The sequence below is a fragment of the Schistocerca nitens genome, chromosome 5 (assembly GCF_023898315.1).
Source record: "Schistocerca nitens isolate TAMUIC-IGC-003100 chromosome 5, iqSchNite1.1, whole genome shotgun sequence".
Taxonomy (NCBI): domain Eukaryota; kingdom Metazoa; phylum Arthropoda; class Insecta; order Orthoptera; family Acrididae; genus Schistocerca; species Schistocerca nitens.
In genome coordinates, this window is record NC_064618.1 from 614,661,751 (window position 1) to 614,805,929 (window position 144,179).

Consider the following 144,179-nt stretch of genomic DNA (forward strand, 5'->3'; position numbering starts at 1 on the left):
CCCGGCGGGAACGTACGTAGCGCCAGCGTGGAGCAGGCACTGCCCCCCGCGTTGACATTTAATCACGCTCCTCTCCACCAAGGCTGTATCGGCATCGCCTCCTGCGTTGTCTCACCAAACCGCTCGTAACGTCAAGGGGTGACCATGAAACAAGTTCGATTATGCAGGATTATTTGTTTAACACACAGATAGGAATTCGCTATGGGACAAAATGCACACATTATTAGTCACTGCTATTTTTGAGGTCAGGGCCAGCTCTGGGACTGTTTATTACCCTCATGTGCATAATTCCAGTAATTGCATAGTCCAGCAAACATGGCTGCTTTTTTCACTTTATGATATTCTTAATGTTTTGCGCTACATAAGCGTCCTAAAGTCGTCACACGCTCTACCAAGACCACCTACAATACATCAGACCACAACACAGAAACCAATATGGCGGCAGTCTTAGGCCAAGTATTACAGTGGTACCCTAATACTAATTATTTACAAACTTCGAAGATGGAAAGTAGATTCTAAATTGCGTAAGTAATGTCATATTGTTATGTATTTTTCTATATTCAAACTTAAAAGTTGTCACTAAAGGCACAAATTATGTAGTAAGTACTATGACGAAGTAAAATTTGGAGAGTCAACTCAAAATCAAATCCAAACAACTACTACACAACACATGTAAATGTCATATTTGGACACTAATAATAATTTGCAAAACAGAAGCTACAAAGCAATAATAAGTGAAGCATGTAACTAAAGCTCAAAATTGTATTAAACAATATGCAGTTAATTGTAGTCACTGTCATTATGTAATATGCTAGAAGTGGTTTGATTTTGAGTACCTGTTGGATTTATTTGCTGCTTAGCTTGGCCACTTTGTGTTTTGTTATTTTTGTTGCAATGTCTTCATGACTTCCTCTTTTTTGTTTGACTATTGTTTGAGCAATTTCCTTTGAAACACACTTTTCATTAAACAGTTTTGTGTAATTATCACTAAAAATATTTGAAAGCACTTTAATACTTTTCTTGATTATTGTCTTTAAAGGAATGCCACATTTGCACACATCACTGAGGTTACTAATGGCATTTTTACACAATTCAATTCCTAAGACAAGTACTGCATCTCTTTGATTTTCAAGTTTGAGAAATTCTGGTTCATATGTGCTGCTAATTAGAACTTGAAAAAGTTTTTATATATTACAACACAAGTAAATCATTATAGAAGAAAGACACTTCAATCCCCCACGAATAAGTTGGTTGAAATAGGAAAGGAGTTCTTTGGTTTCACACTGCAACAAAATTTCATCCTCTGTCTGTAACATTTCTTCACAGCCTGAACATTTTCCACCTTTTCTCAGCTTTTCAAGCACTGTTTTGCTGATATAGCTAGCAATACAAACCAAGACTTTCAAATCTTCATCCATCATGGGAATGTTTGCTAGTTCCTCTAGAGCAGGTTCTAATTTATCTAAATTTTCATATGTTTGATGTTTTATGCTGTAATTTACTTTTGCTGCAGAATCATTTGATGTAAATTCACCATGTTTAGTAGATCTGACCCTTAGTAGACTTATTACTTTGAGTTTCCTCTCAGATTCAAAGATTTACTCGACTGAAACATTATATGTGCAGCCACTTAGCCTTCTATAAGCTCCAAATCTTGCTTCTAAAGCATCAGCGTGTAATTTTGCTATAAGAATGTAGGACCAGTTGTAAGTGTTAAAAATGTGTCTGCATAACTGAACTGTTGTTGCAAGTGTGTGAGAAAAAGCAGTATATGTTTCATTGGTTAATTTTCCATGAGTAGGCAATGTATGCCAGATATCAAGGCATGTTTTCAAATTTTCAAGAAACAGAAGTTGGGAGTCAGTAGGTCCAGTGATTGGGCTAGAATTATCATCTGATGTGTATTTGCCTTTCATGGGATGCTGTACATTAGAATCTGTACCATTTAATGATTACTTTTAAAAACTGAATAGTGCCATCAGAAATCTCAATCCCCTGAGTTTTCAACATTTCTAGTGCTATCACATTTTTAGAATCAAAAACACTGAGAGAAAGGCTAACATTCTGTCTCTCAATAGAAGTTGGATATACTGCCTTTCACACTAACTTTGGGGCAAGTTGAAACAGTTTATTTTTCTCAAAATGAAACAGGTTCCTCAAATCTGAAAACTTTGCTTCACTGACAGGATATTCACATGCAGCATTCCCTTCATCATTGTGTAGAAAGGTATTGATGAAAGCAAATATATCCTCAATATTTGGTATTATGAAGGATTCATTTTTCCCTTCAACCAGTTATTTCTGATACACTTAAGCAAGTGCACACTGTCAAACAGAAGAAAGACATTTGGATGGAGCGACTGGATTTGTAATACATGGCTGTAAAGTGCCACCACACAAGCTGATACATTTTCCTATTAGTGCTATGGTTATCTGTTACCAGGCACATAACATCAAATCCAAGCTCATGCATTAACTTTAATACATCAATTGTCATTTTCAGCAGTTTATCAGAATTAACATTTTTTTTACAGAAAAGAGAGCTATTACTTCTTTATAATCAGAATGTAAATATGATGCCATGAAAACCTGCATTGTACCTGCTGATGTTGTACCTGAAGTATTCTCAGCAACACTAAGTATCTTTCCTGCCTTATACGAGAATTTTGAGTTAACATAAGCTTCATCTAGCATCACTGAAATTACTTTGTCACTTCCCTGAAGAAATTTATTTTTTCCCCTCAAAAAAGCTACCTGTGATGGACCAATACAAGGTTTATTTGGACCCATTTTGCATAGAAAATGCCTTAAATAGACAGGATGAGGTAATATTAACACATTTGTTTTTCTCAAGTGATGGTAGCCACCAGGAAATGAAAAGCAAATGGTTGCTGCCCATATCAAAAGCTCAGGAGAATATCTACTTTGCTCCAAAAGAAATTATATTTTAGGTGCTATTTCAGCGTCAGTGCTTTCAGCGCTTGTTTGAGAACACTGACTACAATTATAATCTTGTCAATGGTACCAATAGAGTTATCTGTGAAACCATTCAGGTGACTCACCAGATTGTCAGATATTGTCCACTTGTCACATTTCAAGTTCTCTTCCTCCCCAGACTGTAATATCCATTTCAAGGTTTCTGTAGGCAAACACACATTCTTGTGAAACACTTTTACTTCCAAGGAACTTGATATCTTGAAGCACACAAACTAATGGCACATCACTGACTGAATCATCCTTTAATTTAATGAAAAATACGTAGTCATCCTTTACTAAAAGTGTATACGGATAAACATTCCTTTTCTGCACTTCGCTTTTGAAGTGCTGAAAGTCGGGTATATTGTCATTTTCGCACCACTTACTGAAACTACACTCATCACATTCCAGTAGCTGTTGAACACGATCTTCAGGATTCTTCCTTTCCTTAGGAACTAGTACTGTGTGATAAGAAGGTTGATTAGGAAAGATAGTCGGAATTGCATCTTTTGTTAATTTCGGTATTTTTCGTGGCACATGTTTTGGTTCACTATTTTCCACAGGAAAAATGTATTCCCTAACCACCAACTTACAGTCAAAATACTTAATGCATACCACAGATTTATCGTTCACTTCAAAATTATCTCTATGAATTAGTTTAATCCATTTGTTCCTCAATACTGTTTCTTTGGGAAACTTAAAAGTTGAGGTATCGTATGTTTTGCCGTAATTGGATTTACATCCAGGTACACAACAGCTACATCCCATTGCAAGAACAGTTTACACTTTAAATTATGCCGAACTTCCTACAGAATCTAGAAAATAAATACTAGATAGCACTTGTGACGAGATTCACAGTATATAGCATAAATAAAAATGGTTCAAATGGCTCTGAGCACTATGCGACTTAACTGCTGAGGTCATCAGTCGCCTAGAACTTAGAACTAATTAAACCTAACTAACCTAAGGACATCACACACATCCATGTCCGAGGCAGGATTCGAACCTGCGACCGTAGCGGTCACGCGGTTCCAAACTGAAGCACCTAGAACCGCACGGCCACACCGGTCAGCGTAGCATAAATAACAGCTAGTAATAAATGCTTTCGCTTCTCTTGAACGTCACATACACACTTTATGGAAAAACAAGCACGCTGGTTTGTTTCCCCCATGATTGCCGCCATATTGTCAACTATCGACATTTGCCTTAAGGTCTGATTTATTGTGGGTGGTCTTGGCTCTACACTTCACCGTGTGTTAGAAACGATGGCTATTCACTGTTTATAACCTGTTCTAAAAACATCACTCCAAGCGCGGCATGTCACTCGCCGACCAAGTGTCCGTTTCGCTTTGGAATGTTGATCGTTGTCGCGCTTGAAACGCTGTCTATTCCAAATACATCGTTCGCACGAGATGAAATTACAGTTTTTTCATACTCATCACACTGTGTGCACGTAATAACATTTTTTCTTTAAGGACGTCCGGCAAAGTCTGTACAAAGTACGGCGATCGTTCACTTAACACTTTCACATACTACAGATTGCGTCTTAGTTTCATGTAGTTCAAGTTACGGTTTTTATCGTCTCTGTGACTACACTAATTTTCTCCACAGAACAACTTAATCACAGATAATGTCACATTATCTGTCCTTTCGTTTTGAGGCTGTTATTACAATTTGTGAATTACACAATTCATTCCTTATATTCCTGCACCCCATGTCACGTTTGTCTGACCAATAGGTCATCAAGACTTGTACTCGGACTCTGGCCTGACTTTACAATAATAATGGCTTTACCATATATACTCAACAAAATGGTTATATTTTTATATTTCCTCAGGACTGCCGTCTATGTTTCTGTGTTACACGGTGTCTACTAAGCGTTTCTCAAGCCGCATCTAAGTTTAGCTATAGATCCAGAAATCTAGCGAAGTCATGCAGTAAAATTGCATGACATTCTTGCTCGATTGATTCTAAAATTGTTTCTTCGAAAACTGCTTTGCTGATGACCTATGGCGTTTCCCTTTAACATGGGTTTTACTCATGGGCATTTTTCTTCTTACTCTAGTAGTTTAAATGTTACCAAATAAATGGGTATTATATATTTAAGAAAATTAAACTTACATCACTACTAAGTCTTTCACAAGCTGAATCTTCCCATGAAATGATACTCCTACCTTTACATTACAGTATGGGATTACATCAAATGTTCTTATTAAAAACATATCACTTTATATCCACTACTCTACTTCAATTTCACAAACTTGTGTTCCTTCATTACACTGTTCTGTAACTTTTTGAAAAGCAGGTAATATTGTTCTTTTGTCAAGTACACTGACATGGATGACACTTTGTATATCCTAAATACAGAAAAATATAGTATGGAAAACATTTCTATACTACTATACACACGAAAAATACATCAAAAACCTAAAGAAATTCTTGTATCTACATTGTCATTATGAATCATTTTATATACAGTTTGATGATCTGTTGTGACAGAAGGTTTCATGGGGCAACACTGTTGTATTTGTAACCCTTTATTACTCCAGGTTTCTCCGAAAAAACGTTTAAATGATTTGACAGCAAACAAGTGAGCTTATGTTGCTGGCTACTGTTCAAACAGCCCGATTCCGTAACCTTGTTGTAAACCATTTCCTGTGTTTCTGTAGTGTTCTCTATTCCCTGTTCAGGATAATGGTATTCCTTCCCTTTTAAATCACACATAACTTCTACAATCTTTAAACTGCAGCATGTGATTTGAAAACTCTGGCAATATTTGCCATGTACTTACTTCTTTCTGACCATATCCAGTACAATTCTCCTCCCACCACACAGTAAGCTAATTTCCCCGGTGGAAAGATCAATGTTTACCTTTCTGCTCCTCAGGAACTCACAACCCAGGATACAGGCTCTGACAAAACTTTCACTACTAGGAAAGTGCATTTGATAGCTCCTTCCCTAAATTTCAGGTCAACCTGTACATGGAATTTAACTATTTGTGCCTGTGCACCAGTAGCTTCAGACACCTGACAGTTTTGTACTGGATAAGTCGGTATTTTATTTGTCTTACAAAGTGCATTATACAGTTCCAAACTCAGAGCGCTACTAGTCGCGCCAGTATCAATGTACGCGTCGACTGGAATGTCTATCTGCCTTTTAATCACAGCTTGTATCTGTTCTAGATTGTTACTTTTGCACTTACTAGGTTCATTTAATGATTCATCCTGCATTGCGATATCGTCATTATACCGCAGCAGGTCAACGTTTGCTCGGGTCTGTTTTGGTGTGCCCCAAGGTGGTGTGCCCCACTTCGCCCGTCGACCAACGATGGGGAGCTTATTGCGGTCGGAACTAATTTGCTGTCTCTGAGAGGTCTGGATGGTTGCCGTCTGACACCGCCACCATCCTATTGGCTTGCTGTGCTGCCCAATGTTGTTGATTTACGTTTCCTCCGCGAATTTCATTTCTTTGTTGACTGTTCGGTCCTGGTGGGGGGACCTGTGTTTTGATTCCACTGTGACGGGAAATTACTCTACCACTGATGTTGGTTGTGACTGTTGCTATTTCGGCACTTCGAATTGCTTCGGTATCCAGTGGTGGGTATGTTTTCCCACTTCCTTTTTCTATTCAGTTGCGGATAATCTTCGCCATTCGCTTGCCTTCCATTACTGGTTGGCTGATCATACCCTTTACCATTGTTATTATGTGGTCTTGTTTGTTTCTTCTATTGTCATTTTTCTGAGAAGGCGAATGATTTGTATGACTTTTTCTGCCTTCATCTCCTCTAATGCCAAATCATTCTTGTCTAATATTGATAGGTATTTGTCTAAATCTTCCTCATCAATATTAATTAACTTCTCTTTGATATGTCTGGGCAGCCATAACTTAAGCAGCCACACCACATCTTTACTAGCCATTGGCTCATCCTAGTACCTGGTCTTATTAATGTATTTCTCAAAATATTTCCATAGACTACCGTGTCTGCGATTGTACATTTCTGGGCAGTAGACTTCATTTCTTAATCTCTTCTGAATACTCGGTGACCAGTACTTGCCTAAGAAAGCTTTTTCAAATTGCTCAGTATTGTGACACCTATCCATTGTCTGATTTGCCCAAAGTCCAGTGTATGAGAGATAATAAACTGAACTTTTTGCTTTTCTGTCCATATACTGGGCAAGATATTCCTAAAATTTTTAATGAAAATGATTGGGTGAACCGATTTCTTTTCATTATAAAAAGTTTGAAATTGCTTAAGTTGGCTGTCCTCTACCATCAGGTTCGGTGCCAGTACCGCCGCCCCGAAATGTAGCAATGTCTGTACACAATTAGGACTGTGGCTGTTCCGGCCATTATCATATGGCTCATCATAATTAGTAACCATACTCGGTGCATTAGCATACACTTTACGAGTAGGCGTAATACTTTCTCCAATGTTTTGACAGCCAAACGCCTCGCGCTCTCGTTAGCAATACGATCTCACTTCGCGCTGCCAACGTGGCAGGTCTGCGTGTAACCTATCAATCAGCTGTGCGACTTCTGTTTGCAGCGTTTCCGTTACTCTTGTTAGCAAGGTCAACGCACCCAGTCACACGCTGTATCGTACTGTTTACGTTTTCGCCTACCTGTTGTACTATTGTTTGTTCTTTCGGTTCCACCCATTCCTGGAATTCTTTCTGGATTTTGTCAGCCTGATCGGCTATATTATTGTCAATCAGTGTGCGATTTGTGCTTTTACCAGTGGGGGGGATGTCTTAGAGGGTTAGTATAACTATATATGTTACTAGCTTGGACCGTGGCGTTACTCATGGTTAAACAGTTATTTATAAATAGATGTTAATGCCGAAACTCACTATTCACGCGTATGCACTATCAGAAAAGCCATCCCTGGTTATATCTTTAAAAGTACATTATAGGTAAAGCTTATTTACAAAATCATCTACATTCAGGTATACGAGGGGAATTCAAAAAGTAAAGACACATTTGTGAAAAGCTGTACTTATTCTGATGATAGAAAACTGATACATGCGTTATTTTTCTACGTAACCTCCCTGGACTTCAATGCAGTTTTCCCGACGTTTTACGAGTTTGTTTATTTCATCAGAAAATACGTTTATCGGATGCATCTATAACCAATTTTGCACCGCAGCAATAACGTATTCATCACTTTCAAATCTTCTTCCCTGTAGTGATTCTGTTAAGGGTCCAAACTCGTGAAAATCGCTTGGAGCCAGGTCTGGACTGTATGGTGGATGTTCCAGCACATCGAATCTCAACTCCTTTATTGCGTCGGCTGTCCGTTTGGCAGAATGTGGGCGAGCGTTATCTTGCTGCAGGATGACACTTCTTCACAGTTTTCCACGACGTTTGGATCTGATTGCAGGTTTTAGTTTCGTACGCAACACATCACATCCACATACAATACAAACCTGGCTCTAAAGCCTCGTTTACGCTGGGGCGACGTCTTGCAACATTGTGGCATGCTACGGAAATGTAGCGTGCGTCGTCTTGTCGTTTATTTGTCTAAATGTTTTGAAATGCTTACCTACTACATAACAGTTTTTCAAAATTAATAAGCAAACATTAATAGTAAGACTGTATTAAAACTTTCAGTGTTTATTTATTTATTTACATGTCAAGTTCCGTAGGAGCAAATCTCCAAGGTCATGGAACGTGTCAGTACATGAACTTACAACATAAAAGTAATAACAGATAAAAATAAATGTTCATGAACCTGAAAGAAAATCAGTCCATAAGTTTACGCAAACGCTATCAGCAATACAATGAGAATCAGCTTAATTTTTCAAGGAACTCCTCGACAGAATAGGAGTGACCCATGAGGAAACCCTTGAGTTTCGATTTGAAAGCGCGTGGATTACTGCTAAGATTTTTGAATTCGAGTGGCAGCTTATTGAAAATGGACGCAGCAGTATACTGCGCACCTTTTTGCACAAGAGTTAAGGAAGTCCGATCCAAATGGAGGTTTGATTTCTGCCGAGTATTAACCGAGTGAAAGCTGCTTATTGTTGGAAATAAACTAATATTGGTAACAAGAAACGACAATAAGGAATACACATATTGGGAGGCCAATGTCAAAATACCCAGACTCGCGAACAGAGGTCGACAAGAGGTTCGTGAACTCACACCACTTATTGCCCGAACCGCCCGTTTCTGAGCCAAAAATATCCTTCTAGAATGGGAAGGGTTACCCCCAAAACATAATACCATACGACATAAGTGAATGAAAATAAGTGCATTGGAAATAAACATCCCAGTTTGGGATGCATAAACTAAAACCAGTGGAGGGGATGGTCTGATGCAGAGGGGGGAAATCCCCCCCATCCCCCCTGCAAATCGCACACTGTTGTCAATACACTCTCGCTGTGAAACCTTTAGTTGCTCCATGCGAGTGGTGACTGAAACTACCTCCTCTAACTCCAAAGCTAAGTTGCTGACTAAATCAGGCAGCCCCTGATGGGAATTCTTGAATTCATTTACCTCCGAGGAAATTTTCTCAAGGTTATCTGATACAACGTTTTCATTAGTCTGTTCTCGCTCAGCTGTCCGCAGCTCGTGGTCTTGCGGTAGCATTCTCGCTTCCCGCGCACGGGATTCCGGGTTCAATTCCCGGCGAGGTCAGGGATATTTCCTGCCTCGAGATGACGGTGTTGCGTCGTCTGCATCATCATCTTTCATCCCCATTACGGTCGGGGGAAGGCAATGGCACACCACCTCCACTAGGACTTCGCCTAGTACGGAGGTGCCGGTCTCCCGCATCGTCCCCTACACTCCTCGGAGTATGAGACCTCGTCATCTCGCTCAGGTAACTGTGATAACAGTTGCCTATCCCTCTCACTTTTACTCGATCACGTTTGAATTTTCGTTCTAACTTCTCATCTCTTTCCAACAATCTCTCTCCGCTTGTAACCAATCCTATTCCTTATCACGTTCTTCCAATTTGCGTAGTGAAGCAGCAAATGGATGGGGCAGTGGAGAGCACACAGGTGACATAGAAATTCTCTCCACTAACCTGTTCTGTGTCAAAACATTTTCTGTTAAAGTTCTGACATCCGCTACATCCAACATATCTGTTGGTGTCAGGTGTTCCACCTGACTACTGCCAGCTGCCCCCAGCGTATCACCTACTTGAGGCAGTGGCTGTATTATCATCTACAAATCTACTCATGCCCAGCACGTTATCATGCTGAACAAAATTTTAGTTTGATTTTGCAACTGTAACACGTCTGCACACACTTAGACACAGTACATAAAAATATACACTTACTATCACTCAAGTTAAAAGCAAGTACTATCATAAATGCACAATGTTAACCTTCGTTGTTGTGGCAAAGTGAAAGTTAAACTCTATAGTATTACACGGTCTTTATATCAGTAATTGTTCTAAAGTTGTAACTTGAAATGAATTTTTGCCTTGCCATGAGTCATCAGTTTAACAGTGCGTGTTAAACTTCAGCACAACAACAGGATAGTATTTATGATAGTCCTTACCTTTATTACTGTATTTGGTATTGGTTTATTTGGCTTCTCTCTCTCTCTCTCTCTCTCTCTCTCTCTCTCTCTCTCTCTCTGTCTGTCTCTCTCTCATACACCTAAGGATCTGTTTTCTTCACCTTCATAAAACATTCCTTAGATGCTCATAATTTTCACGTGAAAGAAGTATGGGCTCTGGTTAGTATACAAATTATGTACACAAATATACACATAAAATCCAAAAAATACAAATATTACTAAGAAATTGTATTTGCAATTATGTCTATTTTGTATTATTCTGGCCCAAAATTACTTAGACGAATCCATGCTCAAAAACAGTTAATCATTATTAGCTATATACACATACAAAAAGTATTTCATCATTTTCTATACGTAAGGACCTACATGTGATTTAATTACATCTTAGTGCAGGCTAAATCTGTATCCTGTTGCACATAACATAAATCGTCTGAATTATTCGATAAGTACTTTGAAAATCTCAATTTCCTATATATCATGAATGAAATAAATAAAATCGCCGATCTCCAGCGTCGCCTGTGGAAAGAACTGGCTAATAATTACGATAATTTGAAATTGCCGCTTAATGGCGGTCAATTGTCGCAGTCCAGCGATGTTCAGCTTGCTGCCGGCGCAGCGTCCGAAATTCTTTTAAAAATGATGGTACAAGCAAACAGGATATGTGGTGAAGGCTACAGTTAAAATTCACAACAGATATTTTATATGTATATTGGAGCTCACCGCTCAAATAAAACATTTACACACCTTATTAAGCTTGCGCACAATGGCGTCCTAGACGAACAAGAACAAGGAAGAGTGAGTGGCGTTTTTTGTTTCACGCCGGTACCAATAAGAACAAAGATAATAATAATACTTGTATTGCAGATAGTTTTTCTTTGCAATAGCATTATTCCTTGGCTTTCAGTATAGTTTCTTTTGCATATGACAAATGTAATTGCTTAATATCGTGAAAAGTAAAGGATTTATAGTTTGCCTAACGTCATACTCTGCGTATGTGTGAATATAGCAGCTGGGACGCCCCAGACATCTGTCTGCTTGCTGCTACTGCCCACAATTAAAGCTGTCAGATGCGGGAGAAAGCGCTGCTCATGCACGACTTAAGCTCTGCATATGCATGTGTGCCTGCTGACAAATGCTCAAACGAATCCCATGAGATATTTCAGAGGGAGGAGTCATTGAAGTACCGAAAGAACTATTGTCGGTAACTACAAGTAGTCTGTCCTATTTATTAACATCGAAGCTCCAACTGTGCAAACTCGTGATACAGTAAGATAAATTGTAATGCAGCTATTTTCTGCTAAACATGTTCGGCATAAGAACGTGATTGAAAGTATGGTAGCTTCTCCGATATCAACTGAAGTAATGGTGTTATAGTGCGTTTAAAATTAGTTGCCACTTTTGACGGTTCAGTATGGAGTGAGTGGAAGGAAGCGTAGTTGCCAGTGCGTGCTGAGCGCGTCAGCAGGAGATAGCCTGTCAGGTGGGCCTGGTACTATCTTGACTGTGTAATGCAAGTTGCGCAAGCTGGCCTATCTGCAATCATTCTCAAACGATTTTAAAGAAATTACTAATAAACAGTGATTCTTGCAATTATTATAGCTTAATTCATTAGCTTACTGATGAACTGCCCATCATTTCGTTAACGGTCATAGTTATTGTGATACTTCGGTATTCGGTAAACTACTGCAATATATTCTTAAAGTTTGCAGTGAAAAAGAGGAGTCGCTATGAACAACGTTTGGTGCATGTTAGGTCATATGTTGCTGTGTATAAAATGTACGCAACATATTAAATGACTAAATTGGAACGATATCGCTGTCTCACTTCAGAAAGTATGTAAACCGTTCCACCACAAACTGATGCGCCAGCGAAAAAAGCCAGAATGAAATATTCACAAATCCCTCATATCTCACAAATGGTTTGAGATATTTAAACAGAATTTTGCCAAATGATAGCACACAAAGGGAAGCTGTTTTGCCATATGATTAATAAGCGAAACTTCCATATCTACTGCAATAGTCAGGCAACTAAATATTTTTTCAGTGAAATAATGCAATTTTCAAGGACCATCGTTAGCTGGTGAAACGATAATTGCTGTGGGTTTTGCAACAACATAACCGAAGTTGTATGTTTACTTTTATTCTGAGAATGGTCTGTTTCATGAACTGTTGAACTTTTTGGCCTCAGTTGCTAATACATTAGGTCTACAACTTTGCTTCCGCCGTTTTGCAACAGACGGCAGTAGTGGAAAGCAGTGAGGCAAGTCGTTCGCCGTGTCATAAAGTAAGCTTAGGCATTTGAGAACATAACGCCATCAAAATTTCAGTCGATTTTTGATTGCATCATAAAGTAATTCTCGACTGAATACGTCAACTTATGAGCCCAATTCTTTTCATCTGCGGGAGGTTTTAATTTTCTGCTTTGATATGAAGAAATCTGCGGTTGAGGCTCATAAAAAGCTGGGTAAGACCTATGGTGAGGCGCCTGTTAGTGACAGAAATTCACAGAAAATGGTTTCCATGCTTCAAGAATGGTGATTTTGACGTTGAAGTCTGGTATGGTTGTGAAAGAGAGAAAGCTTTCGATGATACTGCAACAGACGGGAACAATCACAGGAGATCGTTATCGAAAGCAATTGATGTGTGTGAGCCGAGCACTGAAAGATAAACGGCCACACTACAGCGATAGAGGTAAAAAAAATGATTTTGCAGCATGACCGTGTACGACCCCATGTCGAAAATCCCGTCAAAACATACTTGGAAACGTTGAAATGGGAATTTCTTCCGCACCCGCTGTGTTCTCCAGATATTCCTCCCTCTGACAACCATTTTTCTCGATCTGTGACACACGATGTGCTGACTAGCGCTTGCGGTTATAAGAACAAGGGCAAAATTGGACCGATTCATGGCTCTCCTCAAAAGATGCCCAGTTTATACACTGCGGCATTCGTATGCTGTCCTAAAGCTAGGAGAAAGCAGTGGCTAACGATGGCCAATACTTTGAATCTTAAATTTTTTGCAAGTTTTTCACAATAAAGTCTCGAACTTCGAGGAAAAACAGCGGAAGCACCGTTGTCGACCTAGTAATACTATACTGCATTTGAATATTAGTGAGATGATTGTAAAATATGCTGTATTTTGGAGAAAGAAACAACCTTTAACATACCTACAAGAGAAGTTACATATTACTCAAAACTCGCCACAGTCCTTGAATCCACGTCTCTTCAACTACCTTCTCGGTATGGTTGACATCTCGAGACCTGCCTTATGGTGTAACACGTGCAAATTTTGTATTGTCAGCATTTCAACCTCACTGAGCGAAAACTACTACTTGTTTTTGCCACATTACTTTTCACGTAGGCCCCTTATATTTCAGTCGGATTTAAATGAGTGTGGTATGGAGGAATCCTGATTTAAAATTATGCTCTTTAGCGTCAGACAGTTTGTCGACCTCTTAGCTTGGAGTTTTTGGGTTGTAGAGCACTACAAGTTCGATTAACATCGTTATATTAGGTTGAACATTATTCAGTGGAACATCTCGTTGCAGCCATAAAAAAAAATCGAATCTCGTGTTCAGACGTGCTGCACTGTTGTTATTAATGCAGCGCCAACACTAAATATTTGTTCACAATACCTGATAACAGCAACTTACCTCAACGCCAGAAAATACTATTTTACAACGAGAGCTGAAAGTCGACGCATCTGTTGGGTGACACCACGTTGTACTGTTTATCCACGAAGTGGCAATAGTAGCGCTTTACCAACCGAACAGCTAGCGGCGTAGTAGGAAAAGCCGGTTCGCCATTGGTGTTACCTCGGCAACGGCGTCGCTCTCCGCCGGTGAACCAAACGTCTGCTGTAGCATCTAATTTTAAATGCACTATAGTAGCTTTATTCATCTGAACATCATTTTTGCATGGATGCTGTGCATGTCTAGGTATTACAATTTAATAACAAAATAATGTAATTCATACATACAGGCATTTTCATACTTTATGTCAAGGATGGGACAACATCCGCCATTTTATCAAGTCTGCCGTCAATCAAAACTTCTCTAAAAAGTGTCTGATATACTGTATGCTGGACAAATGTGTCAAACAAAGCCGCACACGTTCAAATATTTGACAAAATTATTCGTTTACTAGGGGTTGGGGGAGGCTGCTTTACGATGTTTCATACTTCGGTATCGATAAATGAAACATCGATATTTAGATTCCCAACATCGATATTTGGTAAATCATCGAACATCCAAAGTGCGGATTTTGGATTGGCGGGTTGTGACAGGAATCATTAGGAATGATACATATAGTTCAGTGGGACGCAGTTGTCTGTATAGTGTGTTTCGTTGTATGTCAAAGCGCGCAACAGGATTATAGAAATAGTATACGAAATCTCTCGTGTATGGAGAGCAACATCACTTGAAAACAGTAAGTGGATAGGGGTACAGTGTTGTAAATTATTACGGTACAACATTCGAATATTTTTGTGATGATGGCGTTAGGGTTGAAAGTCTGGAGTTGTTTGCCAAAAGGGGGAGGTGTCTGTTTTACCCAGACGTTGCATTCGTGTGCTGGCACGGGTGTCTTTAAAGACATATTATCTGTTGTTAGTCGTGAACTTTAAACTCCCTTTCAGCTGTCTATAAAACTTGTCATATTTTGCTGTAATTATCAATTTCATGATGACGTTAGTTGTAAAATGAACTGACTTTATTTGTTAGGCGAATCCGTATTTGACATAGTCGTCGAATCTAAGCTGTCGGTTTAGTAAGGTTGCGAATTGGCCTCAGTAACGGAGAAATGATTTCGCCACCGCTGTCTGCTTCTAATATACTTAATTAGTGTGACTGTTCTAAGACCACCCGTCGCTACATTTACGTGGATTCTAAAATCCTGCGAAATTAGTTTTCATTGGTCTAATGTCTGGATGGCCCGTGTATCTGCGTGGTTCCTATGTAAACAGTTCTCTAAAAGATCCACTTAGTATTTGTTACCGTAGGCCCTTGCTAGTGAGTACGTCCGATATATGCTAATTGTACCTAAAACATTTGAGTGGACTGTGCCCAAGCCAATATTCACCATTCGAGTGTATTGCTGTCACCAATAGGTCTCTGATTGGACTGACTAATAAGAGTTTTTCGGCTAAGCTTCTTTTCATGACGTAACGCTTGTAATAGGCTGTTCGTTGTAAGAATTTGAAAGATTCAGAAATATGTGATTCATAGTGTAAAGTGCTTATGAGCACGAGACACGGATAAACTCTATGATAAAATTTTATTGAGACTCCTAATAATTTTGTACTCTACAAAACTTTGATAAAAAAAAAAGCTTACAGTAAGTCACTCCCCAGTGACACTCTTCACTAAGCACCAAAGTAAGTTATTCAAATAGTAAGATACCTACTTTTGATACCACATTCCCCTCTTGATATCACATTCAAAGATAAAATCTCGCACAGTAACATAAATGCTAGTGAATAAAGGAAATGATAACTTGTAGAATTTTATAATTGATCCTTTTCAGTGAACGTTGGGGTGATCAATGATTTGTTGCAATGAAATAAGATTTTTCTGTTTACACTGAATAATGTACTGGAGTTCTTATATGGTAGGGCACATTATGTGGAATGCCGGTTATTAAATTGGCAAAGTTTCCAGTTAGTTGTGAATGGGTGTGAGTAAAATAAATAAATAGTTAAATAACACTTGGTAGCACATTACATGCAGAGGAGACTGGTGTCTGTGTTACCTCCTTCAAGGTGTCTTTGTATTCAACCCTGCAGGAAGTTATCCAGATGGCATCGAACCTATTTTGACAGATTGCACAACAATCTCAAACTGGTTCCCCAGATGTAGAGGGATTGCATCCTTCAGAATGTACGTGCGAACTAAATTTTGGTTTACCAGTCTTGATGGAAAGCTAGCTACTGTCCTTGTGAATGATGGTTAACCAAGTTACATTGTAGGAGCGATGAAAGATCCTGTCATAGATAATGTGTTAGTTCACAAAACAGTTTTCAAATAGTTGAATGTTATGTTAAATACGAAAGTACTTGGGATTTAGTGCAGACATCATGCATGACTCCTGGAGAAGCAGTTTCCAGATTTTTGTTTCTGTAATTTGGTGTTTCGTTCGATTTCTTCACACCTTTGAGAGTAAATATGTAGATAAAGTTAAAGCATTAGTTTAAAATGTTTAGCTCAACAGATTTCAGTACGCCATAAAGTGTGGCTGACATTTTGTGTAAAAGTTTCTTGAATAAAAGGTTGTAATATAAAATATGTAAGAGGATAAACAAATAAGAATTAAGGATACATAAGACATAACAAAATGGTTGTACCAGCGAACTGTTCTAAGTGGACTGATAATGAGTTCAGTCTTGCTGGGGGAAGCATATCATTGGCAGACTATATGGCATGGTACTAGATTATCTGCCTGTCAGAGTTCTTGTTGTCTGTAAAGGTTGTTTGTCTAGAGAGTTACCACCCACAACAGCATGAGGGATGCCTACAAGGAACGTTCCTTACAAAACTGCATTAACACCTGCATCACTAATATTTATCTATGTATGACAGTTTCTAGGTAAATTAGAAATGCGAGTGATTAAAGATAGAAAGTTCAGTGAAGAGTTGTGAAAGTTATTGTGTGTAATGTAGAAACATGTTTCCCATTGCTAATATTATAAAAGATTCTTTCTGAACTTTTCCTTTTTTGTTTTCAGGTGAAAGGAAATTCTTAATTTAGAGAAAAATGGCATGGCCTGTTGATTCAGGTGCAGAAAATGACTCACCAGAATCCATAGAAGGAAATGTGACTAGCAGCACAGGTCACTTAAATTATGCACGAGGCACTGTAGGCTTTGTGCCCTCAAATGAAAGAAGACTAAGCCAGCTTGATATGGGGGACCTAAGGATTTCAAATCCATATATCAACAGGATAAGGAATGGTCGTAGGCATTCAATAAGTGACTGTAATCCAAGTAACGCTCAACAATCATCTGCAAGTAACAATAACAACATTGCTCAAAGGCATTCTGTGCCATGCTGTCACATTAATCCTAATGTGAGGCATAGTTGTTGCTTCCATCTTAATAGACGCCTTTCGCTGCAGAATTTGAATATAAACAGAAGAAATTCGTTTCCTCAGAACTATATTCGTGACTATCATAACCCAGAGAGCAGCACATTTGGTTACACCAATGCTCGTCCAAGCTCCTTAAGTGTTAGCCATTTGTTTCTGTTTTGGAATGAAAATTTCCAGGCAGATCGGTACTTCCAACAAGCTGTGTCTGCTGCGGGACCTGAATTTTTCATGAGATTTTTGGCATCTGAGATGGATCGCCAAGGCCTGCAATTTCCTAATGACATGTAAGTTGCTCATTTGATATTAAGAGACAGTTGATTTTTGATAACTGGAAAGCTGAGTACTATTTGTGCATGAAACTTAATGCATACTGCACTACCTAACAAATATGAAACCTTTTATTTCTGTGAAATGTCCAAAATGTTTTATGGCACCTAACTTAAGTATTTTTATATTTGTGGAGGACATACTGAAATGTCAGATATTGGTAACATAGGCTGTAGAAAGTACTTTTCATCTTTTTCTTGAATAGGCAGAAAAATTATTTATTGACTTTCTGAAAAACCAGACTTCCTGCTAATGTTGTGAACCTGTGGTGCAATTGTCTCTTGACTGCAGTCTCCGGATTGCAATATAGAAGTCTAAATGTGTGACAGAGAGGTGGCGCAGTGGTTAGTACACTAGACTCTCATCCGGGAGGACGATGGTTCAAACCCATGTCTGGCCATCCTGATTTAGATTTTCCATGATTTCCCTAAATCGCTCCAGGCAAATGCCGGGATGGTTCCTTTGAAAGGGTGCGGTCGATTTCCTTCCCTGTCCTTCCCTAATCCGATGAGACTGATGACCTCTGTCTGGTCTCCTCCACCAAACAACCCAATCTAAATGTGCGATCCATTTAAAATGTAACATTTTTGGAAAGACGTGATCCTATTACCACATTCTGTGAACAAGGATGAAATCACTCGTCCCATACTAATGTACACCTATTGGATATCTATGTTGTCTTACTAGTCCATATAGTTATCAGTAAATGTTATGCCGTTAAGCACAGTCAAAAATTTGTGATTTGAATCTGTGTAATTTTCAGCATGAAGACTAATTTTGTGCAGCTCTGACACACTGTCTTGTACAAACCTCTTCAGCTATCATTCACTATGCACCACAGTGAATCCTATAATGCCCCATTTACAGAGTGGGACTTCCTCAGTGCCCTAGCACGTTGCCCCGACACAGCTCCTGGGCCAGATCAGATCCACGATCAGATGATTAAACACCTCTCATCTGACTAAAAGCATCATCTCCTCGCCATCTTCAACTGGATCTGGTGCGATGGCATCTTTCCATCGTAATGGCGGGAGGGCTCCATCATTCCAGTGCTCAAACTCTGTCACAACCCGCTTGATGTGGACAGCTACTGGCCCATCAGCTGCTGGAACATAGCGTGTCTGCGATTGGGTTGGGTTCTGGAATGATATGGCCCATTGGTTCCAAGTCAATGTGGCTTCCGCCATGGTTGCTCTACCACTGATAATCTTATGTCCATTGAGTCTGCCATCCAAACAGCAAATTCCAGATGCCAACATCTGGTTGCCGTTTTCTTTGATTCACTAAAAGCGTATGACAAGACCTGGTGACATCATATCCTTGCCACATTATACGAGTGGGGTCTCAGAGGCCCACTCCAGATTTTTGTCCAACATTTCTTGTTGCTTCGTACTTCCCATGTCCAAGTTGGTATCTCTGTTCCCCCCCCCCCCCCCCCCCCCCCACCCCATATCCAGGAGAATGCGGTCCTGTAGTGCTCTGTATTGAGTGTCTCTCTATTTTTAGTGGCTGTTAATGGTCTTCTAGCAGCAGCTTTAGGGCCGTCCGTCTCACCTTCTCTGTATGGCAGACAACTTCTGCATTTTTACTCCTTCAGCAGTACTGGTGTTGCTGAGACTCATACAGGGAGCCATCCACAAGGTGCAGTTGTGGGCTCTAGCCCTCAGTTTCCAGTTTTCGGCTGCAAAGTCGTGTGTTACGCGCTTCTGTCGGCATCGTACCGTTCATCCAGAACCAGAACTTTACCTTAATGACGATCCACTCACTGTTGTGGAGACATACTGATTCTTAGGACTGGTTTTTGACACCCAATTGACATGGATTCCACACCTTTGTCAGCTTAAGCGGAAGTGCTGGCAGCACCTCAGTGCCCTCTGTTGCCTGATCTACACCAACTGGGGTGCAGATCACTCTGAGCTGCTGCAGCTCTAGAGCCCTTGTTCAATCCCGCCTTGAATATGGGAGTCTGGTTTATGGTTTGGCAGTACCCTCAGTGTTGCATTTACTCGATCCAGTGCACCACTGTGGCATTCGCCATGCGACAGAAGCTTTCAGTAAGAGTCTGGTGACCAGTGTGCTTGTGGAGGCCGGAGTCCCTCCATTGCAGGTTAGGCATGCACAACTGCTGGCCAGTTACATTGCACACGTTCGTGGTGCTCCTGTGCATCCAAATTAGTCTCCTTTCCCACCCTTGGCTGTTCATCTCCCACATCGGCGACCCACGTCAGGGCTTCCAATTGCAGTTTGTGTCCGATTCCTTCTTTCTGAACTGGAGTCCTTGCCTTTACCACCTATACTTGGTGTCCATTCATGTACACCTCCATGGTGTACACCGAGGCCGCGGCTTTGCCTGGACCTTTCACATGGCCCTAAGGACCCGGTTAACCCTGCAGCTCTCCACTGCCACTTCCTCTAGATTCTTCAGTGTACCAAGGCCATGAGATGGTTTACACTGATGGCTGATGATCACCTCGGATTAGTGTATGTCCATGTAGGACATATTGAACAGCATTCTTTACCCGATGGCTGCAGTGTTTTCACTGCTGAGCTGGTGGCTAAATCCCGTGCTCTTGGGCACATCTGTTCATGCACTGGGGAGTCATTTCTTCTGTGGACGGACTCCTTGAGTAGCCTGCAGACTATTGACCAGTGCTAATCTCGTCATCCTTTAGTAGCGACCATCCAGGAGTCCATCTATGCCCTAGAACAGTCCAGTTGTTGAGTGGTGTTTGTGAGACCCAGGTCATGTTGGTATCCCAGGAAATGAACTTGCCAACAGGCTACACGGAAACTGCTGATGGAGATTGGCTTCTCTGCAACTGACCTGTGTTCAGTACTAAACTGCAAGGTTTTGTGGTTTTGGGAGACGAAATGTCATAATCTCGGTACACACAACAAACTGCATGCCATTAAGGAGACAATGAATGTATGGAAGACCTCCATGCAGGCCTCCTGCCAGGAATCTGTGGGTTCTGTGTCTGCTTCGCATTGGCCATGTTTGGGTGACACAGAGCTACCTCCTGTGCTCGGATGACTCGCCTCAGTGTTGGTGCGGCGCCCGGCTGACAGTGGCTTGTATCTTGATCTGTCCTTCTTTGGCTGTCCAGGGATTTACTTTTGTTACTGGACTTGTTGCCATTTATTTCAGCTGACAACGCCTCATCGGCTAATTTAGTTTTATGTTTTGTACTTGAGAGTGGGTTTTATCATTCTATATCAGTTTTAGCGCATGTCCTTTGTCCCTTTGTCTCCTCCATTCTTAATGCTTTTAGGGTGGATGTTTTAATGTGTCGCTGGGTGGCTGGCTTTTCCTTTTATTCTTGTGGTCAGCCAGCCGTGGTCATCTGCTCTTTTGTTTTTATCCCTTCTACCTGTTTCTTGCTTCTCCCTGTGGTTCTCTTTTCCTGTTTTGTCTACAGTAGTGTTGGTTGCCCTTCTGTCATTCCTCTGGTTCTTCCTTTCCCCTGTTATTGTGCTGTATATGTCCTTTCTTTCCTTCTTTCTCTTGTGGAATTTTACTGGGAACAAGGGACCGATGACCTCGCGTCCCCCCCCCCCCCCCTCCCTCCACACACACACACACACACACACACACACACACACACACACACACACACACACACACACTCACACACTCACACTAGCTCTTTTAAACCAACAAACAAACCTCTTCAGCTATGCATTACTGTTAGCAGAGTACATCCAATTGAATCTGCTTCCAATAGTCAGAACTTGAACCGTCACTACACATTTTACCTCTCGGGCTTCCCTTCATTTCCAAAGTGACAGTTCCTTGATGCATCAGGTTGTGTTGTATCAACTTCTTTGGCCAAGCTTTCCATTTCTCATTTATTCATGCCTACTTTACTGTTTAGCACTTTGTCATAGCTTCTTGAGTGGCTTAATTTAGGAATGAACATAACATATCACTGAGCCTCTAACCTCCAGCCTCAAACATTCTATAGTACTTTTGTTTCGCAATTTTTCCTGATTAGTGCCTTCCTGAAGTTTTTCCTGTACCCTTCAGGTGCATTTCATTAATCAAAGTAGCATCTGTACTCCAAAACAGTAGCTACCAGTCATTTGTTATCCAGGTAAAGAATACTGTAGACTACTGTTGGCTGTTGTAAAATGTTTAGTGACTGGAAGTGTAACAAGCCAGCTGTACACATTGTCACAGTTTCATGCAAGTCTTGTATTGGATAAGGAAATCTCTACATGTGTTGACCAAAGGTAACAGGCCCTGCATGATGTCTGTTCATTATAGATGTTGTTGTAGACAGGTGCATATTATACCAGTTTCACAAATGTTAATAAAGTGTGCTCCTATGTCTTCATTTATTTAAGAAAAAAAGGTATTTGAGGTAGGAAAATTGCATATGAAAGAAAATTAAAATTTTTTGTAAAGAACGCATTCCATAAAATAAATGCTAACTGAAAAATTGATACATTGAATATTATGAACTTTATTGGCAACATTGTACTATGTGAGCCATTCTGTGAGAAGTTTTTTTTTTTGAAGCAGGTGATAAATAAAAAATACACAATGCACATATATTAGTGTGAATTTCAGAATACAATAAATTCAGCTCTGCCTCCTTCCTCCTTTTCACTTCATACAAATTCCCACCTACCATGATCAGTTAACATAGCAATTACACAGAATATATGCATTAATGATCCATTTTTATACTTCACAGGTACAGGGACATAGACCAAAGTGGTGACATGCCGCCATCACTCGCATACTTAATTGAAAGGTTTTCATCATCGCTGGAACGAGACATGATTTCGTATCTAGTGCTGAGGGTTCAGTTTCCTCTTGATTGGAGGTCATTTTTCACAATTGTTGATGGGATGAATAAAGTAAGTTTCAGAACTTTAATTATAGTAAAAAGCTATAGTCGCCAAAATCGGGTTACAAACGTTAGTAATGTGTGTCTCACATTGGTATTGAACTGTAGCCTTCATCAGAGCAGCAGTTAGAGGGCAGCATTTTGTGATCTTTGTATGCTAGTCTAGATTCATAACTTTTATTTCATATTGTGTCCATTATGTCTATATTTGATTTTCTATGAAAATTCTTCATAATTGTAAGTTCTAGTGACTAAATAGAAAGATTACCTTTTAACAAATTAGATAACAGGACATCTGGAACACAATTCAAGTGAACTGCACAGTTTTCAATGGAAAACACATTGTATTTTTAGCTTTTCTAGCTTGCATTATACTTTAGTGATACCAACAAAATATGGTACAAAATCATGTGATTCAAATTAGAATGAGAGATAAAGGCAAGAGGCAGAACAAAGAGAAAACATAAAAAAGATAAAAGGTGAAGGAAGTAAAATGCAGACAGATGTAAGGAACCTCTGTTTAGTCAAAAATAAAGGGAGAAGAAATTAGACATCCAGATTGCCAGTAAGAAAGAAATAGACTTGATCAACAGACTATTCTAATTGGTTTCTTATTTTCAGAGACATAATGTGTGGATAGTACGTATCTTCAGGAGGTAAAATTCCAATACTGTCGTGTGCATTTAAAATCCAGATAAGTGGAAGTAGGAGCTGCACAACAAAGGTCTCATGCTCACTTCATTCAGCATAGTCTGTATAACTTTGGGCAGGGGGGTTACCTTCATCGTATTAGATGTTATTGAATTTAGCATATGTTAAAATCCAGGAGTAAGGAAGAGACATCTATTATTATTATTATTATTTTTTTCTCCAAAAAAATTCGTGCCTCGAGATAAAGGCCTCCAAACATGACACTGCGAACACCATTTTGAAGATGGGAATTAAAAAAAGTTTTTTAAAATGCTGTATTTCTGTAAAAGTTGTAGATATTTTGCTAGTTTTGTGATTTGAAAGATAATTGCTTTATGATTAGAATGGTATTCTCTGTTTGGACATGTCACTTCTTTTACTGCTGCCTTGTAAATTTCTTATAATTTACTGAAATTTTTTTTTCAAAGATGCCAATCCAGAAACGTTAAGACTTTTTATCTGTTGATTAGTACCATGTAGTACTATATCCTCTGTTAAGGAGAGCTTCCACTTTGAAGTTGGACAAGTTTTATTTTAAATTATTTTTTAACTTTCAGGGGTAATGTATGTCTTAAATGAAGTTGTTTCTTTCTAATTCCTTTGTTACAATGTTTATTTCTATTCTCTTTGTTGCAGTTTTCTTTTCACTTTCATTATTGCAGATATTTTATAGACTTTGTTGTAGTTTCTTGTCAGTTTCTTTGTTGTGGTTGTTCATTGCAGGTTTCTGTATTGTAGTTGTTCAGTGCTAATTCGTTTACTGAAGAGACTTCTATGAAATCTGAGACCTTACAGTGAGTTCTGTGTTCTTGTGAGGAATTTGCTAGTTGACACAGTTGCAGTGTGTTTTGTGAAAAGGACTGTTTGTAATGTCTTCTGACTGGGGCCAAAGGAGTGTGAAGTGGCTGACTATTTGCATATCCATAACAGTGATATATAAGACAAACAAAAGACTTGTTCAGTTGGGAATAAGTGATCTCATTTGAAGACTGTTTCAAAGTTAAGATGTTTCCAGTGATGACTTTTTGTGTTCTAAATGTTTTGACAGAATAACAACAGATAGTATCTGGACAAGGTGAAGCCTTCCATAGTGCAGATTTTGCATCGATAGAGGAATTCAATACACTGACTCAGTCACCTACAGAGGTAGGTGTTAGTTCTGTTAAGAAACTGTGGTCAGTGAAGTAGAGTTATAAGCTCTATGCATCAGGAAATTGCAGAGAAATTACTAAAGCTATGGATAAATAAACTACAGCAAAACTGACCACACTCTTGAACGTAGAAATTCCACCTTCAGAAGAAAATGAACTAAAGCACTCCTGCACCTCTTGACAGAAATTTATCACAAATATCAATTCAGTTGTTGAATATTGTGCATCCTACAGTGAAAAGGTGCAAGTTTTAACTATTATTCCAGAGAAATTTTCAAAGAAAACAATTCTGAACCACGTTCACTCAGTATCGAAGTACATGGTAGACAAATCAAGAAATGTGAGATCTGTAAATGGAGTCTTTGGTAGACCAGAGCCCTGTTATGGTCATCCTGTAGAAGCAGCTAAAGTTCAAATAGAGCAGTCATTTTATCTGGAAGATAAGTGGGACTGTTGCCACCAGAGTGCCAACAAAAAATACACTATAACTGTAACAATTGAAGGTCAAAAAGTTGTGAAAGTGAAGAGGCACATAGCTCGCAGTATTAAAGAAACTGTTGCAATAATAAGAGCAACTATACAACTTTAAATATTGGAAGCTCAAAGTTTTATGCACTATGAGCTAAGTGGGTAGTTCCACACCCACCTAGAGATGTCTGTGTGTACTGTGCGAATTTTGAACTTTGTATGGTAACTTTGAAGAACTTACTGGAGCATGTGACACATGGCACCTTTGTTGGGTGTGTGTGAAGTCATTAGTAGTCTGTTATGTAAAGTGAGACTTGTTTGTTTTAAGAATGTGGTGACTGCCCTGGAAAGGGAGGACTGTCTTTACTGTCTTGGCCTGGAAGATGTAGCAGATAACTGCAGAAATTACATATGCGACAAGGGAGGAAAATAAACTGATTAAGAAAACTGTTGCCTTTGACAGTTTCATTGATGGACTTCGGAAGTGGCCAGTGAAAGCAGTAACACACCAGCATCTGAAGAAATTGCAACACCGCCACATTGCAGAAGTGAAAGGGTGTGTACAGGCTGAAGAACTATTTAGGGCTGCACTGTGATTTTATTGAGAACTGGTCTGTAATTCTCCCACAAGAAATACAAGGTTATTATTGGAGTAATGACCAGGTTTGTTTTTACAGGAGTGACATATTTTCAAAATAAGACCACAAGTGTTGCAGTTATAAATGATGACACAGGACATGACTCAGCACATGATTTGCTAACAATGCGCAAAATTCAACTGCAAACAGGGACAGAATAGATCATTATTTCAGATGGTGCTCCTAATCATTTTAAAAATCATTAGCAGCTGTTTGAATTAAGTTGCTTGCACCAATTGACTGGATGTACAGTGCTACTGGTCACGGGAAGGGACTTTGTGATGGTGTAAGAGGCCTGCTGAAGAGACACCAGTTAAGAGTTAAACAAAATTCTAGTGAACTTTATGCTACTACATGGAGCAGCTGCTGGATATAGGTTTCCAGCTGAAGGACAAAAACAATGCCATCAGTACTCACTTCCTGATCATAATGTTCTGAAGATTGTAAGTGCTCCAGTGCGTATTGGTTCAACACGAAGGCATCAATCTGTCAAAGGAAGAAACTGAAGCAATGTAACACCTTCTTAGTTCATTGACTGGCTAATTGCAGTAAAAAACAGTGCACAGAAGTTGTATAAATTGAAACCTTAGTCTTTGGACCTTTCACATTCATTTTGTAACCATTTAAAATACTTTAAAAACGTGTCTCTTGTCTTTCAAAACATAAAATTATGTTAAATAGGGCTAGGGTTTGATTTTTTATGAGCCTGTTATGTGATAATGTGGTAATAAAACAGGTTTTATGTATGCAAAAATGTCAATTGTTTATAAAACTTGTTCAACGTAAAAGTGGAAGCTCTAGTTTTCAGGGAATGTAGACCTATAGGGTACTAATCAATAGTAAAAATCAAAGTTCAGAACACTATAGTAAAAGAACTTTGACAGATAAATCCAAATGGAGGATGTCTTTGTAATCATAAAACAATTATCTTGCAAATAAAAAAAATCCCAACAAAATATCTAACACTGTTCCAGAGATACAGCATTTTACAATTTTTTCCAAAATTTGCATCTTCAAAATGGTATGCACAGTGTCATCTTTGGAGAGCTGTATCTTGGAGCACAATTTTTTTAAAATAAGTGTTCCTTACAAGGGAACCGCCCCATCGCACTCCCCTCAGATTTAGTTATAAGTTGGCACAGTGGTTAGGCCTTGAAAAACTGAACACAGATCAATCGAGAAAACAGGAAGAAGTTGTGTGGAACTATGAAAAAAATAAGCAAAATATACAAACTGAGTAGTCCATGTGCAAGATAGGCAACATAAAGGATAGTGTGACCTCACGAGCGCCGTGGTCCCATGGTTAGCTTGAGCAGCTGCGGAACGAGAGGTCCTTGTTTAAAGTCTTCCCTAGAGTGAAAAGTTTAATTTTTTATTTTCAGACAATTATTATCCGTCCGTCCGTCCGATGCGAGGTAACTACGCCGTAGTATGGGGACGCTACACCTAAACAAACATCGAAACAAAACATATGTTTTGACAGAGCACAGGGAAAACTGTGCGACTGTGAAACTGTTGCATTCATATGTTGCAGTTTATGTGACAAACTCTTATGTTTTCATTACTTTTTTGCGAGTGATTATCACATCCACAACAAAACCTAAATCGGACAAGGTAGAAGAGTCTTTTTACCCATTCGCCAAGTGTAAAGGTTAGGTGGGTCGACAACATATTCCTTTCATGTGACGCACATGCCGTCACCAGTGTCGTATAGACGTGTTTTCCTGTGGAGAAATCGATTGACCTATGACATTGCGATCAAATGTTTTCGGTTCCTATTGGAGAGTCTCATCCTTTCGTCTACTAATTGCACTGTTTTGCGGTGCGGTCGCAAAACACACTAAACTTATTACAGTGAACAGAGACATCAATGAACGAACGGACAGATCATAACTTTGCGAAAATAAAGAAATTAAAATTTTCACGCGAGGGAAGACTTGAACCAAGGACCTCTCGTTCCGCAGCTGCTCACGGTGACCACGGGACCACGGCGCTCCTAAGCTCACATGATCCTTGATGTTACGTATCTTGGGCTTGGACTACTCAGTTTGTATGTTTTGCTTATTTTTTTCATAGTTCCACACAACTTCTTCCTGTTTTCTCGATTGATCTGTGTTCAGTTTTTCAAGGCCTATCCACTGTGCCAACTTATAACTAAATCTGAGGGGGGGGTGCGATGGGGAGGTTCCCTTGTTAGTCCTTCGTTTCAACATATGCTACATTCGGTAACATACGAGACTATGAAGGTAAGGTTTTCTCTTAACCTGCCTGAATTGATATGGACTTCACCATTCATATTATTAACTTATAGTGTGCTGCAGGTGGAAAAATGTCTGCAACTTACCTTATAATTGAAATACATGGCTGTAGCTCTATCATAAGTTGCACTGAAAAGTGCACTTTTTTAATTTCTGATGGCCACTACTGTTGGATGTGTGTGTTCATTTTCAAACCATCTGTATTGTACATGTGATAATAGGAGACAGCCGATGTACAAAAACTGCCCCTGCAGTAATGATCAAAGTGGCACTATGGGATAGTTTTTGATTGTAGACTGTCACCTGTATTTATTACACTTACGATATGGATGGTTTAAAAATACACACAGGTTTCCGAAACTAGGCACCACTGTGAAAAAAAGGATTCTTTTCAGTGGAACTTAAGACGGGGCTACAACATTTATTTCAAATTTGTGTGTATAGATAGTTCATCCATTCTGGGAATCGAGAATCTTTATGGTTTTTGCCTTTCCCCGAAATTGGTATGGGAAACACATACAGATGGACAACAAAATGACCCTATAAGTGTTCAGTTTTTACTGAGAGAGATATTAAACCCTAAAAATAAAGAAGAAATCTTATTTTCTTCCTCAGGGAGGAAAGAAGGGTCAGTTGGGAAGGTCAGAAAGGAGGGTCAGGTTATTCAGACTCCAGGATGTGTGGAACCAACTTACTTTAAGGGTGAGGGGAAACTTTCCAACTCCTAAATGTGTGTGTGTATGAACATTACTTGGCACATCATCTGCTATAAGCAAGTACATGTCAACCGCATTGCGTCTTCGTAATTTTAGTTTTCTCAAGGGAATAAACATTTCGATACAATCCCTAATTATTGTCTGTAAATTTAAGGGCCTCTGTTTTCCAGTTTGATGATGGTGGTGGTAGTGGTGGTGGTGGTGGTGATTCATGGGTAAATTAAGTAGATTCCTTCCCTTTTTAAATTATTGTGCATTAACGTAAAATGCTAGGTTTGTTAATGAAATGTAAAATATTGACTTCATAGGAGGTTGTTGTTGTTGTTGTTGTTGTTTTTTTTAATTTTTATTAGCCAATAGGTAAACCTTGACTGAAAATGTGGCAGTGGGTGCCAGCTGCTGCAGTAGCTTCTCTCCGTCCCCAAAAATTCTCCTGCTATGCAATCCCAAGTTCTTGGAACCCATAACATACATTGCATTTCTTGCTCCCCAAGAACTAGAGCAACATTCACAGTGCCACCTCAAAAAGCTCTTTACCCTGTTCACTTCCTACTCTCACCTTGAAGTACCACTGTCCACCTCCTTAAACAACCACCATGTCCCCACGTAGCTGACAAACCCTGTCTCTCAGATCTACTACATTTACCCAACCCACCAAAACTTTCTCCCACCACCACCACCACCACCACCACCACCACCACCACCCAGAATCCAGAACCTAAACAAACCCGATACAGTCATGTACCTTTCTTCCAGTAGCCTTAGCCCCACAGAAATATAGGTCTTTCTCAAAGACCTCACCTTCTACCCCACTCCCAAATTCAATCATGCAGGACTTTGTTAGAAACCTTCTATCCTCCTCCCAGTCCCTACAATGGACAATTTTTTTCACCACCAGTCCTACCAGTCAGATTCAACCAAAGACCAATGTTGAACCATGTCTAACTCAATTCACTCCTCCATCCAACCGTGATCCACCCCCACTGCCCACGAATCACCCCATTAACTTCCCAGAATTTCTTAGCCTCAAACCTTGTGTCACCATCATTCTCCAAATCCTACAACATGCAAACTAACCTTCCATCCAGAGAAATAAATGCAGTCCACCATTTAAAAACTGATCCCAACCTTGTAATCCTACCTGCAGACAAAGGCTCCACCACTGTTCTTTTGAACCACAAGGATTACCTGGTAGGACGACTCCACCAGCTGTCAAACATCCACCTACAAACCCTTGGCACAGTGACCCCATTCCAGAAATCCAGCAGGATCTCCACTCACTCTCAAATCCTCGCCTCTCCCCAGAGTCAGTCTCTGCTCACCCCTACCACTTCCCGCACTTCTACCTTCTACATGTTTCCTAAGTTCCATAAACCCAACCACGCAAGATACCCCATTGTGGCATTACTGTGCCCCCACTGAGAAAATCTCTGCATTCTTAGACAAACAGCTTCAAGCTACTACCCAGATCCTACCCTCCTATATAAAGGGCAACAACCATTTCCTCCACTGACTTCCCACAGTTCCTGTCCCTTTACCGCACAGTGCCTTGCTTGTTGCTGTTGATGCCATCTCCCTTTACACTAATGTCGTTAATGCCCATGGCATTGCTGCTATTGAACACTAGCCTTCCTAATGCCCAACGGATTCCAAACCAACCACCTCCTTCTTAGTCGCTATGACCAACTATATCTTCACCCACAATTACTTCAGGGTGTATACGCCTGGGAAATCTGGGAAAAACCTGAGTTTTTTAAATTCCGATAATTTTTCATTGTTTTAGTTTTTCATATAAATTTTTGTAATTTTGACTGGTAAGAACTGATACTGCAAGAAAGAATATAACTGTATCCTGCTACTGCAGAATGATACTGCAGCAGTAAAACAAGAGAAAAAAACTTAAATTGCAAAGGAAATGTGCCATTTACAACAACAAAACACAGTGCACACACAAACGTCTGCCAACAGAAAATATGTCAAAGGCTTTAGGACAAAGACAATGCAATACTTCATAACAACCAGCTATTAGCGATGAGTGTGATGTCACAACTTCACACTAGCATTTGCCAGTGGGCTCATGCAAGCCAGATGATACTCAGGAAAATTTTTCCTGGCATGCTCTGGCTATCATATTCACGCTTGGGCAGAGCCATCGGTGTTGTAGTGGGGAGGGGAAGGGAGGGGGGTAGTCTCCATGTGATCCATGTTTGTGATTTTGCTGCCCTCTTTGTTTACAGCTCTAACATCAAATGAAAAAAAAAAAAAAAACAGATTTCTAAGGCCGGGAACTATCACGTGAATTAAAATATTCACATAATTAGGGAAGGCTAAAATATGTTAATCAGTTTTCTGATTTTGTTATTGCAATGTTTTTGGCAGTCGAGCATGAATTGCCTTGCAGAACATGGAAGTTACTTTGTTGGTTTGCTAAAGAAAATTGGCTTTTACTAATCTCTTTTGTTGAGGCAGTCAAATTTGAAAAAGTGTTTAATTGCACAGTATTGGCTAGTTTCAACTGTTTGCTGAATTTCAATTACACATTTTGATATTCTGGCATGTATGGCATTATGCCAAGATAAAGAACCAAACATGAGCTAATACAGTACAGGACTCCAAGAAAATGTAAGTCCCGAAAACCACACTGAAAAGCTTATCATGTTGGGTCCTACTTGCTTGTGAATCTGAACATATGAATGTACACTTTAAGCTGAATTATGCATTTAAGTATGCTTCACAAAATTGCGATGCTCCTGCAGTATCCTCTGATGTCCTGTTTTTTTTATGGCATAGTGTACAATTTTAATGCTTTATATATTCAAACATAAGTGTTTCCTATGTTATTGTAGCTGTGCACGCGCAGTGACGCTCGTTTTCTGGCGTGCACTGGCAATGGTTGAAACAAATTTATTTCTGACATGTTGCAGGAAAATTTTGTGAATGGTGGTTTGAAAAGCATTACTTTAAACGTAAACTTCCTTTCATGCAAGATGAATAAAGTTGTGTGAGCATGAGCGATGAATTTCTTAAATCGCAGAGCATTTGATTTTCATTTACAATTTAGTACTTACAGAACCAGCCACTTACAAGAATTTTGAGCCCAGAAGACCATACATTTATGTCAGTACTTAAATTTTACTGCCACTTTTGTGTGATCTATCTTTAAGTGTAACAGATGCAAAAAAAATGTGAAAGAATAACTTCGCTTGTAGCTACACTATGTTTATTAATTTAAATCATTAACTTTTCCTATTTGTGCATTAAACTACTAAACAGTGGTGTTGCTGCTGGCTGACTACGTCCTGTGTTGTATGCTCTGAATATCTGCTGTCATCGCCTGGCGAGATGGCATGACATCAGCTGTGGTGGACTTACAAAAGCACATCGCAATCTTTGTTTCAATGCTTCGGAAACTAACATGCTGTTTTTGGTGGAATTGAGTTTATATGTTCATAATACGAAAATATGCAGGGTACATGTTGCTGCACATAAACATCTTTCAAACTTTATTTTTTTTTTTGCCATTTTTCATTTTCTAAAGTGTTAATAAGAGTTTTACATTGCTGTATAAAACTTTGACCATTCAAAGGATTGATAAGTTTCCCAGTCCCAAGGGAAAGTATACAGTCACTTACCACCGAAAAAATGTATTTTCACTTGGGAAATCAGAATTTTTTTTTTTCCTTGTACGTGTACACACTGCGTACTTCTCCTTCGAAGACATTACCCACAAACAAATCCGAGGTATAGCTGTCGGCACTTGCATGGCACCATCCTATGCCAACCTATTCATGGGCCATCTTAGAGGCCTTCTTATACACCCAAAATGCTAAACCCCTCACCTGGTTCAGATTCACTGATGACTTAGTCACAATGTGGATCTGTGGATCAATAGTGAGGATACCGTATCCACATCCCTCCATAACCTCAACTACTTCTCCCCCCATTTGCTTGACCTGGTCCTATTCAGCCCAACGAGCCGCCATTCTATATGTTGACCTCCACCTCAAAGATGGCTACACCACCACCTCTGTCCATATCAAACATACAGTAACCACCAGCAATACCTCCACTGTGACAGCTGCCACCCATTCCATACCAAGAAGTTCCTTCTGTACAGCCTATCCACCTGTGGTTGTCACATCTGCAGTGATGAGTGGTCCTCCTTGAAATATACCGAGGATCTCATGGAAGCCTTCAGACGGTAATTATCCTCCTGACCTTGTACAAAAACAAATCTCTAGTGCCTTACCTTCAGAGTCATCAACCAACCCCAAAAGTACCACCGTCCAGCCACAGAGCAGCATTCCCCTCGTAACTCAGCATGACACATCCACTGAACCTACACAATATACTCGTCCATCTCGACACAACCCTGCTCCCAACCCCTTACCTCATGGCTCATATCCCTGTAATAGACGTAGATGGAAGACATGTCACATATATCCTACCAGCAACACCTACTCCAGTCCGGTCACGAACATCACCTATGCCATGAAAGTCGCCCCATCCTCATAGACAACGAGGACTACTACTGACCTGATGATATGACCACCTCTTGGCTGCTTCATGTCCATCCTGGACTCTCATCACACGATAATCCAGTGGAATTGCAGTGGAAATACAACTTGTTTTCTCTTGTTCTGCATTTTGACTTTCTCATCAAGAAATTCACTTCTGTGATAACCACTCCCTAATGTTTCGTGGTTATTGGGTGTTTGTCAGAACTGTGCCCGCCCAGAGATACCATCTGGAGGGGTCTGCGCTTTGATTCGCACTGACGCCATGACAGGATCCCTCTTCATACCAACCAGTAAGCAACAGTAGTAAGAGTGTGAACGACCCCAGCCATCACCATTTGCTATGTCTATCTCCATCCAGGAAGGCCACATCCTTACTTTGAACTGTGTTGTTGTTGTTGTTGTTGTTGTTGTTGTTGTTGTCTTCATTCCTGAGACTGGTTTGATGCAGCTCTCCGTGCTACTCTATCCTGTGCAAGCTTCATCATCTCCCAGTACCTACTGCAGCCTACATCCTTCTGAATCTGCTTAGTGTATTCATCTCTTGGTCTCCCTCTACGATTTTTACCCTCCACGCTGCCCTCCAATACTAAATTGGTGATCCCTCGATGTCTCGGAACATGTCCTACCAACCAATTCCTTCTCCTAGTCAAGTTGTGCCACACGCTCCTCTTCTCCCCAATTCTATTAAATACCTCCTCATTAGTTATGTGATCTACCCATCTAATCTTCAGCATTCTTCTGTAGCACCACATTTCAAAAGCTTCTATTCTCTTTTTGTCTAAACTATTTATCGTCCACATTTCACTTCCATACGTGGCTACACTCCATACAAATACTTTCAGAAATGACTTCCTGACACTTAAATCTATACTCGATATTAACAAATTTCTCTTCTTCCAAAACGCTTTCCTTGCCATTGTCAGTCTTCATTTTATATCCTCTCTACTTCGACCATCATTAGTTATTTTGCTCCCCAAATAGCAAAACTCCTTTACTGCTTTAAGTGTCTCATTTCCTAATCTAATTCCCTCAGCATCACCCAACTTAATTCGACTACATTCCATTATCCTCTTTTTGCTTTTGTTGATGTTCATCTTATACAGAACTGCCAACCTAAAATGGAAACTCTTGCCCTGTACCTTCCCTTTGGGGACTGCAATGCACACCACCCTCTGTTGGTGAGGGGAGTGCCACTTAGACAGGTAGGGGGGCTTCCAACTTACTACAGATGTTTTTTGTCCGTTCAATGACGGTTCTCCTACACACTTCAATGCCGCTCATGGCACATTCTCTGCCATCAATCTCATGATCTTCTCCCCTGCTCTCATGAATCCACTACACTGGTCACGCCATGATGATCTTTGACAGTGACCACTTTCCGGTGATTGTATAATTTGCCTGCCACCGCCAGGCAGACAGGCTCTCGCATTGGGTATTCTGCAGAACCAGTTGGCTATTATATAGGTCTGCTGTGTACCTCAACATCTCTCTTGGATTGCATTGATGTGGTCTTGTGAGATGTCACACTATTCTTAATGCTGCTGGCACTGCTATGCTCCTATTCACAGGTCCCCCTCACCATTGACTGGTGCTGTGATGGACCAAGGACATAGCAGTTGCTATCCAGGACCACTGATGAGTGCTGCAACAATGTAAAAGACAGCCTTCACGGACTAACCTTACCGCTTGTCTCCATGCTAAGGGTTGCAACCTTTCTAAGCAGAGTAAAAATGAATGCTGGGGCACTATGTTTACTCCCTGGGGATGTATGCTATCTCATTGCAGGTTTTGTCAAAGCTCTGTAGCCTTCTGGGCCACCAGCAACAATCAACTGTTCAGGATATTAGCCTACAGGGTGCTCTGCGTACTAATCCATTGGTCTTTGCAACAAAGCCTTGCAACATGCCTTGCGACAGTTGGTGTCCTCTTCCTGTCCTACATCATTTCTCTGGCAGAAACAAGGAGTTGCCCCCCTGCGGGTCTGGAGTTAGAATAGGCCCGAGGTATTCCTGTCTGTAATAAGAGGCAACTAAAAGGAGTTACACACGTTTCGGCCTTTGTGATGGTCCCGTGTTGGGTTTGACCTCAATCTTTCTAAATTTTCGCAGAGAGAGCCAATTGGGTAAGGGTGCCTTACATGGTGCATCGTGTCCATTGTGCATTGAGATCTGTAGTCCACTTTCTCATCGTTGCATTGCAGTCCTGCTAATTCTCCATCTGTTGGGTGAGGACATCTTCCTGGGTGTGTTTGCCACCATGCACTATCACTTTCTGCACCAATGATGACAATGGGGTTCTTAGCACCTTATACCCAACACGGTAGCCAGTCCGTTGTGGTGGTGCCACCATGTACCCTGTTGCTTGTAGCCCCCTGACAACACAGGGATCACTCTGCTGATGTCACCACTGTTAACTCCCCATATATGCCATGGAGTAGATGTCCATCGCCCTGGGCAATGGCCATCCTGCCAGGTGGCCCTTGCTGAGGCTGGGTGGTGTCCATGGGAAGGGCTCCTGGTCGTAGTGGGTGGCATCAGGGTGGATGACAGACCACGAAGCGAGCACGGGACCCCGAGCTAATGTGGCCCTCCTTCCTTTGTGGGCTGCATACCTTCCTTTTCCGCATCCTTCCCTATCCCCCATCCTTCCCTATCCCCCATCTTCGCCCCCCCCTCCCCTCACCTCTGGCTCTTTCCTTCCCTTTCTCCCCTTCTGGGAGTATGGTTTGTGCCTACGTCCGGAGACGGACACTCGTAAATGTAACGCATTCTTCGCGTTCTCTGCTTGTATGTCTTCATCCTTCCTTTGTCCTTCTCTTTTCCTTACCTCTTCTCTTTACCGTTTTCTCCGCTGCGGCGTTTGAGACCTCTCTTCTTTCCTTTCCCTTTCTTTGTTTTTCCCTTTCTCTTTCTTCCTCCCTGTGCGTGTCTGAAGGCCGACCCACGCATTTTCGTGCGTAGCCGGTGACGGGGTAACGCGTAATTCCCCGTCCCGGGTAGACAGGTGGGACACGTACGTACCCCCTGGTAACGGCCAGGCCCAGGGAGGGGTGATTACCCGAGCTGATACCTTCCGATAGTGCCGATTGGTCCCTCCGTCCGTTTGTCGGGAGGTGTGACCTGAGGTGTGAACAATCACCTAAGGCGGGAGTGCCCTCAGAGAGGGCCCCCACAAGGGAGGAGCGCGCCATCGGAGACGCCGGTAATCGTGGGTGATTCTTCCGCAATGGTTTCCTCATCTTCCACTATGTCTGCTCACAAGCGTAAGTTCACAGAGTCTCAGCCACAGACAGTTCTTCCATCGTTGCCACAGTTCCTTGTTTCTCGGTCTGACGAAGGTCACGACTTCTCCACGGTCAACCCTTTCATTATTCAGAAAGGTGTCGACGCAATTGCAGGTCCTGTAAAGTCTTGTTCCCGATTATGGAATGGCACTTTGTTGTTAGAAACAGTCAGTGCCCTCCAGCCACAAAAATTGCTGCGTACTTCACTGCTCCACACCTTCCATGTCCGGGTTGAAGCACACCGCACTATAAATTCCTCACGTGGAGTCGTTTATACACACTCCCTTGTCTGACGAAGAAATTCAGCACTACCTGTCTGACCAGGGTGTAACGGCTGTTCATAGAGTTATGAAAAGGGTTGACATGAACATCATTCCAACCTGCACTGTCTTCTTGACATTCGACAAAGTTAAACTCCCATTGAAAATCAAAGCAGGCTATGAGATAATTTCCGTTCGCTCTTACGTCCCAAACCCTACGCGTTGCTATCGGAGTCAGTGGTTCAATCACACCAGCCAGTCCTGTTCCAATCCGGCCAAATGTGTTACGTGTGGCAAGGATGCCCATGAGGGTGCTTGTCCACCTCCATCCCCTCTTTGCATCAACTGTATTGGGTGACCACGCTGCTTCCTCTCGAGATTGCCCTATTTTTAAAGACTAAAAGCTCATTCAGGAAATCAGAGTGAAGGAAAAGGTGTCGACCTTTGCTGCTCGAAAATTATTCGCCAGTCGACAGCCCACCGTGCCTCAGACAGGAAAATACAGCACTGTCCTTGCTTCTCCTTGGCCAACAAAGGAGGTGGCCATGCAGACTTGTGACCTCACCTTTAGTGCCACGGTAGTCAGATCGGCCAGCGCAAAGATCGCCCGTTCAACCTCACCACTTTCGCCTGCCCACTCTATGGCTCACCCTTCATCGGGTTCTGCTAAATCTCGAGCCCAAAAGTCGGACACCAAGACTTCGGAAAAAGAGCATACTCGTGAAGTTTTTTTACATACCCCAACTTCACAACCATCGGTTCCTCCTTCATCTAAACATCATATTTCCAAGAAGGCTAATAAGAAACCCAGTTCATCTCCTTCTCCGCCAAGGCGTGTCTCATCTACAGAACCATCTGGCAGAAATCACCCTCGGCCGTCTTCTGTGTCGCCGAGGCGCACTGCTGACGGCCGATCAACCGGCCGATCGCTGGTGGCAGGAGCTGCTCCTGAACAGCCTATGGATCAGGATCTTCTGCCTTCGGCTGAATGCCATTCCATGCGGTCGGTCGCAAGCTCTGAGCAGTCGTTGAGTTGACGGCAACCTTGGTCACATTCCTCCATTTTCTGTTCACCCTATGTTCATTATCCATTGGAATATCCGCGGCATTAGAGCCAATCGGGATGAATTGTCGATCCTCTTAAGATACTACTCGCCGGTCATCTTCTGTCTTCAGGAAACAAAGCTGCGTCCCCATGACCGCTTTGTTCTCCCCCATTTTCAGTCCGTCCGATTTGATCTCCCCACTGTTGAAGGCACTGCAGCCCGTGGAGGACTCGTGATTCTTCTCCATGATACTCTCCATTATCACCCAATCCCCTTACACACTTCCTTCCAAGCTGTCGCTGTCCGTCTTTCCCTTTCTGGATATACCTTTTCTCTTTGTACTGTATACATTCCATCGTCCACACCAATGGCAGGAGCTGATCTCCTTCATCTTCTTGGTCAGCTTCCACTCCCCTATTTGCTGGTTGGGGACTTAAATGCCCACCACCCGCTTTGGGGATCTCCACATCCTTGTCCACGTGGCTCACTATTGCTAGATGTCTTCCACCAAGCGGATCTAGTTTGCCTCAACACTGGGGTCCCTACATTTGTCTGCCTCCATGACAAATTTCTCTCATTTGGACCTTTTGGTCTGTACTGTTCCGCTAGCTCGACACTTTGAATGGTTTGCCCTTGATGATACACACTCGAGTGACCACTTTCCATGTGTCCTTAGACTGCAGCCTCAACTGCCATATATGCGCCCGCAACGCTGGAAGTTTGCCCAAGCCGATTGGACACTTTTTTCGTCTCTAGCGACATTCGATGACAGTCACTTTCCTAGCGTCGACGATGAGGTCACACATATTACAGACGTTATTCTTACAGTTGCAGAACGTTCAATACCACGCACCTCCGAATTGCCCTGGCGCCCCCCAGTTCCTTGGTGGAACGAGGCATGCCGTGACGCAATACGTGAGCGGCGACGTGCTCTTCACGTTTTCCGCCACCATCCTACTTTGGCCAACTGTATCCGCTATAAGCAGTTCTGTGCACGATGCCGTCGCGTCATCCGCGATAGCAAGAAGGCAAGCTGGAAATTCTTTATTAGCTCATTTAACACCTTCACACCCTCCTCGGAAGTTTGGAGTCGGATTAGACGGTTATCAGGCGTGCCTAGTTTCTCCCCGGTCTCTGGGCTCACTGTCGTGCGTGATACATTAGTGTACCCGGTCGCAATTTCTAACTCATTGGGTCGACACTTTGCTGGGATTTCGAGCTCTTCAAATTACCCGCCAGCGTTTCTCCCGAAGAAACGTACAGCGGAAGTGCAACCTCTTGCTTTCTCCTCTCAAAATCGCGAAAGCTATAATACAGTTATCTCCATGCGGGAACTCCAACATGCACTCTCTTCTTCTTGCTACCCATAGTCTGCGGTACCTCCTTCGCCTTTATAATCTAATGTGGACCGACAGTACTTCTCCCAGATGATGGCGGGAAGCTATCGTCGTTCCTGTTCCAAAACCTGGAAAGGACAAACATCTCCCCTCTAGCTATTTCCCCATTTCTCTCACGAGTAGTGTATGTAAGGTTTTGGAGCGTATGGTGAATTGCCGTTCAGCTTGGTGGCTGGAGTCCCGCAGTCTTCTAGCACCTGCCCAATGCGGTTTCCGAAAGCATCGTTCTGCAGTTGACCATCTTGTTGCTCTCTCTCCACTTATATCGTGAACAATTTTCTCCGGAAACGCCAAACAGTAGCAATATTTTTTGATCTGGAGAGAGCATATGATACCTGTTGGAGGATAGGCATCCTCCGCACACTGTTCTCTTGGGGCTTTGGAGGTCGGCTGCCCCTTTTTCTTCGCAAATTTATGGCAGAGCGCACATTTAGAGTGCGGGTGAACACTACTCTCTTCCGTACTTTATCCCAAGAAAACGGGGTACCCCAGGGCTCCGTGCTGTGTTGTACTGTTCGCCATTGCCATAAATCCAATTATGGATTGTCTCCTTCCTGATGTCTCGGGCTCCCTCTTTGTGGACGATTTTGCGATCTACTACAGCTCTCAACGGACCAGCCTTCTTGAACGACGTCTTCAAGGATGTCTCGATCGCCTCCACTCTTGGAGCATCGAAACCCGCTTCCGTTTTTCTCCCAGTAAGACCGTTTGTGTTAATTTTTGGCGACGTAATGAGTTTCTTCCACCCTCCTTACATCTAGGACCTGTCAACCTTCCGTTTTCGGACGTCGCTAAATTCTTGGGTCTTATGTTTGACAGAAAACTGTGCTGGTCCTCCCAGATTTCCTATCTTTCGGTTCGCTGTCTGCGATCCCTCAACACCCTCCGTGTCCTGAATGGTACCTCCTGGGGAGCGGACCGAGTGGTCCTTCTCCGCCTCTATCGCGCCTTAGTGCACTCGAAATTGGACTATGGAAGCATAGTCTACTCCTGCTCGGCCGTATATTCTTCGGCGTCTCAACTCTATTCACCACCGTGGATTACGTTTAGTGTCTGGAGCTTTTTACACCAGCCCTGTGGAAAGCCTTTATGCTGAGACTGCTGAACCTCTGCTGTCCAATCGGCGAGCAGTCCTTCTGAGTCATTATGCTAGCCACCTGTCTTCCATGCCTGCTAATCCAGCCCATGACATTTTTTTCGACGCCTCCTTGGATGTAGGGTATGCAGGCCGCCCTTCCTCCCCACTACCACCGGGAGTCCGCTTCCGTCACCTGCTCCATTCTCTTTCCTTCAGCTTTCCTAAAACCTTCTTGACAACTTGGGGTACAGCACCGCCTTGGCTTTGGCCTTCCTTCCTTTCCGGGCTGCATACCTTCCCTTTCCGCATCCTTCCCCATCCCCCATCTTCGCCCCCCCCCCCCCCCCTCACCTCTGGCTCTTTCCTTCCTTTTCTCCCCCTCTGGGGGAATGGTTTGTGCCTACGTCCGGAGACGGACGCTTGTAAATGTACCACATTCTTCGCCTTCCTTACTTGTAAGTCTTCGTTCTTCCTTTGTCCTTCTCTTTTCCTTACCTCTTCTCTCTACCCTTTTCTCCGCTGCGGCGTTTGAGACCTCTTTTTTCCTTTCCCTTTCCCTTTCTCTTTCTTCCTCCCTGTGCGTGTCTGAAGGCCGACCCACGCACTTCCATGCGTAGCCGGTGACGGGGTAACGCGTAATTCCCCGCCCCGGGTAGACAGGTAGGACACGTACGTACCCCCTGGTAACGGCCAGGCCCAGGGAGGGGTGATTACCCGAGCTGATACCTTCCGAAAGTGCCGATTGGTCCCTCCGTCCGTTTGTCGGGAGGTGTGACCTGAGGTGTGAACAATCACCTAAGGCGGGAGTGCCCTCAGAGAGGGCCCCCACAAGGGAGGAGCGCGCCATCGGAGACGCCGGTAATCATGGGGGATTCTTCCGCAATGGTTTCCTCACCTTCCACTATGTCTGCTCACAAACGTAAGTTCACTGAGTCTCAACCACAGTCAGTTCTTCCATCGTTGCCACAGTTCCTTGTTGTTTCTCGGTCTGACGAAGGTCACGACTTCTCCACAGTCAACCCTTTCATTATTCAGAAAGGTGTCGACGCAATTGCTGGTCCTGTAAAGTCTTGTTCCAGATTACGGAATGGCACCCTGTTGTTAGAAACACACAGTGCCCTCCAGGCACAAAAATTGCTGCGTACCTCACTACTACACACTTTCCCTGTCCGGGTGGAACCGCACCGTACCTTAAATTCCTCGCGTGGAGTAGTTTATACACGCTCCCTCGATGGACTGTCTGACGAAGAAATTCAGCACTACCTGTCAGACCAGGGCGTAACGGCTGTTCATAGGGTTATGAAAAGGGTTGACACGAAGATCATTCCAACCCGCACTGTCTTTTTGACATTTGACAAAGTGCAACTCCCATCGAAAATCAAAGCAGGCTATGAGATAATTTCCGTTCGTCCTTACGTCCCAAACCCTACGCGTTGCTATCGGTGCCAGCGATTCAATCACACCAGCCAGTCCTGTTCTAATCCGGCCAAATGTGTTACGTGTGGCAGGGATGCCCATGAGGGTGCTTGTCCACCTCCATCCCCTCGCTGCATCAACTGTATGGGTGACCACGCTGCTTCCTCTAGAGATTGCCCAGTTTTTAAGGACGAAAAGCTCATCCAGGAAATAAGAGTAAAGGAAAAGGTGTCGACCTTTGCTGCTCGGAAATTATTCGCCAGTCGACAGCCCACCGTGCCTCAGACAGGCAAATACAGCACTGTCCTTGCTTCTCCTCGGCCAACAAAGGAGGCGGCCACGCAGACTTGCGACCTCACCTTTAGTGCCACGGTCGTCCGATCGGCCAGCGCAAAGATCGCCCGTTCAACTTCACCACTTTCGCCTGCCCACGCTTTGGCTCACCCTTCGTCGGGTTCTGCTAAATCTCGAGCCCAAAAGTCAGACACCAAGTCTTCGAAGAAAGAGCATACTCGTGAAGAGTTTTTACGTACGGCAACTTCACCACCATCGGTTCCTCCTTCCTCTAAACCTCATACTTCCAAGAAGGCTACAAAGAAACCCAGTTCCTCTCCTTCTCCGCCAAGGTGTGTCCCATCCACAGCGCCACCTGGCGGAAATCGCCCGCGGCCGTCTTCTGTGTCGCCGAGGCGCACTGCTGGTGGCCGGTCAACCGGCCGATCGCTGGTGGCAGGAGCTGCTCCTGACCAACCTATGGATCAGGATCTTCTGCCTTCGGCTGAATGCCATTCCATGCTGTCGGTCGCAAGCTCTGAGCAGTCGTTGAGTTGACAGCACCCTTGGTCACATTCTTCCATTTTCTGTTCACCCTATGTCCATTATCCACTGGAATATCCGCGGCATTCGAGCCAATCGGGATGAATTGTCGATCCTCTTACGATCCTACTCGCCGGTCATCTTCTGTCTTCAGGAAACAAAGCTACGTCCTAATGACCGCTTTGTTCTCCCTCATTTTCAGTCCGTCCGATATGACCTCCCCTCTGTGGAAGGCACTCCAGCCCATGGAGGACTCATGATTCTTCTCCATGATACTCTCCATTATCATCCAATCCTCTTAGACAGTTCCTTCCAAGCTGTCGCCGTCCGTCTTTCCCTTTCTGGATACACGTTCTCTCTTTGTACTGTATACATTCCATCATCCACACCGATGGCACGAGCTGATCTCCTTCATCTTCTTGGTCAGCTTCCACCCCCCTATTTGCTGGTTGGGGACTTCAATGCCCACCACCCGCTTTGGGGATCTCCACATCCTTGTCCACGTGGCTCCCTATTGCTAGACGTCTTCCACCAAGCGGATCTAGTTTGCCTCAACACTGGGGTCCCCACGTTTTTGTCTGCCTCCACGACAAATTTATCTCATTTGGACCTTGCGATCGGTACTGTTCCGCTTGCTCGGTGCTTCGAATGGTTCGCCCTTGATGATACACACTCGAGTGACCACTTTCCATGTGTCCTTAGGCTGCAGCCTCAACTGCCATATATGCGCCCGCGACGCTGGAAGTTTGCCCGAGCCGATTGGACACTTTTTTCGTCTCTAGCGACATTCGATGACCGTCGCTTTCCCAGCGTCGACGATGAGGTCACACATTTTACCGACGTTATTCTTACAGCTGCGGAACGTTCAATACCACGCACCTCTGAATTGCCCCGGCGCCCCCCAGTTCCTTGGTGGACTGAGGCATGCCGTGACGCAATCTGTGAGCGGCGACGTGCTCTTCGCATTTTCCGTCACCATCCTACTTTGGCAAACTGTGTCCGCTATAAGCAACTCCGTGCGCGATGCCGTCGCGTCATCCGCGATAGCAAGAAGGCAAGCTGGCAATTCTTTATTAGCTCCTTTAACACCTTCACTCCCTCCTCGGAAGTTTGGAGTCGGCTTCGACGGTTCTCAGGCGCGCCTAGTTTCTCCCCGGTCTCTGGGCTCACTGTCGCGCATGATACCTTAGTGGACCCCGTCGCAATTTCTAACTCATTGGGTCAGCACTTTGCTGAGATTTCGAGCTCTTCACATTACCCGCCAGCGTTTCTCCCGAAGAAACGTGCAGCGGAAGTGCGACCTCTTGCTTTCTCCTCTCAAAATCACGAAAGCTACAATACTGTTTTCTCCATGCGGGAACTCCAACATGCCCTCTCTTCTTCTCGCTCCTCCGCCCCTGGATCGGATGGTATCCATGTCCAAATGTTGCTGCATTTTATCAACCCATAGTCTGCGTTATCTCCTTCGCCTTTATAATCGAATTTGGACCGACAGTACCTTTCCCAGACGATGGCGGGAAGCTATCGTCGTTCCCATTCCGAAACCTGGAAAGGACAAACATCTCCCCTCTAGCTATCGCCCCATTTCTCTCACGAGTAGTGTCTGTAAGATTTTGGAGCGTATGGTGAATTACCGTTTAGCTTGGTGGCTGGAATCACGCAGTCTTTTAACACCTGCCCAATGCGGATTCCGAAAACATCGCTCTGCAGTTGACCATCTTGTTGCTCTCTCCACTTATATCATGAACAATTTTCTCCGGAAACGCCAAACAGTAGCAATATTTTTTGATCTGGAGAGAGCATACGATACCTGTTGGAGGACAGGCATCCTCCGCACACTGTTCTCTTGGGGCTTTCGAGGCCGGCTGCCCCTTTTTCTTCGCGAATTTATGGCAGAGCGAACATTTAGGGTGCGGGTGAACACTACTCTCTCCCGTACTTTCTCTCAAGAAAACGGGGTACCCCAGGGCTCCGTGCTGAGTGTTGTACTGTTTGCCATCGCTATAAATCCAATTATGGATTGTCTCCTTCCTGACGTCTCGGGCTCCCTCTTTGTGGACGATTTTGCGATCTACTACAGCTCTCAACGGACCAGCCTTCTTGAACGCCGTCTTCAAGGATGTCTCGATCGCCTCCACTCTTGGAGCCTCGAAACCGGCTTCCGTTTTTCTCCCAGTAAGACCGTTTGTATTAATTTTTGGCGATGTAAGGAGTTTCTTCCGCCCTCCTTACATCTAGGTCCTGTCAACCTTCCGTTTTCAGACGTCACTAAATTCTTGGGTCTTATGTTTGACAGAAAACTGTGCTGGTCCTCCCACGTTTCCTATCTTTCGGCTCGCTGTCTGCGAACGCTCAACACCCTCCGTGTCCTGAATGGTACCTCCTGGGGAGCTGACCGAGTGGTCCTTCTCCGCCTCTATCGCGCCTTAGTGCGCTCGAAATTGGACTATGGAAGCATAGTCTACTCCTCTGCTCGGCCGTCTATTCTTCGGCGTCTCGACTCTATCCACCACCGTGGATTACGTTTAGTGTCTGGAGCTTTTTACACTAGCCCTGTGGAAAGCCTTTATGCTGAGACTGCTGAACCTCCGCTGTCCAATCGGCGAGCGGTCCTTCTGAGCAGTTATGCTAGCCATCTGTCTTCCATGCCTGCTAATCCAGCCCATGACCCTTTTTTCGACGCCTCCTTTGATGTAGGGTATGCAGGCCGCTCCTCCTCCCTACTACCCCCGGGAGTCCGCTTCCGTCAACTGCTCCATTCTCTTTCCTTCCACTTTCCTAAAACCTTCTTGACAACTTGGGGTACAGCACCGCCTTGGCTCCGTCCCCGGATCTGTCTGCTCCGTGATCTTTGTCAATTTCCCAAGGAAGGTACACCTTCACTTGTTTATCGTCGGGCATTTGCTGCTCTATGTGCACAAATGACGGACGCCACCTTTATTTACACCGACGGCTCGAAAACATCGTTGGGTGTAGGGAGTGCCTATATTGTTGGCGACGCCCCAAATCACTTTCGGCTTCCCGACCAGTGTTCGGTTTATACTGCGGAGCTTTTCGCTGTTCTCCAGGCTGTCCACTACATCCGCCGCCATCAGTGTATACAGTACGTAATCTGCTCGGATTCTCTCAGCTCTCTCCTCAGTCTCCAAGCTCTTTATCCTGTGCACCCTCTGGTCCACCGGATTCAGGACTGTCTGTGCTCGCTCCACCTGGGGGGCGTCTCGGTGGCGTTCCTCTGGCTCCCGGGACACGCTGGTATCTGTGGGAATGAGGCGGCCGATATAGCGGCCAAGGCTGCAGTCTCTCTTCCTCGGCCAGCTATTCAGTCGCTTCCCTTCACCGATCTACAGAGCGGTTTATGTCGCAAAGTTGCTCATTTATGGCTTGAACATTGGTCAACACTTCCCCGAAATAAATTGCGGGAAGTGAAAGCCCTTCCTTGCGCTTGGACCTCTTCCTCCCGAACGCGTCGTCGGGAGGAGGTGATTTTAGCTAGACTCTGGATAGGGCACTGTCTTTTTAGCCATCGACATCTTTTAAGCGGCGATCCTCCCCCACTCTGTCCCCACTGCTCTCAGCTGTGGACGGTAAGACACCTTTTAATTGAATGCCCCTATTTTAATCCGTTACGCTCCCGTCTCCAGCTATCGCCTGATCTATCGTCGATTTTAGCAGATGACACGCGCTCAGCTGACCGCATTCTCCAGTTTATTAGTGACAGTGAAATGACGTCAGTCATTTGAAGTTTTATCGGGGACCATCAACCCCTCTCTGTAGTGGACTTTTAAGCCTTGTTTCTGCTTTTAGTGTCTCCAATTATTTGAGTTTCATTCCCATTTTTGCTGTTTTCCATTTTCAGTTTTTATTATTTCCTCAGTCACGGACCGGGCGCTAATGACCATAGCAGTTTTGCGCCCTAAAACCACAAAAAAAAAAAAAAAAAACACGCCTTGGCTCTGTCCCTGGATCTGCCTGCTCCGTGATCTTTGTCAATTTCCCAGGGATGGTATCCCTTCACTTGGTTATCGTCGGGCATTTGCTGCACTATGTGCACAAATGAAGGAAGCCACATTTATTTACACTGATCGCTCAAAAACATCGTTAGATGTAGGGAATGCCTATATTGTTGGCGACACCCCAAATCGATTTCAGCTTCCCGACCAGTGTTCAGTTTATACTGCAGAGCTTTACGCTGTTCTCCGGGCTGTCCAATACATCCGCCGCCATCAGCGGATACAGTATGTTATCTGTTCAGATTCTCTCAGCTCTCTCCTCAGTCTCCAAGCTCTCTACCCTGTCCACCCTCTGGTCCACCGGATTCAGGACTGTCTGTGCTTGCTCCACCTGGGGGGCGTCTCAGTGGCGTTCCTCTGGCTCCCAGGACACGTTGGTGTCTGTGGAAATGAGGCGGCCGATATAGCGGCCAAGGCTGCAGTCTCTCTTCTTCGGCCAGCTATTCGATCTATTCCCTTCGCCGATCTATGGAGCGTTTTATGTCGTCGTGTTGTTCTTTTATGGCACGCACATTGGTCGACACTTCCCCATAATAAATTGCGGGACGTGAAAGCTCTTCCCTGTCCTTGGACTTCTTCCTCCCGAACGCGTCGTCGGGAGGAGGTAATTTTAACTAGACTCCGGATAGGGCACTGTCTTTTTAGCCATCGAAATCTCTTAAGCGGCGATCCTCTCCCACTCTGTCCCCACTGCTCTCAGCTGTGGACGGTAAGACACCTTTTAATTGAGTGCCCCTATTTTACTCCGTTACATGCCCGTCTGCAGCTGTCGCCTGATATATCGTCCATTTTAGCAGATGACACACGCTCGGCCGATTGCGTTCTCGAGTTTATTAGTGCCAGTGAGATGACGTCAGTCATTTGAAGCATTTTTTGGGGACAACCAACCCCTTTCTGTAGTGGATTTTTAAGCTTTCCTTCTGCTTTTAGTTTCTCCAATTTTTTGAGTTTCGTTCCCATTGCTGCTGGTTTCCATTTTTGTTTTTTACTGTTTCCTAAGTCACGGAACGGGCACTAATGACCATAGCAGTTTTGCGCCCTAAAAACCGAAACAAAAAAAGGCCATGAAGCATAGTACAACATCTCTTGCTGATGGTCCACTGCCAGCAGTCTCTAAATGGGCCAAGTCTAACTCCAATGCCAAAAAATATGACCCCAAATAGTTCCCCCTCTGGCCACACCATGGGAGGAATGTCAGGCTAAGGATGGCAGTGAAGCTTATTCGCCCTGGTACCTCGTATGTAAGAGAGTTGATGGAGAATCTTTAATGTCCACGAAGCCTCAGTTTTTTTTTGGAATGTTTGGAGGACAAGTTTGGGGAGCTGGAGGGCTTGTCCAAAATGTGCTCTGGATCAGTCTTGATAAAGACAGCATCCTCTGCCCAGTCAGACATTACTCACTTGTGACAAGTTGGGGGATTTTTTTGTTACCATCATGTCCCAGAAGAGATGAAATATGGTACAGGGTATTATATTCCACAGGGATCTTCTTTCACAGTCTGACGATGAGCTGCGTGCCAATTTAGAGGGGCGAGGTGTTAATTTTATCCGGCGCGTCCATCAGGGTCTGAGGGATAATCAGGTTGCCACCGGTGCCTTCATCTTGGCCTTGGAATGTCCTCTCATTCACTAGACTCCACACTGAATCCTATAAAGCCCCATTTACAGAGTGGGAGCTTCTCAGTGCCCTTGCACATTGCTCCGATACAGTTCCTGGGCCAGATCGGATCCACAGTCAATGATTAAACATCTCTCATCTGACTACAAGCAACATCTTGCCATCTTCAACCGGATCTAGTGGGATGGCTTCTTTCCATCGCAATGGTGGGAGAGTATCATCATTTCGGTGCTCAAACCTAGTCAAAACCTGCTTGATGTGGATAGTTATTGGCCCCTCAGCCTCACCAATGTTCTTTGTAAGCTGCTGGAACGTATGGTGTGTTGGCAGTTGGGCTGGGTCCTGGAGTCAAGTGGCCTACTGGCTCCATGTCACGGCCACTTCTGCCAGGGTCACTGTACCACTGCTAATTTTGTTTTTAAGAAGCTCTATCTACTCTTTGAATGGACAAGTATTAGCTGCAGAAACTGTGTGGCTGGGGATCAATTTAGTCCCTTGAGTCTGCCATCCGAACAGCATTTTCCAGACGCCATCACATGGTTACTGTCTCTTTTTGATTTACGAAAAGTGACACCACCTTGAGACATAATATCCTTGTCACATTATAAGAGTGGAGTCTCAGAGGCCCGCTCCTGATTTTTATCCAAAATTTCGTCTCATACTTTCAGTGTCAAAGTTGGTGCCTCTCATAGTTTCCCCATATCCAGGAGAATGGGGTCCCGCAGAGCTCTGTATTGAGTCTCTCTCTATTTCTAGTGACCATTAATGGCCTAGCAGCAGCTGTAGGGCCATTTGTCTCACCATCCCTATATGCAGATGACTTCAGCTTCTCGTACTGCTCCACCAGTACTGGTGTTGCTGAGCGCCGCCTACAGGAAGCCATCCACATGGCGCAGTCATTGGCTGTAGCCCACGGATTCCAGTTTTCGGCTGCAAAGTTGTGTGTTACACACTTCTGTCTGCATTGTACTGTTAATCCGGAACCAGTACTTTGCCTTAATGACTATCCTCTCCTTGTAGTGGAGGCATATTGATTCTTAGGACTGGATTTCAGTGCCCAGTTGACTTGGCTACCTCACCTTCGTCAGATGTGGAAGTGCTGGCAGCACCTCAATGCCCTCCACTGCCGGAGCAGCACCAACTGGGGTGCAGATCTCTCTATCTGTTGCAGCTCTACAGAGCCCTTGTTCAGTCCCACCTTTACTATGGAAGTCTGGTTTATGGTTCAAAGGTGCCCTCAGCATTGTGTTTATTCGACCCAGTGCACCACTGTGGCGTTTGCCTAGCGACAGGAGCTTCTAGGACGAGTACGGTGACCAGTGTCCTTGTGGAGGCTGGAGTCCCTCTATTGCAGGTTAGAAGTGCACAACTGCTGGCGAGTTACGTTGCACATGTATGTAGTTCTGCATATCCGAATCGGTCTCCTGTTCGCACCCACGGAAGTTCATCTCCTGCATCGGTGGCCCAGGTGTGGGCTTCCAATTGCAATTTGTGTCCGATCCCTTCTTTCCTAACTGGAGTCCTTGCCTTTATCACCTATACTTGAGGTCCATTCACATACACCTCAATAGTGTGTACCTAGGCCATGGCTTCGCCTGGACCTGTCACGTGAACCTGAGGTCTGTTAACCCCGCAGCTCTCCACTGCCACTTCCTCTAGATTCTTGACATGTACCGAGGCCACGAAGTGGTTTACACAGACAGCTCAATGGCTGATGATCACTTCGGCTTCATGTATGTCCATGGAGGACATATTGAGCAGCATTCCTTGCCCATTGGCTGCAGTGTTTTCACTGCTGAGCTGGGGGTTACGCTCCTGCTCTTCAGCACATCTGTTCATGCCCTGGGGCGTTGTTTCTTCTGTGTACTGACTCCTTGAGCAGTGTACAACCTATCAACCAGTGCTACCCTTGTCATCCTTTGGTAACAAACATCCAGGAGTCAGCCTGTATTCTCAAACAGTCCAGTCGTTCAGTGGTGGTTGTCTGGACCCTAGGTCACGTTGGAACCCCAGGCAACAAACTTAGCAACAGGCTACACGGAAACCGCTTATGGAGATTGGCTTGTCTGCAACTGACCTGTCTTCAGTACTACGCTGCAAGGTTTTGTGGTTTTGGGAGACGGAATGGCATAATCTCAGTAAACACAACAGACTGCATGCCATTAAGGAGACAACGAATGTGTGGAAGACCTCCATGCAGGCCTCTCGCGTGGAATCTGTGGGTTCTCTGCTTTTTGTGACTTAGGCTACCTCCTGTGCTCGAATGACCTGCTTCAGTGTCGGTGCGGTGCCCGGCTGACAGTGGCCCGTATCTTGGTGATCTGCCCTCTTTTGGCTGCCATGAGACAGACTCTTCAGTTACTGGACTTGTTGCCATTTATTTTAGCTGACAACACCTCATCAGCTAATTTAGTTGTACGTTTTATATGTGACAGTGGGTTTTATCATTCTATGTAAGTTGTAGCGCAGGTCCTCTGTCCCTTTGTGTTCTTCACTCTTAATGCTTTTTAGATGTTTTTAATGTGTTGTTGCAGAGTTGCTGGCTTTGCCTTTTATTCTCGTGGTCGGCCAGTCACAGTTATCTGCGCTCTTGTTTTTACCCCTTCTACTTGTTTCTTGCTTCTCTGTGTGGTTTTCTTTCCCCGTTTTGTCCATAGTAGTGTTGGTTGTCCTTCCGTTATTCTTCTGGTTCTCCCTTTCTCATGTTGTTTTGCTGTGTCTCTCTTCTTTTCTCTCCCCACCCCCTTATGTAATTATTTTATTGGTACAAGGGACTGATGACAACACAGTTTGTTCCCCCCCTCCCTCTTCTAAACCAACCAACAATGAGTTGAAGAAACCACCCTCTGTTTAAACCCCTGCCAAGATGAAGCCTATAATGAACACTTAAGTGAACGGCAATTCTTGGAGGCTCTTACCTCTCGTGTGTCTTGGCCCCAGACCCTATTTACATCTGCAACCAGATGATCCACACTTTGGACATGACCCAGAAACATCTACTCAGCCCCCCACGGGGCTTGCCACTCGTTGGTGGGTTTGTGCTTGGCTACCATGGTGGCTCCAGACTTTGCAGCATTTTTCCCTTGCATGCTGAATGTCTATCCTCTTGCTATTCTTTTTCCTCTCCCTTGGGAATATGTCAGGGGTATTATTAGGAATGTTCTGCGTTCTGTCACTGATGTGTGAACAATCTCACCTTTGGTTTTTCACTCCCTTTTCCTTTCTTTGTTTCTCTTCTCTCGTTCCTCTGCTTCGGCATTTGAGGAGCCTCTTTTTTTTTTTTTTCTTCTTCCTCCCAGTGTGCTCCTGAAGGGCGGCCCATGTGTGTGACGCGTAACGGGTGACTGGCTAATGCGTAATTCCCAGCCCTGGGTCGACAGGTAGGGTTCGCACGTACCCCCTGGTACAGGCCAGGCCCAAGGAGGGTGACTGCCTGAGCTGCAACCTTCCCAAATTGCCGATTGGTCCCTGTCAGTTGTTCGGGGGGGGGGGGGGGGGTGGGGGGGTGTGACCTGAGGTGTGAACAATCACCTAAGGCGGGTATGCCCTCTTGTGAAAGGGCACCCAGATGGAAGGAGCACACCATTGGAGACGCTGGCAATCATGGGGATTTCCTCGCGGTGAGTCAATCATCTTCCCACTCAGCAGCTACTAAACGTAATGTAATGAGGCTGATGAGTCACAGACCCCACTGCCCCACGGTTCCTCATGGTCTCACATACTGAAGATGGTCAGTCCTTCCACACAGTAAATCTGTTTATTATTCAGAAAGGTGTTGAAGCAATTGCTGGTCCTGTGAAATTGTGCTCTCATTTATGAAATGGCACTTTTTCTTTTGGAGACCAGTTCTGATTCTTAAGAACAATTGCTTGCTGCCTCACTTCTCCATGGTTACCCTGCTTGTGCCGATGCCCATAGAATTTGGAATTCTTTCTGTGGTGTAATTTACACCAGGCTGCTAGACAGTCTGAGGCCGAAATCTGATCTTACCTCTCTGATCAGGGTGTCATTGGCATACATCGTGTAATGAAAAAGGTTGATTCCTACGTTGTGCTCACCCGCACTCTTTTCCTCACCTTTGATAGTGGTACTTCCGTCCAAGCTCAAAGCAGGCTATGAAATAATCATTGTCTGGCTGTACAGTCCAAACCTGATGCGCTGCTAACAGAGTCATCATTTCAACCACACTAAGACATCTTGTCGACACCCAGCCAAATGTGTCACCTGTGGTAGGGATGCACACGAGTGTGTGTCCACCTCCTCACTCCTGTATCAACTGCAATGGCAGCTATGCCACCTCCTCTCGAGGTTGTCCCATGTTTGTTGATGAGCGGACTGTTAAAGAGATCCGGGTAAAGGAAAAGGCGCCTTACCCAGTCACTTGCAAGTTACTGGCTAGTCGCAAACCCTGTGTTCTCCTGTCTGGTACCTATAGTTCTCTTCTTGTTACCCCTCGCTCCGTGAAGGACATGGCCATGCAGACAGGCCACCTACATTCAGATCTGAGGTTGTGAAATCGTCCCTTATGGATTGAGTGGTTTTTCAGTTGACCATCTCGTTACTTTGTCCACCCATGTTATGAACGGTTTTCTGTTGAAATCCCAGACTGTAGCAGTGTTTTTAAATTTGGAGAAGGCCTACGACATGCTGGAGAACTGGTATCCTCCGTTCTCTTTACATGTGGGGCTTCTGTGGTCTCCTGCCCTGTTTCCTTCAGGCATTTTTAAAAGACAGTTTTCAGGATGCATGTGGGTTCTGCCTTGTTGGACCCCTTTATGCAGGAAAACGGTGTGCCTCAGGGTTCCGTCCTGAGTGTCGTCCTCTTTGCTATTGCCATTAACCCTATAATGGCTTGTCTCCCACTGGGTGTCTCCAGCTCCCTTTTTGTTGAAAAGTTTGCCGTCTACTGCAGTTCTCCACGGACCTGTCTCGGTGAGTTGCTCCAGGGGTAAAGACACCACTGAAGAAGAATCAGCAATGGGTTTTGCTTTTCCAATGACAAAACCATCTGTATGAATTTCTGGTGACACAAGTGGTTTCTCCCACAATCTTTAAATCTTGGGCCTGCTGCTCTTTAGTTTGTTGAAACTACAAAATTCCTTGGCTCATGCTCAATAGGAAACTCCCTTGGTCCTCCCATGTATCTTAACTGGCAGCCCGCTGTATGTGGTTCCTCAATGTCCTATGTGTCCTCTATTGCACTTCCTGGAGTGCCGATCGAACCACCCTCCTCAGTTTGTACCATTCCCATGTCTGTTTGAAACTCAGCTATGGATGCTTTGTTTATGCATCTGTGTGCCCTTCCCTCTTACGCCATCTCGACACTATCTACCATCGGCCATTCGTTTGGCCATGTGTGCATTTTACAACAGCCTGGTTGAGTGTCTGCATGCTGAAGCTGCTGAACTACCCTTGTCCTACTGCTGTGACTTTCTCCTCAGCAGGTATGCATGCTGTTTGCCATGTGTGGCCACCCAGCCTATGCCTCCTCCTTTGATGATTCCTTTGATCATCAGTATGGGGCTTGGCCTTGTTCTGTTACCTCCTGGAGTCCGCTTTCAGTGGTTACTATGGTGATTTAACTTCACGCTACCTGCAACTCCCCCTGTGGGTGTGAACCCTTCACCACCTTGGCTTTATGAAGTGGCCGATGTTAACCTTGGCCTTCATTCACTTCCTAAGGACCCTACTCCCAGCCTTGGTCTATCACCTGCAGTTTCATGATCTTCGCATGGTACTTCACGATAGTATCTTTTTATACACTGATGACTCTCGGACTGACTGTGAGGTCAGGTGTGCCTTTCATTGGCGCCCGTGTCTTTAGATACCGGCTTCCGGCACACTCCTTAGTATTCACAGCCGAGCTCTTCCCTTGTACCAGGCCACGGAGTACATCCAGTGACATAGCCTTTTCGATTGTCCTCTTCTCAGACTCCCTCAGTGCCCTTCAAAGTATGTATGCTGTACACGGCCCATCCCTTAGTGGAGTGGGTCTAGGAAAACTGTCAATTGCTCACTCTTGGTTGAGCCAGTGTGATGTTTGTGTGGGTTCCTGATCATGTTGGTCTGCCAGGAAACGAGGCTGCTGATGCTTCTTTCAAAGCTGCAGTACTAGTACCTCAGCCCACGAGTACCTCTGTTCCCTCCGATGATATGTGTCCCGTCTGTCAGGAGGTGGTGTCCTTTTGGCATCACCAATGGTCCTTCCTTCACTGGAATAAGCTCCACCTTACTAAGCCTCTCCCAGTAGCTTGGACGACCTCCTCTCGGCCCTCCTGCCAGGTGGAGGTTATTTTAACCCTATGTATTGGGCACTGCCTTTTTAGCCATTGTCATTTGCTAAGTGGAGCTACCCCACCACTTCGTACACATTGCACCCAAGTTTTAACTGTCTGCCACTTCGTGATAGAACATCCATTTTTTAACCTCTTACGTTCCTGTTTGGGTTTGCCATCAGAGTTACCGCCTGTTTTAGCAAATAAAGCACAGGCTGTTGACCACATTTTACTTTTTATCTGCCAGAGCAATATGGTGATGGCCATTTAATTTTTATTTTTGGACCTCGATTTCTGTATGGTGTCTTTCTTAGCCTTTTTTCCACAAGTCTGTTTTTAGCTGTTTTCTATTACATCAATTGAGACTGATGTATAGTCATCTTTAAACTCCTCTCTGTCTTTGTGTTCTATAGTTTTGACTTGGGCATGTATGACCCCAGTTGTTTTTTTTTGCCTTAAATCATAACATAACACAACAAAACATTAACTCAGGGTTTTCAACCACATTTGGCTCATGGGTGTCTTCCACTTGCAATGGTGAGACAGCATAGTTATCCCCATGCTTAAGTCCGAGAAGAACCCAATGTCTCTCGACAGCTACCAACCGATTAGCCTGACCAACTTACTTTATAAACTGCTTGAGAGGATGGTTAGCTTCAAATTATGTTGGGTACTCAACTCTGTCTTCTTTGACCTATGTAAGGCATACGACAGGGCTTGGTACCATCACATTTTAGTTACCCCCTCCCCGTGACTGTCTTTTGCTGCCCTCTTCAGGTTTTTATCCATGATTTTTTACCCCACCGGCTCTAACCCAAAAGAGTTGGCACTTGTCTCAGCACCTCTACAGTCCAGGAGAACGGTATCCCACATGGTTCTGTGTTAAGTGTAATACTGTTCCTCGTCACCATCAATGGGCCTCTGGGTACCCTGGCATTACATATCGACAGTTTTTCTACAAATATGGTGGAGCCCACTCCTAGTTTCTTATGCAATCACCGTGCGATGATTCCCTGTACCCCGTCCTTATTGCAAACGATGGGTGTCCCCCCCCCCCCCCCCAGCTCTAAGGGTCCTGTGTGTGGGCCCTTTCCCATGACTTTGTTTTTTCACCCTCCAAAACACAGGTTATGCAGTTTTGTAGTCAACCCACAATAAACACTGATCCAGAACTTTATTTAGGCGACCAGCACCTAGATGTTGTAGCACTGTTCACTTTCATGGCAGTCTTCTTGATGAAAAGCTGACATGGCTGCCCCATATGTGCCACCTGACCTGCATGTGGAACTGTATCTCCATCTCCTGGCCCAAACGTGTTGGGGTGCAGGCTGTGCTACTCTTCTCCATCTTTACTGCGTTCTGGTTTTGTCCAGATTAGATTATGGTTGTCAGGCTTACAGATAAGTGGGTCCTTCCACTCTGAAATTACTTGACCCTGTTCATCATCATGGGGTGCATCTGGCTACCAATGCCTTTCACACTAGTCATGTAGATTGTCTCCTCGTGGAAGTGGGGATTCGCCCCCCCCCCCTTTCTACAAATACGGTGGAGCCCACTCCTGGTTTCTTATGCAATCGCCGTGCGATGATACCCTGTACCCCGTCCTTATTGCAAATGATGGGTGTCTCTCTGCTGATACCGTCCTAGGGTGGGATTGCCGGTTGGAATACGTCTCACTCCTCCTCCCTCCCCCCCCCCCCCGCCCTCCCCCCCCCCACACACACACACACATACTTCTCCTCAGATGGTGTATGCTCCATTGATTAGGACCAACCTATCCCAGGATCCTAAGGTTTCTGTCGCTCCTACAGTATTCCAGCATCTGCTACACTCCATCCTTGAAAAGTTCTGGGTTGCTACCATTTTTTTTTTTACACAGATGGTTCTAAAATGATGGGTAAAATGGGATATTATTTTGTCTCCTACTGGCATGGTATGCAATTTCCTGCTGGGATCATGTAGTGTGTTCACAGTAGAGCTGCTAGCCATTAGCAGGATCCTCCATTTTGTTACTCAGGCCTCCCTCCAGTGTTTTAATGTGTATAGACTCAGTGAGCAGCCTGTAGGTTATAGATTGATGCTACTCTCCTCACTTTGATCTGTGCTATCCATGAACTTCTCTCTACCCTGCCTGCTCAGTTGTCTTTCTCTGGGTCTTGAGTCATGTGGGCATCCCAGGGAATGGACTGACTGACAGTTTGGTTAGAGAGGCAGACACCTGCTGTTTCTGTTCATGATTCCAGGTGCAAATATATGGATACACATCAAACCTCTCCTTGCCCAAAAGTGGAATGACCTCTGGTGCTCTACTGCTCTCAGTAATAAACTCTTCCTTCCACTCTTCTGGGAAGAAGTCCACTGTCTTATGCCGCTGCATAATGGTCATACTAGGCTCATACACTGTTTCCTCTTGTGTAACAAGCCACCTCCACAGTGTGGCTGTGGAGACAGACTGACAGTATCTCATATATTGGTAGAACGTCCCAGTCTTTTTGTCCTTCATACTAAGTATAGCCTTCCAGATTCCTTGCCTTTAATATTGACAGAAGATTCACAGATGGTTGATTAGATTAGATTAGATTTACTTTCATTCCAATTGATCCGTAGTGAGGAGGTCCTCCAGGATGTGGAACATGTCAGAAAAACAACAATACATGACAAATATTTACAACTAAAACAAATAAGCTAATGTACCACTCCACAGGTCCCAAGTGGAATGATCGTCATTTTTAATGAACACTAAGAGTCATTTTACAAATACTAATGCACTAAATTTAAGATAAAAAAGTTTTTTATTTATTTATAAGGTAATACAACTACTGTAATACTTATTTACAATGAACACATTACTGCACTGAAATGGTGCAGAAGTTAGATTATACTAACACACACACACACACACACACAAATTTTCAATGAACACATTACTGCACTGAAATTGTGCAGAAGTTATGTTGTACTTATATACAAATTAGTTGGTTTTACTAAGAAATTCATCAATGGAGTAGAAGGAGTTGGCCACCAATAAATCCTTTAGGCTTCTCTTAAACTGAATTTCATTGGTTGTTAAGCTTTTTATGGCTGCTGGCAAGTTATTGAAAATGTGGGTTCCTGAATAATGCACACCTTTTTGTACAAGACTAAGTGACTTTAAATCCTTGTGAAGATTATTCTTATTTCTAGTATTGATTCCATGAATTGAGCTGTTGGTTTGAAAAAGTGATATATTTTTAATGACAAATTTCATTAAGGAATAAATATATTGGGAAGCAGTAGTTAGTATCCCTAGTTCCCTAAACAGGCTTCTGCAGGATGTTCTTGAGTTCGCACCACATATAACTCTCACTGCACGTTTTTGTGCCCGGAAAACTTTAGCTTGGCTTGATGAATTACCCCAAAAAATAATCCCATATGACATTATGGAATGAAAGTAAGCATAGTATGCCAGCTTTTTCATTTTTATATCCCCTATGTCTGACAAAATTCGCATTGCAAACAGAGATTTGTTAAGACGCTTCAGAAGTTCTGTGGTGTGCTCCTCCCAGTTGAATTTATTATCAAGCTGTAATCCCAAGAATTTAACACTGTCCACTTCTTCTATCTTCCTGTCATCGTATGTTAGACATATACTCTTGGGACACCCCTTACAAGTTCTGAACTGCATGTAGTGTGTTTTTTCAAAGTTTAGTGACAAAGAATTGGCTAGGAACCAGTGATTAATGTCCACAAATATTTTATTGGCTGATCTTTCTAAGACTACATTTGACTTGCTATTTATTGCAATGTTTGTATCATCGGCAAACAAAACAAACTTGGCATCTGGTAATGTTACTGATGAAAGGTCATTGATATACACAAGAAAAAGTAAGGGCCCCAAAATGGAACCTTGTGGGACCCCACATGTAATTAGTTCCCAGTTGGATGAGGCCTGATAGCTTGATACATGTCTCTTTCCTAATAACACCCTTTGTTTCCTGCCAGAGATATAAGATTTGAACCATTTTGCAGCATTTGCTGTTATACTATAATATTCAAGTTTACTTAAAAGGATATTGTGATTTACACAGTCAAATGCCTTTGACAGATCACAAAATATACCAGTTGCCTGCAATTTTTTGTCTAATGAATTAAGCACATTTTCACTGTAAGTGTAGATAGCCTTCTCAATATCAGAACCTTTTAGAAATCCAAACTGTGACTTTGACAGTATGTTGTTTGAGATAAGATGGTTATAAAGACGACTGTACATTACTTTTTCGAAAATTTTTGAGAATGCTGGCAACAGTGAAATTGGACGGAAATTTGATGCTATTTCTTTATCTCCCTTCTTAAACAGTGGCTTAACTTCAGCATATTTCAGCCATTCAGGAAATATTCCACTAATAAACGACTGGTTACACAGATAGCTTAATATGTTACTTAGCTCAGAATCACATTCTTTAATTAACTTTGTTGATATTTCATCATACCCACTAGATGTTTTTGATTTTAAAGATTTTATGATGGACATTATTTCTGTTGGGGTAGTGAGGGTCAAATTCATATTAAGAAAGTTACTTGAAATGTCTGGTCTAAGGTAATCCATAGCAGCATCTACCGAACCTGACAACCCCATCTTTTCAGTAACAGTTATAAAATGTTTGTTAAAAAGTTCTGCAACACTATACACATCTGTCACCAATGTATCATTTACTCTTAATGCTATTTGTTCCTCTTCATGTCTGGTTCTACCGGTCTCCTCCTTCACTATATCCCATATTGTCTTTATTTTGTTATCTGATATGACTATCTTTTCCTTGTAATATATTTGCTTTGACATCCGTATTACAGTCTTTAATATTTTGCAGTATTTCTTATAATGTGCTATAGCATCAACATTGGAAATGTTTCGGAGTGACAGATAGTTTTCTTTTTGTTTTACAAGATACCCCTATTCCTCGAGTAATCCATGGCTTCTTTGTAGACTTTGCTCTAACCTTGGTAAGTTTTGGGGGAAAGCAGTGTTCGAATAAGGTAAGCACTTTATTAGCAAAAATGTTATATTTTTCATTCATGCCATGAACGCTGTAAACATCAGTCCAGTGAATGTCTCTGAGGAGTGTCCTAAAATAATCAATTTTTGGCTTACTGATTACCCTTTTGAGCTCAGATTTAACAGATTTTATATCCTGTTCAGTATTAACATTTAACAGAAGGAACTGCATGTCATGGTCTGAGAGGCCATTGACTATTGGTTTTGACCTGGTCCTGAGTTTACTATGTGGAAAGTGGATTTTATTTTCAGTTAAGAGATTTTGTTTTACTATTGGAGCAGTAGGGTGGTTGTGGCTGGGGTCTCTTAGTTTCCTGTGTCAAGGACCCATGACCACTCCCCTTGCAAAGACTGCTTTTAGCCCTCTGTTTTTCTAGTTTTTAGATTTGGCCTACCCTGTTATGCCCTCTACTGTGTATTTTTCAGCTTCCTCTCTTTATGGTATGATCCCTCAGACTGGATTTGCCCCCTTTCATCAGATATCACTGTCTTACGCAAGTAATTTTTGAATTTGGCGGTTGATGACCTCGCCATTTAGTCCCATACTCCACCTCAACCAGTCAGTCAGTCACTTAACGGTTAAAATTCATATAGAGGTAATGTGTGTGTGAGAATGTCAACATAAGTTTTGATTTAAACTGCGCAAAAAAAAAAGAAAAAATGAACTTAAGCTCATTTAATTTCCATAACATTTTGTGTTGAAGTGTTGATGTGTGCAGTCAGTTTTCCTGGATGTGAGTACTGTCACAAGCAATTGCATTGTAGACAAATATTTCCTTGGTAGCATTTTGGGCACTGCTTTACTATCCAGAATGCAATTAATATTCATTAGCAAACTCCCATTTAGATAAACTAAACTTCCTTGTTATTATTGCTATTAAAATAAAGCATCTGCAAATCTTTGACACTACCCTTTCCCTTTTGCTACCACTTTATCACCATTTTGTGAGTCCCTGCTGTTACATTCATATTTTCAAAGTTGTTAATACCCTAATATTAATAATCATTGTCTAATAGTCCTTTAATTGCAAATGATACTGTTACAACATTTGTAAATTGTTTTTGGCAATAAGTGATGTGTAAGAGAAGGTTTCCCTGGTATTTATTTTGCTTAAAAATGCACAAATAGATATCAGTAAATTATTACATTTTGAAGTACCTGTTACTGCTTTTTACTTCTAGTTGACTGAAATTTTAATTTTCTCAATGTGAACATCACGTAAAAGATTTTAAGTGACATATTGAACTTCTTATTTACAGGGAACGGCAGGTCTTGAAAGAATAGTGACATTGTTCTTTTTTTGTGCTGATTTGGCTATAAGAGCCCTTTGTGAGGGCAATGTTGCTCTCTTTCATGAAATAGTGTCATGGACCGTATTTTATTTGCGAAGGAGTGATTCTCTGGTAAGTTATTTTTAATGCAGGCAAGCAACCATACAGTTTTGTGTATTTTTTATCCTTCATTTGTGCTGCTGCTACAGCCGCTGCCATTGACATCACCATTATTATAGTCAATTTGTTATATTTGTTTACTCTACATATTCTTTAGGCTTCCAGCTGTGAAGTGTTCTGAACAATTCTACTTAACCTTCAAGGTTTATTCAGCTAATTGTAAAGGTCAGTTTGTGGTTTCATGTCAAAGAATAGGGACTGAATTTTTAGATGGGGGTGATATGTGCTTCGGAATACTTTGTCTGCAATAGAAGGAAACTTCAAAACCTTACTGAAGAATTTGTTATTAGTATGGCAAGCATTTTTGTAAAACTCTCATTTTTAGCATTTTTACTCATTTACAGATTATTTACCATAAGTTTTGCTACTTTGTGCAGGTATTACTCTCTTTGGCTTACATATTTTATAAAGCGATCTATTAATACTAAAGTTTTGAAGAGAGACTGTAATGTAATTAGTGTCAGACTTACCATAATTATTGTATCTGCGCAATTGTAAGACAACCCTGAATCTAAAGTTACCCTTTTTTTTTTTAAGAGGCCCCACGAGCAAAATTTTTTACCATATTGTGACTAATGAAAATTACAAACTGTTTCACTGACAAAAAGTATCTGCCAAGTAGTTAACAAACTTATGGCTTAATTGTCTACCTTTTGATAATACTAAGAAATAAAATAAACAAAAGAAATGGTTTACATTAAGTTTTGGACTGTTTTCTTTTCTGCCATTTTTGCTTAATAGCAGTGTTGCCAGTGGTATCACTGTTTTTAATCATTATCATCCTGCTAGAACAACTGTGATATTTGTCTTTGTAATAAATATTATGGAAATGGAAGATGATGTAGACGAAGACGAAATGGGAGATAAGATGCTGCGTGAAGAGTTTGACAGAGCACTGAAAGACCTGAGTCGAAACAAGGCCCCCGGCAGTAGACAACATTCCATTAGAACTACTGATGGCCTTGGGAGAGCCAGTCATGACAAAACTCTACCATCTGGTGAGCAAAATGTATGAGACAGGCGAAATACCCTCAGACTTCAACAAGAATATAATAATTCCAATCCCAAAGAAAGCAGGTGTTTACAGATGTGAAAATTACCGAACTATCAGTTTAATAAGTCACAGCTTCAAAATACTAACGCGAATTCTTTACAGACGAATGGAAAAACTGGTAGAAGCGGACCTCGGGGAAGATCAGTTTGGATTCCGTAGAAATGTTGGAACACGTGAGGCGATACTAACCTTAAGACTTATCTTAGAAGAAAGATCAAGGAAAGGCAAACCTACGTTTCTAGCATTTGTAGACTTAGAGAAAGCTTTTGACAACGTTAACTGGAATACTCTCTTTCAAATTCTGAAGGTGGCAGGGGTAAAATACAGGGAGCGAAAGGCTATTTACAATTTGTACAGAAACCAGATGGCAGTTGTAAGAGTCGAGGGGCATGAAAGGGAAGCAGTGGTTGGGAAAGGAGTGAGACAGGGTTGTAGCCTCTCCCCGATGTTATTCAATCTGTATATTGAGCAAGCAGTAAAGGAAACAAAAGAAAAATTCGGAGTAGGTATTAAAATTCGTGGAGAAGAAGTAAAAACTTTGAGATTCGCCGATGACATTGTAATTCTGTCAGAGACAGCAAAGGACTTGGAAGAGCTGTTGAACGGAATGGACAGTGTCTTGAAAGGAGGATATAAGATGAACATCAACAAAAGCAAAACGAGGATAATGGAATGTAGTCAAATTAAATCGGGTGATGCTGAGGGAATTAGATTAGGAAATGAGACACTTAAAGTAGTAAGGAGTTTTCTATTTAGGGAGTAAAATAACCGATGATGGTCGAAGTAGAGAGGATATAAAATGTAGACTGGCAATGGCAAGGAAATCGTTTCTGAAGAAGAGAAATCTGTTAACATAGAGTATAGATTTAAGTATCAGGAAGTCTTTTCTGAAAGTATTTGTAAGGAGTGTAGCCATGTATGGAAGTGAAACATGGACGATAACTAGTTTGGACAAGAAGAGAATAGAAGCTTTCGAAATGTGGTGCTACAGAAGAATGCTGAAGATTAAATGGGTAGACCACATAACTAATGAGGAGGTATTGAATAGGATTGGGGAGAAGAGAAGTTTGTGGCACAACTTGACTAGAAGAAGGGATCGGTTGGTAGGACATGTTTTGAGGCATCAAGGGATCACAAATTTAGCATTGGAGGGCAGCGTGGAGGGTAAAAATCGTAGAGGGAGACCAAGAGATGAATACACTAAGCAGATTCAGAAGGATGTAGGCTGCAGTAGGTACTGTGAGATGAAGAAGATTGCACAGGATAGAGTAGCATGGAGAGCTGCATCAACCCAGTCTCAGGACTGAAGACGACGACGACGACAACAACAACAACAATAATAAATATTTGGCTGTTCCTTCCAAATATGTTGGAATTTCTGAGGTTGTCATGGTGGGACCTGAGAACACACGTTTCTTTTCAAATACATATCTGATTTTGCTTCTATACTGATATGAGAATATTACAATCTACATTGATCCCAGTCGTATCGTCCACCTGCCTGTCTCTCATTGGCTGTGTAGAACTGGCTGGCCCAAGCCCTTCCATTCTCATCATAAATCTTGGTGAGTGTTGACAAGATTGTAGCAGAAAACACACATGTATGCCACTGGACCGTATCTGGACATGGACCATCTCCTGCAGAAATGAGTACTCAACCATAGTATTTGCTCAATTTTCATTTCAGTTTGATTCTGACTACAAAACGATTCAGACAAACTGTAGTTAAAACGTGGTAGAAATTCATAAAAAAGCAAAGATATGTGGTATAGTTTCCCATGGTTGGTAACAGAATGAAATTTGCTGCTTGATTACCGATCCCCCTCCCTGCAATGTCCATGGCTCTCAGCCAAGCTGGTGTCACTGTTCCCCTTCCAATCCTTCTGTAGTGCTGAGCTTGAGCAACTGAAAAACGGATCACAATATCTTCTAGTGTGCAGGTTATTTGTAACAACACCAACAAGTGAAAGCTCACAATTCCAAATTCAGTCCCAGTATCTACATGTTCCTTATTCTGCGATCTAGTGACATCTCTTGGTACTATCTCCATGACGGGTCTTGCTGCTTTAACTTATTCTCATGATAAAAGTTACTTTAATATGATTTACTTCCTGTGTTAAACATTTTATTCTGGATTTTTTTTCGTTCTTGTTTCAACTGAATGTCACTGTTCATGTTCTAAAGCTGATTAAATGCTGGCAACACATTTCTGTTTTTGAATGTTACCTTTACTCAAAAAAGTGTTATTATTTGTATACAGTATCTGTACATATGAGAGTTTATTGCAAACCTGTTCAAATGCAACAAAATTGGTAAGATAATAGAATTCAAAGCTATTTCCTCCTGTGTTTAACAAAGTTGTCAAATTATAATATATTGTTGTAGTAGCTCGTTTATAGTTTCTCGTGTATCTCTTGCACTAGTGTTTTGGCACATCAGAATTCGAGTAACTTAGATATTGTATCAGCACTTCTTTGTATCGGGAAATCTCGAGCCTGTTGGAATGCAAATATTGTTTGCTGAGCCCTGCCTTTCTGAATTCTTCAAATAGCCACAACAACCAAAGCTTCATCTCTAAATGTAAGATAACTGCTATAAATGTTAGACTGATATTCAACTAAACAATGTAAAAATGTTGACCTCAGCAACAATAGTTTCATATGTGAATATGATGACCCTACAATTTTTTTAATTGCAAATTTGGGATAAAATCTTGTCTTATAATTAGGTAAATATGGCAACTGTAAAGTGGCAAAAGTCAATGGCTGGTTGGTTCCTAAATAGGAAACACATTTCTACACTTGCTGCACGTTTAGATGAACAAGATGGTGTTTGTATTCTGATGCATGAAGTTCTGCTGTGTTATTTTTATCATCAGATTATTCCAAAACTTCTGCTACTTCCAAACTTCAGATCCACTATCTGTTGTTGTTCCTCATTGAAAAGTACTATAGAACTGAAAACCTAGAAATGCTGAACGTAGTTGCATGGTAAAAAAGATTTGCGTTTGCCTTAGAAAAAGACTTAAAAATTACAACATTCAGTAATTACGGTAGGTTAGTGGGTGTGCTAAAACAATAACTGTTTCTATTAGGAATGAAATGAACTTCGTACACAGTCCTGTTACATACAACCCAAGTTGTATGTGACTGTTGTCATTACAAACAACATAGAGGTTTTGATTGTAGTGGAAGTAACCTTAAATGTGAAAGGGGGAAGGAAGTGAGGTCACATTACTTTATTTCACAGTTGTTTAAACTGGAGACGGTAAGCTGAAGTAAATCCACATTTCTGACCCCAATGATAGTTGCATTGTCAAGGATGCCTCACTGTGTAAAATAAGCTGTTGAACTCTGAACAAAGTAATTTTGTAAACACCAATATCATTCTCTGGATTAGAGGTATCTGCAAGTGTATTCCTCACTATAACTGACTGTGTTGACAGTATGGGAATGTAAAAAGTTAAAACAATAAGATTGTCAATTATTAGTACTGTTGTATCTTAAAGTAATATAATATGCTCTCTAGAGAGCTAATAAATCTCAGGTTAATGATGTATGAATGATTGATTGCACTCTTGCTGTGGGAGTACATCATAATTCTAAACGCACATTTGAAACTACTAACATCATTTATAGATTCTAGGTTCCCTACCACTTATCTGGTGAACTTGAAAATTGTTAAGATCGGTTCTCTGCTCAGTTAAGTCCTTCACTGGCGTATGGGTTTGAAACATAATTGCTACTCTTACATGGGCTTTCACTGTGATATTACATCTGATCTTACTAAAAATCAGCAGGTTGATTTCCTTGGACTTCATCTGATTTTGGCTGATAGGGCACAGCATAGTACCTAATGCAATTGCAACATCAAGCTGAATGTCATCCAGTGTTCATTGTGTACATGGATCAGTTTTTCTTCTCTGCATGGACTCTTGATATGACTGAGAGAATAGAGTTAATTGTACTGGTGATCTTACAGGAGCCTTCCATAATACAAGGGGCAACAATCCTGTAATATGCATGTAATCAAGTAAAATGATTTTAGTCAGATGATTACAAAAATACACCTTGGCAACAGAAAACAAACCAACCATCAAAAGGGAAAACAGAGAACATAACGTTGGCAAAGTTTAGTCGCTAGCCCAAAGAACAGTATTTACACTTTTAATCATTGTCCAGACGTCGCTTTCCGCACAGCCCCTGCCGCGCACCACGGTAGAGTGCAACTCCAGGAATGTGTGGGTATTTGTAATGCTTCCCTTAGCCTACTATAGTGGAAACTATTGGTGTGTCCAGTTATTTCTGTGGACTTGTTTACAGAGGTGAGGGTAACCCTGAGGTTGTGATTACGCAAACTGCTTGGTTGGTTTGAAGTAGCTGATGTTGAGTCCCAAGTTTCCTGCTTGTGCAAAGGGGCATTTGGTGTCAGCAAATATGATGGTTTGACCAGTTCCAGTGATTCTAGTAGTGGTTTGCTGTTCCATTATTTTCACCATACGTTCATTGCGTTAGAGTATTTGGAAAGAAGCAGAGTATGATGGTTTGCTGGTTGTAACTGTGGGTACACTGCATCTGTCCTTAGCATCACATTGCACTTTTGACATGCAACTCGTTCTCAAATGACAATATTTTTTAATGCTGGGCCACACAAGTTTGTGTCATTAGCTTAATGGTGGCTTTCGTGCTGGGGTGGAAGAGGTTTTGAATATGGTCAAATAGTTTTACATAGCATTTCAGGCACAAATGGTTATTGGAGACACATCATGTATTGGTGTTTGTTTGAACTAGAGAACAGTTAAATTGCTTGGTAACTACTCCTCTAGGTGTCTGTCTGTGGCTTGGGCTGCACTGAGCTGACTAATTTGTCATACAAGATGGGACGCCAAGCCTGCAGAAAAATCGGCAACTAGAAGAAAAGTCAGCAAATGTTTTCTCTTTCTCTTACGTGTTTTATGTACATTGTAAATTGACTAATGAACTGTAGTTAGTGAAACTGTTGGGGAGAACCACCCCTCCTTGAGTTTCTTGAAAGTGTACGTGATTGGTTTGTGGTCCGTATAGATTACAAATGGTCTAGCATGAGGGAGTACATCCCGTACTGCTTCATAGATGGCCAGCAGCTTGTGGTTGTATGCACTCAGTTGGTTTGTGCTCCTGTCAATTTCTGGGCAGAAAAAAATCTTAGTTTCCAACACTTCTCCACGTATTGATGGAGAGCTGTGATTATAGTATGAATGCTAACATCTACCACTAATGCTAATGGCACATTACAGACCAGGTGAGAAAAGAGAACTGCTCACCTTTTCAAAGGTGTGTTGCATCTCTACCATCCATGCAAGGGGCATCGGTCCATAGTGGTGTTAACTTGCCAGTGCCACTATCAGTGGCGTGTGTTTATCTGCTGCTCCTGGCAGGTGTTGGTGATTGATGTTAACAATTCCTAGGAATCTTCTTAGCTGCTGTAAATCCTTTCAGTGCGGGATGTTTTTAAGAACCTCTATCTTCTCTTTGAATGGACAAGTATTATCGCAGAAACTGTGTGGCTGGGGATTGTTACTTGTTTCTTGCACAGAACACATTCTATTTAATTTACTATCACACTATTTCCACGTCCTGTTGAACACCACACTGATATGTTTGCCATGTAATACTACAGTTTGAGGAAATACAAAAATATTGTAAAGAGATAAAACAAATTGTCACACTACTTTATGGTGGCAACAGCAACGCTTTCTCCCCAGGCTGTCTACAAGACGTTGGGGTTGGTCTTAGCCCCCAGTACATTTTATCAGAGATGCTCGCACATTCGTGAGTCAGATTTAAAAACCTGGAATAGGCAATGGTTTTATACGGTTCAAATACAGCCTTTAATTTTTTGACATGAAGCACCTGAAGACGCAAATTTAATTTGTGAAACAGGTCGTATTCTCCAATAAAGAATTCTAGCAGTTGCGGGACCTGGTTCACTCATATTATAGGAATTGAATCTTCATAGCACTTCATTTACAAAATGTACGATGACTGGACAGCATTTTTTATCCCAAATATCATCCATAGATACTCAAAAAGGCCAAAAGGTGTTACCACTACGGTCATGGGCAGAATCCTTTTGCTGTAGGAATATGGTATAAGCTTTTTTACTGTCAGTCAGGTGCACTAAAATTGTAGCTCTGGCTAACAATTTTGTGAAATCCCTTATACCAACGAGTGGGTAGCAATTGGGGATGATATATGAAGCACAATATTATCTGCATGGCCTCTACGTGCAATCCTTCTTTCTCACTAGATATAATGGTGATGCTCAGAGGCTGTCGGATCTGCATGTTGTACATGTCTGTATCATTTCCTCAAGTTCTGCTTTTGCAACTGTAAAACGGTCAGGTGCCAATCTATGTGGCTGTTGAGACTGTTCGGCCGGGTGTCGTAAGGTGGTGCAACATGGTAGGTAGTGCTTTACCTAAGTGGCCAGTAATGGTATTTGAAGCACTTTTCCTATATTACATCAAAATGTATACAGGGTAGCACATTGTGATCGGGCCAAATATCTCACGAAATAAGCATCAAACGAAAAAACTACAAAGAACGAAACTGGTCTAGATTGATGGGGCAAACCAGATAGCGCTATTGTTGGCCCGCTAGATGGCACTGCCATAGGTCAAACTGACGTAAACTGCTACTTTTTAAAATAGGAACCCCATTTTTTATTACATATTAGAGTAGTACGTAAAGAAATATGTTTTAGTTGGACCACTTTTTTCGCTTTGTGATAGATACTGCTGTAATAGTCACAAACACATGGCTCACAATTTTAGACGAACAGTTGGTAACAGATAGGTTTTTTAAATTAAAATACAGAGCGTAGGTATGTTTGAACATTTTATTTCGGTTGTTCCAATGTGATACATGTACCTTTGTGAACTTATCATTTCTGGGAACGCATGTTGTTACAGCGTGATCACCTGTAAATACCACATTTATGCAATAAATGCTCAAAATCATGTCTGTCAACCTCCATGCATCTGGCAATACGTGTAACGACATTCCTCTCAACAGCGAGTAGTTCGCCTTCCGTGATGTTCGCACTTGCATTGACAATGCGCTGACACATATCAGGCATTGTTGGTGGATCACGATAGCAAATATCCTTCAACTTTCCCCACAGAAAGAAATTCACGGACGTCAGATACGGTGAACGTGTGGGCCACGGTAGGGTGCTTAGACAACCAATCCACCTGTCATGAAATACGCTTCAGTACCGCTTCAACCACACGTGAGCTATGTGCCGGACATCCATCATGTTGGAAGTACATCGCCATTCTGTCATGCAGTGAAATATCTTGTTGGTAGAACATTACGTAGGAAATCGGCATACATTGCACCATTTAGATTGCCATCGATAAAATGGGGGCCAATTATCCTTCTTCCCATAATGCCGCACCATACATTAACCCACTAAGGTCGCTGATGTTCCACTTGTCGCAGCCATTGTGGATTTTCCGTTGCCCAACTGTGCATATTATGCCGGTTTACGTTGCTGCTGTTGGTGAATGGTGCTTCGTCGCTAAATAGAACGCGTGTAAAAGTCTGTCATCGATCAGTAATTTCTCTTGTGCCCAGTGGCAGAACTGTATGCGACATTCAAAGTCATCGCCATGCAATTCCTGGTGCATAGAAATATGGTACAGGTGCAGTCGATGTAGACGTATCATTCTCAACACCGACATTTCTGAGATTCCTGATTCTCGCGCATTTTGTCTGCTACTGATGTGCGGATTAGCCGCGACAGTAGCTAGAACACCTACTTGGGCATCATCATTAGTTGCAGGTCATGGTTGATGTTTCACATGTGGCTGAACACTTTGTGTCCTTAAATAAAGTAACTATCCGGCGAATGGTCCGGACATTTGAATGATGTCGTTGAGAACACCGAGCAGCATACATAGCACAGACCTGTTGGGCATTTTGGTCACAAAACACGATATTGACCCTTTCTGTAATTGGTAAATGGTCTATTTTAACACGGGTAATGTATCACGAAGCAAATACTGTCCGCATTGGTGGAATGTTAGGTGATACCACATACTTATACGTTCGTTACTATTACAGTGCCATCTATCACAAAGCGAAAAAAAGTGGTCCAACTAAAACATTCATATTTTTTTACGTACTACACGAATATGTATTAAAAATGGGGGTTCCTTTTTTAAAAAATGCAGTTGATATCCGTTTGACGTATGGCAGTGCCATCTAGCAGGCCAACCATAGCGCCATCTGGTTTCCCCCTTCAAGCTAGAAGTGTTTCGTTCTTTGTAGTTTTTTCGTTTGATGCTTATTTCGTGAGATATTTGGCCCGGTCACTATCAATTGACCACCCTGCGTCAAGCCTAGATATTAATCAATGTGACTGTGTCGGCTAGCACCCTACTAATGCTGTATTTGAATATTATTGGATTACAGGATTATTTTTTATACTCATTTGCATTAGCTTACCTTTTTCTGCTTTTAGAGCCAGGTGCCATTCATGATAAACAAGAAATTTTGTCAGTCATCATGTATCCTCCTGCAGTGACTACAATGACACATTGCCATACACAACAGAATCATCAGTAAACAACTGAAGAGTGCTGCTCACTGTATCTGCTACATAATTTATGTTCTGTATATAGAAAATAATAGTGGCACTATAACACTTCCCTGGACCACTACTGATAACCTTTGTCTCCATTGAACAATCAATGTGGAAGACAACATAAAGGGATCTCTTACTTAAGAAGTCTGTGTGCCATTCATATGTGGGAACCTATCCCATATGCTCACTTTCATTATGTACACAGTGGGGCACTGTGTCAAATGCTTTTTCAGAAATCTAGGAATAGGATATCGTGAGAACTGCAAGTTGTTTACATCTGGTTTGCCGAATTCAGTCATGGTTGAGCAACTGTCAGTGACAAGTTTTGTGTAGCTCCAAAGTAGGCTGTTGTTCCAAATAATACTGATTCTTTGCACAACTTGACTGAAGTGATAGGTTTCTGCCTTGTGGGTGAGATAGCCATATTGTTGATTGCAGTACATTTGATTTTCCATGAACATCTAGCTATGAATATAGTATTTTTCCAGTGGATTCTGCCCAATTTCACTGAAACTCAAAAGCATGCTCATGTTAATTGGTGCAAGAAAATGCTAAAAAAAATTTGTCTGAGAAAATGCGAATTGTATATCTACCATATTAAGAGATGAAACTTAACTATTAAGTATATTTGTAAGAGCTACAAACCAGGCAGCACTACACTGTTTGGGTATTCAAAGAGGAGCCAAAACCACTAAAAGTGGTTCATTCGCAAAGCTCTTCCAAGAAAATTATAGCTCCATTATTTGGTTATACTAGAGATCACTGTAGGGCAGAGAGGTACTTCTTTTTTATATAAGGAACCGTTTTTAATGCCCATTTCATTTTGGAACCTCTAGTTCGTTTTGGTAGTGTTACAAATGCAACTTTCTGTAAATAGATTATTTACAACACAAATAATTTATACATATGAGTTTCAAAAAGTAATTTCAAAATTAACTTGTCAGTTGTTACAATTTGTATATAAAATAGCACAAACGGGGATTGAAAGTTTAATTAGTGGCACTGGTTCTTACTTTCGCAGATGTACTCAATACTAGGTTTAAAGATGAATGTTGAATTCTCATGACAAATTCTTCAGGTTGTAGTACTTACTGCTGTCGATACACATGCTGGGAAATCTGTTGTACATATATATTATGTACTTGAAAATGGTGAAAGCACCAAATAGACTTTTTGCAGCAATAGAGGATATTCATCTTTCAAACTGCACCAAAATTTCACTCACACACAATGACTCAAATGTCCAATACAATAAAAAATTTTGCATTCTTCTGCTGACATTGTGGAACTTGTGTTGTGGTAAATGTTAGAGGAAAACAAGGCTTGTGAAGCATTGGAGTGAATCCACTCTTTGTGACAAGAGTAACTGAGAGAAAAGGTGGAATAACTTTGATCTAAAATATACTTGCAGTTCTGCTACTCCTTTCCACAATTCCACTGATAAATCAGACATTGCCTGTAAAACTGCATGCCTCTCACCATTAGCATCAGACCTGACAAACAAAACAGATGTTTCAGTTGCGGCTTAGTGAAGGGTACTTATGGACTGTGTGAAGGGTTATGGAAGTAACTCAGATTCTTAGTTAAGGTAGCTATAAGGGGCAGTGAAATGAGAAGAAGAAAATGAAACCATTTATTTCAAAAGGAAACCCATAAATGTTAATACACTGATATCATTGTGAGACAAGATGGTTCTGTAAGCAACTATAAACAATTTTGCATGAAGATAGTGACAAAGTGTGCGCTTCTTCCAGAGCAAATAGACAGCCACAGATGTTTTTCTTCAGGGCTCCAAAAATATGGAAATCATATGGTGAGAGATATTACCGTATGAAAGATGTGCAAGGGCTTCCCAGTAAAATTTCTGCTATGTACTCGAAACAATGGGTGGCCCCACATGTTGCCTAGATTTTCAGCTATGCTGCAGAAGTTTTGGTGGGGAGTCCTTACAAATTCTCCATGCAGTCATGATTTCTCCTGTCTTCTTCAGGCAGAGGCACATTCCTAGGTACAGTTGTGGTTTAATGGATAATTTGATAACATTTATCCATGTAGGTATTTTTCACAGTGGTAAGTGTATTAACTGTTATGCCAATTACATTTTAAATACACTGAGGTAATAAATTCATGGGATAGTGATGTGCACATACAGATAGTGGTAGTATTGTGAATACAAGGTATACAAGGTCAGTGCAGTTGTGGAGCTGTCATTTGAGCTAAAGTGATACATGTGGAAAGGATTCAGACGTGATTATGGCCACACAATAGGAATTAAGACTTTCAGTGTGGAGTGCTAGTTGGAGTTAGATGCATGGCAGTTCCATTTCAGAAATCATTATGGAATTCAGTGTTCAGGGATCCACATTGTCAAGTGTGCTGAGAAAATCAAATTTCAGGCAGTACCTTTCACCATGGACAACAGTGGTCTTTGGACTTCACTTAACGACCAAGAGCAGTGGCTAATGTGTAGAGTTCAGTTCTAACAGACCACCAATACTGCATGAAGTAACAGAAACCAATGTAGGATGTACACTGAACATATCCATCAGGACCATGTGGCAAAATTTGGCATAATATGCTATGGCAGCAGATTACCACTGCCTTTGGTAACATACAGTGTCACCTGCAGCGCCTGTTCTGCGTCATTGACTATATTGGTTGGATTGTAGATGACTGCGGCCTGGTCAGATGAGTCCAGATTTCAGTTGGTAAGAGCAGATGGTAGAGGAAGTGTTGGGCACGGCCCCCCACGAAGCCATGGATCCAAGTTCTCAAGGCAATGTGCAGTGTGCAAGGTGGTGGTGGTGGTGGTGGTGGTGGTGGTGGTGGTGGTGGTGGTGGTGGTGGTGGTGGTGGTCTGTGTTTACCTAGAGTGGACAGGGTCCTCTCCTCCAAGTGAAGCAGATTTTTGACTGGAAATGGTTATGTTCAATTACTTGGAGACTCTTTGCAGCCAGTCATGGGCTTCACATTCCCAAACAATGAAATTTTTATGGATAACAGTGCACTATGTCTCGGGGCCACAATTGTTCAGTTACATTGAAAAACATTGTGGACGATTGTAGGGAATAATTTGGCCACTCAGATTGTCTGACATGAATCTCATCAAACATATAGGGAACATAATCGAAAGTTCAGTTCGTGCACAAATCCTGCATCAGTATTTCTGCAGGGGAATTGTAGCAACTTAATGAGTCCATGCCACATAGTTGATGCACTGCACCCGGCGGAAGGTAGTTGGTGCACTGCGCCCGGCGGAAGGTAGTTGGTGCACTGCGCCCGGCGGAAGGTAGTTGGTGCACTGCGCCCGGCGGAAGGTAGTTGGTGCACTGCGCCCGGCGGAAGGTAGTTGGTGCACTGCGCCCGGCGGAAGGTAGTTGGTGCACTGCGCCCGGCGGAAGGTAGTTGGTGCACTGCGCCCGGCGGAAGGTAGTTGGTGCACTGCGCCCGGCGGAAGGTAGTTGGTGCACTGCGCCCGGCGCAAGGTAGTTGGTGCACTGCGCCCGGCGCAAGGTAGTTGGTGCACTGCGCCCGGCGCAAGGTAGTTGGTGCACTGCGCCCGGCGCAAGGTAGTTGGTGCACTGCGCCCGGCGCAAGGTAGTTGGTGCACTGCGCCCGGCGCAAGGTAGTTGGTGCACTGCGCCCGGCGCAAGGTAGTTGGTGCACTGCGCCCGGCGCAAGGTAGTTGGTGCACTGCGCCCGGCGCAAGGTAGTTGGTGCACTGCGCCCGGCGCAAGGTAGTTGGTGCACTGCGCCCGGCGCAAGGTAGTTGGTGCACTGCGCCCGGCGCAAGGTAGTTGGTGCACTGCGCCCGGCGCAAGGTAGTTGGTGCACTGCGCCCGGCGCAAGGTAGTTGGTGCACTGCGCCCGGCGCAAGGTAGTTGGTGCACTGCGCCCGGCGCAAGGTAGTTGGTGCACTGCGCCCGGCGCAAGGTAGTTGGTGCACTGCGCCCGGCGCAAGGTAGTTGGTGCACTGCGCCCGGCGCAAGGTAGTTGGTGCACTGCGCCCGGCGCAAGGTAGTTGGTGCACTGCGCCCGGCGCAAGGTAGTTGGTGCACTGCGCCCGGCGCAAGGTAGTTGGTGCACTGCGCCCGGCGCAAGGTAGTTGGTGCACTGCGCCCGGCGCAAGGTAGTTGGTGCACTGCGCCCGGCGCAAGGTAGTTGGTGCACTGCGCCCGGCGCAAGGTAGTTGGTGCACTGCGCCCGGCGCAAGGTAGTTGGTGCACTGCGCCCGGCGCAAGGTAGTTGGTGCACTGCGCCCGGCGCAAGGTAGTTGGTGCACTGCGCCCGGCGCAAGGTAGTTGGTGCACTGCGCCCGGCGCAAGGTAGTTGGTGCACTGCGCCCGGCGCAAGGTAGTTGGTGCACTGCGCCCGGCGCAAGGTAGTTGGTGCACTGCGCCCGGCGCAAGGTAGTTGGTGCACTGCGCCCGGCGCAAGGTAGTTGGTGCACTGCGCCCGGCGCAAGGTAGTTGGTGCACTGCGCCCGGCGCAAGGTAGTTGGTGCACTGCGCCCGGCGCAAGGTAGTTGGTGCACTGCGCCCGGCGCAAGGTAGTTGGTGCACTGCGCCCGGCGCAAGGTAGTTGGTGCACTGCGCCCGGCGCAAGGTAGTTGGTGCACTGCGCCCGGCGCAAGGTAGTTGGTGCACTGCGCCCGGCGCAAGGTAGTTGGTGCACTGCGCCCGGCGCAAGGTAGTTGGTGCACTGCGCCCGGCGCAAGGTAGTTGGTGCACTGCGCCCGGCGCAAGGTAGTTGGTGCACTGCGCCCGGCGCAAGGTAGTTGGTGCACTGCGCCCGGCGCAAGGTAGTTGGTGCACTGCGCCCGGCGCAAGGTAGTTGGTGCACTGCGCCCGGCGCAAGGTAGTTGGTGCACTGCGCCCGGCGCAAGGTAGTTGGTGCACTGCGCCCGGCGCAAGGTAGTTGGTGCACTGCGCCCGGCGCAAGGTAGTTGGTGCACTGCGCCCGGCGCAAGGTAGTTGGTGCACTGCGCCCGGCGCAAGGTAGTTGGTGCACTGCGCCCGGCGCAAGGTAGTTGGTGCACTGCGCCCGGCGCAAGGTAGTTGGTGCACTGCGCCCGGCGCAAGGTAGTTGGTGCACTGCGCCCGGCGCAAGGTAGTTGGTGCACTGCGCCCGGCGCAAGGTAGTTGGTGCACTGCGCCCGGCGCAAGGTAGTTGGTGCACTGCGCCCGGCGCAAGGTAGTTGGTGCACTGCGCCCGGCGCAAGGTAGTTGGTGCACTGCGCCCGGCGCAAGGTAGTTGGTGCACTGCGCCCGGCGCAAGGTAGTTGGTGCACTGCGCCCGGCGCAAGGTAGTTGGTGCACTGCGCCCGGCGCAAGGTAGTTGGTGCACTGCGCCCGGCGCAAGGTAGTTGGTGCACTGCGCCCGGCGCAAGGTAGTTGGTGCACTGCGCCCGGCGCAAGGTAGTTGGTGCACTGTGCACTGCGCCCGGCGCAAGGTAGTTGGTGCACTGTGCACTGCGCCCGGCGCAAGGTAGTTGGTGCACTGTGCACTGCGCCCGGCGCAAGGTAGTTGGTGCACTGTGCACTGCGCCCGGCGCAAGGTAGTTGGTGCACTGTGCACTGCGCCCGGCGCAAGGTAGTTGGTGCACTGTGCACTGCGCCCGGCGCAAGGTAGTTGGTGCACTGTGCACTGCGCCCGGCGCAAGGTAGTTGGTGCACTGTGCACTGCGCCCGGCGCAAGGTAGTTGGTGCACTGTGCACTGCGCCCGGCGCAAGGTAGTTGGTGCACTGTGCACTGCGCCCGGCGCAAGGTAGTTGGTGCACTGTGCACTGCGCCCGGCGCAAGGTAGTTGGTGCACTGTGCACTGCGCCCGGCGCAAGGTAGTTGGTGCACTGTGCACTGCGCCCGGCGCAAGGTAGTTGGTGCACTGTGCACTGCGCCCGGCGCAAGGTAGTTGGTGCACTGTGCACTGCGCCCGGCGCAAGGTAGTTGGTGCACTGTGCACTGCGCCCGGCGCAAGGTAGTTGGTGCACTGTGCACTGCGCCCGGCGCAAGGTAGTTGGTGCACTGTGCACTGCGCCCGGCGCAAGGTAGTTGGTGCACTGTGCACTGCGCCCGGCGCAAGGTAGTTGGTGCACTGTGCACTGCGCCCGGCGCAAGGTAGTTGGTGCACTGTGCACTGCGCCCGGCGCAAGGTAGTTGGTGCACTGTGCACTGCGCCCGGCGCAAGGTAGTTGGTGCACTGTGCACTGCGCCCGGCGCAAGGTAGTTGGTGCACTGTGCACTGCGCCCGGCGCAAGGTAGTTGGTGCACTGTGCACTGCGCCCGGCGCAAGGTAGTTGCTTGGATGTTATTTCAGTTCTGAAAAAAGATTCTCAAGGTTGTCATGTTTTGTCTGTGTCTATGGAAATGCTAAACCATTTCATATGTTAAATTTTTGTAAGTACACCAAAAACTGTGCCACAGCCCCTGTTGACCTGACATCACTGCATTAATTTACTGATCAATTGATAAGTTTTTTGAACTGTTGTATTTTCAGAGCTTTGTTTAACGAGCTGTTGGCTCATTCACTGGCTTTGTGGTGGTGGAAGTGTGTGTTAATCCATCTAAGATTCATTCTAGATAGCACAGAGTTTAATTGAATCTCTCACCTAAATTATAGATCCTAATTTTGTCATTGGGCTCAGTATTTAGAGTGTAGTATTATTTAGAAATGGCAAATGAGAACTGGGTTTCTTGTGACCCATGAGCAGATCTGTGTAAAAGTGCTGGCAGTGATGGCTTTCTTCCCTCAAATTTACAGTCATCTTTATTTATTTATTTATTTATTTATTTATTTATTTTTTTTGCAGGTTGCTGTTTCTCCGAAAAGATCATCCTACATCATTACTTTAACAACATGCGTTGTTGGTATAGTAACTCTCATGTTCTTAATGAAAAGGATTTAATTGTGAAAAAATGGAATTATGCAACTTATTTTGTATGTTGATATTTTTGTTAATATTTTTCTTACAAGTAAGCCTTTCTTTGCTCAAAGAAGTAAATCTATTAAAGGAATTGTTAATTATACAAACACTTTGTCACATGTGTTCCGAAATACGTTAGTATGTGAATATAGATCTAAATTCAGTTTGTAAGGAATATACATATTATGTATGTAGGTATTATTCTTTCTTGTGTTTTAAGGCTATTTATTTGTTACATGTGTTCATTAATTTTCTCCATTTGTAGTAACACTTTTTAAAAATTTATTTAAAAATAAATATTATTGAGACTTTCAACATTCATCGAATTTTTTTGTGGATCAGGTGCATTTATTCAGGAAATGGGTGTGTTTTCTTTTCAGACAGCCGTTCTACTGTTGCATAATAGGTATGGGTTACGTGTAATCATCCTTGTATTGCTTGAGGATTTCCAAAAGCTTTTACAATATTTTTTGTTAAAGAAGAATTTCGGTGGGCAGTATATGCTAAATGTTACTTTTAATGTTGAGTTATAAATAATTCACTTGTTGGATGATTAAGTCTAACACTTCTATTCACATGCCATAACAACCAGGCTACACCACCCAGTCAGCTTCAGTGGCAATACTTCTTATGAACCTCATCTCATAAATCACATTTTATAAAAACGCAGTTGCCCACAATTCATTGTTAAAGTCGTCACAAACGTTTTGTGTGGCACTGCTTCTCAGTCCACAGCCACTACTTGTAGATGGAGTAAACAGTTATTTGCAAGAACCAAAGTAGTTCATTTGACCAGAAAAATTCAGGCAACAAAAGTATAGAGCATAAAAGCTGACAATTTTGGTCATATCCAGACATAAATACCAATTATCTTTTAATTTAGTGTCCAAAAAATTAAAACCTGTTATTGTAAAGTCTGGAGTCTCGGCTTTCTAATAGTAAAGTGTCATTACAGCCAAAACTACTCATTAGCTCAATCAAAATCTATCATTTAATGTTATTATAAAAGGTTCAGTTACTCACTACTTTCAATTAACAAGGTTTACTGTAAAACTAAATTCTTTCTTGTAATTGACACCTTGAAAATTTTCCTATAAATACTAAATTTACATGGTATTATGATCTGAATAATTTTTGGACACAACATACTAGGCATACAGGACATGGGTAACTAAATTTAGGTGAAAAATAGATATTAGTAGTGCAAAAAGTGCAGATGGAAAGTCTCTAGCTTGTGCTGTTTCAACCTGATGATTGTAACCAGGTCCAGTGAAATATTAAGTGTGAGAATTCTGAGTACTGTTAATATACCATCAATTAATTACACCAAGAAAAATTCTGAGATTTAATGTAGATGTTTATCCAAATGTACTTAACAAATGGATGTTGCACTGGTGGATCAGGTTTCCCACATTTTAAGTTAGTGGCCTAAAAATATAGGCATAGGAACATGGTTTGCTTCAGAAGCAAAACCTGCAAGTACTACAAATAAAATTAGTGGACCAGTCTTTAAATGAAAGATTTGAGGTAACAGTAGCAAAAGCATTGCTACTGGATCATGAAACTGGAAGAAAAATGCTTTCCAATAACCTTCCATAATCCAGTATATATGTGCCGAAGGATGCCAAAATAATATTAGTATTCCAGGTACATTTCGAAGGAGGAGGAGGAGGAGGAGGAGGAGGAGGAAAAAAAATTGAGGTTTAACTTCCTATCGATATCATTAGAGTAAAAGTTCAGATTGGACAGTGGATGAGATCAGATGTAGTCCTTTCTAAGGAACAAACATGTTATTTTCTAATATGATTTAATGAAATGATACAAACCTGAACTGTTTGGGTGGATAGAAACTTTTAACGCTCAGCTATTTTAGATACACACACATTCTGATTCTACAGTCTGTTGGCTGTGTGTGAAACTTAGTATTCTGCCACAAATGTAATTTGATGTTGAAGGTCATATGAGGATAAATTTATTGCGATACAATGGAAGTGACCTTGGGTAACAAGCCACTTCGGTGCAAGGGTGGTTTGCAGCAGTGAATCGTTGTGAGGGTGGAGGACATTGGTATCTCAGAAAAATATCAGAAAGTTAGTTTTATTGAGATTACTACTACTACTACTACTACTACTACTACTACTACAACACTTGTAGTGCTGTGCCACATCCCCTGTAGCACATGGCACAGTTGACTTGGGGTGCACGGCTGTGACCAGCTCTGTCAAGAAGTCTGCCATGACATTGTGTCTGGGAATGCTGACACCCAGGAGGGCCACTTAGCAGCACATATTCCAGTTGGGTATGGTGTGGCACTAGTGCTATGGAAGCCTGCCACAACTCCTTTAGGGGATGAAAGCCCCTAGGAGTGGAACTTGTACCATGAATGAAGGTGTGAGGGCCTGGTCACTCCCACCAGCATAGGAGGGCGGCAGCTGTACCACCCGGGTCACAACCTGGTGCTTCCCTGGGCAGAAGTATGGCTGCTGCTGAAGTAGACCTGAAGGTGGCCCTCCAGTTAAAAGGCACCAAATACAGGGAGGATGACTTGGTACTAGAAGATGGCACAGTTGTGGTGAATTCCCAACCTCATGGCAGTTACTCGCTGACTCATAGCATTCTGGCATCCACTGTAGTCCTCTCTTCGTAGTACATGCTGTAGGACAGAAAATACATTTGCTAGAAGTGATTGTTATTATTGCTGGTTATTACCTCATTAGTTGTACTAGTTTACTGGTTCCAGCTATGTACAGAGTAATAAATCTGTGGCGCATGCTGCAAGAGCCTCATCTTTCTGCTGCATGCACAAGTGCGGTACTCAGGTAGGCTCATCTCAGAATGTATAAACACTCCTGTTGCTGCAACTGCCATACTGATGCCTTGGTGCCTGCTACCTTCTCAAGGCCTTAACTGCTGTGGCTGAGCTGGCATTTTCCATAGTAATTACAAAAAAGTAGTGGTGATGTTAAATATCTCCCTCCTCCAGGAGACATGGCTCCCTGGACACGAACATAACTCGCCATACTTATACAATGTACTATATTTAGTTTCCTTCCTCAGTGCTATGGGCTTGAACCACAAGGTTCAAACACTATAAATTTGTCCTGCAGCATTAGCCCTCTGGTTCATTGTTCACGCTTACTCAATAACTTCCCTGAAATATTAACTTGAACCAACATGTGAAAACTTCCACTACCAATTAACTGTTCCTCATAAAATACACTGCAAGATGGCCAGCATCTTCCACCTCTCACTAGTCGTGCCACCATGGTACTCTCCACATGTTGTTTAACATAAGACGTATGTCCACAAAGTAAGTTCCAGTTACATAAAACAAACTTGTACAGATACAGAAAAATACTTATTGTACAAAAATCTAAAACTGTTAAACTACTTTTCTACATAGCTTCTGAAATTTTGGAGGCACTTGTCATAGTGTGGCACAAGTTTTTGTATGCCTTCTTCATAGAAGGTTGCCACCTGTGTATTCAACCATATGGTAAAATGTTCTTTCAGATCATCATCATCATCATCATCATCATCGTTGAAGTGTTGACCACCAAAGACAGATTTTAGGTGTAAGAAGAGATGAGTCACTAGGAGCGAGGTCCGGGCTATATGGAGGATGATCAAACGCGTCCCAGTGAAATTACCCACAGATGGGCGTCCACTTCGTTCTTAATCATGCACTTGATCACGTTCTTCATTGAACAGTCTGACCCATCTTCTAACCATTGAATCATTCGTAGCATTTTGTCCGTAAACGTCGCAGATTTGCCAATGAATTTTCTTTGGTTTAGCTTTCTTAGCATTTAGAAAACGAATCACAAATCTGATTTCACACACAGTGGCATTTTCAATTACAGCTGGTATTAAAAAGAAGCACTACAAAGCACACATCACCAGCAGAGATCTGAAAATGGCGTACACGTCTTCTCCTTGAGTCAGAGTAAGTGCAGCGCATGCTTGGAACTTCGATCATAGTGCTGCCACGGATAGATATAGAAATGGAACTTACCTTGTGGACGACCTTCGTATATATAGCTAGCTCATTGCAGCAGGTTCTGGAACTCTGTTAGGAGATGACAGCCTTCAGGAGTGGAACTCGTTCCTGTGACTGATGCTGCAAGGCACCAGGTCACCCCCCCCCTCCCCCCCCTCCCCCCCCCTCCCCCCCTCACCCCCTCCCCACACACAACCAGCCAGGAGGGTGGCAGCTGTACCACCTCATTTACAGTCTGCTGCCTCAAGGCAGGAGACTGAGAAGACTTTACACCACTTCTGCTGAAGTGAGTCTCAAGCCATCCTGCCAGTAGACATGCAAAGTCCAGGGAAGACTACTTTGTGCTAAAAGGTGGTATGCTGATGGCAGAGGCCCAGTCTTGTGGTGCCTGTGCCTGCTTGCTGACCTATAGTGTTCTGGCACCAGTCTGAGTCCTTTGCCGTGGTAGGTGTTGCTGTACTGTGAATACCTCTGCTAGAATTGGTGATAATTTATACTGGTTTGAAGCTCTGTTATTTTTGATGTGCTGCTTCCACCCATGTACATATAAGTAATCTGTGACTTGATGGTGTAGAAACTGCTTGGTCCATATTGCGAGAGGCACGTCCCCTGCTGCGTTTGTAGGACTGCAGTGCTTGGCTTGTCTCACCTTGAAATGCATAAACAGCCCTCTTTGGCTGCAAATGCAGGCCAGTGCCTTGGTGCTCACTGGCTGCTTATGGCTTGTTCAACTGTTATAATGCTCAAAAAAGTAGTGATAACTCAAAAGTATCGATTTATAGGGAAGAATAAAAATTCAAAACTGTGATTTATATTTACAAGGCTGAGACAGAAAACAGAAAAACACACAGCATACACTGCATCTGAAGTATGAGCATAAAATAAATTGTTTCATTTGCATAAGAATATTTTAGAAGCCTATATTACTTGATTCTGTCAGTTTTGATTTCTCCATTGCCTCTATTTTGCTGCTATGCTTACAGAAGTGGTTTGATCATAGTGCTTTTGTTTGCAGCATCACTGCTTTTAGTATAGGATTCTAGGATGTTCCACAAATTTTCAACATATATAAATCAGGGGATGAGGGTAGTTTCAGCTATTTAAAGTGCTATGCAAGAATCACATTGATTACGTAGCAGTTATGATTAGTACCACTATCATTTTGGAAGATAAAGTTGTTTTCATCAAAATTTGTACTCTGCAAGTGTATATCACTGTATCAAACCCAAAGAAAGTTTTTGCCATCATGCAGAGTTGCCTTCAGTACATCTATATATCATGTTGCCAATTTTTTTCTTCAGTGAAGTACAGGTTTCTGATTCCAGCCTACCTTTTTATGTACTCCTAAAAATATCTGTTGATAGTACTGAAGATTCTGAATTTAATTGGAAAAATTAAAATAAAGCAAATGAAATAGGCAAAAGGAATACAGATCTCTGGAATGGGGATTGATGGAGAGTGCAAAATGTTAAGCAGGAATGGTCAGAGAAAAATTGCAATGCTGTAATAACGTGCACAACTAGGAGAAAGATAGATGCAGCCAATAAGGAAACTGGAGAGACCTTCAGAAAAACAGAGAAGCTATTTATTTCACAAAATCGCTACTGTTGATATTCAAGAAATGTTCAGAGCAAACCATTAACTTGCGCCATGAACACTGAATGAAGAATGGTCCACATCAGTGATCACAAAGGTCTGCACTGTCAAGATAGAAGGTGAAGACCTTGGGAGTTACAAACCATGCAGGATGTTCTGCTAGGTATCCACTCTTAAAGAAAGCATGTAGAATCATATTGGAGTAACATCGTGACAAGAACTGCTGGAATGTGATGGCATGCAATCTAATGTGAGACTGTTGTGGAGCTTATTGTGGAACCGGCTATCCTTTAAGGCATAGCTGCAAATAGTGCAACAATATATTTATAGGCACAGAAAAAAAAAAAAACTTGCAGATGTTGAATTTCTCCAGTGGTTCCAGGTGGCATGAATTTCAATGTTAGCCGGGTGGGGTGGCCGAGTGGTTCTAGGTGCTACAGTCTGGAACCGCGCGACCGCTATGGTTGCAGGTTCGGATCCTGCCTTGGGCATGGATGTGTGTGCTGTCCTTAGGTTAGTTAGGTTTAAGTAGTTCTAAGTTCTAGGTGAGTGATGACCTCAGAAGTTAAGTCCCATAGTGCTCAGAGCCATTTGAACACATTTGAATTTCAATGCTACACACTTATCAGAAGGTATAGCTTGCTCTGAAGATTAAGATTTTTATATGCCGACCAGCAATTGAGTGAAAGAAAGTTATTTTGACCAGCTATTGGCCAAAAGCAGTGCTCGTACCATAGTGGTAGTTCTTTGGTTTATTTTCCCACTTTTAGTTTGCTGTGACATAAATTCAGTGGAACCTGAGATAGCGACATAATTAATTCCAGAATCTTACTCAGAGTGCAAAACACTGGTTAATTGAAACAATTTATCCCATATAAATTAATGTAAAATATGATAATGGGTTCCATGCAGAAAGAGTACTAAAAGTTGTATCTTCTTCATGTCATTTATTCAAAGAAAATTATACATACAGTGTTATGTACTTTATTATACATGATACATAACTAATTCTGTTTTGTTAAAAAGCTATCTGTAGTCATTTGTTTCTGCCGATGATTCAACACTTTGCGAAAATGCGACACTGCGTTGTCAAATTTGTAGCATGGATAGCCACTGCTTCATTTGGGGTGATTATTTTCAATGCAGGATGCGACTGATTCCCTTGCTTCCAGCATTTCTGTTATTGCAGCAGAGGATTGCTACTATGCTGTTACCGTCGCTGCCTCCTCTTCCAAGAAACTACTCTCCACAACTTGAGTGAAACACACTGCAACTCAATAAGCTCTTCGGTGATAGTTTCATGGCTGTGATCTTCCATAAGCTCATCAATATCACTGTTATCCACTTAAAGTCCCTTTCTCGTGGCCAAGACACAATCTTGTTGACTACACTCTCCCAAGTACTAACACAAATGCCTCAGTCGCGTTCGACAACGCACTCTGCTCAAAGCTTCTTTCAAGCAGAAGTGAGAGTTGTCTTAGTAACCCTCTCCCACGCCTTTTCGATCATCTTCATGCACGCAATGATGTTGAAGTGGTATTTCCAAAATGCTAGGAGAATGAGATAGGTAGCTTCAGTCAACTCAAATAAAGCAATGCTCAAAGAGTGCTTTAGTGTAGAACTTTTTAAAGTTAGAAATAATCTGCTGGTCCATAGGCTGGAGTGGCAGAGTGGTGTTGGGAGGCATAAATTGGATCCTGATGAACTGAAATTCTTCAAGGAGGTGGTTTTATCGGCCTGGAGAATGGACATGAGCACTGTTCATAATAATTACGACATGGAGTGGCAGATTCATTCTAAGCAAATATTTTTTCACTGAGGGACCAAACACTTCAGTAATCCAATCACAAAAAGAATCACGTGTCACCAAAACCTTGTTGTACCTCCACATCACATTTTACCTGCCCTTCTGGACTTAACACTTAGTGACAAAGCAAGCTGGGATCTCTTTACTTCCTTTCTTCTTTTGCCATCTGCCTCCTTAAATTCAATTTATTTTAATTTTTGCCTAATTACCATTAACATGCATGAGTATAATCTGTATTTCCATAAAATAAAGGTTGATCCTAAGTCTTCATGAATATAGCACCAGGTCTAATTTTGTGCTTAGTTTTTTGTATGTAATTAAATTTGTAATTTATTTGGACTATTTCTAGTTAATACCCTTGTTATAGGGTGAAATCAGTAATTGTTTCGTGACTTAGATTCTGTTGTTGACTTACAAACAAATATAAATTGTGTACTAATTACAAACACATGGAAGAAGAACTACTAGGATTCTTAAAGTATTTATTTGGCTCTGATTGAAAACATATTGCAAGGTGGGCAACTTTTCTTCTGCCGTTTCTTCCCCAACATTTCAGGCTTTAATGAAACAAATTGGTTACACATGTAGCATTCAAAGTATTTTCCATTGCTGGCCACTACTTCCTCCCATCTTTTGGGCAGTGTACGAATCGTGCAAATGCAAATGCAGGGGTGAGAAAAAATCAAACTTAGTCATTATTCCACCAAAATATATGTAGTCTCTAGAGTAAAATAGACCAGTTGCTAATAAAATTAAAAAAAAAGAATGTGAAAGTGAGCCTGATGTACTGTGTTTCTCAGAACATTACGTTATGGGTGGAATCCACATGCTACAAATTGAGAACTTTAGTTTAGCTGCACATTACTGTAGATCTACTATGAGAAAAAGTGGAGTTGCAATATTTATATATAACAACAAACAATTTAGTCTATAAATCTGTTGATTTAGATAAATACTGTGATTGTATTGTATTTTTTATTGGTCCTGTTGTCTACATAGCAGCTTATGCATAAGACATTGGACAAGTCAAGTTATAAATATACAGGCTGAAAGTCATTACAAGGCATACATATTTGTTACAATAATACACTTTACACGTAAGTATTTATATAACACATTTCATAAATTTAAATATTGTTCAATGGAGTAAAAGCAGTGATGCTGTAAATATGACTTAAGAGATTTTCCAAATGTATTGACCTCAGTGATAGCTTTTATGTTTTCTGGTAGTTTGTTATAAAGCTTAACTCCCATGTGAAAAGTACCTTTTTGGCACAGTGCTGTGCTGATTTGAGTCATATGTAAGTTTCTGTTTTGTCTGGTAAAGTGCTAATGTATATCACAGTTTTTTTGCAGTCTCCGGTCCTTGCCTATTACATTTAATAAAGAACAAAAGGGTTTCCATAATGTATACACATGGTAATGGAGGAATACCAGATTTCTTAAACAGGGGTTTACAAGAGTCTCTCTGCTTGCACCCAAACAAGATTGTAATGGCCCTTTTTTGTAGTTTAAAAGTGCTATTAGCTGTTTTAGAGTTTCCCCAGAAGGTGACCCCATATCTAAGACGTGAATGAAAGTACGCATGATATGCATTCAATACTATTTTCTCACTACAGCATGATTTTAATGAACAAAGAAGGTAACATGTTTTGCTCAGTTCTGCATTGAGATATTCAATACGCTTATTCCATCTGATGTTACTCTGCAGCCAAAGTCCTAAAAATTTGGTTTCAGTATTGTTACCAACTGGTTCGTCATTGATAGAGACTGATGGGATAAACATGTCCTTGTTAGGAACATTGTGGAATTTTAGAGCAATGGTTTTCTTACTGTTTATTACAAGCTGATTACTCTGTGCCCAGCTGCTAAGTTGTTTCGTGACCGTGTTTACTGTCTGCTGTAACTGTTCATTGTCATCTCCTTTTAGTAGAATCGTGGTGTCATCTGCAAATATGATTGTTTTGTGTGCATCAAGATTTAAGCTTAGATCATTTATGTACAGAAGAAACAGAAGGGGTCCCAATACTGATCCTTGGGGTACACCACATTTAATCTGTTTATAGTCAGATAAGTGATTAGATACAGTTTTTAGTTCAATATTTGTGTGCTTGATACACACTGCCTGCATACGATTAGTCAGGAAGGAACTGATCCACTTGTTGGACAGACCTCGAATACCATAGCTTTCTAGCTTTGATAGCAGAATTTTATGGTCCACCATGTCAAAAGCTTTTGACAAGTCAATAAAGACTCCTATTGTTTCCTGTTTTTTGTCCATCAGGTTTAGGGTGGAACTGATGCACTCATAGACAGCAGTTGTCGTTGACCTCTTGTTTCTGAATCCATGTTGTTCATTACATAGGATGCTGTTTTTATTTATAAATTTCGTAAGTTTCTCATACATAACTTTTTCCAGTACTTTAGAGATGCAGGGTCTCTTTGTGATGGGTCTGTAGTTATTTACATTGTCTTTATCCCTTTTTTATATACGGGAATAACTTTTGATGTTTTCTACACATCGGGGAAAGTGCCTGTCTGAAGTGAGCAGTCGCATAAGTGTGTGAGTACTTCAATTAAGTTTGATGCACTCTTCTTTAACATTGTTGCAGGTATACTACAATACCTGCCGATTTGGAATTTTTTAGTCCTTTTATTGCTTTAGCTACTTCATCTTGTGAAACAACTGATGTACATTGATCCTCTACATGCACTTATTTTATACTCATTTGCCTGGGTGCTCTTAAAGTTTGATTGTAACATATTATCAGCAACACCTGTGAAAAAGTTGTTAAATGTGTTGGCTACTTCTAAGGGGTTTGTTACTTTTTTATTTTTATGTGATAGTGTTATATTTTTGCAAGGTTGTCTGTATTCTCAACATTCTTTTTTTACAACACTCCACATAGCCTTTGATTTATTAGCTGAATTATAAATGATTTCATCATTATGCATTATTTTTGCTGCTTTTACTACTTTTCTTAATATTTTGGAGTATTTTTTATAGTATGCGCTTACTGCAGGTGAGGAATTTTTCGAGTTACATATTTCATGAAGTAGTCTTTTCTTCTGGCATGAAACCCTTATTCCCTTTGTGATCCAGCTGTTTGTTCTAGAGGTCCCCCGTATGTTTGTTTTCAGTGGGAATGCAAGTTCAAAGAAATGGGTTTCTGTATCAATGAAACTGTTGAATTTTTCATTTATATCGTTCATTTTGTACACTCCTAGCCATTTTTCTTTCTGTACTAAGTTGTTGAAGTAGTTTACATTATGCTGATTATAACTTCGATATGCTGTTCTGAAAGACATGTTGTTAATAATACTGCCTTGTACTTTTATGCTTAATATTTGAGCAAGATGATCACTAAAACCTGCATTGAAAAATTTTAGTGAGGTGTTGTGTAAACTCTTCTTGACTAGAAACTGGTCAAGAGCTGTTTGGCAAGTTTCTGATACTCGGGTAGCAGCTTTTACTTCAGCTTTTAAGTTGTAGGACGTTGCAAGGTTCAAAATGGTCTCCCTATTTCCACTATTTGTGAGGAAGTCAATATTGAAGTCACCACAGATTATCAATTCATAATCCATTTTATTTACTTTATTTAGCAATGACTCCATTTTGTTTAAGAAAAGTTCAAAATTCCCGGATGGTGATCGGTAAACTGTAGCAATAACCAGGTTGAACTGAGTAATATTTATAGCTGCAATTTCATAATCCTTTTCGACATTTGCCCTAGTTAAGTCAGGTAGTGTAATAAAATCTACGTTATCCTTTGTGTAGATTGCTACCCCACCCCGCTTACTGTTTTTCCTGCAGTAGTAAGCAGCCAAGACAAATTTGTTTATTTTCGTATTCTGGATTAATTCTGGGTTAAGCCAGTGCTCAGAAATGCATAACACTGAGATATCACTAAGTTCATGTGTTAATAGTACGTTAATTTCATCGATCTTATTACGCAGGGATTGCACATTATGGTGATAAATTTTTAGTTCGAGCGTATTCACGATTTGGTAATTGGGAATCATATTTACAGCATCACATACCTCTAGTTTAAATTAGGAACGTCAGCAGTGTTGTATTTTCGTTCTTCTTTCTTGTTTATTTTGTTTTCCTCGCTGTTGTTGGAAGGATGTTCAGGAAGCTGATAGATTGTTCTATCCCTTACAAGTCTGTCTTTAATTATTTCACTAACACAATCACAAACAAACCTTTTCCCTTCATAGTTCAAATGCATTCCATGCTTTGTGTGCAGATTTCGATGCAGCTTGCTTATGTCCAGTACATCGCACTTAGCGTATTGAGAACACAGTTTCCTTATTTTAATGTTTGTTTTCCGAATTTCTTTGTTTACACATGAACTATAAATCAGATCATGCCTATGAGGAAGTGTGGCAACTACTGTGTTTCTGCATTTATTACCTTGTAAAAAATTCTGCAGCGTTTTCACGCAAACCTCTGCTTCATTTTTTGCCACATCGTTTGAACCCATTATACAGACGATAAAGTCATTATCTTGTATTAATTTCGTCTGAGAGTTAATGTCTACAACATTTTCACATCCCGCTCCCGGTTTCACTACACAAGTCACTATGTCGCGATTTTTCTCATGGAGCATGCTGGAAAGATTTCTGCCATGACTGTCTGTTAGTAATAGTACATTACTCTTTTTCCGTGATGATCTGTGTTTGTTGTTGATGTTATTTGAAAAAACGCTATTCATTTTCAGTGCACTGACTTTTTCAAGTTCACGATCATTTGGAGAGTCGTTAAATCACAGTCACTTGTTTGCAAAACATGATATTTGTTTTTTTCCGAAAATGTGACAGTTTTAGCAGACTTTGTTGTTCTTTTTGTGGTTGGAACACAATTTCTGTGTGACACTTTTACCCACTCGGACGATATATTACTTTTGTCTTGCATCACTTCACTTAGTGTTGGCTTCGATCGTAGATCCCGGTTTTCTTTCTTGAGTGAGTCAATATCGCTTCTTAAGGAACTGACTATGAATTGTAAGCTCGCAATTCGTTCTTTTAACGTTGTAATTTCAGTGTTACAATTCCTACAAACTCCCTTTTTAACAGCATAACTATAACTATTTCTCAAGTTAGAATCACACACTTCCACACTCGCGGCCATCTTGCTTATATGAACACATTTTGAGGTGTGTGGCATCGAGTTAACAGCAGACAATGCAACAGTTGCTGTACTGGCTGTTTACAGGGCACCTGTTGGAAATCTGAATGTTTCTCTGAGACAAACAGAATTACTTCTGTACCACCTATGTAGGAAAACTAAATCAACCATTGTTATGGGTGACTTCAATGTGGACTTTTTAATAGAAAATAGAAACAAAACACACACTCCAACTAGAGTAACAGCACTTAAATAGATAATGTATTTGTAGATAAGTATGTTTACAATAATTTAACTGTGGAAAATATTATAAATGGTCTCTCTGATCATGAAGGGCAATTCCTCACTCTAAACCAAACAAATCTACAAAGGAAGCAAAATTTCATTTGGAAAAACTTTAGGATTATAAACAAATAATCCTAGCAATTACAGCTAGTGGACTGGTCTCCTGTGTATGCTGCAAGGCAAGTGATGTTAACTCAAAATTTTATATATTTGTCAACGAAGTTACAAGTCTTTTTGAAGAAAGCATTCCAAAAACCTCAATGAGGGAAAACCTATTAAAATCTGGAAACAAGCCTTGGATTACTACAGACGTCAAAATTTCCTGTAAAACAAGAGACCTATATGCAGCAGTGAAAATATCAAATGATCCCAGTAGGAGTAAGCACTATAAACTCCACAATAAAGTTCTGAATAAGACCATACAAGCAGCAAAGAACATTTGCTTGAAGGCAGACATTGATCACTTGAGCACTAAAGTAAAAACTATTTGGAATTTTATAGAAAAGGAAACAAAGAAAAATGCAGTTTGTAGTGAAAATATCCAAATAAGTGAGGGCCATCTTGGTAGCAATCCAAAAGTAGTTGCAGACACATTAAACAAACATTTAACAGCAACAGAAAATATTGGTTTACAAGGCTCCATGAACCTAGCCATCAATCTTTTAAAAGCCTGAGTACCTAGCTCAGCACAGCACATGAAGGTAACTACAGTGACCATTCAAGTAATTTAGTTATTAAATCCCTGAAAAGTAAAAACTGTACTGGAATTGACAATATTTCTAACAAATTATTAAAATACTGCTGCAGCCATGCAAGTAAAGTCCTTTGCCACATTTTTGATGCATCACTCAAGCAAGGAATAGTTCCTGAGAGGCTTAAGTATGCAGTTGTAAAACCACTGTATAAGAAGGGAAATAAGACAGATGCTGCTAACTATCAGCCAATATCACTACTGACACATTTTTCAAAGGCTTTAGAGGAACTAATGCTTGCCAGGATTGTTAAGTATCATAGGGATCAAAATATCCCCAGTGAAAGTCAGTTTGGATTTCAGAAAGGTTTGTCAACAGAAGATGCAATATTTGTATTTGTTGGCAAAATCTTTGAATCTATCAGTAAAAAAACTGAAGGTGGTTGTGACTTTTTGTGAGCCAACAAAAGTGTTTGTGTCCATCACCCAGGTTCTTTTACAAAAAGCAGTATAAGTGTTTCATCAGGGAAATGGCTTGACTTCATACCTGTCAAACAGGAAACAAAGTTGTAGTGAATAGTCAAAATGGAGTCCCATTATCTTCTGAAAGGGGTACCACCACATGCCACATGTGGAGTGCCCCATGGCTCAGTTCTGCACCCCCCCCCCTCTCTCTCTCTCTCTCTCTCTCTCTCTCTCTCTCTCTCTCTCTCTCTCTCTCTCTCTCTCTATTATCTTTATAAGTGATCTGCCCCTCTATACAGAATGTTGAAGATTCACCATTTTTGCTGACGACACTACACTACTTATTGATAATTCAGTAGATATACTCGAGGAAACAGTGAACTAGTTTAACATTAATGGCCTTTCTTTAAATTACCATAAAAAAACTATTTTCAGTTCTCATAACATTCACAGCAGTAAAAGTAGGTGAGCAGGTGATAACCAGGGTGGATACCTCAAAATCCCTAGGCTTGCATATTGACAGCAAAATGAACTGGTCAAACCACATCCTGGACCTATGCGAAAGACTGAGTTCAACAACTTACGCATTATGCACTGTTTCTCCTTATAGAAGTATCGAAACCATGAAGTCAGCTTACTATAGTTATTTTCACGCCATTATGGCATATGGAATTATATTTTGGGGAAATCAGTCACTGGCTGAAAAAGTACTGTGCGCTCAAAAAAGAGCCATAAGGAGCATGTGCGGAGTCCATCCTAGAGCCACATGCAGGAATCTTTTTAAGAATCCTTACATCCACTGCGTAATATATATTTTCCAAAGAGAAGGGAAAAAATCCATTCTTAAACTGAATAGTATCAAAGTAATAAGTAATATTCATTATGAACAGGCAAATCTAAGTATGTTACAGAAAGGAGAACATACAAAAAAAAGGGGGGGGGGCAGTTCCTATTACAAGGATGATTTTATACAATAGAAGAGTACCTGAACTACACTGTTTAGCATTTCTTGTATTGTTAACTGAAAATATATGCCCAACTCTACATTTGTAATCTTGACTATTCTTTATTGTAAACACACACTTTACAACATTTATTTTCTGTACCACTAATTTTTTATAATATGTATTTATCTCTCAAAACTGATTTTCTATAGTAGAACCTAAGTTACTGGTTACTGTATTATGAAATCATTTTGTTTGTTTTTATGGGCTACCATAGAGTTCTAACACGTTCCGTCGCCTGCAGTATTGCCACCGCATGGATCACTGGAACAAGAAATAAATAAATAAATAAATTAATTAATTAATTGTGAGTGGAATAAGAAACTGCTAGAATTTAACTATGTCTCAGTAAAATAACATAGGCAAAACAGTAACTAATTGTTGCACATATACAATACTGACAGCCTGTATCAAAATTTAGATGGACAGCTGTCGTGACAAGTAACTACATTAGGAAACAGCCTGTTGTCATTCTGATTCAGGAAAATGGGAGCAATCCATCTTTTGGCATTCCCTGTGTAGTATTGTAATATGCTACTGTAAGTTTTATATGTATGCATACCAAAATAATAACCTCTAATTACATGCATAGTTACAATGAACTACATGAGGTTTAATACAGAATTACTTTAACAGATTTCTTCGTGTTGAGCAACACAGATTCACCAAACTGAAAGGAAGTTATAAATATTTGTGCACAGAATAGCTGGCAGACATAAAGACTTTACTAGGAAAAACTGGCCCAGTTTCAACCTTAGGCCAATATCAAGTGCACAGATGAATGTGTACACAATCTGATAACATTTGACAATGATGAGGTTGAAACTAGCCAGTAGTGCTGGACAAAGCATTTACTTCAGCTGAATAGCCTGCATGGAAACAGTTACGACTTTGTGACATTTGAAACTTTTGGAAGCAAAGTATCCCAAAACTACAGGCTATATGGACCAAATGACTATTCATGTCCATTCATTTGAAGGTAGTACACGAATATGGATCATAGAAGCTTCCTCTGCTTTCACTGGACCAAACACAGTTTAAATGAATGTGTGACACTTAACAGAAATTTCCTGTGACATTTGATAAATGTCTTAGCATGTAAACTGCATGTAAATTAAAATATGCTAAGCTTCCATTTCTTAAAAGAAGCCGTAAAAGTGTCATTCTTTTTCTTAATGTAATTGTTTTATAACTCATTGGTGGATGCTTTGACTAAAAACTTCAGTATTTTGTCTGTTGAATGACAGTTACGGCAAACAAAGTCTGTTAAGAAGAAACTTTCTTCTCCAGAACAGCATTTATGGTTACATTTTGGACAAGCATTCTTCGACTGTTGGGTGACAAAAATTTCTTTTCATTAGGGACAGATATTAACTTCTGTACAGTAATGTAATTGTAAATAACAACATTCATAACATCAGGCTGAGGGAAAAACAGAGCACCCCTGTCTAAATTTTTAATTAAACTAAGATGTTGGTCACTATGCAGGCACATTTCTTTGTGTAAGAGAAGGTATTTGCTGCACGGCTCACACTGCTGTTTCTTCAGTTCACCGCAATCACAATATCCTGCTAAATATGTTAATATTCTAAGGTATGTTTCTGCCTGCCTGAAGTCTTCTGCCAACTACATAATGTCAACCATAAACTCAGTCTGTTTGTATAGTCTCTTTTGTGTCATCATTACAGTCATAGGTAACTCTTCAGCAACAGGCAGTTCACCAAAAAAGTACTTGAATTCAACTTGAGTGGTTACAAGTTCTGCATCCTCATCTTGGCTTCCACCTCAAAAATCGGTCTCATAGATGTAAGATACTGAGAGATTGATAGGTAACTGCTAAACCTTGCTTCCAGAGGATAAGTTTGATTTTCACCATGGAGGGGGGGGGGGGGGGGGGGAGTGAAACCAATCTCTTTAGTACAGTACCTTGCCATCTCAATCAAACCTTAAGTTGTGTGTGTCAGAACTATATGGGTTTCCTTTGAAAGGGTATTATTTTTCAGGCCTAAGCCCTCCCACCTATCGAGCCACACAAGAAACTTTTCCAGAAAAACTAATTTTTCATCATTATTACTTAAAGACAGAAGGCACTGGAAAGGATCATAAGCCCTCCCACCTATCGAGCCACACAAGAAACTTTTCCAGAAAAACTAATTTTTCATCATTATTACTTAAAGACAGAAGGCACTGGAAAGGATCATTTAGTTGAACACCTTTGTGAACCATCTTAACATTTAACATTTTGCACCATGTAAGTGTAATTTTAATAAATTCTGCACTTTGCTGGTAATGTAGTAAGTTTTTCTGTTCCCTTGTAGTTACAACGGCTTCAGCTGTAAATTCATTGAATACTTGCAAAACAAGGCTCACACTCTGCTTCTCAAGTGAAAATGGATAAAGAGACTTCAAAGTAAGGCCATAAGAGTGCTCAAGTAGACCATTACATTCAATCTTACGAAACTGCCTCTGTGCTTCAAAAGATGCCATGAACACCTGGGATTCATCACTGCTTCCATCGAATTGTGGATATTTGAGCAAAACTTGAGAACCCTGTTGATTAACCCAGTCATTACATACACACTTAAGGATGTGGACAGAATCAGTTATGAAAAATAGTGGCAGAGTTGGATTAACTGAGTATACTGTAAACTATACTGCGTTTTGGAGGTGAGCTAAAAGGTGCCACAGATTTCCTATTTATAGCATTGTTGTCACTTGCTACACAAATAATTGTGAAACCAATGTTATGGAGGGCACATAATATTTTCTTCACATACACAAATAACTGTTCAGCTATGAGGTTTCTCACTGGAAGGACATGCACTACTTCTTTAAAAGAAGACAGCAATGATTGTATCATAAAGACATGCTGTAGTAGCAGCCTTCTCAGTATCAAATGCTGCCGCAACAATGTTTCCTTCCTTGTAATCAAAATAAGGTTTAATATGAATTTCATCTGTTATTAAAGAATGGTACAATCACTTTCCTGCAAAGATTTAAATCTTTACTACCACCTATCTTTCTTATCTCAGTGTTACTTTGATAGGCAGACAACGGGAACTCATTTGTCACTACTACGGATACAGACACAGATGGAGCATGTAATACAGTAAGCAATAGAAATAGGACACAATCACTTCTTGTAATAATAGTCCACTCTCTGGAAATGGTTTCTCTTTCTAAGCACTGCAGAAATGCTTCAAAAGTAGAAAATAACTTGCTCGATCCATACTCTGTTTTGGTTATTACACTATCAGTAATTGCTTTTAGTAGATGTTCATTGTCTAATCTACACTCATGCTCATAAATTAAGGATAATGCTGATACATTGCGAAACAATGCTGTAGTGGGCAGTTTGCGGGTTTAAATCACCTCGGGGTATGACCGTGTGATGCATTTGACCTGCGGTCATCACACGGTGGTGCTGGCAGCAGTCCACATACGCAGAGGTGTGTTGGTTCATGTTAGAGTACAGTGCAGTGAGTAAGTGTGCAGACATGCTAATGGTGACTGTATGTTGAAAATGGCTCAAAGAACACATATTGATGACGTCATGAGGGGTAGAATACTAGTGCGCCTGGAGGCTGGTGAAACACAGCAGTTCATAGCATGGGCCCTCCGTGTGCCACAAAGTGTGATCTCAAGATTATGGCAATGATTCCAGCAGACAGGAAACGTGTCCAGGCACTACAGTACTGGACGTCCACAGTGTACAACACCACAAAAAGACCGATATCTCACCATCAGTGCCCGCAGACGGCCACGGAGTACTGCAGGTAGCCTTGCTCGGGACCTTACCACAGCCACTGGAACAGTTGTCTCCAGACACACAGTCTACAGATGACTGAACAGACATGGTTTATTTGCCCATAGACTTGCAAGGTGCATTCAACTAACCCCTGGTCACAGGAGAACCCGTAAAGCCTGGTGTCAAGAACACAGTACATGGTCATTGGAACAGTCGTCCCAGGTTATGTTCATGGACGAGTCCAGGTATAGTCTGAACAGTGATTCTTGCTGGGTTTTCATCTGGCATGAACCAGTAACCAGATACCACCCCATTAATGTCCAGGAAAGGGACCTGTATGGAGGTTGTGTTTTGATGGTGTGGGGTGGGATTATGATTGGTGCACGTACACCCCTGAATGTTTTTGACAGAGGAACAATAACAGGTCAGGTGTATCGGGATGTCATTTTGTACCAGTATGTCCGCCTTTTTAGGGATGCAGTGGGTCCCACCTTCCTCCTGATAGATGATAACGCACGGCCCCACCGAGCTGCCATCGTGGAGGAGTACCTTGAAACAGCAGATACCAGGCGAATGGAGTGGCCTGCCTGTTCTCCAGATCTAAACCCCATTGAGCACATCTGGAATGCTCTTGGTCGACGTATCGCTGCACGTCTTCAAACCCCTACGACACTTCAGAAGCTCCGACAGGCACTGGTGCAAGAATGGGAGGCTGTACCCCAGCAGCTGCTCGAACACCTGATCCAGAGCATGCCAACCTGTTGTGTGGTCTGTGTATGTGTGCATGGTGATCATGTCCCATATTGATGTTGGGGTTTATGCACTGGAAACAGTAGCGTTTTGTAGCACATGTGTTTTGGGACAGTTTTCTCAATTTATCACCAATACCGTGGACTTACAGATCTGTGTCGTGTATGTTCCCTATGTGCCTATGCTATTAGCGCCAGTTTTGTGTAGTGGCATGTTGTGTGGCACCACATTCTGCGGTTTTCCTTAATTTATGAACATGAGTGTAGCTCGCCTTTCCTCTGCACTTTCTCAAGAGCTGGTGGATGGAGTAGACAAATAGCTTGGGCAGCCTGGTAACACTGATGGAACAGCACCCTCTCTAAGTCTTGCTCTTGAAAGCATGACTGCAAGTTTTGTGCCTTTCACTTCAACATAAAATTCCATATGCTGGCAGATGTCAAATTCGGTGAAGTGAAGTTCAGAAACAGACAACAAAGCAGTGCGAGTCTGTACAGTATACAGCATGATCTAGAGATACGTGTCTGTGTGTGAAAGTAAAAAACACTGGACACTCATTCATTTTCCACCAATATCAACTTGACAAGTCATACCTTAGTGGAAGTACATGTCATTTAGACCTAACAGTAATATACCATGATCTACAACAATATGCATACTACATTGTAATATTCTTTTATTAATTAGTACTATAAACCCTAGGAGCATGCCTCAACATGCATCAGTATATGATGAATAAACCCGTGAACTGCTTGTGTTACAGCAGTATGTGATATTTATGGAAGTATAAGAGTGAAGTTCCTATTATGGATTAAGTGTCAGCAAATTTCAGTGGTCTGTTGGATTCTGCATGTTAACATAGCAAATATTTTGTAATTTTGATTTTACAGTTTCTTCATTGTCATGGTATATGAGATATCAATAGCTGCAGAATATTTCACTGTGGGTGTTATTATGCCAGAACATATTAAAACTACGTTATTGCAGGTAATACTGAATGAGGGGTCTTGATATAGCACAAATTTCATGTTTGGATAGAAGAACAACTGTAAAGCAATTGCATGCCAAACACAAAATAAAGTTGAACAGATGACAACATGAATGACACACTTCAATAAGACAGTCATGGCCATCCAACTGGAAGTATGTTAAGAAGATATCAGCTAAACATTCCATACCAAGCTGTGTTGTATGAACTAAACATTTGACATGTCAATTAACCAACTGGAACATTTAAGATACCGGTAAGATTAAGTAACTGGATGTGTTACTGACGTGAGTATTGTTATATGAGATGGATCAAGTGATACAGGATGCCACTGAAATATGGTAGTGATGTGTGAAGAAAATGGTTCCCAGGGGTTGTACTTTTTGAGATTACAGACATTTATACAAAGTCTTGTGAAAATAACCCTGTTGAGAATGTATCTAATTATATCCCCACAAATGAACTCAGTTTACTCTCGAATTGTGTGGAACAAAACATCCTTCAATGAAGAAGTCTCCTAAATTTGTAAATCCCACACAACTCTATTAATAACCCCATAAACACTGAAGGCTTAGGCTTTACTTGTCTACACTTATTCCCTATAATCAACAAAACTCCATGTTTCTACTCATGATAGTGTGGTAATATGACTCAGCATATGATGTAAACATAGCCTTTGTGGTCTGACAGGTTTTTGTTTATTGTATTTCGATTCCCCCCGGAGGGGAGGGGAGGGGAGGGGAGGGGAGGGGAGGGGAGGGTGGGCGCTGGCAGCAGCATAATATGCTGCTCTGCAGCCTGCAGATAAAATTAAGAACATAATGAGGAGATATAACAAGAAAAACTGGTGATAAAATGGTGACTGCTTAAAACGAACATGTAGAAAATCTGCAAAGAAAATATAAAAAACAAAGGGCGGATGAAGCTGATTAAAACACACAGTAATTAGACAAGCACAGTTAAAAAACACAGTGACAGTATGGTTTCTGTTCGCATCACTTAAAAAGGGGGACACAGAACACTGAACTCTAACAGAAAACATTGCACTAGAGAGTACAAATTCAGATGGGGGGTGGGGGGTAGGACCCGGACAGATGAGGGTGAAAAAAAGAGGGTGAGGAGAGGAAAAGCAAAAAAAAGTGTGGAGCCAATAGAGACAGATGACACAGACAGAAGGGGGCATGGCAGATGCAAGATGGAGTGGCGAAGACAGTGGAGGGGAAAGAAAAAGGACTTGGGGGGGAGAGAATGGAGTCAAGGAATGGGTAGGTGGAGAAGAAACAGGATGGAAGCGGGGGGGGATCAGATGGTAAGGGAAAAATCGAAGAGTCGGAAGGAGCGAGTGGTACAACCTACAATGATTGCCTGGGTCGTGGAAAGATTGATTTTGAGGAACCACTGGTTACACCATATGGCAAAAAGGTCAAGGTGATTCTGGAGAAATCATTGGGACTGTTGAAGGGTAGGAGCGAGGGCAAGGAAGATGGTGTCATCGGCATACTGTAGGAGGTGGACTGGAGGGGGGGGGGAAAGTTTGGGGCATATCTGCTGTGTACAGGAGGTGGAGGAGAGAGGAGAGGACAGAGCCCTGTGGCACACCGACAGAGGGGTAGAACTTGCAGATATCGGCATTATGGATGGTAAGGTAGGAGGGGTGGTGGGAGAGGAAGGAGGCAATCAGATGGACATAGTTGACAGGAAGGGCATAGGTCAGGAGACTGGGATGCCATACACAGTCGTAGGCCTTTTTGAGGTCTAGGGAGACAAAAGTTGTGGAGCGATACAAGTTAAACGGGAGGGAGAGGAGATGAGTGAGGCAGAGGAGTTGGTCATCGGCAGAGAAGGAAAGTCAAAAGCCACATTGAGTGTTGGGGAGGAGGTGGTGTTGGTGGAGGTGGTGATGGATGCACCAGGTAAGGATGGATTTCAAGAGCTTGCTGAACTCTGAGGTGAGACATATAGGGCGATAGGAAGAGGCATCAGATGGAGGCTTGTTGGGTTTGGAGAACATCAGGATATGGGAGGTTTTCCACAGGTCAGGGTAGAAGCCAGTGTCAAGGAATACGTTGTCGAGGGTGGCATGGACTGCAAGGAGGGAGGGATGGCAGTGTTTGAGATGGCAGTAGGTAATGGAGTCATGGCAGGGAGCAGAGTGTGACACAGATGTCCTCTGTAGTGATGGGAGTGTTAAGTACTGATTGTGGTGTGTGGCCCAAGTACTGGAAGCTAGGAGCAAGGGGAGGAGTGGAGGTATCCATATGTTCAGTGACGTTGGGGAAGAGGGAATAATCAAATTGGGGATCGTCTGGAATGGAAAAGACTTCAAATAGGTGGGAGGCAAAGTGGTTGGCCTTACTGAGGTTGTCAGGAAAGGGATGGTCATCAAGGAGGAGAGGGTACTGCAGGGTAGGGCAGTTCCCAGTAAGGCGATGTAAAACACCAGTACTTGGAAGAGTTTATTGGGAGCGTGGCATTGAGTTGTGTGCATGTCTGCCGCCAGGCACGGCATTTCTTCACAGTAAGCATGTTGCGAATGTGTCATAATTGACTGTGGCGGGTGAATGTGTCCCGGTCATGAGTGTGGAGGAAGGATTGGTACAGGTGACGGGATTCACAATGGAGAAGGACCGCCTGTGGGGGCAAGGCCGGGCAATGAGGGTGGATGGCTTTGGTAGGGACATGGGTGGCGATGGTGTCTGACAAGGTATGGTGGAGGAAGGCAGCGCTTTGGGAGATGTCATCGAGAGATTCGAAGGTAGGGTCGTGGTGCTTGACCTGGGTGTGTATGGAGTCCTGGTAGGCATCCCAGTTGGTGCGGGAGTAGTCATGGACCAGTTTAGGAGGAATGTCAGGGCGAGGAAAGGGGCGGGGATGGCGACCATCAGAGATAGTGAGGGGGACAGGGACATGGTCACTGCCATTTAGGTCAAGGACATCTACGGTGACGCACCCAAGGTGGTTGGGAGAGGCTAGGATCACGTTGGGAGTGGTGTTGGCTTCGGGTCATGTGTGTGGGAGGAGAACCAGATCTCTCTGGAGGGTGGTGATAAACTGATGCCACCGCTGGGGTGTGGCAGGAGCATGGCTGTGGATATTGTGAGGTCTGTGGCAATCATGTAGGTGGAGAAGGTGCGGTCAATGTGGGCCAGGAAATTGTATGGGATGAGGGTATGAGGCCGGATGTAGATGGTGGCACATGTGAAGGTAAGGGTGGGGAAGAAGAGGCTATGGGTGAGATGCTCAGCAGGATTGTTGAGAAGTGTTGGGGCCGAACATGGAGCTGCTTGAGGTGGCCAATAGCAACTCCGCCACACGCCAGGGGTACGGGTTATCAGTGCGGTGAAGGGTGTAAGGAGCTGTGGAGATGGAGATACAGGGTTGAAGGCAGGTTTCATTTAGGATGAACTCATCCATGTGGAGTCGATGGAGGGTGTGGAGGCAAAGGAGTTTATGGGTAGGCAGGGAGCAGATATTATGGTAAAGGATGCTGTAATGTTGTCACCCCATGGTACGGGAGATTTAGACAAGGGTGGTGAGGGGGTGAAGGTGAAGTGGGCCCGGTTGTGGGAGTAGGCGGCATAGGTGGTGAGGTGGAAGATGGAACGGACAGAAAGGGCGATTTGGGAAAGGATGTGGGGGTGTGGGAAGGGGTGGGTGTTTTGGAGGACTATGGTGACAAAGCGGATGATGTCCTCTGTAGTAGGGGGAGGGCAGAGCGAGTTGTTTGGGTGGATGGGGTTATCGGCGCTAAGCTTCGTGATCATGGCAGTGAAGGTCCGCGGACGTCGGGGAGGTTGAGGTTGTCAGGGAGAGGATGAGGTGTGGTAGAGGGTAAGGGTGGCTCGTGGGCCAAATTGGATACATGGGATTTTGGAGAGGAGATCCGTGTGGAAGGAAGCATTCTACATCTACATCTACATCTACATCTACATCCATACTCCGCAAGCCACCTGACGGTGTGTGGCCAAGGGTACCTTGAGTACCTGTATCGGTTCTCCCTTCTATTCCAGTCTCGTATTGTTCGTGGAAAGAAAGATTGTCGGTATGCCTCAGTGTGGGCTCTAATTTATCCGATTTTATCCTCATGGTCTCTTTGCGAGATATATGTAGGAGGGAGCAATATACTGCTTGACTCTTTGGTGAAGGTATGTTCTCGAAACTTCAACAAAAACCTGTACCAAGCTACTGAGCGTCTCTCTTGCAGAGCCTTCCACTGGAATTTACCTATCATCTCCGTAACGCTTTCGTGATTACTAAATGATCCTGTAACGAAGCACACTGCTCTCCATTGGATCTTCTCTATCAACCCTATCTGGTACGGATCCCACACCGGTGAGCAGTATTAAAGCAGTGAGCGAACAAGTGTACTGTAACCTACTTCCTTTGTTTTCGGACTGCATTTCTTTAGGATTTTTCCAATGAATCTCAGACTGGCATCTGCTTTACTGACGATTAATTTTACATGGGCATTCTATTTTAAATCACTCCTAATGCCTACTCCCAGATAATTTATGGAATTAACTGCTTCCAGTTGCTGATCTGCTATATTGTAGCCAAATGATAAAGGATCTTTCTTTCTATGTATTTGCAGCACATTACACTTATCTACACTGAGATTCAATTGCCATTCCCTGCACCATGCATCAGTTCGTTGCAGATCCTCCTGCATTTCAGTACAATTTTCCATTGTTACAACCTCTCGATATACTACAGCATCATCTGCAAAAAGCCTCATTGGGGGATTTAACGAGGACCGAGTCCTTTTGAAGAATGAGGAGGGAGATGGGGGCGTTGGGGAAGTACTTACAGATCGCCAGGGTGAGGGTGCAGGTGTCAAGGAACTGAGGGTCAGGATCAGAGAGGACAAAGGTGTGCTTAGAAGGGGTGGTAGGGGTGGAGGCCGGGCTCGCGGCCACGGGGGTGGGTGCATCGCGGGGATCAGGGGTTTTCTTTGTGGAGACGGTGGGGGTGGCGTCAACGTTAGGGCGTTTAGCAGGTTTCTTGGACAGGGCAGGGTGGGGAGGAGGATGGGGGATGGGTTGCAGGGGGAGGTGGTGGGGGCAGGTCCTCTCTGAGGGTCAGGTGATGCAGGGGGTGGGGGCACGGGTGTCACAGAGACTGTGGCGTGGTGGGCGGAAATCTGTGCCAGCTGGGAGCCTGTCTTAGGAGGTGCAGTAAATGGTGGGAAGTCTGAAGATGGAGATGGGGCGACAGCTAAGGGTGAGGGAGAGTCGGGGGAAGTGACAGCCGAAAACGGCGCAGGAGGGGGTTGAACAGGGAGGGAAGGGAGGACAGGGATGGGGGCGGCAGATGAGTTCCATGTGATGGTGGTTGGAGCAGCCAAGGGGGAGGTGAAAATGATGGAGGTGGTGGGGTGGCACATTGTGGTGGTGTTCAAGTGGGGGGGGTGAAGACAGCGACAGTGGTGACGACGGCAGTGGCAAGGGCGAGAAACGGCAGCGGCAGCGAGGATAGTGGCAGCAGCGAAGGATGGCTGTGGTGGCGATGGCAGCGGCGGCGGCGACGATTAGGGAGCCTTCAGTGAGAGGGAGCGGCAGCCCCTCTGGCACGGGTGAAGACGGTCTGGCGAAACCCTCTGGGCAGCGGCTGGACAACGACGGCAAAAGGGGGTGGCCCAGGAGCCTCGGGTGGCGGCAGCGGCGAGCCCCAGTCGGCGGCAATGAGCTCCGGGGGCGGCGTCTAACAGGCAGGTAGTCAGACAGACCTACAACAGTAACGGCGGCGGCTGACAGATGGACGGACGGCAGCGAGCTCCGGGCGGCGGCGGACGGATGACGGTGGTCGGCAGGTAAGCAGGCAGGCAGGCGAAGCAGGCAGGCAGGCTGACAGACGGCGACAGCGACAGCAGGAGGCGTTTCGAAACCGTAGATAACACCCTGAGGTTAGCCCAGGCAGTATAATCTGTAGACTTCGAAGGATGTGGTCTGACAGCTGTCACATTCAATTTTACCCTGGCTTGCACCAATAGCGAATAAGTAGCTTTAATCCTATTGGTCGGTTCCCAGAAACTAAAGGCGGACAACACGATTTACGCGCGCGAACGTATCACACAATGAACTATGCCTACTTACTTTTGAATTAATACTATACTCACATTTATAACACTTTACTCCAAAAGGCACACAAAAATACAAGCAAATGCAGCAGCGTTAATTTAAAATGAAATACAGTTTAACTGAGAGAAATCTGCTTATAAATAATGGCACGTCAACGATATCTACAATGAAAGCTACCAGTGCAATAAAAGTAGTTTTATTACCATAGCCCAAGTTAAACAAAATTATGGTTTTTAAAATGGAAATAAGTGAATTCTCAAGTTCATCCGCTGAATTACTGTTTAGTCTTTCAGTAGGGAGAGCGCAAAGCGCTGCGTGTTATCTTTTCGTTGCTGATGTGTTGAGATGACGACAGTGAGTTGTGATGTTAAAGATGATGTTACAGTAACTCTTCGGCACAGGCAGCGTGTTGGATCAGCTTCGTTAATTGACTGAAGACTGCTGATGATCGTCTCATGTAGCAAAATCGGCGTATTATAGGCCAGTGGCAGACTGTACGTTGTTTTTGTTTTTGTTGTTGTTGTTGTTGTTGTTACTAACACACAGACTGACGCGTGCGCATGAATTCACTTCTATCAAACACGAGATTTGCAGTAGCACTGTTCGTTACACAGCTTCAGTTTTCCGACCGCAGAAATACAGTGAATTAGTTACGCGAAAACCACAACCGCTAAATCACCACGCTTGGAGAGAATTAGCACGTTCATAGTACACAGTTTTTACCATGCCTGTGGCGTAATTAATAACTATTTACTCTTTTCTCAGCCACAACGCAAACATACATCGAAGTTCTGAAACTTGCAAAGTGCATGCAATACAGTCAAAGCGAACACGGTTCACCTCAAAAACTTTAACTACAATGTCGTCTGTACACGGCTGTATTGCCGTAGTTACGTGACCCAGTTCAGTTGGCGGTTTTACACAGACCAACTTCTATGTCCACAATAAACATTTTCAGAATCTGGTACAGAAAGAACAGAAACATATATCACCATTAAAGACTTTCCTTTGCACCGATTAGAAAGAAAACAAAAACAGACATCACACCATACGTGTTTGCATCTCCTCCATCCAACACAGACTCTCTAGTAGCGACCGTACACTAGAGGTGGCAAAAAATAACGTAACTGATAGAAACAATCGAGTACTGGACAGTAACGGTTACTGTGATAACCACTCATCTGATACTGGCAGTTATAGCTTCCAACAGTGACTCCCACCTTATGTTTTCCGAGATCGTACTACCCTTTCGCGTCAACTCATCGGAGATCTGGCTATGATGGAGAGGGTTAGACCATTTGGAGGCCGTTCTATAGGTCGTGGAAATAACTGTGAGACTGCGCGCCATCTGTTGATAGAACTGTGTACTATTTCTTGTGCCGTCGTTACTTTCAGCACAAACAATTAAATGAAGTTAATGTCAGAGTGTTGGCTGATAGGAGCTGCAGTACAGGCATTGACATGTATGGTCGATCCCTTGAACCACTGCCTTATTTGTCCGTTTAGTTTGGGGAATAGTACAAATAAAGTTACCATAAGGAATTCGAGCAACTATGGAAATAACTATCAGAGGTCAGTATTTTTCTCTCTTCCAGTACTTGGGCCACACACCACCATCTGAACTTAACACTCCCATCACTACACAGGACATCAGCCTCACACTCTGCACTAAACGCAACACTGCTCCCGGCCACGACCGCATTACCTACCGCCACCTCAAACACTGCCCTCCCTCCTTCCTTTCAGTCCTTTCCACCCTCTACAATGTCATCCTTGCCACTGGCTTCTACCCTGACCTGTGGAAAACCTCCCATATCTCAACAAGCCTCCATCTGATGCCTCTTCCTATCGTCCTATCTGTCTCACATTGGTGTTCAGCAAGCTCTTGGAATCCATCCTTACCTGGTGCATCCATCACCACCTCCACCAAAACCACCTCCTCCCTGACACCCAATGTGGCTTTCGACCTTCCTTCTCTGCCGATGACCAACTCCTCCGCCTCACTCATCTCCTCTCCCTCCAGCTTAACTCCCGTCACTCTGCCATTTTTGTCTCCTTCGACCTCGAAAAGGCTTATGACCGTGTCTGGCATCCAGGTCTCCTGTTTAAACTCCAAACCTACGCCCTTTCTGTCAACTACATCCGTCTGATGGCCTCCTTCCTCTCCCACCGCCCCTCCTATTTTACCATCCATAATGACAATTCCCACACCTTCTACCCCTCTGCAGGTCTGCCCCAGGGCTCTGTCCTCTCCCCTTTCCTCTACCTCCTGTACACGGCAGATATGCCCCAACCAACCCCCCCCCCCCCTACCCTGCAGTACACCTCTTGCAATATGCCGATGACACCGCATTCCTCGCCCTCGCTCCTACCCTCCAACGGTCCCAACACCTTCTCCAGAATCACCTTGACCTTTTTGCCATATGGTGTAACCAGTGGCTCCTGAAAATCAATCCTTCCAAGACCCAGTCAATCATCGTAGGTCGTACCACTTGCTTCTTCTGGATCTTGGATTTCTCCCTTACTGTCTGCGCCCGTCCTGTCTGCATCTCCCCCACCCTCACCTACCTTGGCCTCACCATTGAGCGTCATCTCACCTGGATCCCTCATCACTGCTCCATCCAATCCAAAGCCCACAACCGCCTCCGACTCCTCAAACTCCTCTCTGGCCGGACGTCGGGGTTGCACCCCTCTACCATCCTCCAAACCTACAAATCCTTAATCTGTCCCATCCTCTGTTATGTCAATCCCACCTGGGTCTCTACCCCCCCCCCTCCCCCAAATTCTATAAGTCCCTCCAGATCCTAGAGCGTCATGCACTCTGCCTCGTCTTCTGTATATGCTTCCTGTCCCCCATGTGGATTCTCTATGAACTCATTCCTTTCCCCCATCTGCTCCTATTCGTCGAACATATCCACATACTCTACACCTCCCGCCGCCTTGATCCCCTTCACCCCCTGGTTGCTCCTCTCCTCTCCTCTCCTCTCCTCTCCTGTCCCTGCCCCCTGCCACGCCTTTACTGTTGTGTCCCCCCTACCCTCCATCTCTACACCCTTCGTCTCCTTTCCCAAGTTGGCTTCCATCAACTCCCCCTCCCAGATGATGCCCTCTCACCCTCCCTCTATCCCTCCTATCAACTCTGATCCTCACCCCTCCCTCACCACCCTCCTTTCCTCCATCCTTTCCCTGGGCTCCCTCTTCCTTCCCGTTTTCTCCCCACCAAACCTCTCCCTTCTCCCCCCCCCCCCCGAGTCCTTTTGTATTCCCCTCCTCTGCCTTCCCCACTCTCTGTCGCGTCTGCCCAGCACCCCCCCCCCCCAACCCTCTTATGGGTCCTCATCTTCCATCGGCTCCTTTCCCCTCTCCCCCCCTTCGCTTTTCCTCTCCTTCCCCTCTTTTTTATTTTCCCATCGTCTGTCCAGTTTCCCCCCACCTGCTCTCGGCTGTGGTATGTCACATTTGCCAACTTTTTAGTGCAGTGTTCCAGTGAATGTTCAGTGTTGTTCGTCTTTCAGTGTTGCAAACAGAATCCGTGCTGTCGCTGGGTGTGAATTTTATGTCTTTTGCGAACAGAAACCAGACTGTCTCCGTGTTTTTTAATTGTCTGTCTATTATTTTACCTGTCTGCTTCGTATGTATTTTATTAGCATCATCATCCCTTTGTTCTATGTTTTAAGTTCCACGAGTTTTTCGCTATGTTACTATTTAAGTCTCCGATTTTATCGCCTGTTTTTATTATTTATTCTCTTCATATTTTTAAAACAAAGTCTGTAGGCTGAAGCGCGGCATACTAAGCTGCTGCCAGCCCGCCACGTTTGGGGGGAATAGAAATTCAATAAAGAAAAAAAAATTTTTTTTTTCTCTGACATATCCGCATCCTTTACACTGTCCGCAGGCTTGATCCCCCCCCCTCCCCATCCCCTGGTGTCCTCCCTCCTCTCCACCCTCTGCCCCACCAATTGCCACGCCTCTATCGCTGTATCCATCCCTCTTTGCACCTCCACACCCACTGTCTCCTTCATCAGGGCAATTTCCAGCACCTCCCCCTCTCTTCTCGGATAATGAACTTCGCCGTTACATCTACCCCCCTCTCCCCCCAGGGTCCCCCGTTTTCCTATCCCCTCCTTCCTCCAGAGCAGTTTTTCCTCCTTGCCCTGCGTCTCTGCAACCCCTCCTCGGCTGTTTCCCTCTCCCGTCCTTCCCTCGCCAGCCCCCTTCGACGTATCCCCCGCCCATCTCCCCTTCTCTTCCCCCCCTCTCACACCACCTATCCCCCCTTCCTTTCCTTCTCCCTTGTCTCTGTACCCCTGGCAAATCCTTTCAGATTGTTCCTCATCGTCACTGTGCTACGTCAGTGTTGTATTCCGTGCTGTTCTACAGTGACATCAAGTGTTGTGATTAATCATGTGCTGGACTTGTACATAGTGTTGCTGTCCATGATTGTTGTGTGCTATGCCGCCCATTGCTACCTTTATGCTCTGGTCGTACTTTGACTTGTGTTCTTTTATTCGTCTTTGTGTGTGTGTGTGTGTGTGTTTTTTTTTTTGTGTACACCTTTTAAATGTTTATCTCCATTTTTACAGTCACCCCATTTTGTTTGCTACCTCCCATTATGTTCCCCCTTTTTTATATGTCCGTTTCACTGTATTTTCTCCTTTATGTTGTTTTAAATGTCTCCCTGTTATGTACTGTCTCTCGGCTGAAGAGCGACGCCTATGCTGCTTTAGTCTGCCCTGGATGGGGCATTGAAATTCAATAAAGAAAAAAAATATTTTTCTCTGGCAGTTATCGTTATTAACTCATGGTTCTCATTCTCTGGCAGTTAATGGCCTACCACTAGATGTAACCTGGAAGTTGGTAACTGAGTAACTGTATTCCTGACTCCAGTTAAAGGTCATAGACCCTGGTATTATTTCCAGAGAGGATAGTTAATGGAGCTACAGGAATAGCTGCTGGCCACCGGGAAGGGGGGGGGGGGGGTATGACAGATAACATGTCAGAAGGTATAACATAAAAATTAGAATATACTACTTTTTATCCTCATCATTTGTCAAGAGATTGTTGATGTATGTGAATATATTACAGTAAACTGGAGCTGCTCATTTTTACAGAATTAATATACTGCCAGAATAAAACATAGTTATGCACTTTTAATAAATTTATCATATACAGGTCTGCCACTTGTGGTCTCGCGGTAGGGTTATCACTTCCCAAGCACAGGATCCCAGGTTCGATTCCCGGTGGGATCAGGGATTTTGACCTGCCCCGAGATTACTGGGTGTTGCTGTGTCATCTTAATCATCATCATTCATCACTATGATGGTCAGAGGAAGTCAATGGCCAACCACCTCCGTTAGGACTTTGCCTAGTACGGCGGTGCGGCTCTCCTGCATCAGTCATTCCCCTATGTCAAGCAGCATGGGACTTCAATTCCACCATACACAGAATACCTGATCTTGACTGTTGTGACCAGTGCTGTCTAAGCTGAAATATAGCAGAATTTTTACTTAAGTTGGTCTAACAGTCCCTGCTAACAGATTTTCATCTATAGAGTAGAAGGAGTCGCCTATCAAAAAGTCGTTCAAACTCTCTGTAAACCGTGCTTTATCCGAAACAAAGTTTTTAATGGTTACTTACTTGCTGGCAATTTATTGAAAACGTGTGTTCCTGAATATTGGACCCCTTTTTGAGCAAGGTAAGTGATTTTATGTCTTTATGTAGATTGTTGTTATTATTCCTAGTATTGATATTATATATTGAGATATTGGTTGGAAATACTTGCAACAAATTTCATTAAGTAATAAATATACTAGGAAGCATTGGTTAGAATACGAAGTCCCTTGAACAGGTTTCTACATGATGTTTTGGTCAACTACAGCTTATCTCCATCTGCTGAAGAGATACAATGTAGTATTCAGGCAATGACCTTTTTATTTTCTAAAGCTCGAACACCAATCAACTGAAAAATGTAAGTCAATACGAAGAATACTAATAAAAATCAAACAGTAAAGCAGATTGTCTGTGCGCTCATCGCCACAGAATAATGCTGTGTTTCATTGTGCATTCACAGATGTTCTTCTGGCGACTGCCACATAGAGCCCCCCATGGTAGAGCAGAGCTCCGTAATGTAGGGGTATTTATGTTTCACCCAACGTCCAGCTCTCATGTGTACTGAAGGCACTGCTCGAACTTCTTAAGCCTCTGGTCCTGGCAGTGATTGTTCTACTTCCTCTTTTGGTGCCGAGACAGTATCATCCATGTCCAGTAGTGTGAAAGGTGACACATTGTGTTCAACATATACATCCTCTACATGGTAACATATATGCAGGTTTGACATGTGGTATGATGATGGTGGAAACCACACAGGTTGGCCAGTTCTGAGAACAGCGTTGATTCGAATTGGTGCCTCTGGTCTGTGGTGACATTTAAAGGGTGGCCGAAATGCGCGATCAATGTCAAAAGAAATCCACTGCAGTGAAGAGGTAATGGTATCATTCCGATGGCAATAGAGGTCCCACGATGTCGAGGTGCACATGTGTGAAACGTTGTGTCATAAGTGGGAAGTCTCCTACCGTTTTGCGCACATGTCGTCCAACCTCGGCCCTCTGACAATCTAAGCATGTTTTGCCCAACTACGGCGGTCTTTCTTTATATTGGGCCAGTTTGACGCTGGCGTTTATTCTTGTATGAGCCAGCCCGTGGATGCTGTCAAATAATTGCTGTCTCAATTTCTTAGGTACAAAAGGTCGTGGTTTTCCTTGCCTTACGTCGCACCAAACTCGCAAACGTTCACCAGGAAGTAGTATTTGCCACAGACGTAACCCGGATGTACTGTCGCGACGGAATTCGGCAGGTTGTTGGTCTGTCCCTTGCGCAGCAGCTAGCTCGTTGTAGTCAATAGTCTGAGAGACTGATTCCAAGCGAGACAGGAAATTCATCACGACGTTCTCAGCTCCTTTTATATGCTGTAGGTCTGTCATGAATTGGGCGATGAATTCGAGTTGTATAAATTGTCGTGGTGAGCAGCTATCCTTGTTCCTACTGAAGGCGAAAGTAATCGGCTTCTGGAATGTGAAAACCATGAATGGTCTGGCTTCCATTTGTGACCAGAAATATCTGACAGTTTCAAAAATTGCCAGCAACTCCCTATAATAAGCGCTCCATTTCACTTGTGATGACGTAAGCTTAAGAGAGAAGAAGCCCAGGAGCTGCACCAATGGCTTGCTGGCTAGAATCCACAACAATTGCCAGTCACGCCTGAGGAACTGGGTTTGTGAACATGATTGCCTGATGTAGACATACCTTGGTCTTATCGAATGCCATCAACATCTCTGGTGTCCACTGCAAAGGTCGTTTGCCCACTGCATCCTTGCCGGCTAGTGCTTACATCGAATGTGTTTGGATGGCTGCCACATTAGGTAGATGTTGTCTGTAGAAATTAACTGCTCCAAGGAACTGGCATAGTTGATGATAATCAGTCTCTTCGATAATGGCAAGTTTATCTTGCAGTGGGCTGATGCCAGCTGCTGTCACTGAGTATTCCAAGAATACTTTGATTCATTGGCCGAAATGCCATATGCTTCAATGCATTGGTAAATAGTCTTTAGATGCAGTTCGTGCAAATTGTCGGGTGCCGAAAAGACCAGGATATTGGTGAGGTATGCAAAGCAGTATGGTATGCCTCTTAGTACTTCATTGACTAACCGTTGCCAAGTTTGTGCTACATTTTGCAAACCAAAATGACATACAAAGGTATTTGGATAAGCTGAATGGTGACATGACAGCCATCTTCGGTATATCAGCAGGCGCTACCGGTATCTGGTGATATGCTTCCTGGCAATCACTGACACTAAAAATGTCGCACCTGCCAGCGCGTGCGTATAATCCTTAATGTGTGTTATCGGATAACGATCGGGAATAGTACGGGTATTGAGTGCTTGGTAGTCTCCACACGGTTCCCTGGTCCTTCCTTTCTTCTTTACTAGATAAAGTGGTGATGACCATGGGCTGTCGTATCTACGGACGACTTCCGAGGGCAAAGTTCTTCGAATTCTGCCTTCGCTGTAGCGAAACAATCAGGAGCTAACCAGCGTGTGTGCTGAGGTACTAGTTGACTGGGTGTAGTCCTGCTGTGATGGACCATGTTGTGCTTAACTGTCTGCGCACACGGCATGGATTCGCAGTGTGATACTTGTAGCGTCACTTCCTGTCTGTCATCGAACATAGGCAGAGAACCTCGTTCTAGGGTGCCTCTAATGCTCTGCTTACCCCATCGGATGCTCGACGAGCCAATATCTACGTCAACTGCATAATGAAGCAAGACATCGGCACCATACCGCGTCTGACACATCGGCAATCACGAAAGTCCATGGTAAACGATCTTGGAAACTGAGATGTACATCTATTTGACATTTTCCGTAAGTCATTATTGAAGTCTGATTTGCTGCTGTGAGCTTGGGTCAACAGAAAGGTCCGATCTTACTCGTCGGCTTTGACCCGTGAAGTAAGCGTGTTGTGGTGTGTGACGTCATTACGGCACGGAAAACCTAATACATGGTTTGATGTACTCTTGTTTAAAGAACATGTATACGTAATATGAAGCAATTTGATGAACATATTGATCTGTAGCGTAGCCCACTTGAGGTTAGGTTGGGAGTTTTTTTTTTGGAATGCGGCCGCGGCAGCGGCCGCCTATGATTCGAAAATATTGATTTGACACTAATGAAGCCTGTGGGGGGATGGGGGGGCACTGCAGACTCCCCCCACCGCATAACGACATATTTAGTTTCTCCCCACCCAAAAACCCCCAATTTCCCACGCTTGTCGCGTTACAGTCATTAGGCTTTTTGTGAAACTTGTGTATTTCAGTGTTTACAATACGTATTCGATGTTTTTATATCCGCCATATTGGAATTGTTGTTTATGTTCGTTTCCGCGGTATTTGTGACGTCATGGGTCAAAGCCGACGGGTAAGATCGGACGCTTCTGTATTTCCGTTGTGAGCTTTGATTGAGATGGAGGAAGCTTCACATCGCAACTTCTAACAGGCAATGCACTGATGTCTGAGCAGGAGTCGATTAGATAAGCGTGGCCAGATTTAGCTTCTGTGACAAAAAGTCGGTGGGACAGCGAAGTTAAAGAAGAAAGGTTACTCACCAGCAGCTTCCTGTCAACGCTCTTACCTCTCAGTGGTAGGTGCTGGTGCTCGAACACGCAAGCGGCGGCACCTATCGCCGGCTGCTGTCGCCATGTGAGTGCAGCGTGATATGCATCGCGACGCCTTGTTTCCGAAGCGACGGTGGTACCAGCAGATACATTCCGTAGACACGTTGCTGTCTTCCTTGCTCTACTTGTATGTGGCTGCTTTGCCTCCCAGCAATGTCGATATCTGCGCCACAAGTCGTCAATGTGATTTCGTAGTTCGTCCAGTTATTGAGTAACGTCCGTTTATTGGCGTTGTTGTATCGCTGCAGCTTCCTGAACTTCTGTACTGCTGCGTTCGAACGTCACAGACGACGTATGCCCTGCAGCTAACGGCTAGTGAGAGCAACGATGAAGTATTGCGTGTGTCGGGAAGCACCACAGCTGTTCTAACTGCCTCTGGCAACTGTACGCGCCACACATGTTGCAATGTCGACTAAGGCAGGTGCCGCCAAAATTCCAAAGGTGACTATCTCCTCTCTCTTCACCATGTAGTGCTTGTTGGATGTCATTTGCCGAACGGCTGTTCCTTGATGCAATAGAAAAGTTCAAAGCAGCATTTTGGGGGTTTTCAATGTCTTGTCGTAAATCTTCGATATGTTTCAACAGTGTCTCGCTGATCCGTAGTACTCTGTGTGTCATGTGGACGTGCCGACTCTGCGGTAGACGATACCAAATGGTGCTGCATTTGCTCATCTACAACGGAATTCATTATATGGGTCACCACTTTGGTCAGCTAAAGCTTATCTCCGTCTGCTGAAAAGATGCAACGTAGTAGTTTTCTATAGCTTGAACACTAATCAACTGAAAAAAATAAGTCAATACAAAGAATACTAATAAAAATCAAAGAGTAAAGCAGATTGTCTGTGCACTCGCCGCCATAGAATAATGCTGCGTTTCATTGTGTATCCACAGGTGTTCTTCTGGCGACTCCCATAATGTTCTTGAATTATACCACAAATGATTTTTATTACATGGTTTTACATGCTAAAAACTTTTGCTCAGTTTGAAGAGTTACCCCAGAATATGATCCCTTATGACATAATAGAATGAAAGTATATAAGCTGTTTTATATTTATGTCTCCTACATCTGACATCATTCTCACTACAAATACAGACGTGTTTAGCCACTTCAGTAATTCTGTGGTATGCCCTTCCCAAATGAATTTATTATCGAGTTGTAATGCTAGAAATTTAACACCGTCAACCTTTTCGATCTGCATATCTTCATTTGTTATACACATGCTGTAGCTGGAAAAATCTAGCAGTTATCCAGACCTTAAAGAAAACTTGGATTAGTGTACTTACACATTCCCAGACAGGACTATATTTTACAGGAGTAAACGAATCTGTCACATTACATATATTTTTGTGTTGCATTACAATGCCATACACTTATTCTATTAAGTTGACAGCACAAGAAATTAAGCTTCGAATTTAACCTACTGTATTCAGCTTATATATTACTTCATACTTAAAAACGAATGTTGTTAGCATTTTACTTAAACGGTGCTGTGGCGAAGTTCCGCATACTTTCTGTTGCAGCTCCAAGGATATTTCTAATAGCGACCGATAACCTACACATTTATAATATGAAACACTAATAATCGTTCAGACATCAACTGAAATGTATCCACAGCTAATTAGCTAAAGTTATCTCACGATTCATACGACATTCCTACCGTTTCGCACTACTCACAGTTATAGGCCTACTGATTACTTAACTGATCGGTTCCACCTACGTCGTTATTTAACTGTAACCCTATCGGAGTATTCGGTAGTGAAAACTAACTTGACAATTATTTATAAACGTTAAAAAACGGTTATAAAAATACCTGGAACCGTGATAACAGCTACTCCAGAATAACCGTTTGGCCAATCTCTACTCTACACACACTGTTAGACGATTACTATCGATACTCACAGGTAGCTCTCGCTCTGTTTATATAGTATCTCAGTATAATCACAGTCTAACATAACAGTCGCGACACTTCGCCTCGATTCTGTTGCTTACTGCGCCAGCAGCGCGCCAAGCGGCCAGTAAATTAAACTATTGAGTTCAGCGCGCACGCGAAAGCGAAAGTGAATAGTAATTGTATATTTTGGTTTGTACAATGAGTTCTACAAATGGGAGCGTAGTGCAGTGCAATAAATTGCATCAACGAGAAGAAAAAGAAGAAGATACCACTTCTGTATTGTTTTTTGGGTTTCCTAAGGACCCTGAGGGGTATATACCAACATGTTACTAAACTGCATCGTCAGGATTCGCTTGCAAATTACAAGTGTATTGGTGATAAATGTTTTGTTTTAGGAGTGGAAAATGGTTAGTGAATAGCAGACGAGAAGATATGAAAAAAAACAAGACCCTGTTCACCTTTATAGTAATGTTAAGTTTTGTGCGCTATACATCGAACAAAACCAGTTCATGAATGAAGACAATAATAAACTCGTGTGGAATAAAGTTAACCACATTGTTTTATATTCCAAATATACCACCTCAACTGATGATGATGAGGAGACTGCCACAAAGGCTCGACAATCCGTCTAAAGCTGTAAAACACTCCTGCAGCACAAAAGGAGTCAGTTCAACCCTCCATATATCAGTGCCAGATTCATCTGAACGTTAACGCAGACCTGCTTTGACGATGAAGTGATAAAATTAAGGGCAATTACTCGTGTTTAGAAAAAGCATGTGGAGTATCAGCTTGTGCAGATCGCTACACTTCGTGCAAAACTGTTTTGGGACAAGGAAAGTCCCTATCATTTTAAGTACAGACACCAACAGAAACTGTCAGAAGGATCAAGTGAAGAAGGACAAACAAATTCTGAAGATTATAAGATCCCAATTTTTAAAAAACGATGCCATGGCTTGTTAAACCAGATTAGCATGCCATATGCAAGATGTAAAGACAAAACTACGCCTTTTGCTCTAAATATTAAATCACTCAAGCATACAGGTTTTGTCAGAATCTTTTATGTTTCCATCAGTGTGTACATTACAGGGGTATGTGGAAGGTATACAAATAAAATGTGGTATAAGTGACGATATGTTCCACCTTTTAAAGCAGAAGGTATAGCATTTCTCCGATATTTATAAACTAGTGCATATATCATTGGATGAAAAGTCTCTAATGGCAAATTTAACATATGACAGCACTTCTGACAGTGTTATTGGCTTTGAGGACTTGGAGTTTACACTCACAGTATATTTCTCCCACTATATTGCAGTTGCTTGTCCCACTTAGCATAATATAAAGATGGAGGTCCTACTTGTGGCAACACGTGACAATGACTAAAATACGGTAGGCCTATGGAACGACAAATGAGACGTTGAATCCTTTTGCAAGTAGAGGTTCATGTCTGTGCTTCTTATGTGTGAATCTATGTGTGCATATTCCGTTTATATCAACGTGCTAAGCAGTTCTGTCCAACGTCACAAGTGTTGTTTCTTCACGAACGTATTGTAACTTGCCACTGGATTCATGAGTTTTATCCCTATTTGCGTTTATTTCAGAATCATTTTTAGGAACATCTATGTCTTCTGATATTACAGAAACTCTTGGAAGCAAAAAAATAATTCAAGTATTTCGTTAATCACGTAGAAAAGGGGTGCAGAACAAACACCATGCTTACGACGCATCTGAAGTTCTCCTTTCTCGCCGCTTGGAGTGGTAGTGTCGCTCCAGCTGTCAAATGGTAGCACCTTTTACAGGAGTGAGTGTTGTAACTGTTATGTCAGAGTGTGGTGTAAGTTTAACGCAATAGACATTTTCAGCGAATGATATGCAAAGAATCAAATTATTTTACCTACTTAATAAACAAGAGAAACGGATTTACTCACATAAAAATTAATTTCAAAAACATATTGTCTCTAACAAACAAAGGACAAATAAAAACTATGCTATATCATCGGAAGTATGCATATACATATGAAATAGAACGAAAGAAAAAAAGGAAGAGAAAAAAAATCATTTATCTCCTACAAATAGCAATGCCTTCACAGATGACACTGATCTGTAGCGTAACCTGAAGTGTAAGTTAGATGATTATTTGGTTGTCAGGTGGCGAAGCCAATGATTGTGAATGCCTAATAAAGGGAAAAACTAACACACAGAACGACAACATGAAACACGTATGTTGTGTAGCGGCGATGGTGAGGCATATGGTGAGATCTCTGACCAGAGAGCGTGTGACAGTCCAGTTGTGAGCTAGTAGTTGCGAGTAGCGCGTCGGAGATGACGCAGTCGCGGTCTAGAAGCGAAGAGCAGTCTGTCAGTAGTGGTAGCCCAGAGCAGTCGGCGGGCGTCGGCACCGCAATGGTCGAGATTCAGGACGAGGTATATTATTAAGCAGCATTGCGCTCAGCTACTGATGTAAATTAACTGTAACTAATTTGTGTAAGAATCGCCCCCAATAATAATTTTGATTTCAAAGCAATTTTTAACAAAAGAATCATTCGATTTCCTTCCATTTCCTTTAAGCAAAAGTTTCAATTAACTTCAAAAAAAATTTAATTATTGCGATGCATCTCCTCCAAGCTGTGGCGCAGAATAAGAGCAGATATTTCACATGCAGTTATACTAAGGTAAGAAATTAATTCTGATTTTGCACGGGGCCAAAGACCGACATTTCGGTTTAATTGAGTTTTGATTATCACTGTACTTTCATTGTTATGGGATTATCCTTCATTATTTTATGGGAGCTTATACTTCGGTCAGATTGCAAATTTTTATTTAATTGTCTTTGTCATTAAATTTCTCTGGGGAGCTTATACTTAGCTCTGGCTCCATTTCTATTAAGTATTGTATTTCAAAATTCTGTGGGAAGGTTACACTTGGCGACCCTGCCAGGATCGTATTTCGTTGAGAATCTTTTGAAAAACAGTCAGATATCTGCTCTTATTTGCTTAGATATAATTAGAATTTGGCGCAACGCTTTTACTAATCTTGTGACTTTCTTTCTACAGGTCAACGGCAATTCGTTGCTCTATTGTATTTGTGTGTTGCGTTTGCATTGTGCTTATTTCCTTTTTGAATAATTGTGACTATTGTGAAAATGCCGCGAAAGACTATGAATAGTGTATCGCGAGGTATTATGAACGAAATAAGCGAATTAAATAACTTCAGCAATAGTACTAGTGACACGCAGTGTAATGATGACAATCCTGCGTTCACTAACAATCAATGCGTTCCAACCACTAATAATGAGGTAGATCTTAATGATGAACAAACGAACTCAATTGTCTCCTCTGTTAATTTGACGACAATTGATGACGCGGGGCATTCTGTTGGAATGAGCGCTGCCCAGCTTAACACAACCGGTTTACTAAATTCACGTGACGAACACACAAATTTGTCTAACGAAAATGAACAGGATACACAAAGTACGACGGATTTCTTTAATTCCGAAATAATGTCTGACAGTGTACATCCGACTGACAAACCTTTTTGTGAATCTCAGAATAACCAAATGGTTACAGAAAATGAGACATTTCGAGATCCGGCATTAATCAGCACAGAGAATAGAAATGCTAATTTTGTATCGGATCCAATTATGGCATTTTTGCTACAAAATTTCAAACAACTTAGTGAACAGAACAAACAACAGAATGAAAATCTTAAACAACACTTTGATGAAAAACAAGACAAACTCAGTGAACAGGTCAAACAACAGAATGAAAAACAAGACAGTCATAAAGAAGATCTCAAACAACTTAGTGAACAGAACAGACAGTTAAATGAAAAATTAGACAACAATTCCAGGCAGCTAAGTGAACAAATTAGAGCCGTTGCCGCGCAGTGCCATGACACTAAGGAACAGTTACGCGAGGAAATTGAGGCTTCTTCAAGAAAAAGTAGCGAAGAAATTAAGTCTGTTGCTCAGGAATTAAGGGAATTGCAAACAGCTGCAACAGAAACACTCAGAGACGAAATTAGCGGAGTCGCTAAACAATGCTCCGAAAAAGCTACACAATTACGCGACGAGTTTAAAGCAATGACGGTAGAACTTTCGCGCACAATGGATGAAAAGATAGACGCGAAATTCGAACAACAGAACACTCAGATTAACGAACGTCTTAGTCTTCACATACAAAACAGTGATACGCGTTTCCGCAAATTTATTGATGATCAAAATAAAGTAAAACGTCAAGTAATGGAAACAATCACTGCTCAGAGACAGGAAGACAAACGTAAAATGTTTGCGAAGGCAAAAACATATGTAGACAACAATATTGCCACAGTGTCCGACGAAATTAATACCATCAAACAGTCGAACACAGAATTACGTGACGAAATTTCTGATCTGAAATCGAAAACAGACACATACACAACAGATTTTCAAACAGTGACCGACAGACTCGAACAATTAGAACTAACACAGGATTCCGATGTCGTCAAAGCTGACGTTAGAAAACTGAACGAAACTACACGTAAATTGCAAAACCTGATTAATGCCACTGACACTAAAACCGATGATCAGGCAAAAATACTGACTGAAAAATATGATGAATTGGCCAGTCGTATTGATGCTATCGAAAATACTAATGACAATAAATCAGATGATATTTCACCGGTTTCATTTAATCAAACACCGGAATTTCAAAATCTACAGCAGACTGTTAATGAGATAGATTCATCTAATAACACATTGCGTCGAAAACTGTCAAGTTTACAGCAAGAAGTAACAGAGATGAAAAGTATTTCAGTTAATAACACATCACAGCAGACGCCACTTTTCGAACATTTGCCAGACTCGCGCAACGCGTATAATTTGGGTAATCTACAGAGAGTACGGGACTTAGATTCCGAACAACCACAGTTCAATAGATTCTCTTACAATCCTGAACCTGTTCCATCACACAGAGACGATAATTTCGATTACAAACATTTTCTGTCAGTAAGAAAATTTAAAGTGTTTAAGAATGACAGAGCACAGATACACGTTTTGCACTGTATAAGACAATTTATTTTTGTACTTTCACCGCTATTATCTGTAACAGTGAAACAAACTTTGAACCTGATACGACAATTTGCTTTTGTATTTTTATCAGCTTTGAGTATAATGCAGAAACTGGAATTAGCAAGAATACAACAATTTGTGTTTGAAATTTTACCACCATTGCCTGCAACGCAAAAACTAAAATTTATTTGCAGTGCGTAATAGACCTCAGGGGATTCATTACGCTTTAATGAATATGTGCAGTAGCGAGCATAGGGCCCCGAGCTGTAGTAGTGCTGTTTCATCTTTAGTTTTCTGCACTGCTGCCTTCTCTTCTACTATCCTTTATATCTATCAAAACAGCTCTTTAACTATTGCTCTACCTAGTATTAAGAAATATGTAATGAAAACCCGATGTGACAAATTTTTACCGAAAGTGACAGTTCTCTTTAGGCACTCCAGAACTACCGCCGTAATTTTAATAACAGACAAAAATTTAATCATCAGTATATGTAAAATTAGCAGCAACAGCAACCACATTTTTGTAACAATACATGTTTTTCACCACAACAGCATGAAAGTCAGCCGCTTAGCATACGTAACCAACAATGCAGTCTACAAGGTCAACCAAGCTTTAATGTTTCGCCGCGTGCACGTATAGTCCCAGCTACAACAAATTGTAACTCACGGCAGCAAAGAAACAACTACGTATAGAAACACACTATTCCAATTCCTATCGCAAATGCACCGTATAGAAATGACTATCATGACAAACGTAAAAATAATGAGCTCAATTTTCAGCGTACATTTAATAACAGTCGATCCTTTCAGCAGCAAGAACATCAGCAACAACACATTATCATGAATGAAACAGACAATAGGTGTCATCCATAGCGTAAGACGTCAGTAAGAAATAACAGAGCAGTTTAAATAGTCGAAATGACACAGCATCGTCCCGTAAATAACAGCACGTACGACAGAATTTGACCAGACACAGTACAGGTAGCATATTCCAGTAACGTAAGCAATACTTTTGACACGCAGAATTTTGTTCATGAGAATGTTATTTGAAATATGCGTTGTGGAATACACCACTTTTATCGCACACACATCTTAGCAGAAATTTTTCCATTGCCACCGACAGTTCCAACACAGCTTTAGGCGTACATATTTTTCAGGAAATTGAAGAAGATGGCTCTACAGTAATTAAAAACATCGCATTTGCAAGCCGTATTTTGTCACCTGCTGAACGAAATTATTCCGTCACAGAATTGGAAACGTTATGTGTTGTATGGGCTTTTACGAGATTTCGACACTTTCTTTATGGCAGACACACGACCGTTTACACAGATCACAGAGCGATACAGTTTTTACTTTCGGCTAAATTCACACACGAGAGATTAAGCAGATGGAAGCTATATTTACAGGAATTTGATTTTACAATAGTTCACGTTCCCGGAACACAAAATGTAATAGCAGATGCACTATCGCGTTCTCTCAGCAACAATCAGCAAGACGTAGCAACCAACTTCTGCAAAGCAAATTTCAGTGTCATGTACATTCAACAAGTTGCATTTGAAAATTTTATTTCATCGTCATTACAGGACATAGCACGAGAGCAAAGTAAAGACAACGTGTGGAAAGAAATTAAATACCTTTGGCAAAATAAGAATAATGTTACGATTAGGAACCACTACACTGTACGCAATGACATTCTGTTTCGCCGCTCTCATCCTGACAGCAACAATTGGTTATTATGCATTCCTGACGAACTGGTTAACAAATTAATCTGGTACACTCATTTAAGCTACGCACATTACGGAGCCAGAAAATGTTTTCTTATACTGAGACAGAACTGTTATTTTACAAACATGGAAAAACGTATACGACGAGTTTTAGCGTCATGCAAAATTTGCCAGAAAGCTAAGTCTAACACAACTTCACATATTCCTCCATTATATCCCATTGTACCTGTTAAATTAAGACATATGGCCGCAGTAGACATTTTTGGTCCAATTCCGAGAACTAACAGAGGTTTTTGCTACATCTTTGTCGCTGTTGAACTCACTTCAAAATTTGTTACTTTCACTCCGTTACGCAAAGCTACTGCTAAAACTGTTTCGAAAGCATTTGTAAAACATTTTCTATTTCATGTAGGGCATGTGTTGAAAGTAATTTCCGATAATGGATCACAATTTCGTTCTGCTATATGGACACGCATGTTACGAGCTAGAAACATTTCTCCGATTTATATATCCAAGTACCACGCTTCTTCAAACCCTTGTGAACGATTAATGAAAGAAATTGGTAAACTGTGTAGAATATACTGCCACAAAAGACATGTTAATTGGGACACACACATACACTCATTGCAAGATGTAATTAATTCCATTCCAAATGAATCCACTATGCTATCTCCGTCTGTTATACTGAAAAACGTTGAACCACCAAACAAAATTAAAGAATTAGTAAACTTCCCGACATCTCGTCGACTAAGACACCACGAAATAATTGACATTGCGCTGAACAACATCAAAAGTGCCGCAGAGCGCCGGAGAAGACAGCAAAAACAGGTTTGTAGACGCCGAGACTTTCACGTTGGACAGAAGATATTAGTACGTACACACTATTTATCCAGCAAATTAAAAGGTAAGTGCAGTAAATTTGAACTTCTGTACGCAGGTCCATATCGGATTCGCAGCATTCATCACCCCAATGTTGTACACGTCGAAACTCTGAGAACCAGGAAATCGAAAGGCAACCACCATTGGTCAAACATAAAACCCTTTATTGAGTGAACATACTTTATGATTTATCACGCCGTAATGCTATTTGCTAATTTTTATGAACATTTCTGCAATTATATTCACATGACTACTTATTGATGATTATCGTATTTTTTCTTGGCAAGTGCCCGGCAAGGTAAGGTTAGCAGGTCGCTCTTCTTGTCGTTACACATCAGACCGTGCATATTTTCCAGATGAACTTACGCATTTTATGAATAATTATGCAATTCTCTGTAGTGACGCATTAATTTTATCAAATTCTCTCTCAATTAAAGTCTTTAATTATCGCCTCTATTAACTACACTACATACAAGCTGAACACAACGAATGTCACATTTTGTCTTTCTTATGTATGTACGATTGTTTTCATGTTTTGTTTGTATGCACTGTGAACTAGTTAAGGTATAACACACACCAGTTGACTTTGACATTTTTTGCCCTATGATATCTCAACATCGTGACTGTTTTACATTTTCCTTTTTTTTTTTGCTGCTGCATTATGATATTCTCTGTACACTTTTTGCCTTTGAACACTGTCTATGCTTTTGACATATTACGTTTTTCTGTCATGTTATGCTGTATGCTTAATTGTGTCACCATTAACCAGTCATTATCTAATGGGTATATGATTTAAATACAAGACATTAATCTTTGTTCATCAGTTTCAGAAAGAAATGATGCGTAAAGGAAATAAATTAAACAGAATGGGAATTTCACCTACGGAATAGATGAAAGAAAATACAAAACCTTATGAGGACGAGTAAATGGATCAGAATTAACAAGCATTAACAAGAATATACTATACACATCGCAGAATAGCAGTCTTAACTAATCTTTTCTTTCAGAATACAAGGCGATTGATGCAAGCTGTCAGACAGAACTACACATCTTAGTTTTAAGTGATGAAATATGCTGGAGATAAGGAATAGTTGTGTGATGAATAATGAAGTGATTTTTGCAGATGATAATGAAGCTGATGATGAATAATGATGAAGAATATACTAATATGGATAATGAAGTTTTTCTTTACAGGTCATGACGATAATGAAGTTATGATAACATGGATAACGAAGTTTTTTTCTTTACAGATGAGGATGATGTTGAAGTTTATGTATTTATGCTATGTAGTTATTTAAGTATTTGTTGCAGTTTGCTTTGACAGCAGGTGTTATATTGCGTAGTAGGATGACTGAAGGTTTTGGAAAGGACAGCTATGGAACACATTTTTATACACATTTCACTACCTGTTAATTCGAAGTTCACTACTTTTCAGCATAGTCTGTGTTTCTTCTTTCAGCTCAATAATCCATTTTGTATTTTGTCCAGGAGAAGCTTTTCATGATACTTACTAAACTTGTTACTTATTATACCTGTTCTAATACTTGCAATTTTTTTTACCCATTTGTGTATATCATTTACACATGTGATCACATATACTACCTTGTGTCACAACCTTGGTACAGCTGACGAATGACGTTACACATTTTTCATTTATAGGAGCAACCTAGAAGCAATTTTTTCTCTTATTTCTTCTTGCTTTCCCTTATAATTACCCAAAGCAATGCATTGCTAGCACAAAAAAAAAAAACAAAATGTATTACCAGTGTCATATAATGTCACTAGTTTATGATAATTCTGAATAATACTGATCAGCTCTGAATAGTATGTCACTTGAATAATGACTTCTTAATGATACAAAAAAATATATATATATAAAAATATAATGCTTTGTAACTGGCTAATAACTGCCACTGTTTATTGTAATGAGACTACTTATAATGCCCATGATTATTAATGCTATGATTGTAATTAACTGATTTTTTTATAATGACTTCTTAATGATCTGAATAATACTGAATGATGAACAATGTTTTATACTATTCAATACTTGCTGGCCACTGAGTGCCAATAATTAATGTAACTATATAAATTATGTTATTAATTATGCCATTAATTAGCTCTTGTTTTCAATAATGATTTTAGTAAATGGCCACTGAGTGCCAATAATTAATTTAATTAAGACTTCTGATGAACATTATTCTGTCATACTAAACATGGTTTGTAACTGGACAAAGATTGCCGCTGTTTATTGTAATACGACTACCCATGATGGCAATAATTTAATTTTATGAACATTATTCTGTAATATGGTTTGTAACTGGCCCAAGACTGCCGCTGTTTATTGTAATACGACTACCCATGATGGCAATAATTTAATTTTATGAACATTATTCTGTAATACTAAAATACATGGTACAGAAATGTTCAATAACTAGACTATGGATGCCGCAAACTACTTATGTAATCACTAATCAAGACTTGTGTGTTAGTTAATGTCCTTCACCTTCTGACCTAACTACCTGAAATTATTGTAACATCCATTGTCTTGTCCATCCTCATTATCATGGAGCACTATATTTGGTTTTTGCACTAATTCTACGTTGGTGTGCCTCTTAAGAGCGTGGTGTTGACACGACATGCTGTCCACCACCGTAAGCGATGAAGACGTTATTATGGTCCCACTGTTTGGTGTACCTGGTGTACTGCCAAATGATAGCATGGAATATTACTACGACGTTTCAGTGTCTTGATACGTTGATAAATGCTTCTGAACTGCAGATTGTATCACTTGGTGTTGTGATTCTGTGCAAAGATATGGACTTTCAGTGCAGCTGTGTGCAAATTAAAGTGCTACAACCATGATGCAATCCTTTCCTTTCCTATCCTAACAGTGAAAATTATTTTTGCTAAAATCATTTATGTTCATAGCCCATGCATTTTTTTTTTTTTCGATTTGCCGAATTCTAGTGCAAGAACACTTATGTCTCTTGTCGACATGATTTTTTGCCATTATGTTTATTTGTTGTGTAAATGCTAAAGACATTTTTTTCCGATTTGTTCTGAAGTGCAGTATATATGCACTCTTGTCATCTATATTGTATATACCTTTTATGATTCGATGATTTTTTTTGTTGTAAAAACTTGAAGCATTCTTCAGTGCATGTGCACTTATATGTTAATATGTTTTCTACTGAACTTCAGTGCCTGTGCACTTTTCTCATTTTTTTCAATATGATTTGTGCTTATTCTGTATACCTTTTATGATTTCGTGATATGTTTAATACTTCAGTGCGTATGCACTTATGTCATCTGTTACTCATTGTATATACATTTCGTCATATGCTGATATGTTCTGAACTGCAGTGCATGTGCACTCATGTCACTTGTCAACATGATTTTTTTTGCCATTCTATTTATTTGTTCTGAAAATGCTACAGAATCTTACAGTGCGTGTGCACTTTGTTATCTATCAAATAATTTGTATATACATTTTTCTGATTTACTAATATGTTTTGTACTTATATTTTGTTTTTGTCTGAAATGTTTTGTACTCGGTGCATGTGCACCACATTTAACTCATGTACTACATATGAATATTTTGTAATTTGTAAAAGTTAATTAATTAAAGAAAAAATTTTGCCGCGCTTGGCAAGTCCAAATGACTCACCATCGCTGCCAAATTTTTGCCCCCCCAGTGGAGGGTTATGAAACACGTATGTTGTGTAGCGGCGATGGTGAGGCATATGGTGAGATCTCTGACCAGAGAGCGTGTGACAGTCCAGTTGTGAGCTAGTAGTTGCGAGTAGCGCGTCGGAGATGACGCAGTCGCGGTCTAGAAGCGAAGAGCAGTCTGTCAGTAGTGGTAGCCCAGAGCAGTCGGCGGGCGTCGGCACCGCAATGATCGAGATTCAGGACGAGGTATATTATTAAGCAGCATTGCGCTCAGCTACTGATGTAAATTAACTGTAACTAATTTGTGTAAGAATCGCCCCCAATAATAATTTTGATTTCAAAGCAATTTTTAACAAAAGAATCATTCGATTTCCTTCCATTTCCTTTAAGCAAAAGTTTCAATTAACTTCAAAAAAAATTTAATTATTGCGATGCATCTCCTCCAAGCTGTGGCGCAGAATAAGAGCAGATATTTCACATGCAGTTATACTAAGGTAAGAAATTAATTCTGATTTTGCACAGGGCCAAAGACCGACATTTCGGTTTAATTGAGTTTTGATTATCACTGTACTTTCATTGTTATGGGATTATCCTTCATTATTTTATGGGAGCTTATACTTCGGTCAGATTGCAAATTTTTATTTAATTGTCTTTGTCATTAAATTTCTCTGGGGAGCTTACACTTAGCTCTGGCTCCATTTCTATTAAGTATTGTATTTCAAAATTCTGTGGGGAGGTTACAAACATAGATATGCTTTATACAGAGAGATCGCTTTTTAAACATGAAAACAGCAGTTTCAACATTCGTTAGCACTCATTCTAACAAATACGAGAGAGAAAAACAACATCCACTCACAGACAGAGAACAAAATGTATCGGTAATGTGTAAGAAAATAGAAATTGCAGAGAAATTTAAACACGAATAAAACGTAACACGTATCACAAATTTATCTTTCATTTTCAAAATCAAAATAAAGGCACTTGAAAAGGAATACTATTTACCCTGAGCTTTTGATCACAATTTTAGTCAAATGAAACAAAACTTGAAGGTATTCCATTAGAAAAAATAAAAGTAAAATAAAATAAAATAAAAAATAACTGTACTAAGTAGATAGTTTTTTACATACCTTTGTGTGCTGAGTGCGTTGGAAATTGTCCCGATGAATCTCTGAAAGCCATTTCCGACACAGATTCGAATCTTTCGGAAAGAAGAACAACATTACTTTCGGCCCAGTTCAGTAATTTCTAAGAGACTTTGGTACACAACATTCGTAAACCATATTCACAGTAGATTCACTAGAAGTAAACACTACAGTCGCCAGTTTTAAGACGAATGCAGCACTAGAATCCAATAAACGCGTAGGTACAAAACCGCTTCTAAACACGAAATTGTGGCCCGCTTTGAGTGACATCACGACCTGCTACGAATTTCGCGCCACAGCCTTGTCTCTAGGTGGTGGTGATTCTTCACACACGTTGCAGCGTTGTGCCAATAACGTATCCACCATCTTACTGTAATGATACACTATCCTCATTGTTAGTTTTCCTGTGAAGTATTAACAAATGATTAGAAATCTTTAACAAAAAAACATCGAGTTTACATATAGAAACCGTTTGTCTTGTCGCCAATGAACTACTAAGTCCCTTCTTTTCCGTAATGCTCACGCATCTTGCACTGAGCCCTCCAAATTCTCAATAAATACACCCCTGCACGTGCGGTCGGCTCGCTCTAACATCAACATAAAAAATCCACCACCTCGCCTGTGGTTGGGCACCGTATCACCGTAAACATGCTTTCTTTGTCGACTTCGACATGTAGAAAAATACAAATGTTAGAAACAAGTCACATTGACTTGAACATCAATCTAAAAGGACACTTATATATTTAAAGCACAGAACTTTACCACCTTGTGTTCCCCATAACTGTGGACTCTATATGTACCGTTTTCAGTAGGACTCCATGATTCCTCAGCACCTTATGTCATTTGATTTCTCTCTCTCTCACACTTTTATTTTTATTTTTTTTTACACGATATCATTGGCTTAAATAGTCTTTTCTCCATTTGATTAATAGTCTTTACTTTCATACCTCGACTGGCACATTCTGTTCACACTCTCTGATAACATATTGTTAGTAAACGCCTTCCTCGAATGGTCGTAGGATTCAGTGTTCGCCATCCCAGTCAGTAATTACTTTTTATTACTCAGTTCTAGAGCACAGGAATTTCCTTAGCACACTGTTCTGACACGAGTAATACCATTTCTTTTACTTCCTCTAAACCCAGCGTCCCTTTCCCTAAAAACATAAAATATACAACAGATATGTAGCCTAATATTTACAAAATGAATGAATGCACATTTTTCATCCTACATTTTACCCTACTCTACAAATTTCTTCATGTTGCTTACATGCTTACATGAACAGTCTGACGAAAACATATCAGTCCGAAATACGTTGGGAACAGTTTGTGATAGAACTTTCTTTGTTTGCTTGAGAGTCTGTGGACCTTCACCAGACCTTCTCGCCAATCTTAAATTCTCTTCTTATCGCCTCTCTGTGTACCATAACTTTCCTCTTCTGTCTGGCTATTGCGATGTTCCACAGTGCTCGCACCACTATTTCCCTGTGGTTCATCCGTCCTCTCGGCGCAAAGTCGACAGTTTCCTTGATGAGATCAGGCGGTACTTTTCCTTCGAATACTGTTATAGGAGGGAATCCGGTATTGTCATACGGAAGCTCATTGAGGGCGTCTTGGAGATCCTGCAAGTACACTTATTGTGTTTCATGTCGGTTTTCACGATAAAATCTGCACAAATTACTCTCATCTTTTATAGTTCGCTCGCACTGATTAGAGCTTGCGTGGTACTTGAATACATGTCTGATATTCCTGTGTCTTAAAGTATTCTGCCACCTTTCCAATCGGTATTGCAGACCGTTGTCCACTAATATTTTATCGCGCTGATGATCTTGCTGTTTAGCGCCCTCCGTCATAAATCATATCATCAATATTTTATCAACAAGCCCCATTTGTGTTAAAAAGTCTTTGCAGAGAGTCTTGCTCACAGTCAGATCTGTCGCTCTCTTTAACGGTATTAGGATCGCGAACTTTGAGGTTAACTCTACTACGACAAAGGCGTCTTTAAATCCACGCGGGGTTTTCTGGAGAGGTCCCATTAAATCTGATGCTGCAATGTCTTTTAACTTTGTGGGAAGAATGGGATGAAGTGGCGCCCGCATTCACACTGTGGATGACTTTGCCTTCTGACAATTTTTGCGTACTGGAGAGTACTCTTCTTAAGCGCCTCTCCATATTACGAAAGCGGAATATCGTCTTTAACGTCATGAAACACTTTCATGGTCCAAAATGAGCACAGCTGAGGTGCATGTATCATATCAGTTTGTTGATCAGCTCCTCCGGCATACACACAATTCAGAGAGTACTTTCTGCGTTTCGCCGGAAAACAACACTCCTTTTCGTACTAAACAGCGTTTCCTGATTTCTGTCTCTGCTGGTCCCTCTATCTCGTCGTTATCTTTCAGATTTTGATCCTTGTCTTGCTCTGCTCCTATGTTTTTCATCGAAAGAGCTATGAAATTTTATGTAATAGATAGAGAAAGGTTCATCTTTGTCTGGTTCATCTACATTCTTGTCCAGCCCTACTGGGGAACAAGACAACACGTCTGTAATTATGTTAGTAGGTCCAGGTACGTACCCGGTCGTAAAGATATGTTTTTGAAGTATTGAGACCCAGAGCCCAAGTCTGCCGTGACTAAGTGTCGCACTCCTTAGAACTTCTAATGCTTTGTGAATGTGTAAACACGGGTTCTGCGCACAAACGAAAAGTACTTGAACTTTTGGAATCACTACAAAAGCGTGAGGCGTTCTGATTCCATTACGGCAATGCTTTTATGTATCAGTTGTCCGTCTCCTTCGTCCTGATGGAAAATAATCAAGCCATGGCCTGTCGTGGAGTTACACGCCGCCATACAGAAGTCCTGCTCAACATTTGGATACTATAAGATAGGTACAGACAATAATACCTGTTTAAGGGAGGTGAATTCTTCTTTTCTACTACGTCCCACACAAACGGTGTTTTCTTTCCTGTTAGCTCACATAGCCTTGGTGTCGCTAAATCGTTTACATACAGAAATATTTTGGAGAAATTTACGACATGTAGAAATCCCTGTAATTGTTTTTAGGTTTGAGGGATCTAAAATTTTGCTACCGCCTCTAGTTTTTCAGGATCACGACTTAACCCTTCCCCAGAAATGACATGGCCTAGGAGACGCACTTACCTAATTCACATGCAAGATTCATTTATGTTAGCCCTTACCCCGTGATCTTTTAACTTTGTCAGCAGTGCCCTAGCACCGTGCCTTGTTCGCTCCGTATCCTTTCTCCTATTAAGGTATCATCCACTTAGCAAGTAAGTTTATCACTTAAGTCCTCGTCAAGAATTGTGTCGAGGCCGCAAATGAAAGCTGCCGACGATATTTTCAATCCGAATGGCAGTCTTTCGTACTGATCACAACGACTGAACGCAATGAAAGCCGTCTACTTGCGGCTTTCTGGCGCGAGCTCGATTTGCCAGAAACTTGACCCGAGAACAGTTCAGGTGAATACCACGGTGTTATGGAACTTCCGTAAGAATTTTTATGGTCGATTAGGTTCCTCTTCAATAATTGTGTTTATTTGCCTTGAATCGAGCACAAGACGAATACTTCCATCGCTCTTGTCCACTACTCTTAACGGACTGTTATAAGTTGATGAAGCCTACTCGATAATTCCTTCGTCCAACATATTTCTGAGCTCCAGCATGATTTTGTCAGAATGTGACATTGGTATCAGATAGGGAGGTACTTCAACGGTTTTTGAGGCTTAATATCGAATTTTTGTAGGAGTCCTCTAATTGAACCCGTTTTAGATAAAAACACCTCTGCAGTTTCCCACAGTATACTTTCCAGTTCCGCCTTATCTTGCTCAGGTATGCCTGTCAATTCTGTGAACTGCTAACTAATAGCCTCATGTACCCAACACATTGGCCTACTGTCTTGTTCTTCACCCTGTTTCTCTCGGCGGTATCGCGGATGTTCATTCATTACCTGCTCACATGTGTCAGTTCTTCGTAGTTTTCAACAGTTTGTGGGGATTTGTGCTTTGACAATCTCATCATCAAACGTTACGTGACCTCGTCCCATATCCATAACTGCCTTTCTCTCTGTTTTAAAGTCCGTGCCGATAATGACTCCGGTTGTAACAATACGCACGACAAAGAAGTTTTCTTCCAACAGACGGCCTTGACAAAAGAACTCCAATCGCACATGTTTACTGATTTCGGTGCATTTTCTCATTATTTCTCCCCTTATGTTAGTCTTTTGTGCCTTGAGCATAGGGACTTGTTCGTGCTTCACATACTCATGCGACAATTGTTCTGATACCGCCGATAGGTGACTGCCGCTATCCAGTATTGCATCTACTTTCAGCTCGCCTATTATTGTCTGAGCGTCCAGGTAGAAGTCACAGCTTCCCTTGTCCTCGCCCTCCTGTAGTACTAATTCTCCTGTGTCATCGTAATCAATCCATAAACTTAATTTTATTGTCGCAGCTGACGAATAAGACATCAATTCACATTTATTCTTCTCTTTTTCATGTGCACTGAGCATGTCCGAATCCTTGTATTCGCTGCTAATTATGGCTTTCTCTTCATTGTCAGTTACGTCTTCCCATTCGTTCATAACTACGTGCTGCTTTGTGTTCTTATCATTATTAGTACTGGCCTCTCCGTAATGCTCCATTTTCTTTCCACACAACTTCTGTACTGATTTTTGCTTCCCCTAATTTACAGTAAATAAATTACTCATGTATTGATCTGTTTCCTTTCTCTCATCTTCACTTTTTTCTGAGATATCCTCCATTCATCTTCATCTAATGCTACAATCACAGTTGCAACAGTGTACACAAGACCGTTGGGCGTTACGTCATTATACAAAATCGGCTCATCTGACCCCACATTTATGTCAACAACGTCCGCTCTTTCAACGTCTGGAATTACATTCCTTACTTCTTTCTCTAAAATCACATCATCTGACTCTAAATGTGCCTGTTAGAAATTACAACACTTTCTTCATCTGACGTTGCATTGACTTGTGCATCCTAATGTAAAATTACCTCATCCGATGCTACGTCCCTGTTTGAAATAACCGCCATTTCTTGCTCAGAAGTTGCTTCTTTATTTACAAATTCCTTTCTTCCTTGACAATCTTCAGTGTCTTCTTTGTCATTTCGTCCAGATATTTTACAGGAGTTTTGGACTCGGCAGATTCCACGTCCGTTTGCAGAAACAACCGGCCGCTGTGGCCGAGAGGTTCTAGGCTCTTCAGTTCGGAACCGCGCTGCTGCTACTGTCGCAAGTTCGAATCCTGCCTCGGGCATGGAGGTATGTGATATCCTTAGGTTAGTTAGGTTTCTAGGGGACCGATGGCCTCAGATGTTAAGTCCCATAGTGCCTGGAGCCATTTTTTTGCAGAAACATCTGATGTTTTATCCTGTCTTGAGTCACCCAGTGCTTGTTCAGAAACGTCATCGTAAATTCTTCGAATGTTCATTGCGATTCGCTAATTTTTGTCATCGTGTCTGATGCCACGCCGTCTAAATGCATGAATACAAACTTCATTTTCTTCTGTTCTGGCCAGTCTCGTGGCATTACATATTTAAATTGGTTTATGAACGTTCTTGTATGAGCCGACCGCGGTGGCCGAGCGGTTCTAGGCGCTACAGTCTGGAACCGCGCGACCGCTACGGTCGCAGGTTCGAATCCTGCCTCGGGCATGGATGTGTGTGATGTCCCTAGGTTAGTTAGGTTTACGTAGTTCTAAGTTCTAGGGGACTGATGACCTCAGAAGTTAAGTCCCATAGTGCTCAGAGCCATTTGAACCATTTTCGTCCTTGTATGAAGCTTGTTGTTTTCCTGTTTGTATCGTTCGAATTGTGCAATATCAAGAAAAACGGTCTTCATCAAACCCACGTTCTTCTCTTCCCGTATGTTCATCACTGCTGGTATTGCCAGCAATATGAGCAGTCTTCATTTGCTCGCACATTTCGTTTCTGTGCTCCGATTCGCGCATAGTTATTATTTCCGCGTTGTATTCTCTCAATGGGCTGCAATTATTACATCCTTCGTTGTCTGCTATTGTTCCCGGCTCCCACACATTCCTACTTGTCTGCGCAGATCTTGCTTCTGAACACAAGTTCGCACCTATGTCAGTGTTCGTAGTCTGTACTACCGACCCTGCTTTAACAGCACTCTCTCTCTTCTAAAAAGCGTACTAGTCTCTCATCTACTTCCCTTTCCGCCTCTTGACGACCACTACTTTGTTCTGCTGTGATCGACTGTAACGAAGATGCCAACTCACGTCCCCTTTCTTTTAATTCCTTGATCTCTTTTCGGATCTCAACCAGTTCGGCTTTTCCACTTTCTAAAGTTTTATTAGACACTGTTTTAGCTTGCTCAGCAACGCGCTTCGTACTTAGTAGCTATTATCTTAGCTTGTCTGGCAGTGTTTCGTGTTATTACATTCTCCTGTTTTAACTCAATTAGCGTATTATTAATTTCCTTTTCTCCTGTTTCTAGTTTATCTAAACGCTCATTGACTATTTTTTCAAGCTTGCTTAATCGCTCATTCGTAACTCCACTCATTCAGATCTTTATTATCTGCTTCGAGTTTGTCTAATCTATTATCGAGTTACCTGGTGAATTTTTCATTTTGTTTTTAGAACTGATTCGTGAATTAGTTTCTCATGTTTTTTAATAGTACATACATGGGTTCCATACCTTCAACCTCTACTCTTTCTCTTCTCGACTCTCCTTGTTTCCCACAATCATTATCATCATGTCTGTCTTGTGGACTAATCCGTTCTGACCCAACTGACAGTGGTCTGTTTGTTCGTTTTCGTCTGTCATCAGCACTAACTGACCCTTAGTTTCGGATCGCTGCCTGGGTGTCTACATGTTCTCTTAAATCGTCTTCATTCTTAGAGATATCATTTCCAAAACGCTCATAATTTATCTCATCAATGCCTGCATTCGCTTGGTTTGCAGTGATGATGCCATCCTCATCTTTTATTTCATCATAATTACCTCTGTTCTGTTCAGCCATGCCTACACTATCTACCATACTCATTTCTTCCGGAAGTTTTTGCGACGTACTATGTGTAAACATGTGTTCTATAGTCTATCATAGGACCCCCATAACATTCAAAAACACCACACAAACTTACTAAACTGACGCAGGAAAAACACAATCTATTTAAATATCTAGCTGCTCACTACCTACCCACAGAGTTCGCCCATCCAAAAACATCCGATTTCGACATAAACCCCTCCAAAATTTTCACAACTCTGATGCGATGCTGTAATCAACATGGCGCAGAATCTATGAAAACAACACACACAGAGACAGAAACATTTTTAAATTAAACAGAATAATCGCGAAGTCCACTTAAAACTACGCAAAAAAATGTTAATGTAAATTATTTTTTTTTGAAAGAAAAGCCGAAATTTTACTTCAGTCAAATCTCATCCAAAGGCTTGTCGAGATCCGGTTAAGAAAAGCTGTGGCAGAAGTTGTTTCCCCCTAGTATAATCTTTCCTGTCTGACTGCATTACAAAAATCCTATTGTTGAACTATCCTGGCAGGGTTGCCAAGACGGAAGGGGATGGGAAATTATAAAAAAGATTACATATAAATTTGTACAAGGTTATAGTCAAAATAATTTTTTTGATTAAATTGAAAGTTTCGAGTGACAAGAATATCCCCTATCCTTAACGATCTGAGTTTTGCCTCGTTTTAGTTCATATTGAACTTTGTTACCCTCTCAAACAAACTGCGCAACGCGATATAACTAAATACTGACAAAGAGGATGTCGTCGATTGTAGCAAGAAAAGTAACCAAATCCCAAATGAATCTGACAGCTTTTGAATACAGCACAACGGCGTGGAACTCTACTCATTTACTGAATTAAGGCCCTATATTCTGCCGGGCTGCGGTATCACCATGTCCAAAACGGCAGTGGCAGCAACTGCTGCTGTCCGTCAGATTGCTGCTCTCACACCGTGGGTATACGCTCGCTGCATCTCTAAAATCTGCCTACTCACTTGGACTAATAGTGTCTGTAATATTCTTCTCTGTGAACTGCCCGGGTATCTTACCGAGTGCAAGTGAGATCAGCTGCTTGCCCACTGGCCAGATAAAGGCAGAGACTCGCTACAAGCACATGAGTATAAAAAACACTTCTAATGTCCAATTGCTCTTAGAGCTTACAGAGTGGCGAATACACAGGCCACAGACACGCGCTGGTACATCTACTCAATCGCTGGTACATCTACTCAATATATCAGCTAGAATCAAGCGGAGTCTAACAAGGGAATGGTCCAATAAGACATGTCGAAACCTATCCTGAAACTTTTAACACAGGAAGAAGACAACGGAAGAAATGCACTGTCAAAATTTTAGTTGCTAAGAGGCACGGAAAGTATTAAAAAAAAAAGCTGAAAATTGGCAAAATAGTAGCGCGCTAGGCGGCGGTAGAAATGTACATCCCTACTAGCGCTGTAACAACTGCTCATGCGCTACTGACACACACACACAAACACACACACACAGACACACACACACACACACACACACACACACACAGCCGAGGTCGGGGGTAGATTTGTAAACAGGAAACACGACACAATCCGATCGTAATTTGTAAAGGACGTTTCAGGTTATCGTTCGTTGGTAGTTTCTCTGACACCACAGTACACAGTTACTATTCTATCGAATTAGCCACTCAAGTAACAACTATTACAAATTATCAGTTGCTTTTTGCGGTATTGGTAAGTATTGACAATACAGATAAAGCTGAATTAATATTTGTTGTGTTTTCGTTAGGCATGCCTACTAATAGTATCTTTTTTTTTCCTTCCAGTTTCACAGTAATGTGGAATCCAATTAACGTTGTCAGTTTAGCAATGATGAAATATGAAGAATGTGGTTTCCAACTGAAATCACCTAATTCTCCTGAGGACATACGTATCTATCATTTGTTAGTTGATTTCCTTGACATTCATATGAATGATATCGACATTTCGTTTGAAATTGTGGATACATTAAAAGAAACAGGAAATAACGGTGACGATTCCATGAATTGTGGTTCGGACGACGTCAGTTGTGTCTGTAACAGTTCTGGAAAAAACAAAAAAACCACATAATGCAACAGCTATCAGCGAGAAAAAAAGGCAGTGAAATATTCGTTAAATGAAGGAGGGAATAAACGCTTGAGGTTACTTAGTGTGCAAAGGCGTTTTCGTATCGTAAAATCGGAACGTGGACTGTACAAATGGAAGAATGAATTACGTGAAGTAAGACATATGTGCCAAATGGGAACCCGAAACCATATGAATGAAAAACTGTTCGAAAGATCTAGAACTGCTCGTGAGAGGCTATGCACCATTACCGATGGAGATCTACGAGACTGGGCCCTCCGAATTGCATCTGACACGTACGTTGCTAATTTCCAGGCTTCGTCAACTGGCTACGCAGGTTCAAGAAATCGTACAGAATAGGAAATCGCAAAATTACCAAATTTACGTCACGTAAACGTGTAGAGTAGCTGCCAGTGATAGACAATGCTGTAGAGAAATTCATAGCCGACGTAAAAACGAAACTTGCTATTATGCCTGCAACTGCTGTTTATAACGCTGATCAGTCAGGTTTCGTGAAAGAACTGAATGTATACAGCACTTTATCATTTTGGAGTGAAAAGAAAGGCAGAGTCGATTCCTCAATCAATACATTCATATACGATAATGGCAGTGATAAGTATTAGTGGTTTACTGTTTCCGGAGCTGTATATCTGTCTTCAAGAACCTCAAAAATAAAAAAAATGGACTGTTTAGTGCAAAAATACTGTAATCTGGAAAAATGGGATGAACAGTTTTCAACATTTCGTTCGAAACGTATCTCTACCAGCTGCAGAAACAAATTCATTGCTTTTGTTGAATTCATGGTCTGGACATAACGGCGCCTCTGTTGTTGTGGATGACGACAAAGATCTGCAGATGTCATGTGGATTCCGCCTGGAACTACCAGTACGATTCAACCTCTCGATAAAGAATTTATTCGACAGTGGAAAGCTTTTTTCAGGAAATTATCAGACAACATACTTTCTGATACCTCTCTCTCATTTCAAGTTTATCAGCAGAACAGTATTCTTAAGCTCCAGTCATTTGTGCATTGCCAGTTTTCTTAGCCACGTTTTATGCGTTTGATCAAGTACGAGTATGTCTGGTGTGCAGCGCAATATGCAGAAAAACGGCCGGGACCATTCCTGACCCCATCCCAGTTCTGTCTAAATAAAATTAGTGGCTACTGCAAAGTGCCTGACTGCATCAATTTTTCCTTTGTCCGGTGTGCCTGGTGCAAGAAAAATGTTTGTTTTATCATTTAAAAGACAATTCGCATTTTTGTGACGACTACTTGGAATAAACAAAAACTTTTTTCACTGATAGTCAAATGTACAACATTCAAACACTATTATAAGGAATGGCCTACAAGAATTTCTATAAAATGTAGTACAGCAAGACACATTTCATTTCAACAAATTACAAGTCCTCGTTGATGGAAGTCGTCTTATGACATCAAATACTGCTCTGCTAGCCATTTTTATTACACTACTGGCCATTAAAACTGCTACACCACGAAGATAACGTGCTACAGACGCGAAATTTAACCGACAGGAAGAAGATGCTCTGATATGCAAATGATTAGCTTTTCAGAGCATTCACACAAGGTTGGGGCCGGTGGCGACACCTACAACGTGCTGACATGAGGAAAGTTTCCAAACGATTTCTCATACACAAACAGCAGTTGACCGGCGTTGCCTGGTGAAACGTTGTTGTGATGCCTCGTGTAAGGAATGTGTACCATCACGTTTCCGACTTTGATAAAGGTCGGATTGTAGCCTATCGCGATTGCGGTTTATCGTATCGGGACATTGCTGCTCGCGTTGGTCGAGATCCAATGACTGTTAGCAGGATATGGAATCGGTGGGTTCAGGAGGGTAATACGGAACGCCGTGCTGGATCCCAACGGCCTCGTATCACTAGCAGTCGAGATGACAGGCATCTTATCCGCATGGCTGTAACGGATCGTGCAGCCACGTCTCGATCCCTGAGTCAACAGATGCGGACGTTTGCAAGACAACAGCCATCTGCACGAGCAGTTCGACGAAGTTTGCAGCAACATGGAATATCAATTCGGAGGCCATGGCTACGGTTACCCTTTATGCAGCATCACAGACAGGAGAGCCCGCGATGGTGTACTCAATGACGAATCTGGCTGCACTAATGGCAAAACGGCGCGCATTGGAAGCGTGTATTTGTCACCGCCATACTGGCGTATCACCCGGCGTGATGGTGTGAGTTGCCATTGGTTACACGTCTCGGTCACCTCTTGTTCGCATTGACGGCACTTTGAACAGTGGACGATACATTTAAGATGTGTTTCGACCCGTGGCTCTAACCTTCAGCCGGCCACGGTGATCTAACGGTTCTAGGCGCTCAGTCCGGAACCGCGGGACTGCTACGGTCGCAGGTCCGAATCCTGCCTCGGGTATGGCTGTGTGTGATGTCCTTAGGTTAGTTAGGTTTAAGTAGTTCTAAGTTCTAGAGGACTGATGACCACAGATGTTAAGTGCCATAGTGCTCAGAGCCATTTCTACCCTTCATTCGATCCCTGCGAAACCCTACATTTCAGCAGGATAATGCACGACCGCATGTTTCAGATCGTGTACGGGCCTTTCTGGATACAGTAAATGTTCGACTGCTGACCTGACCAGCACATCTCTCACCAATTGAAAACGTCTCGTCAATGGTGGCCGAGCAACTGGCTTGTCACAATACGCCAGTCACTACTCTTGATGAACGGAGGTATCGTGTTGAAGCTGCATGGGCAGCTGTACCTGTACACGCCATCCAAGCTCTGTTTGACTAAATGCCCAGGCGTATTAAGGCCGTTATTACGGCCAGAGGTGGTTGTTCTGGGTACTGATTTCTCAGGAGCTGTGCACCCAAATTGCGTGAAAATGTAATCACAAGTCAGTTCTAGTATAATATATTTGTAGAATGAATACCCGTTTATAATCTGAATTTCTTGTTGGTGTAGCAATTTTAATGGCCAGTAGTGTAGAATTACATGTGGAAGAATGGAACTGTCGATACGAAGTTAGTCAAAAAAGTGTTTCGATACTTTAAGCCAGGTTTTCACCGGAGCAAACAAGCCAAAAAGCACGAGCAAAAGAAAATTCTGTCTGGTGTACCCGGTAAACCTCTTGCAGGTCTTTCAACTAGACGCCACTGCAACTACTTATTTGTCCCTAACCTTCCCCAGTTACCTAATTGGAAAATGGAGACCTGCAGTTTAACGTGGAATCCGAAAAACATGACTTTCGTGGCCATTCCAACACCCCTGAGAAATGCTCGGTTAAAAATCATAGCTAAAATGTTGTGATCTTGAAGAATACTCAGTATTGTGGGACAATCAGTATAATGTCGTTTATTGAAACTGAACTACACTTCTCGAACAATCACTATATACACACAAAGAAAACAAATAACATGTAGATGACTATTGGTTCAAATGGCTCTGAGCACTATAGGACTTAACATCTATGGTCATCAGTCCCCTAGAACTTAGAACTACTTAAACCTAACACAACACCCAGTCATCATGAGACGACTATTCATTCAAGAGCGTCGATGAGGTCCATCGGAGCTGGTACTACCTCGGCGAGGAACTGGCTGTACTGTTTTTTTTTTTTTTTTTTCCTTTATTGAATTTCAATTCCCCCCGAAGGGGGCGGGCTGGCAGCAGCTTAGTATGCCGCTCTTCAGCCTACAGACTTTGTTAGAAAGATGAAGAGAATAAATAATAAAAACAGGCGATAAAATCGGAGACTTAAAGAGTAACATGGCGAAAAGAAATCGTGGAACTTAAAACAAAGAACAGAGGGATGATGACGCTAAGAAAATACATACAAAGCAGACAGGTAAAACAATAGACAGACAATTAAAAAAAACACGGCAACAGTCTGGTTTCTGTTCGCAAAAGACATAAAATTCACACCCAGCGACAGCATGGTTTCTGTTCGCAACACGAGAAAGACGAACAACACTGAACAGTCACTGGAACACTGCACTAAAAAGTTGTCAAATGTGACAGACCACAGCCGAGAGCAGGTGGGGGGAAACTGGACAGATGATGGGAAAATAAAAAAGGGGGGGAGCCGGGAAAGGAGCTGATGGAGGATGAGGACCCATAAGAGGGGTGGGGGGCGCTGGGCAGACGCGACAGGGAGTGGGGTAGGCAGAGGAGGGGAATACAAAAGGACTCGGGGGGGGGGGGACAAGGGAGGTAGGGAGAGGTTTAGTGGGGAGAAAACAGGACGGAAGGGGGGAAGAGGGAGCCCAGGGAAAGGACAGAGGAAAGGAGGGGGAGTGAGGATCAGAGTTGATAGGAGGGATAAATGGAGGGAGAGAGGGCATCATCCAGGAGGGGGAGTTGATGGAAGCCACCATGGGAAAGGAGATGTAGGGTGTAGAGATGGAGGGTAGGGGGGACACAACGGTGAAGACGTGGCAGGGGGCGGGGATCGGAGAGGAGAGGAGCAACCAGGGGGTGAGGGGGTTCAAGACGGCGGGAGGTGTAAAGGATGCGGATATGTTCGAGGAATAGCAGCAGACGGGGGAAAGGAATGAGATCATAGAGGATCCGCGTGGGGGACGGGAGGCGTATACGGAAGGCGAGGCGGAGTGCATGACGCTCAAGGATCTGGAGGGACTTATAGAATTTGGGGGGGGGGGCAGATATCCAGGCAGGACTGGCATAACAGAGGATGGGACGGATTAAGGATTTGTAGGTGTGGAGGATGTTAGAGGGGTGCAACCCCCCTGGCTGTACTGCTGCTGCGCTGGGCTTATAAAGCCGGCGGAGGTCGGCGGAGTACTCCAACTTCCCTGTGTCTGTGAGGCGGCCTCTACAGAAACAGGTTCACATTAGTCTCTAGCAAGTTCTGTTTATTTTGAAGAATTGTTTTCCTCTTCGTTGCGCCTGCAAGTGCTTGTGTATGTTATATGGTACACGGGGATGTCTTGAGTGTAGTCTGCGTGGCAGGGACCGTCTGTGGCAGACGTAACACCACTAGATCATTTTTGTTTCAGAAAAAAAAAAGAATATGACCATTAGACCTTACATGCCCAGTGGAAACGCTAGGTGTGTCACCTCTTGAGATGATGCTTGATGTCAGTAATTAGTGTTCTGTTTAAATATTTCCCCTCAATGGTAATGAGAAGCCAGGGAAAAATGGCAGCCAACATACAAGGAAAATTTTGGATCAGTGCTAAGGGGAGATGGAGATGCAATTGCTTGTAAAGTGCATGATCTCCACACACTTCACGCATCCATACGAATTGAGAGACTTAAATTCTTCCATCCCTGCCCCATCTCGCACACTCCGTCAAGAACAGTGCGCTCGCCATGCAAAATAATCCTCTCTGAATAGCAAAGTTTCGCGATAGATTTATATCTTGTATGCCGAATATTAGGTCTAAAAACTAATAACACAGCATTCATAGGCAATGCTCGCTACCTCGTGTTCACTTCTGTTCCCTCCAGTATAAACAATTCTACCTATATACAAGCAAATGGTAGTAAATTTTCTGCAAAATGCTCATTCGCACTAGTCTGCTTCCATTCGCTCCATTGTAAACCAGGCCTTAGGTCCTAAAATTGGTGTCTGTGTACTCAAGATAATTCCGCTACGCGGCGCTGCGTGAATGATCTACATCTACATCTACATTTATACTCCGCAAGCCACCCAACGGTGTGTGGCGGAGGGCACTTTACGTGCCACTGTCGTTACCTCCCTTTCCTGTTCCAGTCGCGTATGGTTCGCGGGAAGAACGACTGTCTGAAAGCCTCCGTGCGCGCTCTAATCTCTCTAATTTTAGATTCGTGATCTCCTCGGGAGGTATAAGTAGGGGGAAGCAATATATTCGATACCTCATCCAGAAACGCACCCTCTCGAAACCTGGCGAGCAAGCTACACCGCGATGCAGAGCGCCTCTCTTGCAGAGTCTGCCACTTGAGTTTGCCAAACATCTCCGTAACGCTATCACGGTTACCAAATAACCCTGTGACGAAACGCGCCGCTCTTCTTTGGATCTTCTCTATCACCTCCGTCAACCCGATCTGGTACGGATCCCACACTGGTGAGCAATACTCAAGTATAGGTCAAACGAGTGTTTTGTAAGCCACCTCCTTTGTTGATGGACTATATTTTCTAAGCACTCTCCCAATGAATCTCAACCTGGTACCCGTCTTAACAACAATTAATTTTATATGATCATTCCACTTCAAATCGTTCCGCACGCATACTCCCAGATATTTTACAGAAGTAACTGCTACCAGTGTTTGTTCTGTTATAATATAATCATACAATAAAGGATCCTTCTTTCTATGTATTCGCAATACATTACATTTGTCTATGTTAAGGGACAGTTGCCATTCCCTGCACCAAGTGCCTATCCGCTGCAGATCTTCCTGCATTTCGCTACAATTTTCTAATGCTGCAACTTCTCTGTATACTACAGCGTCGTCCGCGAAAAGCCGCATGGAACTTCCGACACTATCTACTAGGTCATTTATATATATTGTGAAAAGCAATGGTCCCATAACACTCCCCTGTGGCACGCCAGAGGTTAATTTAACATCTGTAGACGTCTCTCCATTGATAACAACATGCTGTGTTCTGTTTGCTAAAAACTCTTCAATCCAGCCACACAGCTGGTCTGATATTCCGTAGGCTCTTACTTTGTTTATCAGGCGACAGTGCGGAACTGTATCGAACGCCTTCCGGAAGTCAAGAAAAATAGCTTCTACCTGGGAGCCTGTATCTAATATTTTCTGGGTCTCATGAACAAATAAAGCGAGTTGGGTCTCATACGATCACTGTTTCCGGAATCCATGTTGATTCCTACATAGTAGATTCTGGGTTTCCAAAAACGACATGATACTCGAGCAAAAAACATGTTCTAAAATTCTACAACAGATCGACGTCAGAGATATAGGTCTATAGTTTTGCGCATCTGCTCGACGACCCTTCTTGAAGACTGGGACTACCTGTGCTCTTTTCCTTTTCCTTTTCCTCATCATTACAAGTGACACTCTCCTTCGCTGCTTGATAAAGCTTATTTCACCTTCGGAGAGGCCAATATTTGCATTCCTCCCCCAGAGAAACTCGCAACTCAGGATACATCCAGCCGAGAGAACTAAGACTACAAGAAAGGTGCTTTTAATAGCTTCCTCTCCTACCATTATCACAAAGTGAACCTGATATTTTATCAATTGCGAGTGGACGCCAATAGCATCTGTCACCCTGCAGTTTTTCGCAGGTAATGTCGATAGTTTTTGGGTCTAAGAAATTTTCGTAAGGTACTCCACACTCATTACCTTCGTAGAAGAGCCTGTGTCTATGATTATATTGGCAGGTATAACACACATGGTTCCTTCTGCTACGGCTTGCGCAAGTTCTCCATCCGTCTTTGGTCATGAACGTTGTTCATTCACAAATCTTGCTGTATATGGAGGCCATCGT

General features: G+C 42.4%; 1 protein-coding gene across 1 annotated transcript; it reads left to right on the plus strand.

Moving 5' to 3' along the window:
• The first annotated feature begins 14,762 nt into the window (after positions 1–14,762).
• Positions 14,763–77,662, plus strand: LOC126259527 (uncharacterized). Its single transcript, XM_049956392.1, has 5 exons — positions 14,763–14,929; positions 17,223–17,868; positions 22,612–22,777; positions 60,702–60,845; positions 77,388–77,662. The coding sequence occupies exons 2-5, from the start codon at positions 17,252–17,254 to the stop codon at positions 77,481–77,483; spliced, it is 1,023 nt and encodes a 340-aa protein (XP_049812349.1). The 5' UTR covers positions 14,763–14,929; positions 17,223–17,251; the 3' UTR covers positions 77,484–77,662.
• Positions 77,663–144,179: the final 66,517 nt, after the last annotated feature.

Coding starts and splice junctions, on each gene's coding strand:
- LOC126259527 (XM_049956392.1), top strand. CDS start 17,252: ATGGCATGGCCTGTTGATTCAGGTGCAGAAAATGACTCACCAGAATCC. Junction 22,778..60,701: donor TTGTTGATGGGATGAATAAA/GTAAGTTTCAGA, acceptor TCTTATTTACAG/GGAACGGCAGGTCTTGAAAG. Junction 60,846..77,387: donor TGCGAAGGAGTGATTCTCTG/GTAAGTTATTTT, acceptor TTTTTTTTGCAG/GTTGCTGTTTCTCCGAAAAG.